At 43.2% G+C, this 144,179-nt stretch overlaps 1 protein-coding gene across 4 annotated transcripts; it reads left to right on the top strand.

Moving 5' to 3' along the window:
- The first annotated feature begins 58,565 nt into the window (after positions 1 to 58,565).
- LOC147424574 (uncharacterized) lies at positions 58,566 to 137,152 on the top strand. Of its 4 annotated transcripts, none has more exons than XM_086499903.1 (12): positions 58,566 to 58,850; positions 58,939 to 59,070; positions 85,107 to 85,225; positions 85,355 to 85,509; positions 87,094 to 87,182; positions 87,265 to 87,811; positions 103,748 to 103,972; positions 132,667 to 132,905; positions 133,016 to 133,098; positions 133,196 to 133,307; positions 136,579 to 136,653; positions 136,756 to 137,152. In XM_086499903.1, the coding sequence occupies exons 1-12, from the start codon at positions 58,761 to 58,763 to the stop codon at positions 136,936 to 136,938; spliced, it is 2,049 nt and encodes a 682-aa protein (XP_086356029.1). In that variant the 5' UTR covers positions 58,566 to 58,760; the 3' UTR covers positions 136,939 to 137,152. The 4 variants fall into 4 exon arrangements, with proteins under 4 accessions (XP_086356029.1, XP_086356030.1, XP_086356032.1 ...); XM_086499904.1 differs by having other exon boundaries at positions 58,567 to 58,850; positions 103,748 to 103,900; XM_086499906.1 differs by lacking the exons at positions 58,566 to 58,850; positions 85,107 to 85,225 and having other exon boundaries at positions 58,937 to 59,070.
- Positions 137,153 to 144,179: the final 7,027 nt, after the last annotated feature.

Here is a 144,179-nt window from a genome sequence, read left to right as displayed (position 1 = left end):
TTTCTACTCTTTTGACTTCACATAAAAACAATTACTATTAATTAAGTAAAAATGTAAATCGGGCTTTGCTATTTATCAAGGCTACTCAGAGTGCACCATTGCCAAAGCTTGGCTTGTTCTTTTTATCACTTCAACCACTTTTTTTCTTATTCACTGAAGTGGGAATCTCGGTTGATTCTCTCTTATAAGACTCAAAAAAAACCTTTTGCGCACCTACTCAGAGTGCACACTTCAAGGAGCTTGTTTAATTGCTGGCCAAAATGCACTTAAAGAGGCTTGCTTATATTAGCTAAAGAGCAAGCAACAAAAGCAAGGCATGATGGGCAGCCTGCACAAATCCATTTGTAGAAGAACATGTTTCGATTTTGGTATTGAAGATGTAGAACGATGTTGTAAGGTGTTGGGCTCGATGTTACTAGGTGTTGCGATAGTTGTGGGTCCGTTAGGAGTATGTAGGAGAACCGAGTGCTAGGGGCCAAGATTTTGTGGATGCGACGTAAAAATTTAGGTAGCACAAGCAAGACTTTTGTAAACAATTTCCATTGCACGTTGACCGAGCTAAAGGCAAAACTAACAATGACATAACACGTACATGCATGTTTATATCCATAAAAGTGCAAGAAGGAATGAAAATCCATGGCAATTGGAACATTTGTAGTTCTAATATTGTTTGTTTGTGACACTAAAGAAGAAGAAGAAGCTGAAGAGAGAGAGAGCGAGAGAGAGAGAGAGAGAGAGTACCACCGTGTGTTGCTTTGTCATCCCAAGCACTTCCTTTAGTGATAATGCTTCTTAACAAGTCTTACTCTATTGTAGTATCAATCTAAGCCTCTCTCTCTCTCTCTCTCTCTCTCTCTCTCTCTCTCTCTCTGTGTGTGTGTGTGTATGTGTGTATATATATATATATATATATATATATATACACGCTTGACCTTATATAGTCCACCGTAAATTTTCACGTTGTTTTTATACACAACAAACTCTCAAAGTTTGTACTAATAGGACAATAGTTAATTTCATTATGTTTAAGTGTTGACATGAATAACAATTGATAAGCTCTTTAACTCTAATTTGGTACCAAAACAGGACACTTAAAGTGTCCTTTTTTAACAAATTTAAATTAAATGCTACTTTCATTAGACGGTTTATTTAAGAAAACCCTCTTGATATGTTTAAATATGTTAGCTAGAGGGTGTTTTAAAAATATAACCTTGCATTTTAGAATCTATAATGATTAAGAACTATACTCATCAAGTTGACCCTCGTAAGACTGCGGTTGACACTTTAAAGAAATCGCCTTTAGAAGCTCAAGAAAAAATGAAGTGACTTCGTAGAAAATTTTAGGTGACTCTTCCACAATTTTGCTATAGATAATTGAAAGTTTCATGTGCAAAAAATTGACTTTGGAGTATATAAAATAATGGAAAGCTCCATGTGTTTGATATGGTCATTTCGAGCATATCGTTGTATACAAAGAAAAATATGTTTTTGATGTATTTGTGAGTTTTAGAAAGTGATACATTGCTTTCCCTTTCCAGTGAGCACTCAAGGTGGCAAGTAGAAGGGCTTTGGTATGCAACAATTATTGGATCATTTTAAATATTCAAAACTGCATAAGAGAAAACACTCATAATTTCATTCTTGAGACATAAGCATTCAAAACCTCAAATAATATGAAACTTTCCATGTAGATCAACTAAATGTATCAAAGTACGTTGTACATACACAATTGGGATGCCTAAAACCTTGGTTTCAATGTTATTATGGAGAACTCTAGATTTTCAAGAGTTTTTGCACGATAAAGAATTCAAGATCGAGTTCAAGCAACGAGATTCAAATGAGTTAGGGTGACCAAAAAAATACATAGTTTCTTCGTTTAAACATATAAAGTCATTTGTAGTTGTCAAATTGCACTAGAATAGTACCAATTTCATGCGGGGACCTTTGGAAGACCAAAATTATGCTCTTATTCAGCATGTGCTCAAGTATGAAAGTATGTCTATAGCTTGCATGTGACTTGAAAACCTATATTTGAAGTGCATTCCATTGTTTTGTAACACTAAGTGCTAACACTTGGCTTTTATAAACATAAAAAACGTCATCTTTACAAAAAGATATAATAATTTTATGATTCTTTTGGCAAAACAGCTTGAAATTTTACTAAAATTTATGTCTTAGAACTTAATAAAATTCTCTCCATACAAATTGTATTTTGATATGGAGAAAAATTCCAATATTTTCTTTCCCTCATAACCAATCTATGGTAGAAGCAAGGTGTTAAAAACTTCTTTCTAGCTTGACAAATAAATTGTCAAGACTTGGTAGAAAAACAGGACACTTTCGTGTCTCAGCACACTTAAGTGACCAATTACAGAACTAGTGTTAACACATGTAATATGTATTCAAAGCTAACAAAATATGTTGTCTTGTTTATATGGATGCAAGTGAGAGTTCTATCCTTGCTTAAAGATGTTTTGGCTTGATGTAGTCCAACCTTGAAGATGAGGACCTAGTTCATCTAGAAATCTATTTCTTGTCCAACTATAAGGTTTCCGTTGCACGTTGACCGAGCTAAAGCCAAAACTAGCTAACAATGACATAACACGTACATGCATGTTTACATCCATATAGTTGAAAGAAGGAATGAAACTCCATGGCAATTGGAACGTTTGCAATTCTAATATTGTTTGTTTGTGACACTAAAGAAGAAGAAGAAGCTTAAGAGAGAGAGAGAGAGAGAGAGAGAGTACCATCGTGTGTTGCTTTGTCATCCCAAGCACTTCCGTTAGTGATAATGCTCCTTAACAAGTCTTACTTTGTTGTGGCATCAATCTAAGCCTTTGAATTTTCTCTCTCTCTCTCTCTCTCTCTCTCTCTCTCTCTCTCTCTCTCTCTCCCCGCTTGACCTTATGTAGTCCACCGTAACTTTTCACGTTGTTTTTATACACAACAAACTCTTAAAGTTTGTACTAAATAGGACAATAGTTAATCTAATTATGTTTAAATGTTGACATGGATAACAATTGATAAGCTCTTTGTAATATGTATTCAAGGCTAACAAAATATGTTGTCTTGTTTATATGGATGCAAGTGAGAGTTCTATCCTTGCTTAAAGATGTTTTGGCTTGATGTAGTGCAACTTTGAAGATGAGTACCTAGTTCATCTATAAATCTATTTCTTGTCCTAGTGTATCGGATAACTGGAATGAGTATTCATTTTGACTAAAATGTAAAGAAATAATTCGAATACAAAAATGTTTTTTTGCATATACTTTCTTGTTGTATGGAGCCGGTTGTCTTTTGAACGTGGTGTCCTTTTATGCCCGAGTAGTCTATTAAAAACAACACATACACACAAATAAGATCTCACTTCTTATTATGAGACTTATTGTGAGGAGTAGGAGAGGATGGGGAGGCCTTGGGGCTTGTAAATGTGCAAGGCAGTGTAGTGAAAAAATTTATTGTCTTCTTGAAATTGTAATATGACATTTTTGCCAAAATTTAGGTTGGCATTCTCATTGAAATCATAACCACATTTTTGCCAAAATTTAGGTTGGCATGCTTGCCGATATTTGTGTCAATTTTTCCACCAGTATAAGCTACAAAAATTCATTTACATTTTTTTTTGTTAAATATTTCCTTCATTGTTACCAATGCATGTTCCGACACCGTTAGGAATATTGGTAACTTGGCATCAATCTTTGAGCGACCTCTTGTAGTGACTTTGTGTTCTTATAGTAGTTTACTACCTATTGCATAGTAGTGTACTAAGTTTGAGACTTCTCTCTTTGTCATGGACACATACATAGCGCCTATGTACTTATCTTGAACTTGAATCACTCTCCCCCCTCAAAGGGCTACTAGCCTACATGGTTTTGAGCCTCCAAGATGGAGAACCATAGTTATTGCTTTGTTTTTTATAATTTACCATGTGCACAAGCTCTTGGGTTATAAAGAATGAAGACTTTATAACCCGATGAGTCCCTCTCAAAAGTTACAGTCAAACACTTGTACAAGGAATTTTCTTTCAAGGGGACGTTGACCATGTGAATTGGCCCTTACTCTTTTGTAGTCTTTGCTTTCTCTCTCTCTCTCTCAAAATATGATTTTCTCTTCATCAAACATCAACTTAATTGCGTTTTAGGAAGTGTAATTGTTAGCCTAAGAAATTAGGTATAAGATAACTAAGGACCGCACTTTCCCTTCTTCTTTTTCTTCACTCTATCTTGCTCTCCACCAAACCAAAAAAGTTTCTTCCCTTCAAAAGCTCCACTACATCAAAAAAACCTTTCATTCTTTGCATTTTATGATGTTGGAGAGTGCTGCATTTGGATCCTAACCCATTACTGTGAGTTAAATTTAACAACTACCAACGACCTTGGCTTACTATCTCATGTGGCATGTCAAGGAGAAAATGCCACATGTCTTGGCCACATGAGTCTATCTCTCTATATACCAAACAATAGTGAGCTATCATTTTTTGGGTGAGAGCTCATCGATCGCACCTATCCCTTTCTCTCTCCCTTGTACGGAGAACAGGTCACACACTCGTGCTATGAGTGAACATCAAATTGTTTCTCTCCATCCCTATGATACTATTTCTCTCTCTCTCTCTCTCTCTCTCTCTCTCTCTCTCTCTCTCTCTCTCTCTCTCCTACCTATAGCCATCAACCCTTTGAAAAACAAGGTGAGACGTCACGGGGGCCCGCTAACAAAGGGAATCTTGAAGGCATGGGCAGAAAGCATAAAAAGAGGGCGATTGAAATGTGTGGTCCTAGGTCAGTGAAAGTAGCGAGTAAATAGTGGAATGGTCTGACCAAAATGAGAAGTTAGTGCATGCTGTTATGCCAGGCAATGAATTTGTAGTCCAAGTGTGGTCCAAAGTTGAATTGTAGATTGTTGTGCTATGGATTATATGCTATGTTATGTTGTGTGTGAAGAGAAGGTTAGAAATAGCAATGTATTCAGGGGTTTGGTAGTTAGCATTGATGTTGAAGTCACCGAGTAAAATGGTAGGGGTGTGCTGGTGGTGAGGTGTGACTAGTGTGCTCAATATTTGTAGGAGCAAGAGAATTAAAATGGAGGGTCTGTGGTACAATGTTATCAGGATTATTGGTGGACCATGTGGTGTACTGAGGAGTGTTGTAATGCATTCTATCTCATTCATGGAAATGATGATGTGGTTTTATAGATGTATGTTTTTTTTTAATGTGAAGAGGGACACTCCCATGGGGCCAGTTGTTTGAGTGTGTGTGATCATGCATCGCTATCGTATCAGCATGTTGTAGTTTTGTTTCTTGGAGACAAAAAATGTGTGAAGCCATTAAGTGATCATCATGAATAAGGTTTTTGTAGTGTTTCTTAAGAGACACAACATTAAGAGATTGTAATGGAAATGGCCTATTAACTTTGAGAATAGCGGAAATTAGAGAAAGTACTTTTGTGAAATTACTTTGAGAGCATAGCGAGTGAACTTAATTGATGGTAGCAACATAAACATAGCATTTAGTTAACTTGGCATGAACAATACTTTTGCAAGAGAGTTTAGACAACATGACAACAGTTGAGGACTGGATTTATGTGGAGCCGATCCCCCCTCCAATAGGCATTTGTATTATAGTTTCTCCCATCAAGAGAGACTTGGTACTTGTGTTCCTTGTGACCTAGGTGATGCTCTGAAGATGGAAAGCTTCATGCATCACGAGCATAACATGAACTTTGTAAAAAGCATTAACTATGCCAAGCCTTGGTCCCAAGGCCTCCAACACCTTCGAAGGTGGAGAGAGCTAGCAGGGAATGAGGGTAGGGAAGAGGAAGAAGAAACATTTCATAGGAGAAATAATTTGTTCCTCACTTATCATCACTCTTCTTGCTAGCATACATAATAGCATAGTAATGAAGATGGAAAAGATGGCAAGCTTAAGCATTGAAGCATGGCTCTTGGTTGGATTTGCATTCCATAGCCAAGAGTGTTGGTGTAGGCTCTCAACCTCTCTACTTGCTTGGTGTAGGCTCTCAACCTCTCTACTTTGCACTTCACACAATCAGAGTGTGTGTGACTGTATGTGGGAGAGTATATCCCTCAAGAAACTCCCTAGTTTTCTTTGGTCGACCCCTCCTTGTTGCTCATGATTGAAGATCATTGGACCTCTCCAAGCCTAGCCAGTCACATGCAGGGGCATATCAATCAACAAGGGTATCCTTGGGACAAGTGTCCCCCTTTCCCCGTTGAGAGAGAGGACTTGATAAATGCTAAAACAATTAAATTAAATTAACTAATTTATCATTGGACCCCTTGGGAGGCTAATAGGCTTTAGGCACACCATAAGGGCAACATGAAGAGGAACTTAACAAGTGTCCCTTTTGCTTTCTTTGTACCAAGCTTGTCTTGTGTGAGGGTGTGTGTTCTCTCTCATCCCCCCTCTTGTAGGGCTGTCCCCCTCCTTGTAGGGATAGTTGTTGACTTTTGCACACCTTATTCCCAAGCACCTTAGTCAGCAAGCATATCAAAGCACCTCAAGCCTGGGTAGTGTTCCCACACAAGCACCTCATGCTCCCTAGTCAGAAAGCACGACAAGCACCTCAAGCATCTTAGTCATCAAGCACGACAAGCAGCTCAACAACCTTAGTCATCAAGCACCTCAAGCTTGGGCCAGGTTCCCACCTCAAGCTCAGTCTTAGATTACCTAAGGTCAAAGGACTTTTTAACACTAACCTTTGGAGGTCTTTAATGAAGCTAATCCTAAGGTCTTTAAGCTCCATTAGCAAGCCTTGCTCTTTGACAGGCCATCTCTCATTTGGACCCCTTTACCATTGGCCCTGTGTTGAGATAGATCTGAAAGCACATGTCTATATTCTAACCCTTGTTCGTGTCTATTCTCCCACATTAAATGATCAGCTTAATATTAGAAAAGCATTTGAGTTGGTTAGATGTTAGATTTTATGACATTATCTCTTTCTTGAAAACATAATCATCCTCGAGTATGAGGTAGAAGAGATAAAGCCTTAATCATTAGTCAATGTTGCTTAGCCGGTAGAGGATCCCTTTTTACCCTATGACATCTTTCCAAGATGGATGACTAATCCATTTGGTGCTTGGGAGACATAGCTTCCGCAAGCATGTCTACTCCTTAGTCCATTTCATTCTCCCAAAGTAGAGTGACAAAGGTATACTTGGTGTTTGAGAGACGTCGTGATCACAAACATGATTCTAAGTATGTATACTATATAAATTTGTGCACAATAAAAAGAGAGAACTATTCTTATAAGACAAAAACATTGATCATTTAAAAGAAATTTGTACATTTGCTTACTCTAATGTAGCATTGTAAGCATTGACAAGGTGCATACTATCCTTAAGCTATATTCCTTGCATCCATCGAGCATCTTCAAAAGGATAATTTTTTAACTTAATAAGATATCATCGGATAATCTTACCATGTCGTAGTACCTTGTCTTCTAGCTTCGGATTGTAGAACATCTTCTTGGTCTTTGATTTTGGGAGGGTCTTCAATAATTGATTCACTTGGTGGCTCTCCTTTGTAGGGCTTAAGTAGTCTCACATGAAAAGCATTGTGTATGAGCCAATGGTTGGGCAACTTGAGTTGATAAGCCATCTCATTGATGGGCTTCCAGAGCTAGAAAGGACCATAGTGTCTTTTTGCTAGCTTAGCATAATACTTTTGATGGCCCGATGGATTTTTGCCCGTTGTTTGCCTCAATCGAGCCTTGGGAAACTTAAGTAAGACCCAATCATTTTCTTTGAACGTTAAGGCCCTTCTGTGCTTGTCAGCAGCATTTTGCCTTTGTTGAGAGATGGATAGAGCCTCCTTAATCTTTTGAAAATATTCTATACTCATTGGCAGCAAAGATCATCCCATGTAATTTAAGTAGCAAGGGACTTTTAGGTCTTCCCTCAATTATTTCAAAAGGTCCTTTTCCCGTAGAAGTATGTACAGTATTATTGTAGGCATATTCTACAAGAGGTAAGTACTTTTCCCATTGTGAGCATTGTGAGTAGAGCCAAGGTCAAACAAGATCAAGGCATCATGCTCCCTTACCTTTCCCCAAGCATAGGAGAGAGGTACACCTTTGCAACGAGCATCCTCTTTTGGAGCTTCGATGGTGGAAGCCCTAGGAGTCTCATTGCGAGTATTTTTCTTGGGGCAAGAACGATAGCCATGTCTTTGCTCCCCACACTTAAAACACTTATGGTCCTTGTGAAAAGCTTCAAGCTCTTCAGGAGAGAGTTTGTTTTTACCTTTGTAAACTCCCTTCTCCTTGGACCGATTGTTGTTGTTGTTATTGGAATTGCCTTGGGAAGAATTTTGGGCATTGGTTTTCCCCTTGGCATCACTTTTGCCTTTATTTCCATGGGCTTGACATTCTGTCTAGCCCCTTGTTGGAATTTGATGCACAAAGCAACCATGGTATGGTGGATTACTTTGGTGATAGAACCAGGCCGTTGAGAGTTGACATACTCGGCCATCTCTTCAGGTAATCCCGCACAAAATTGTTTCTTTTTCTCGGCAAAGTCTATCTTTTGGAAGATAGTAGCCTTGAGATGTAAATCCCAAAACTTGTCTACATACTTGTGGATAGACTCATGAGAGAGAAGCTTCAAACTGCACCATTCAGTAAGCACTTTGTCCTTTGCATCGCTTGCAAGGAATTGCTTCATGATGAAAACTTGTAGAGTTTTCCATGTCTTTGAGGCTTCACCATTGCCATGAAGGCTAGCCCACCATTGACAAGCCAATTTCCGGAAGTGCATAGCTACATGGTGTAGCTTGGAGGACCCCGTGAAGCCCTCGTCTCCAAAGGCCGCATCTAATTGTTGTATGAAGGCCAACAATTTGTCAGTAGCACCAAAGGTGCCATCCTAGGTGACAAAAGAGATACTCTTTTCTCCCTCTTTGAACTTCTTGAGCTTTTGTGACCTTCACCATGCAGGGTATGATTTGCGATGTCTTCCCCTCTTGTATTCTTTAGGAGAATAGCCATAGCTTTCGTCGGAAGAGGAGGAAGGTGAAGAAGAAGGAGAAAAGGGTGACCTCTTTCTTGCCCTTTTCTTCCTTTGTTTCCTCTCTTCCCTTTCGGAGTGACGAGGAGAAGGACTATGCGTTGATCTTTTCCTCTTGGGAGGAGTTGGCGATCATCTAGACCGCCGTCTTCATGGAGCCACATCTCCAAAGAACTTAAATCTTCGTTACTTTCTTGCTCTTTGGATTCCTCCTCTTGTATGGGAGAGAATCTTCTTTTGGGGGTCTCTTCAAGAGGCCTCCTAAGCTCTCTCTCTCCTCTTGGAGAGGAAGAAAAATCCCATAAGTACGAAGTTGTTGAGTTTCTCCCATCAAGAGAGACTTGGTACTTGTGTTCCTTGTGACCTAGGTGATGCTATGAAGATGGAAATCTTCATGCATCACGAGTGTTTGGCGGACAAAGCAATGGTCTCTAGAGAAAGAGTCACATTTTTTAGAGAATCTACATTTTTACGGAAATCTCATTCTTTTGTAAAAGAGCTTCGCTAAGCCAAGAACTTGTAAAGAAATTTTTGATTATTTTTCCGAGAGCATTTTAATAGTGGAGATCCAGTTAGAAGTTTAGGACTTTTTGGCCGGACAAGCCATTTGTAAAGACCTAAACTATAAAGGTCAGTTTTGTAAGTTTAAACATAATCCTCTTTTATCACAAGTTTTGAAGAAGACAGCGTACGTTTGAGAGCTCCCTCTTGCTCCGACTTGTAATCTTCGCTACTGTGGCTACGGTAATCCGAATTCAGATTCGTTTATTGCATTGTGTTCCTCTTACTTTGCTCTTCCATTCAAGTGTAAGCATTCAAGATTCGTTGTAGGTGTTCAACTACGTGTTTGAGACCTTAAATCATTGTTTTGAGTGTTTAATGTGTATTTTATGTTGTTTTGACCCTAGGAGAGGCTTCAGGGACCCTAAAACGACCCTTTGGGATCATTTGTTCATTGTTTTTGTTGACTTTGGGACGAACGATCGCGATCCATGTACCTCTCGAGAATGCTGTGAAAGTGATAGGATAGATTCTAAATAGTCCCCTGTAGCTCCCCTTCAAGTTTCGTGCGAATCTGATATGATTTGCATGGTAAATGGGTGTGATAACTTTAGAGCTGTGTAGAAGGATATAGGCAGATTACTTGGCTTTAGTGCGTATGATTTGCTTGCAGAGTTAGTAGTTGCATCTCATTGAGTTCACTTCATTAGGAATGACACCCTAGTGAGTTTCCATGCCTCATCCTGGTCGCTTCCCTTGTATTGATATTTTATGTTGATGCGTGAGAACTATGCTATGGACGTCCGTCGCAGCAACCCGCAAACATTGGCGCCGTTGCCTGGGAATGCACCTTAGGTGATGAGTGACCGAGTGCGTAGTTAGCTTCCTTAAAAGAGGATCAGTCCACAAATCCATTTTACACCTCAGTTAGGCTGCTAGACAGGGGTTTAGAGCTTAGTGGAGTCTAGAGTCAGTGGACCGGCTAGATCCTCTCTTAGGAGATTTAGGGAGCTGTGAGTGAGAGTGTTCAAAGCATTTTTGCTCTTCAATTTCTCTAATTCAATTGAGTACTGAAATCTCATCCGAAATCCGTCTTGTTTGTTTTGTTTGATTCATTTCTTTATGTTCTTTCATTTATGTACTTAGGAGTAGGATAAGTAATTCGCATTCCAGTCAGATTTGGGGCAAAAGTTAGAGTCGAGAAACCAGGAAACCATAACTTTGGCAAAAAGGCCATGAGACTCTGAAACTTAGAAAATCTGACCAAACAGGGTTGATATTGATTCAAATCACCAAGTGGTAACACAAAACACTGTAAAACACTTGTCAGAGGGAGCAGACTAAATTTCATCAGATTTGGCTCATGTACTACGATCGCGATCGGTGTACCTCTGTGTCAGAATTGGACTAGAATTGTTGTGTGCCTTCCTGATAAGATTCTAAACAAGTTTGTCTAAAGCAACCACACCCAGAAACATCAAAAATCAAGAAAATCAGGCTACTTGGGCAAAACTAGCCTAACAAACCCAAAAAGTGCAAAATCTTGGCTTTTAGTGATCCAAATGCTAAGTGAATGGGGAAATAGCCTCAGAACACCTTTGCCAACAAGCACACCAAAATTGGTCTGATTTGGCCTTTGTACTACGATCACGATCGGTGTACCTAAGTGCCAGATTTTGACCAGATTTCATCTGTGGGATCCTCAGGTATATATAAACATAAAAGTACACAGGACCAAGAGCCAGAAACCTCAAAATACCTGTCAAACCATCTGAGTATTGATCCAAGTCGGAAATTGATATACTGACATAGAAATTGACTTTCATCAGGATCATATACATCAAATTGGGTATAGACTATACAGAGGGAGCACATGTACATAGGACAACCCTAGATAGCTTTCATATCCCAAAACAAACACCAAATCAAGTCAAACTGACAGATTCGAGAAAACAGACACTTCCAACCAAGAACTGGTAAAAGCTTGACTTTTTGGGGTTTGAATACAAAAGTATTTGGTGGGTAGCCTTAAAATAGCCTAGTGAACAAGCTGGTGAAGTTTCATCAAATTTGGGCATTGTACTATGATCGCGATCCGTGTACCTCTGTGCCAGAATTGACTCATTTTTTACCTGTTCATAGACCTAGACTATTTAAGATATCAAGAGTTGTCAAAACCCAAATTGGACATACTGTCAATAATCTACAAGCAAAATTGTGTTGAAGTCGTTGTGAAGTTGTTGAATCTGCTGAAGTTGGAATGATACAGTGATCTCATAGCCATCAAGTGTATTCATTTGCAGAGACCGATCAAGTAACAATCCATGCAGTCGTGAGAGTTGGAAGATCACTCCATCTCCAGGTAAGAGGTTTGGATTCAATCGGTAAATTCCACTTTCTTCATGTTTTTGAGATCGGGAAAACAAATCAACAACCAACACCTAAATGTAGCGGATCAAGCAAGTGTTTTATCAACGAAGGAGAGTGTAAACCAAGGTGTAGTACGACCGTCAGAGCCGATCCTTGAAGGAAGTATTTTTGATACTTCTTCAGAGAGATCTTACGAGTATTTCACGAAACACTTGGGACATTTAAGCCTAAATGAAAGAGAAAACATGGCAGCAAGGCCATCAAACCCTTCGGCCACAATGAAGCTATTGTTCATCAAGTATCACTATGACAACAAGCAAGGTGCCAAGATCTACAAAGATGGTATGGACCGCTACTGTGTGAAAATAGAAGATAGACCAAGTGAGTTCAAGGACTTAGTGCATGTGAGCTATAGCGGAGATAGGTACCTAGATTACGAAGGTATCATGTACTTGGTAGTCCTGAATCTCAACATTGTGGACAAGTGGAGATTGATGGGCACGAAAGCCAAAGTAGATGAGGAACCTGAGGAGAAAGCACCAACAATGAGCTTCCCTGATGCGAGATTAAGGCGAGAAAACGAAACTTTGAGAGTCAACACAGACAATGTCTACGTGGGGTTATACAAGTATAATAATGGAAAGCAAGATCTCTATTATAGATGCGAGAAACCCTACGTCGGAGAGTTGATAGAGCGGAAAAGACTTTATGTCTTCACCTACACAAAGGGATCAGAAATGAAAATCGTCGCATACTACAAATATGGAAGACGATATGCAACAATCGATTAAAAGGAGTTGGAAGGATATACGTACTTTGGGGGACCACTCCACCAGTATTATGTCACTCCAAGCTCACAGAGACCAGCACCTACAAATGTCATGCCAGACCCGATGGCAACAGGTGGAGAGAGGACTCATGTAGCCGATTCTTTCAGTCAACCTCAGTATTCTATGCCAAACCCCATGGGAACATTACATCCCAGAGAGTCAATGGCTACAAATCGAGGTAGCGCGGTTCCTATCTCTACACATACCGTAGTAGGTCCGACATTCGCAGCCACACCATCACATTTGCCTCCTAGTAGTAGATTCGTGGCAGGGGAGCCAACGAGGGCAACCCACGACATCCATGATGTACGAGAACGATTAAGTCGAGACACGGGAGCATTGAGATTGGTCGCAGATCATAGACGGATGAGGCCATCCCAGGTAGCGAAGTGCATGCCAAAGAAGTATAGCGGATCAGGGGATCCATATGCCCATGTGTCGCTCTTCAAGCAAGTCTTAAGAGCAGAGCAGATCACTGATTTCCATACTCAATATGAGGGATTCAGGCTGACCTTGGAAGGAACGGCCTTAACATGGTTTCAACCTTTGAACCCTGAAACTTGTCCGAACATTGAACATGTATTGCGGGAGTTCGCGGAAGAATTCTCAAAACGGGGTATAAAGCATCATACTGTATCACATATATATGCTTTTAAACAAAAGAAGAATGAAAAAGTGAAGGAAGCATCCTTGAGATTCAAGCAATACATTGAGAGGTGCCCAAGGAGAGAATTACCGCAGGACGAGAGATTGTTTGTGCTCTTCATTGAAGGACTTAGAAACGAACCTTGAAAAAGGACCTTCACTTGAAAGCCTGTAGCATATTTGAACAGGTTACAAGGGAAGCATTATATCTTGTTGATAACTGCAAAGCATATGGGGAAGTGTCAGAGGATACTGATTCAATAACCAGTGGCTCTTCATCTATTAAGAGTGAACCCTCTACCAAGAAAGATGCTAGGCTTCTTTGACGCCGACAGCTGACCAAATGATAGAGGAAGTAACAAAGAGAATGCAGCAACATATGAGATCAAATCCGATGATGAGACAGTCTCAGACGAGGAAATGTGACATATGTGGGGGGGATCACCCGACGTCGTGGTGCACACAACAGCCGAAAGCACCAGCTGCGAATGGACGAGTACTGAAATGGTGCGCCATAGAGAAAAAATGGATGAACCGTGGCACAGATGAGTGTTTTTACAACAAAAACTATGTGAGGGAAAGGCCGTATGGACCTCCAGTAGGACCACCCCAGCCACCTCCTCTAAGATATCAAGTTGGTCCAAATGTGAATATGGTAGCAGGAGCAGACAGACCTCAACCTGTGTTGGGTCAACAACCTCCTTTACCACAGGAAAATAGGGCCATGATTAGGTATGCTCAACCTTACGAAGCATCACCAGGAACAAATAATACACCTAAAATTTCTTATTACGAAGAACCGAATGAGCCTTACGTAACTGAACCTGAACCAAGATACCAGGGTACAACCGTGGGATATAACTAAAATCAACCACCAATTAGACCATGCTATAACTGTGGAAGTACAGATTGTCGGGAGCGTAATTGTCCTTTCAAAGGCAAAAGAGTGAAAAATTTTGGGTTTTGTGACGGGTGTGGTGTGAATCACATACTGTCAGATTGCCCAAGGAATCCGGACAACAAGGGAAAAGCAACTATGAATATTATGGGGGTGTTACCGACTGTAACCAGGGATCAAAACAACCATGATCCAAATCAACCACCAGACCAGCAAACTTGGAAAAACCAGCCTTTGGAAGAAAAGGTGAGTTGAATCACAAAATTGAAGGAATCCGGACAACAAGGGAAAAGCAACTATGAATATTATGGGGGTGTTACCGACTGTAACCAGTGGATCAGAAACCAAACCCATGATCCAAATCAATGCGGTAACCAGAGCCCAAGCCAAGGACTTAGAGAAAAACCAGCCATTGGAAGAAAAGGTCGAGTTGCCAAGACCCACAGAAAACGAGAGTTTATCTGTGAGAACACAGCAGAAATCCTGGAAGGCGAAACGAGACAGAATGAAAGCAAGAAGGATAAAAACCCAAATTGCCATGCAAAATTAATTACATGAAACAAAAGAGCAACTGAAACAAGAGAGAGATAGTAAAACTGCTGAGGACAACAACAAGCCAAAGAAAGCATCCTCAGGGGGATCAGTCTTGGTCGAGAAAGTGCTAGAGCCTTTAGATGCTCTATTACAAGTGTATGAAGCAAGGCTAAAAACAAACCAAACCTTAATGCAGAGATGGTTGACTTATCCTCAACCAGAAGTGGAAACGAAGCATTTGGAAATGTGTAAACACCTTATTGAAATAGCCCAGGCATTGATGGAACCTGATGCGATTAGAACCCCAGAACAAGAAGTGTTGATTCACAAAGAGTGAGAAAAACTGAAGATCGATGAATCAGAACAAAGTAAACGGACCCAGGCCTGAAACTATATTGTCATTGAATCACCGAGTGGTGCCAAACACCACTGATGATGCTAAGTCAATGACTATAATGCCAATTTCAAAAGTGGAAGAACCATGGCCACAACACTTATGGGAAACCATTAGAAATAGAAAGAACGAAAGCACGACGTTACAGTCTGCACCAATTCCTGAGGTTAACATGGACAACGAATTTTATCCAGGAGATATACAATCGCTGTATGGAGATGCAGGAATGGAGGATTAGATGGAAAGCAAAGCTCAATCCCTGAAAACCCTGCCTTCATTGATAGGTGAACACGAGGCACAATCGGAGATAAGATTAGTTACATCCCAGATGAGAGCTATTCCACAAATGATTAACTCAAAAAGTCTTCAAGAGATGTTGTCGACACCTGTAACATGCACAATCACACTGTAAGAACTCTTGAGAGTCATACCACACTTATGGGAAGACATGGGGAAACATTTGGAGAACAAAGGAATAAAGATTCCTCTTCAGACAAACCCTACAGTAGAAGAAAACAAACGAGAAGGTCAACCCAAAGCCCACCATAAACAAGGTCGGAGATTACTGTGAAGGTGAGGAAGGTAATACAACCTTACCTGTCGAATATCGGTATATAAAGACGATAGCTATCCTAGACAGTGGAGCGGGAGTTGCGATTGCTACAAAGCAAATCTGGGAGAAATGGGGCCGTCCAGCTCTCAGAAAGACGAGAATGAAACTGCAACTCGCAGATGGGTATGTAGAGATACCATTGGGAGTCCAGGACCAAATAGTTGTAACTTCGTGTGGAATTAACTATGAGCACACCTTTGCTATGGTAGATTTCGAAAAAACGAACAACTTCGACATTATTTTGGGGCGACCTTTTATGCGTCAACTCAAAATGATACAAGCTTGGGGGTACCACCAAATTTACCTAAGGCATGAGGAGCTAATAAGGAAAATCAACATGAAGGATCACAGCTATAGAGACGTTGCAAAAACACCAGTGCAAGAATTTGATTAAACCACAGTGAATGGAAAAGAAATATCTGACAAAAGCACATGTCTGGATGTGTGGAGCATCTGATTGTGGAGACTTAATCAAAGAGGAATGTGTGTTGGAAAGGTCAGTAGAAGACGAGGCTTATCTCCCAGATACTTTCCCTGAAACATTTATTTGAGCCATTTGGGTGGACTCAAATATTGTCAACCTTGGATGTATGTGTTAACGAATGCACGCCTACAAAATTTTGTGACAATGAAGGATACGACCTAGTAACGTAGCAAATGGCTAGGGTCATCCCTGAGTCAGGATCAGGTAGCGAGGAACAAGAAGAACCACTACGTGAGACTGAGTGTAAAAGAATAGTTGATGAGATATCTGTAATGGACGTTAGGAATCGAACAGAGGAGGAATTCAAAGACTAACTAAGCGATGACCTTCCATCACTGGGTGATGAAAACCAAATGATACTTGCTGATGACAAAAGATGAAGTGGATCACACACGGATAGGAAGTATATGTTGAGACCGGACAGGTTTTACGAGTTTCCTAACCAAAACCCTAGTCAACAAGAGCGGTATAGATCAAAGAGAACAAGGAAATCAAGAGCGAATAAGCATAAACCCATGCCTCTTGTCAATATCAAAACGGGATATCTAAGGCTTGTAAAAGCTGACGATTGTGTCAAGGACAAGGTCACTGGCCGGTTTAGCAAAATAAACCATGGAAAAACAACAAGAAGAACAAGCGTTGTAATGGAATTGGCCTATTAACTTAAATTGTAGCGGAAGGAGAATAACTTTGTGAGCATTTTATTAAGGAGATTCCTTCATGTGGGTGGAGAGAGTGTTTGGATGGAGAGAGCAACAATAAACACACTTCCTAATTAACATGGCATGACCAATAACATGTAAAAGAGAGAGAGATAGAGAATTTGACAACAGTTGAGGACCGGATTTACTTGGAGCCGGTCCCCCCTCCAGAAGGCTTTTGTATTATAGATTTCCTCATAAGAGGAGCTTGGTACAATACAATCTTTTGTGTTCTTTAAGACCTCTTTGATAGCATGAAGATGTAAAGTTTCATGCACCAAGACTTTGCTGCAAAACAACCATTAGCATGCTTGAAATCATTAACAAGAACTTGTGAACTCATTAATCATTGTGTTCATTCAATCATTTGGGTGCCATGAAGATGGAAGCTTCATGCACCACCATTAGCATACTTATTAACAAAACAAGAACTTGAAATATCCCAAGACCTCAAACACCATAAATGGTGAGGAGAGCTGGCAAGGATTGATGAAGAATAGAGAAGGAGAAGTATTTCTACAAGAAAGCTTTCATCCCCTTACATATAATCACTCATAAGTAGCATAGCTTAGCTTACATAGAGATTAAGAAGATGTTAGCATGCTTCAAGCTTGGCTCTTGGTTGGATTTGCATCCATAGCCAAGAGGTGTTGGTGTAGGCACCTCCCTTCACCTTGCATGTGAGAGAGAGAAGACTTGTGAGCTTCAAAACTCCTCCACACAAGAATGGGGCGTGGGATTCATAGGAGAGAGAAGGAAATTCGAATTTGGGCTTCTTACACTACCTACTCTCTCATTGGATGCTTTCCGGGCTGGCCAATGGTTGGCCTCGATCATCCAAGGCAACAGGGGTAGCCTTGTGACAAGTGTCCTTGATACCCCTATTATCACAAGCTTTGGCAATCAAAAATACTTTATTAAATCCTCATTGGGCCTCTCAGTCAATTGGCCAATAGGAATTAAGATAATGTAGCTTAATTCTCATTGGTCCATTTGGTAGGCTACCCAATAGGATTTTAGCATCATCTAGCATTAACTAGAAAATGAAATTGCCTTTCCTAATAAAATATATGCTTAAATCAATTATTTAAATGCTCATTGGACCTTTAAGGTGGCTAGCCAATAGCCTTTTAGCACCTTATGGGAGCAGGATGCCTAGGGTGCTGACATGTGTCCTTTGGCCCATAAGGGGCATGGCCTAGAGAGAGAGAGAGAGAGAGATAATTCTTCTCCCTACCTTTAGGGGTCGCCCCCTCCTTTGTAGGCCCCCTTTTTTACTCAAGCACCTCAAGCACCTTAGTCATAGTGCTTAGTCAATAAGCACCTCAAGCTGCTTAGTCGCCAGCTGCTTAGTCGCCAGCTGCTTAGCATAGGTTCCCACCTTGGAAAATTAACAAATGCAACTTAATGTCCTAGGTCTAAAGGCATTTAACACTAACCCTTGGAGGCTTTAATGAAGCAAAACCTAGGGTCTTAATGCTCATTAAGTGTACTTGCCCTTTTATAGGCCATCTCCCATATGGACCTGTAATGAGATAAAACTATCTCTCTTTTGGTCCCGTCGTGAGATGAACCTAAAGCACTTCTTGTACCTAGCTCTTGGATAGACCATCCCTCTTTTAGCCATAGTAGAGATGCCATCATCTCTCATGTAAGCCCTTGCTAGAGATAGGTGTAAAAGCACTTATCTATATTCTAACTCTTGGTCCCCTTTTATCTCTCCACATTAAATGATCAGTTTAATATGAGAAAATCATTTGGTAAAGCTAGATATTAGATTTTATGACATTGCCTCTCTCTTGAAATCATAGTCGTCCTCGACTATGAGCTAAGGAGGGTAAAGCATAGTCATTAGTCCATTTTTCTTAGCGGGTAGAGGATCCCTTTTTACCCTACGACATCATTCCATAATGGATGACTAATCCATTTGGTGCTTGAGAGACACCGTCTGCCACAAGCATGTCTGCTCTTTAGTCCATATCATATTTCCAAAGTAGATTGACAAGTTCTACTTGGTGTTTGGGAGACGTCATCTACCACAAACATGATCTTAAGCATGCATACTTCTAAAATTTGTGCACAATAAAAGAAAAAGACAATCTTATAAGACAAAAACATTGGTCATTTAAAATGCATTTTACATTTTCTTACTCTTCTTTAGCATTAAAAGCATTGACAAGGTTCATATTATCCTTAAGCTATGTTCTTGGTATGCATCTAGCATCTTCAAAAGGATAATTCTAAATTAAAATAAGATATCGACAGTAATCTTACCATGTCTTATTACCTTGTCTTCATGTCAAAGGATGTGATTTTGGTTGGAGCTCCTCTTCTTCATCCTTGCTCTGTGAAGGGTCTTTAATTTTTGGCCTCTCTTGGTTGCTCTCCTTTGCAAGACCTAATCATTTTTTTTTAAGGTTAAGGCTCTTTGGTGCTTGTTAGCAACAACCCTTTTGCCTTTGCTTTGAGATGGATATAGTCTCTTTAATCTTTTAGAAAGATTCTTTTAGATTTTGGCTATATTCATCAACATTGAAGATCTTCCCACGTTCCTCAAATAGGAAGTGACTTTTAGATCTTTTCTGTTTTACCTCTAAAAGGTTTCTTTCTTGGAATAAGTATGTACAATGTCATTGTACACATACTCTGTTAGAGGTAAGTGCCTTCTCCCATTTTGAGCGTTATTGTACTTCCATTAATTAGGTCTTAACTTCGTACTTAGATCCTTCTAAAATTTATTGGCCATTCTAGGATCTCTATATCCGCCGACATAATAGGTGTTTAGGTAAGCCATGGTCTTTTAACATCTCTCACATGTTGAAACATGTTCTTTTATGTTTACTTTTTGGGTAGGTCAAAAGAAATATGTTTCTACTCTTAAAAGAGTAGATTGAATTTCTTTATGCCCCGCAAATCGGGAAAGAATGGGGTTCGTTTATGACTTATTTTAAGGAATGAGTGAACAAGACATAGTTTTATTGTCATATAGAAGATAACCATTCTCTAAGGTCAGTGGTTCTTTTTCTTCCCAAATGCAAAGGCTATGATTACATCCCTAAAGTTTAGGTCAGTAACATACTCATCTTATCTTAAAAGATAGGTCATTGTGAGTAGTTATTGACACCCCATTTGACGTTGGTCATTGTGAAAATGCGTTGATCACTTAATTGTGCTTGTTAACAATATGAGCAATATGAACTTTGAATTGCAAAAAGAAATTTTCCCACCTCATTTGTTTGTCGGAAAGGTTGATTTGCATCGTGAAGTACTTCAAAATCTTTGTGATCCGTTGTAGAAGTCGGAGTCCTTAAAAGATAGTATTTGCTTGTACGTAGGGCATGTAGAATAGCATATAGCTACTTTGAATATATTCCCGTCATTTGCTCCTTGGAGTTGAATCTTTGTGATCCGTTGTAGAAGTCGGAGTCCTTAAAAGATAGTATTTGCTTGTACCTAGGGCATGTAGAATAGCATATAGCTACTTTGAATATATGCCCGTCATTTGCTCCTTGGAGTTGAATCCTTTACTTTTATATTCTATGGCATGCCCTTTTTGAAACAAAATTTGTTCAAGGGTATTCACCATAGGCATTCACATTTGATCTCAAGTGGCTTTGAGAGATTCGATTTTGTAAACCTAAGGAGAGAGATAAGCTTCTCTTTGATCTTTTTAAAAAGGAATGCTCTTTTGCAGTCCATTTAAACTTAACGTTTTGTTAAGTCATGTAATGGTCCTGCTATTAGCAAGAATTTTTCTCTGAAGCATCAATGGTATACTCATATATCAATAAAGTTTCATTTTTCATGTAGATTCCTTGGATTAGGCCAACCTTTTATTACCTCTATCATTGTTGGATCCCTATGGATACCATTTTAAGAGATAATGTGACCTACATATTGAACCTCTTGTAAGAAAAATTCACTTTTCTTTTCATTAAAAGAAAGCTTAGTCTCTTTCAAGACTTACCAATTCATGCAGTTGCCTTATGATCTTCTCTTGTTGAGCTTGTAAAACTCAATAAGGAGGCTTATTAGGCGGTAAGCTTCTAGGAAGAAGCTCTTTTGCATGCTCACTCTCCTCTCATTTTGGAGATAGCTCCCTTAGGGATTTCTTCAATAAAACAACTTGAAATACATTTAGGAAATTAGACATCTCTAATTCCTCTTGATTCTCATCTTTTGTTTTATTGCTATTTGTTGAGACATTAGAAACATCTGCAAACTCTTTAAGAACAAAGAGAAATAATGTATATGGAACTAGAGCTTTTCTATTACCTTATCAGAAACATGCATATTTACAAAAGGGTATAGAGTTACCCGATTCATTTACATTTATGTACATGTCTATTTTCCTAGCATGGAGAAAGAAAAGTCCTTGGCAATGAGTATCCTCTTGTTGGGCTTCTACTCAAGAAGCTCAAGGCGACTCATTGTGTGCATTTCTTTGAGGACAAGGACGATAAGCATGTCCTTGTTCTCCACACTTAAAACACTTGTTTTCTTTGCAATAGCGCTCTAGCTCTTTGGGAGTGAGCCTATTCTTTCCTTTGTAGACTCCTTTTTCCCTAGCTTTGTTGTTGTTAGAGTTGCCCTTGAAAGAACTTTGTGAATTGTTCTTCCCTTTAGGCTCATGTTTCTCATTTATTTCCATGGGCTTAAGATTTCTCTTAGCCCCTTGTTGGAAATTGATTCTTGCGGCAATCATAGTATGATGTATGACCATCAAAATGCTTTTGGGCCTTTGAGAGTTAACATACTCACTCATGTCTTCAGGTAGCCCGGCACAAAATTGTTGCTTTTGCTCCTCAAAGTCTAACTTTTTGTAGACAATAGCTTTGAGATGAAGATCCCAAAACTTGTCCACATACTTGTGGATAGACTCATAAGGAGTTAGCTTTAAGCTTCGCCATTCGGTGAGGACCTTATCCTTAGCATCGCTTGCAAGGAATTGCTTCATGATTGAAGCTCTTAAGGCCTTCCATGTTTTTGGAGCTTCTCCATTAGCCCGTAGGCTAGCCCACCATTGTCTAGTGGATTTTTGGAAGTGCATAGCAACATGACGTAGCTTTGAGGACTCTGTGAATCCCTCATCTCCAAAGGCGGCATCAAATTGTTGGGTAAAGCCTAACACTTTGTCCGTGGTGCCATAAGTTCCATCGTAGGTAAGGAAAGAGATGTTCTTTCCTCCCTCTTTGAACTTTTTAAGCTTTTTGGACCTCTTCCAAATGGCATAAGACCTTCTATGGCCTCTCCTTTGGGAATCCTTAGAGGAATAGCCATTGCTTTCATTGGAAGAAGAAGAAGATTAAGATGGAGAAGAGGGTGACCTCTTTCTCTCCTTTTTCTTCCTTGAGTTCGTCTCTTCTTTCTTTTGTTCTTGACGGGAAGGGTTATGTGGTGATCTCTTTCTCTTTGGGGGAGTTGGAGATCTTGGCTCCCGCCGTCTTCGTGGAGCGACATCATCATCCATTGAAGCATTAGAAGATTCACTTCTTGCTTGTTCATCTTGAGGGTACTTTTCTTTTCCTTTAGAGAGTCCTCTTTTGGAAGTCTCACCATGAGACCTCTTAGGCTCTCTCTTTTCTTGAGGAATTGGTAAAATTCCAAAGCTGTGAAGTTGCTGGTGAACTTCACTTTGTAAAGCGGGATTTCCCATGGCTTGTTGAAGCCTAGAAACAAGATAGTTAACAAGCATAGGAGTATCATCATTAGCACCTTCATGTGCAAAATCAAATCATCAATTTTTATCCTACTCTCCTTATTATTGTTAGCCATGTTAACAAAACTTTTATGTGCTTACTTAGTTATGCTTTGGTAGCTTCAAAGCCCTAGTTGCTACTCCTCTTAGCCTTTGAAAATTAGCACTTAAGCATCTACACCCACGACTTGAATTCGGTTAATCATAGAGAGTAGTGGAGTGGGTCTAACATAGCCAATTGCCAAGGGATAGCTCCTTTTGGGCTTCTTGTAGCTCAATAATGGTAAAGCCAAAGGCAAGTCTAGAAAGACTCCATTATTAAGACCAAAGCTCCCAATGGTGTGCACCATACCCCACCAAGTGGGCTTGACAAAACCGGTAATAGATCCCAGTCTCACTTACCCTAATATCATTAACAAAATCAACCATTCATAGGCTACTTCAGGACCTCTCCTCTTAAGCAAGAAAAGAGAAACCATGTGCTCTGATACCAATGTAATGGAATTGGCCTATTAACTTAAATTGTAGCGGAAGGAGAATAACTTTGTGAGCATTTTATTAAGGAGATTCCTTCATGTGGGTGGAGAGAGTGTTTGGATGGAGAGAGCAACAATAAACACACTTCCTAATTAACATGGCATGACCAATAACTTGTAAAAGAGAGAGAGATAGAGAATTTGACAACAGTTGAGGACCGGATTTACTTGGAGCCGGTCCCCCCTCCAGAAGGCTTTTGTATTATAGATTTCCTCATAAGAGGAGCTTGGTACAATACAATCTTTTGTGTTCTTTAAGACCTCTTTGATAGCATGAAGATGTAAAGTTTCATGCACCAAGACTTTGCTGCAAAACAACCATTAGCATGCTTGAAATCATTAACAAGAACTTGTGAACTCATTAATCATTGTGTTCATTCAATCATTTGGGTGCCATGAAGATGGAAGCTTCATGCACCACCATTAGCATACTTAATAATAAAACAAGAACTTGAAATATCCCAAGACCTCAAACACCATAAATGGTGAGGAGAGCTGGCAGGGATTGATGAAGAATAGAGAAGGAGAAGTATTTCTACAAGAAAGCTTTCATCCCCTTACATATAATCACTCATAAGTAGCATAGCTTAGCATACATAGAGATTAAGAAGATGTTAGCATGCTTCAAGCTTGGCTCTTGGTTGGATTTGCATCCATAGCCAAGAGGTGTTGGTGTAGGCACCTCCCTTCACCTTGCATGTGAGAGAGAGAAGACTTGTGAGCTTCAAAACTCCTCCACACAAGAATGGGGCGTGGGATTCATATGAGAGAGAAGGAAGTTCGAATTTGGGCTTCTTACACTACCTACTCTCTCATTGGATGCTTTCCGGGCTGGCCAATGGTTGGCCTCGATCATCCAAGGCAACAGGGGTAGCCTTGTGACAAGTGTCCTTGATACCCCTATTATCACAAGCTTTGACAATCAAAAATACTTTATCAAATCCTCATTGGGCCTCTCATTGGTCACTTTGGTAGGCTACCCAATAGGATTTTAGCATCATTTAGCATTAACTAGAAAATGAAATTGCCTTCCCTAATAAAAGATATGCTTAAATCAATTATTTAAATGCTCATTGGACCTTTAAGGTGGCTAGCCAATAGCCATTTAGCACCTTATGGGAGCAGGAGGCCTAGGGTGCTGACATGTGTCCTTTGGCCCATAAGGGGCATGGCCTAGAGAGAGAGAGAGAGAGAGAGAGAGATATATATATATATTCTTCTCCCTCATCCCCTACCTTTAGGGCTCACCCCCTCCTTTGTAGGCCCCGCTTTTTGACTCAAGAACCTCAAGCACCTTAGTCATAATGCTTAGTCAATAAGCACCTCAAGCTGCTTAGTCACCACCTGCTTAGCATAGGTTCCCACCTTGGAAAATTAACAAATGCAACTTAATGTCCTAGGTCTAAAGGCATTTAACACTAACCCTTGGAGGCTTTAATGAAGCAAACCCTAGGGTCTTAATTCTCATTAAGTGTACTTGCCCTTTTATAGGCCATCTCCGATATGGACCTGTAATGAGATAAAACTATCTCTCTTTTGGTCCCGTCGTGAGATGAACCTAAAGCACTTCTTGTACCTAGCTCTTGGATAGACCATCCCTCTTTTAACCATAGTAGAGATGCCATCATCTCTCATGTAAGCCCTTGGTAGAGATAGGTGTAAAAGCACTTATCTATATTCTAACTCTTGGTCCCCTTTTATCTCTCCACATTAAATGTTCAGTTTAATATGAGAAAATCATTTGGTAAAGTTAGATATTAGATTTTATGACATTCTGATACCAATGTAATGGAATTGGCCTATTAACTTAAATTGTAGCGGAAGGAGAATAACTTTGTGAGCATTTTATTAAGGAGATTCCTTCATGTGGGTGGAGAGAGTGTTTGGATGGAGTGAGCAACAATAAACACACTTCCTAATTAACATGGCATGACCAATAACTTGTAAAAGAGAGAGAGATAGAGAATTTGACAACAGTTGAGGACCGGATTTACTTGGAGCCGGTCCCCCCTCCAGAAGGCTTTTGTATTATAGATTTCCTCATAAGAGGAGCTTGGTACAATACAATCTTTTGTGTTCTTTAAGACCTCTTTGATAGCATGAAGATGGAAAGCTTCATGTACCAAGACTTTGCTGCAAAACAACCATTAGCATGCTTGAAATCATTAACAAGAACTTGTGAACTCATTAATCATTGTGTTCATTCAATCATTTGGGTGCCATGAAGATGGAATGATCATGCACCACCATTAGCATACTTATTAACAAAACAAGAACTTGAAATATCCCAAGCCTCTATCCCAAGACCTCAAACACCATAAATGGTGAGGAGAGCTGGCAGGGATTGAGGAAGAATAGAGAAGGAGAAGTATTTCTACAAGAAAGCTTTCATCCCCTTACATATAATCACTCATAAGTAGCATAGCTTAGCTTACATAGAGATTAAGAAGATGTTAGCATGCTTTAAGCTTGGCTCTTGGTTGGATTTGAATCCATAGCCAAGAGGTGTTGGTGTAGGCACCTCCCTTCACCTTGCATGTGAGAGAGACTTGTGAGCTTCAAAACTCCTCCACACAAGAATGGGGCGTGCGATTCATGAGAGAGAGAAGGAAATTTAAATTTGGGCTTCTTGCACTACCTACTCTCTCATTGGATGCTTTCCGGGCTGGCCAATGGTTGGTCTCGATCATCCAAGGCAACAGGGGTAGCCTTGTGACAAGTATCCTTGATACCCCTATTATCAGCAATCAAAAATACTTTATTAAATCCTCATTGGGCCTCTCAGTCAATTGACCAATAGGAATTAAGATAATGTAGCTTAATTCTCATTGGTCCATTTGGTAGGCTACCCAATAGGATTTTAGCATCATTTAGCATTAACTAGAAAATGAAATTGCCTTTCCTAATAAAAGATATGCTTAAATAAATTATTTAAATGCTCATTGGACCTTTAAGGTGGCTAGCCAATAGCCTTTTAGCACCTTATGGGAGCAGGATGCCTAGGGTGCTGACATGTGTCCTTTGGCCCATAAGGGGCATGGCCTAGAGAGAGAGAGAGAGAGAGAGAGAGAGAGAGAGAGAGAGAGAGATAATTATTCTCCCTACCTTTAGGGGTCGCCCCCTCCTTTGTAGGCCCCCTTTTTGACTCAAGCACCTCAAGCACCTTAGTCATAGTGCTTAGTCAATAAGGACCTCAAGCTGCTTAGTCACCAGCTGCTTAGCATAGGTTCCCTCCTTTGAAAATTAACAAATGCAACTTAATGTCCTAGGTCTAAAGGCATTTAACACTAACCCTTGGAGGCTTTAATGAAGCAAACCCTAGGGTCTTAATGCTCATTAAGTGTACTTGCCCTTTTATAGGCCATCTCCCATATGGACCTGTAATGAGATAAAACTATCTCTCTTTTGGTCCTGTTGTGAGATGAACCTAAAGCACTTCTTGTACCTAGCTCTTGGATAGACCATCCCTCTTTTAGCCATAGTAGAGATGCCATCATCTCTCATGTAGGCCCTTGGTAGAGATAGGTGTAAAAGCACTTATCTATATTCTAACTCTTGGTCCCCTTTTATCTCTCCACATTAAATGATCAGTTTAATATGAGAAAATCATTTGGTAAAGTTAGATATTAAATTTTATGACAAGCGCGAAAAGCAAACGACTGAGACACATAAGGAGAGGGAAATAGGGTCTAGAATGACCAAAACAGAGAGGAAAACAGAGTACACTAAGCTCAAACAGACCCTTAAAGACATATGGACAACTCAAATGGAAACAGATGAGGACACGAATTCTGACAAGATGGATGTGCCGTCCCATTATAAGAAGTATACCATACAAGAGAGAAAAATCATAGTGCAACAATCGATGAGAGAATTGAAGGAACCTGGTACATCATACGACGGTCCTGAAAAGCCAAAAGAATAGATCTAGCGAAGCCAAGAGAAGATCCAAAACCTGCATATATTGCCACGGATCTTACTGAAGAAGAGGAAAAGCTTTTGATAGCTACTCTAAAACAGTATAGAGATGTGTTTTCATGGTCATACAAAGATCTTAAGGGGGTGGATCCAAGTATCTGTCAACACACAATACCCCTTAAGAATGATGCCAAACCAAGTAGACAACGTCCTTATACTTACAATGAGATGTTTGCAAGGAAGATCAAGGAGGAGATAGATAAGCTGAAAGAGGCAGAGCTTATTTACGAAATTGAGAACACTGACTGGGTTTCACTGATTGTGGTGGTTGCGAAGAAGAATGGAAAGTTGAGAGTATGCGTCAATCTCAAGAAAGTAAACGCTGCTACAATTTGGGACAACTATCCCTTACCCTTTACAGATCATGTAATAGAAAGAGTGGCAGGAAAAGAAGCTTACAGTTTCTTAGATGGTTTTTCAGGCTACAACCAACTCGCAATATAGTCAGAGGATCAGCACAAGACGGCTTTTGCAAATGAATGGGGCATTTTTGCATTCAGGGTAATGGCTTTTGGCTTAACGAATGCACCAGCCACATTTCAGAGGTTGATGGGTCATGCTTTTAAAGAATATCTAAGACAGTCCTTAGAAATTTACATGGATGACTTGTGCATTCACTCTCTCTTAAGATTGGAGCACATAGAGCACTTGACCAAAGTGTTCAAAAAATGCAGACTGTATCAGATTTGCTTGAATTTGGAGAAATGTGTCTTCATGGTAAGACAAGGCAAAATATTGGGACATATAGTGTCAAAAATGGTATTTCGACAGACATGGAGAAGATCAGCGTAATTGTTGATCTACCACGACCAGTAAAGGTAAAGGAGGTACAGGCATTTATGGACCATTGTGGATATTATCGCAGATTTATCTACTCATACGCTATAATTGCGAAACCACTTTACGCGTTGATAACTAAATTTGAGTGGACAGATGAGTGCAAGAAAGCTTTTCAAACTTTGAAGCAAAGATTGATATTCGCTCCAATTTTGAAGGCTCCGGATTGGGAAAAGATATTCCACATCCACGTAGATGCATCAACATATGCTATAGGATGCATACTTACACAACCTGGAGAAAAGAACATGGATTTTCCAATCAGTTACTCCAATAGACAACCAAACAGTGCAGAGAAGAATTACACAACAACTGAAAAGAAGGGTTTGGGTATGATCTATGCTGTGAAAAAGTTTAGACATTACCTACTTTCCAATAAATTTTTATTCTTCGTTGATCACCAAGCACTGCTGTACTTGGTAAACAAACCTTGCAGTACGGGGCGGATTGTATGATGGTTCATCATACTGCTTGAGTTTGACTTCACGGTTGTAGTCAAAAAAGGAACTACACACCAAAGAGCGGATCATTTATCTAGAATGCTGCATCGAGAAAACCCTGTAGGAGTTGATGATGATTTGCCTGATGCATATCTCTTCAACATAGAAATGGTTCAAAGATGGAGCGAGGATGTAATTCCTTTGTGTGTGTGTGTGTGTGTGTGTGAGAGAGAGAGAGAGAGAGAGAGAGAGAAAGAGAGAGAGAGAGAGAGAGAGAGAGAGATTTGTGTCATAATATATATATATATATATATATATATATATATATATATATATATATATATATATATATAGAGAGAGAGAGAGAGAGAGAGAGAGAGAGAGAGAGAGAGAGAGAGAGAATTAGGGTGAGCAACTTCGGGGCATAGAGGGTGAACTTAATTGGTAGTAGCAACTTAATCATAGCACTTAATTAACTAGGCATGAGCAATACTTTTGCAAGAGAGAGAGCTTAGAGAATATGACAACAATTGAGGGCCAGATTTATGTGGAGCCGGTCCCCCCTCCAAAAGGCATTTGTATTATAGATTCTCTCATTAAGAGAGACTTGGTACAATACAATCTTTGTGTTCCTTGAGACTTCTTTGGTGGTATGAAGATGGAAGCTTCATACACCAAGCTTTTGCTTAATAGAAACAATTAATCTTAGCTTGAAAAAAATCAAGAATTTGTGAGCATTATCAATCCTTGTATTCCCTAAATCATTTGGGTGCATGAAGATATGCATCAACTTGTGTTTAAAGCAAAAATTAATCTACCTTGCAATACAATTAATCTACTTGCATGAAGTAATTAATCTATTTGCAATAAACCATTAGCCTTATTGCAATAAGCATAACATAAACTTGTGGAAAGCATTGACTATCCCAAGCTTCAGTCCCAAGACCTCAAACACCTTCGAAGGTGGAGAGAGCTAGCAGGGAATGAGGGTAGGGAAGAGGAAGAAGAAGTATTCCATAGGAGAAAGAAATAGTTCCTCACTTATCATCACTCTTTTTGCTTAGCATACATAATAGCATAGTAACATAATGAAGATGAAGAAGATGGCAAGCTTAAGCATTGAAGCATAGCTCTTGGTTGGATTTGCATTCCATGAACAAGAGTGTTGGTGTAGGCTCTCAACTTCTCAAGGAGCTTGGAGAAGGAGATGGAGCTCTTTCACCTTGCATAGCACACCATGAGAGTGTTTGTGAGTGTGTGTGGGTGAGTATACCCCCTAAGCAACCCCTAGCTTGCTTGGGTCGACCCCCCCTTGTACCTCATGCACCCCTCCAGGCCTAGCCAATCACAAGAAGGAGGCATTACAAGTAGCAAGGGTAGCCTTGGGACAAGTGTCCCCCTTTCCCCTTTGAGAGGGAGGACTTGATAAATTCAAAATCAATTAATTAAATCTCCAAAATTATCATTGGACCCCTTGGGTGGCCAACCAATAGGCTTCATGCACACCATGAGGGCAACATGAGGAGGAACTTCACAAGTGTCCCTTTTGCTTTCTTTGTACCATGCCAGCCTTGTGTGAGTGTGTCGGTGTTCTCTCTCATCCCCCCTCATATAGCGCTCGCACCCTCCTTGTAGGGATTGAATATTTGACTTTTTGACACCTCAAGCCCCTCATGCATAGGCCCAGTTCCCACCACAAGCTTGGCCCTTAAGCACTTTAAGCTTGGGCTAGGTTCTTACCTCAAGTACAGCCCTAGCATCTCAAGCATGTCAAGCACCTCAAGCATCTCAATCATCAAGCACCTCAAGCATCTCAAGCACCTCAATCATCAAGCACCTCAAGCACCTTAGTCATTAAGCATGACAAGCAAGACAAGCACCTCGAGCTGGGTCAGGTTCCCACCTCAAGGTTAGCCCTAGCTTACATAAGGTCAAAGGACTTTTGCACACATTATTGGAAGTCTTAAGTGGAGTTAAACCTAAGGTCTTATGCTCCATTGGTTAGCCTTGCTCTTTGATAGACCATCTCTCATTTGGGCCCCTTTTCTGTTAGCCCTGTGTTGAGATAGACCTATAAGCACATCTAATATCTTAACCCTTGTTCCCGTTTATTCTCCCACATTAAGTGATCCTATGCATGAGGGGCTTGAGGTGTCAAAAAGTCAAATATTCAATCCCTACAAGGAGGGGGTGAGCCCTAGATGAGGGGGGATGCAAGAGAACACCCACACACTCACACAAGGCATGCATGGTACAAAGAAAGCAAAGGGACACTTATCAAGTTCCTCCTCATGTTGCCGTCATGGTGTGCCTGAAGCCTATTGGTTGGCCATCCAAGGGGTCCATTGATAATTTAGGAGATTTAATTAATTGATTTTGAATTTATCAAGTCCTGTCTCTCAAAGGGGAAAGGGGGACACTTGTCCCATGGCCACCCTTGCTGCTTGTAATGCCTCCTTCTTGTGATTGGCTAGGCCTGGAGGGCCAATGAGATTCAAGCATGAGCTACAAGGGAGAGTCGACCCAAGCCAACTAAGGGGTTGCTTAGGGGGTATACTCACCCACACACAGTCACAAACACTCTCATGGTGTGCTATGCAAGGTGCAAGAGCTCCATCTCCTTCTCCAAGCTCCGAGATTAAAACAATTTTTTTTAGAAGATTAAACAGGCTATATCCATCTATTAGCTAGGCAAAAGAGGCTCCTGCCATTAGGCACAAGAGAGCCTTATCCTTTAAATAAAAAGAAAAAAAGTTGGGTCTTACTAAACTTCCCCAAGTCTCATCTAAGGCAAATTACACACAAGAATCCTACGGGCCATTAAAGGTATTATGCTAGGTCAGCACAAAGATACTATGGCCCCTTCTAAATTTTCAAGTGTATCCATAAGATGGCTTATCAATTAATGTTGCCCAACTACTGGCTCATATATGTCATTTTTCATGAGAGCCTATTCGAGCCTTATTAAGGAGAGCCACCAATAAAGGCCATAAATGAAGACCCACAAGAGATCGAGGATGAAGCAAACGAGCTCCAACCCAAGTTCATCCTTCGACAAGAACACAAGGTATTAAGAAATGGTAAGATTACTGATAGTATCTTATTTGAGTCTTACCAAACGGCGAGGGAACATTCTCGAGCAAAGAAAAAACCGAGCTACTTTCTCACAAACATTGAGCTTTGTTATAAGCAGCATCTCATGTGGCATTCTATCAATATTGCAGTCACAAAATATTTTATTTGAGTTTTTTGGGTTTTTTAAAGTTTTTGGAGGTTTGATGCCGCTACCATGCCGACTCTCTCTCTCTCTCTCTCTCTCTCTATCTCTCTCTCTCTCTCTCTCTCTCTCTCTCTCTCTCTCTCTCTCTCTCTGTGTGTGTGTGTGTGTGTGTGTGTGTGTGTGTCTCTCTCTCTCTCTCAGGTCTATATGTGATTTGAGAAACCTCTCTCTCTACCAAAAAATGGAGGTTTGATGCCGCTACCATGACAACCAATGTTCAAGAAAAGTGTGCCTCAGCTTAGCCTTGAGCTGATTTTTTCACTATTTTCTCTCACAAATGTTTTGGGTGAGCATTGGATGTTGAAAAATCAAAATAGATGGAGAGGGAGAAAATCCGCTTGGAGAACTCATAAAAATAGAGTTAGATTGTAAAAAATGCTGATTAGTGGAAAAAATTTCCTAGGTTTGAATCTACCATAAAGGGAAAATTGCATGATTTTCCGTTGGGAACATTGATGCCAACTCTCTAGACCAATCAAGTGGATGGATCTACTTCCATACCAGAATATAAAACCTTATACCATTAGCGACGTCTCCAAAAGAAGTTAGAACTACCATGGACTCTCACCATGACCCCAAACCACCTATCCTACCATGAAGCTCTCAACTTTCTATAGTACAAAGTTGCAACAAAGTAAAAAATTCCTCATTATTTGCATGAGCCCAGACATGGGTTCTTTATCATCACTCCACAACTCTGACTTGTCTTTATTCCCATGAAGATATTGCCACGTGCTCTTCTCCCGCTACTTCACAATAATGTTAATTTGAGTAGGCCTAACAATGAAACTACATTTCTCAGGTACCATAGCTTTACATAGACACAACACACCCAGACGATAATCACTCAGACGATAGTTCTGGCCGTCAATATCATTCATGGACCTTCAAATCCAAGGATCTTGCATTAAAATCCACATCAACATCAATTTTCTCCTTGGAGGCCCCTTGAAGAGAGATATCTAGATCTTTTACTTTTCAACATCCTGATCCCAGCTAAAACTAACAAGCTTTATAATATGTTGATAATCTTTGACTTTTTGAGGTATGAAGTAATGTGGCCTTCCCTTGATATTGCGTAGACAAGGCTGATACCATTTCTAATGTCTATATCTCAGAGGATATAAGACTCTGCACATCAGGTCGCGACGATGTCGTGTAGCTTGGTCAAGTAGAACTTTGAGCTCTACCACGTACTTTGAAATATTGGCAGCCATCGCAAGCTCCATAAGTCTCTCTCTCTCTCTCTCTCTCTCTCTCTCTCTCTCTCTCTCTCTCTCTCTCTCTCTCTCTCTCTCTCTCTCTCTCTCTCTCTCTCTCTCTCTCTCTCTTTCTCTCTTTGAACTTGTAATAAGTGGCCGGATTTTATTCACCAAAAAGCAAGTACAACAATTTAAGAGTAGGAACAAAACTACAACCACAGATGGGGAGCAAGCTAGTTGATAACACCCTGTTGCAGCTTGGTTGGTAGGGGGTCAATATCACGACAGTTGGGGGGCTAATGAACTCATCATGGAGGGCGGGGATCATAGTGTACTCATCATGGAGGTGTTGATCGCATAGTCGAGATTGACGCCGCATAGGCCAAGAAGGGCGGACACACTGGAGCTCTTGAGCGCAAAGCCCAAAGATGCGGTCAACTGCTTGATGCAGCGCTGACGGTGACGTGGTCCGCCCTCACCCCCTTGGTGAGGGAGTATAGTGACTTCACCCCTCGCAATGTCTTGCAAGAGATTTCCGCCTCCCCCTTCTCTGCAAGACTGCCCGCCAACACCATCATTACCACTAGTGCCGCCACCACCCTGGAGATGCTGCTTCTGCTGCCTTACTTTGCCCTCGCGGACACACAAGCAATATCTGGTTGAGAGCACTGCCAACCTCACTCTCTCTGTGACTTACTTGCTTTCCTCTCTCTTCACCTCCCTCTCTCTCTCTCTTTCTCAAACTTTAAAAAAAAAGCTGCTGAAACCAGTCCGCGTCGGCGCGGACTGGTTTCAACAGCTTTTTTTTTAAGTTTGAGAGGGAGAGAGAGAGAGAGAGAGAGAGAGAGAGAGAGAGAGAGAGAGAGAGAGAGAGAGAGAGAGAGAGAGAGAGATCACATTGTATTTAAAGCCTGAGACTATCCCGCACGTGGTTGCCACCTCCCCCTTCTCGGCCAGACTGCATGCCAACACCATCACCACCACTAGTGCCGCCACCACCCTGGAGTTGCTGCTTCTGCTGCCTTCCATGATAACGCTCGTCTTCGCGGACACACAAGCACTGTCTGACCAACCTCACTCTCTTTGTGCTTCCCTCTCTGTTCACGTCTCTCTCTCTCTCTCTCTCTCTCTCTCTCTCTCTCTCTCTCTCTCTCTCAAACTTAAAAAAAAAGCTGTTGAAACCAGTCCGTGCCAGCGCGGACTGGTTTCAGCAGATTTTTTTTTACTGGCACGGACTGGTTTCAGCAGCTTTTTTTTTAAGTTTGAGAGAAAGAGAGCGAGAGAGAGAGAGAGAGAGAGAGAGAGAGAGAGAGAGAGAGAGAGAGAGAGAGAGAGAGAGAGAGAGAGAGAGAGAGAGAGAGAGAATTCTTGGCTCTCAAGCTACAAGATTTGTACGCGAGCAAGACAGAGGCCTGATGAGTGTCGGCATGGTTGGTAGAGGTGCAGCCAGTGTTCGGGAAAAATCGTTTTTCCAAACATACAAACTTCATTTACTTGTTAATTTCAAGAGGAAATTTCAAAACATTAGGCTATTTTTTAAGATTTTTACACTATTTTTGTCTATTCTGGGGCGGCATTTCTCCTTTTCCCGTGCCCTCAACCGGCATTTTTGAAATTGAAAACGGCACGATATTAAGTTGAGACACATTTTTTCCGAACACTGGGCGCATCCCATTATCAAGAGGATGCATGCTGGAACCAGTCCGCGCCGGCGCGGACTGGTTTTGACATGTAATTTGCAAGCGTAGACACTACCGAGAGAGCGAGCCACAACACACTACTACGAAAGTGAGCCACAAAGCGTCATGAAAATGTAAGCAGTGGCCTACAATTGTTACTGCCATCGGCTGCCTCTTGCAAGGACCACGAGGTCATGAGAGACTTCAGAATCAGAGAGAGAGAGAGAGAGAGAGAGAGAGAGAGAGAGAGAGAGAGAGAGAGAGAGAACCTACACCCATATACGCCATTAGCCTTTTACTTAATGGGCGTATCCCATGATCAGGATGGGATGATGCATGCTTGAACGAGTGATGCACGCAGGCGGGATGGGTTTTGGCACGTTTCACAATGGTGGAGACACGAGAAGGGGGGTGGCCACATCCCATGCTACACAGTAGAGGATAACTTGGAAGCAATAATATCACGTGTCTCTCATTACTTTGCAGTCAAGTAGCATGTGATGTCTCATTACTCCACATTCAAGTATTGATCACTAATATTGTTACTCCATTTCGGCTCCATCTAGCTGCTCACTTTCTTTGACCATCTGCTCCAAAAGGCATGTGGTATATGATCCTTTGGTGTCCAAAATTTTGGCTTTGGTGTGATGGTGACGCTGGTCACCCTTGCTCCATGGAAGCAGCTCTCCTTCACAATGCATCATCCCTGTCATGCATAGCTCAAGTTTGAGATCCATCCCCCCATCTCTAGCTACCCAATGCATTCTGCTTCCACCCTCGCCACTAGCATTGTATTCTTTGCCCAATGATCGATTGCATGAGCAATGGTTTTCTACTGGACACATAGCTATTAGGTCAAGCTTTGGGTAATGATTGAAATCTGCATTGGAGTGTTCATTATGCTCATTTGTGTCACTATGTTGGAAAGAAAATCTACGAAAATAGAGAAAAACCTATCTCTCTTAATTCCCATTGTAGGAATACCAGCCGGAATTCCTCAAAGAGGCCTCGGCCATCCATTCAATGGTGCACCAGTTCATATTGACAATTTTGTAAAGAAAAAAAATGGTGTTTCAAGCAAGTCAAAATATTAAAAAGGATCTGGAGGATTGGATACTAGAGTAAATCATGCAATTAGTTGGGCTTCAGAGTCTCCTTTCTTTGGTAGCTTGTTAGTACAAAGGTAACATGAGTGTTGGGATGACTTATCTATGCCATCATAGAAAAATTTAACGAGAAAGCATGAGAGCTCATAGAAGCCTACATGTCGCAGTAAAAAAGAACATGCCTATTCGCCTCATAAGAAGGACCTTCATGTCAATCCCTAAAGAATTTGCACTTCTATAAGGTTCTAACATGCCATGCTTTTTATTGGTGGGTATGCACGTTTTTTTCCCACTTAATGCAAGGAAAGAATTTCAAGAGTAGCCATTAAGCTTCGGTTGATGAGGAACAGAATTTGAAATGAGAGGGTGGGAAACCTTAGCTATCTATGGTAGCACTATTCCTTTGGGCCAAAGACTAGAGACGCATTTTTGTGAGGTCCTCTCACTTTGTCAGGAGAGCATGTAAAGCTTTGGCACATAGAGAATAATAAGGGAGAGCATGTTTATGCTATTTATCATGATATTTATTAGTTCTACAAGGTTGTTCTATCTACTTCTCCAATATAGAGCAATGTTTGTTTCAAGATCTCACCAGTATTTATCAAAGAGGATCTCCAAGACAACATCCATCACTAGATAAGTCTAGTTGATATCATTAGATGCCTACCATTGCATACCAACATTACCATCGCGCTTAGTCAAGCTCAAGAAATAAAGCATGTTTGTGAGCTTCCATTACAATATAATGGATATAGTGCTTTTGAGATGCCACCACAATGTGACAACTCAAGCATGTATGGTAAAGAACAACAATTTGATGGGAACTCTTGGACAAAATATGTGACTTGCAGTAGTGACTTATTTAAAGGTGTGGTATGCTTTAATAGGTGTTGGGTAATTTCATTTTGAGTTGAGGTGTTGGGTGGTGGAATCCAGCAAGCCATGATTATTTTCTTCAATATAGCTTGCACTTGCATCAATTTGTCAAGGGTGTTTCTCATATTTGCTCGGAAATTAGCTTTGCTCGGTTTTATTTGCTCGTTGATTGGAAACCCCCTCTTATTTAAGTTAAGAATTATCCTTTCAAAGATGCTAAATGCATGCAAAGAACATAGCTTAAGGATAATATGTACCTTGATAATTATGCTTACAATGACACATAAGAGTAAGCAAATGTAAAAGAAATGCATTTTAAATGATCAATGTTTTTGTCTTATAAGACTCTCTTTTTATCTTTTGTGCACAAATTTTAAGAAGTATGCATTCTTAGGATCATGTTTGTGGTGACCACGTCTCGCAAACACCAAGTAGAACTTGTCACTCTACTGTGGAAGTATGATATGGACTAAAGAGCAGACGTCCTTGCGGCAGACAGTGTCTCTCAAGCACCAAGTGGATTAGTCATCCACTCTGGAATGATGTTGTAGGGTAAAAATGGATCCTCTACCCGCTAAGACCAATGGACTAATGGGTGAGACTTTACCATCTCTACCTCATAGTCGAGGACGACTATGATTTCAAGAGAGAGGTAATGTCATAAAAACTAATATCTAACCAACCCAAATGATTTTCTCATATTAAATTGATAACTTAACATAGAAGAATAAACGGGAACAAGGGTTAAGATATTGAGGTGTGCTTATAGATCTATCTCAACACGGGGCCAATAGAAAAGGGGCCCAAATGAGAGATGATCTATCAAAGAGCAAGGCTAACCAATGGAGCATAAGACCTTAGCGTTAGCTTCATTGAAGACCTCCAATAATGTGTGTAAAATTCCTTTGACCTTAGGTAAGCTAGGGCTGAGCTTGGTGAGCTTGAGGCGGGAACCTGACCCAGCTCGAGGTGCTTGTCCTGCTTGTCATGCTTGATGACTAAGGTGCTTGATGATTGAGATGCTTGAGGTGCTTGACATGCTTGAGATGTTAGGGTTGTACCCGAGGTGAGAACCTAGCCCAAGCTTAAAGTGCTTAAGGGCCAAGCTTGTGGTGGGAACAAGGCCTATGCATGAGCGGCCTGAGGTGTCAAAAAGTCAAATATTCTATCCCTACAAGGTGGGGGTGAGCCCTACATCAGGGGGGATGAGAGAGAACACCCGCACACTCACACAAGGCATGCATGGTACAAAGAAAGCAAAAGGGACACTTGTGAAGTTCCTCCTCATGTTGCCCTCATGGTGTGCATGAAGCCTATTGGTTGGCCACCCAAGGGGTCCAATGATAATTTAGGAGATTTAATTAATTGATTTTGAATTTATCAAGTCCTCTCTCTCAAAGGGAAAAGGGGGACACTTGCCCCAAGGCTACCCTTACTGCTTGGAATGCCTCCTGCTTGTGATTGGCTAGGCCTAGAGGGGTCCAATGAGCTTCAAGCATGAGTTACAAGGGGGGGTCGACCCAAGCAAGCTAGGGGTTGCTTAGGGGGTATACTCATCCGTACACACTCACAAAAACTCTCATGGTGTGCTATGCAAGGTGCAAGAGCTCCATCTCCTTCTCCAAGCTCCTTGAGAAGTTGAGAGCCTACACCAACACTCTTGGCTATGGAATTCAAATCCAACCAAGAGCTATGCTTTGATGCTTAATCTTGCCATTTTCTCCATCTTCATTATGTTACTATGCTATTATGTATGCTAAGCAAAAAGAGTGATGATAAGTGAGGAACTATTTCTTTCTCCTATGAAATACTTCTTCTTCCTCTTCCCTACCCCATTCCCTGCTAGCTCTCTCCACCTTCGAAGGTGTTTGAGATCTTGGGACTGAAGCTTGGGATAGTCAATGCTTTCCACAAGTTTATGTTATGCTTATTGCAAGAAGGCTAATGGTTTATTGCAAGTAGATTAATTACTTCATGCAGGTAGATTAATTACTTCATGCAGGTAGATTAATTGTATTGCAAGGTAGATTAATTGTTGCTTTAAACACAAGTTGATGCATAAAATTTTACATCTTCATGCACCCAAATGATTTAGGGAATACAAGGATTGATAATGCTCACAAGTTCTTGATTGTTTTCAAGCTAAGATTAATTGTTTCTATTAAGAAAAAGCTTGGTGTATGAAGCTTCCATCTTCATACCGCCAAAGAGGTCTCAAGGAATACAAAGATTGTATTGTACCAAGTCTCTCTTAATGAGAGAATCTATAATACAAATACCTTTTGGAGGGGGGAACGACTCCACATAAATCCGGTCCTCAATTGTTGTCATATTCTCTAAACTCTCTCTCTTGGAAAAGTATTGCTCATGCCTAGTAATTAAGTGCTATGATTAAGTTGCTACTACCAATTAAGTTCACCCTCTATGCTCTGAAAGTTGCTCACTCTAATTCTCTTAATTTCGCTATTCTCTAAGTTCATAGGCCATTTGGGTATCAGAGCATTTGGTTTCTCTTTTCTTGATTAAGAAGAGAGGTCCTTAAGTAGCCTATAAATGGTTGATGTTGTTAATTATATTAGGGTAAGTGGAACTGGGATCTTTTATCCGTTTTGTTGAGCCCACTCAGTGTGATATGGTGCACACCTTGTGAGCTTTGGACTTAATAATGGAGTCTTTTTAGACTTGCCTATGGCTTTACCATTATTGAGCTATAAGAAGTCCAAAAGGAGCTAACCCTCGGCAACTCTACTATGTTAGACCTAATCCTCTACTCTCTATCATTAACCACTTTGAGCTGTGGGTGTAGATACTTAAGAGCCGGTTTTTTCAAAGTCTAAGAGGAATGGCAACCAAGGTTTTGAATTGCCAAAGCGTACACTAAGTACATACATAAATTTTGTTAACATGGCTGACAATAATCAAGACAGTAGAATGAACATTGATAACTTTGATTTTTCACATGAAGATGCTGATGATGATGCTCCCATGTTTATCAATTGTCTTGTTTCTAAGCTGCAACAAACTCAACCCTACAAGGTGAAGTTTTCCACCAACAACTTCATAGTTATGGGATTCTCCAAACTTCCCCAAAAGAGAGAGCACCTGAGAAGTCTCTTCGAGAGATTTCCAAGAGAGGCCTCTCTATGGTGAGAGAAGAGGAGAACACATACGAATCGCTTAAACGTTTACTAGCGGGCTTACGTCTATCCAAGAAGAGAGGCAAAGTCTCTACTATAGAGCCTTCACAAAGGGAAGGAGAAAGAAGTGAGTCTCCCAATACTTCCAAAGATGTGGCTCCAAGAAGACGGCGGCCTCAATGATCTCCAACTCCCCCCAAGAGGGAAAGATCGCCGCAAAGTCCACCTCCTCGTTATCATAAAAGGGAAGAGAGGTACCAAAAGAAGGAAAAGGAGAGAAAGAGGTCACACTCTTCTCCATCTTCATCACCTTCCTCACATTCCAATGAAGGTAGCGGCTCTTCTCTCAAAGAGCCCAAGAGGAAAGGCCATCGCAAGTCCTATCCGATATAGAGAAGGTCCAAGAAGCTGAAGAAGTACAAGGAGGGAGGGAAGAACACCACTTTCCTTACCTATGATAGCACCTTTGGTGCTACGGACAAGATCTTGGCCTTCATCCAACAGTTTGATGCGGCCTTCGGTAATGAGGGCTTCATGGAGTCCTCTAAACTACGTCAGGTATCTATGCATTTCCAGAGCTCCGCTCGTCAATGGTGGGCTAGCCTACGAGCCCAAAGAAAAGCTCCAAGGACATGGAAGGCTTTAAGAGACTCCATCATGAAACAGTTTCTGGCAAGCAACCCTAAAGACAATGTCCTCACGGAATGGCAAAGCTTGAAACTCTTTCCCTACGAGTATATCCAGAAGTATGTAGATAAGTTTTGGGATTTACTTCTCAAAGCCACTGTCTACAAAAAGATAGACTTTGGGGAGCAAAAGCAACAATTCTATGAGGGTCATTCTGAAGAGATGGCCGAGTATATTAACTCGCAAAGGCTTAGTACCATATCGGCGGTCATACACCATACTATGGTCACCTCTCAAATCAATTTCCAACAAGGGGTTAAGAGAAACTCTAAGCCCATAAAAGTGAAGGATCAAAATGAGCCTAGAGGGAGGAATAATGCTCAAACTTCCTCCAAAGGCAACTCTAGCAACAACGATAACAAAGCTAAGGAAAAAGGAGTCTACAAAGGTAAGAATAGACTCTCTCCAGCAGCAGAGCTAGAGTGTTATCGTAAGGATAACAAATGCTAAAAGTGTGGACAACAAGGGCATGTCTATCGTGCTTGTCCCCAAAGAAATGCACGCAACGAGCCGCCTTGAGTTTCTATGCTGGAAAATCCAAAAGAGGATGCTCATAGCAAAAGACTTTTGATTTTCCTATCCTAGGAGATATGTACATACATGTTTATGAGTCGGGCAGCATCCTATCCCTTGTAAATATGCATGCTTTTCACAAGTTAATGAAAATCTATATTTTCATATACATGATTTCTGTTAGAAAGTCTGTAAATGAATTTAATGTTTCAACCAGTAACAATAAAAAAGACGAGAATCAAGACAAATTAGAGTTGTCTAAATTCCTAAATGGATTCCAGGATGTTTTTATTGTTGATACCCCCCGTGAGCTATCTCCACAATGAGGGGACAATGACCATGCAATGGAGCTTCTACTATGAAGCTCACTGCCTAATAAGCCTCCTTATTGAGCTTTATAAGCTCCACAAGAGGAGTTCAAAAGGCAATAGCATGAACTGGTAAGTTTTGAGAAAGATTAGGCTTTCCTCTAACCAAAAGAAAAGTGAAGTTTTCAAGAGATTCAATAATTAGGTCACATTATCTCTAAAGGTGGTATCTATATGGATCCACAAAAGGTAGAGGTAATAAAAATATGGTCTAATCCAAGGAGCCTACATGAGTTGCGAAGCTTTAAAGGTATGAGTGCATACTGAGATGCTTCATAGGAAAAATTCATGCTTATAGTAGCAGGTCTAATACATGACTTAGCAAAAAAGAACGTTAAGTATACATGGACTGCAAAGAGAGCAAAATACTTTTGAAAATTTCAAAGAGAAACTTATCTCTCAACTTATGCTTACACTACGGGATCTCTCAAAGCTATTTGAGGTCCAATGTAATGCCTGGATGATTGCCTTAGAGCAAAACTTTGCTTCAAGAAGGGAATACCATAGCATATGAGATTCAAAGACTCAAATCCAATGAGCGAATGTTGGGACATATACAAAAGGAGCTACGAGATGTTTTACATGCCGTAGAGACATGGAAGTACTTCTTGAGGACTACATCCATGATGCAAACCAAGCTATCCGACAAACAAATGAGTTGGGCGAGTTTCTTTTGCAATTTAATTTTTACATTGCTCACATTGCTGGCAAGCACAATCATGTAGCTGATGCACTTTCACGATGGCCAAGGGTAGATAGGGTATCAATAGCAACTTACAATGAACTATCTTTTATGATAGTTAAATATGCTTGTAACCCAGACTTTAGGGATATGATAATACCCTTTACAAATGAAAAAAACAAAAGAACCACTCACGTAGAGGATGGTTATCTTCCATACCTCAATAGGCTATATCTTCCTCACTTCCCATGCATGTCCCATATGCGGGGCAAAGAGGAATTTGAATTTACTCTGCTAGGAGTAAAAGCATACTCGTATTGGCTTACCAAGAAACGAGAACATACAAGAGTATGTTTCAAAATGTATGGTATACCAAAAGACGAAGTATGATAGAGGGACCATGGCTTGCCAACATCTTATTGTGTCAGATAGAAATCTTACCATGACCACTAATTTCTGATAGAGTCTCTATCAGAACTATTAGTAACCCTCTTATGTCAGCCTACTATTCCAACAGATGGCCAAAAGGACAATCACAAAACTAATGATCCTTCATCTACTAAAAGCCTGTGACTTGAAGTAGATCAACGCTCGAAATGGTAGAAGTACTTACCCTAACAACAATATGTTTCTAATAACGTGAACATACTTCTAAGGGGAAAATACCTTTCGATGCTAAAGACGGAAGATCCAAAATCCCCTTGTAGCTTAAGGTACCTCGGAAGATCTTCATTGCAAAGGAGTATAGCCGAGATCAAAACAATCTTTTTAGAAGATTAAACAGGCTATATCCATCTATTAGCTAGGCAAAAGAGGCTCGTGCCATTAGGCACAAAAGAGCCTTATCCTTTAAATAAAAAGAAAAAAAGTTGGGTCTTACTAAACTTCCCCAAGGCTATATCCATCTATTAGCTAGGCAAAAGAGGCTCGTGCCATTAGGCACAAAAGAGTCTTATCCTTTAAATAAAAAGAAAAAAAGTTGGGTCTTACTAAACTTCCCCAAGGCTCATCTAAGGCAAATTACACACAAGAATCATACGGGCCATTAAAGATATTATGCTAGGTCAGCACAAAGATACTATGGCCCCTTCTAAATTTTCAAGCCCGTCCATAAGATGGCTTATCAATTAAAGTTTCCCATCTACTGGCTCATATATATCATTTTTCATGAGAGCCTATCCGAGCCTTTTAAGGAGAGCCACCAATAAAGGCCATAAATGAAGACCCACCAGAGATTGAGGATGAAGGAAACCAGCTCCAACCCAAATTCATCCTTCGACAATAACACAAGGTATTAAGAAATGGTAAGATTACTGATAGTATCTTATTTAAGTTAAGAAATATCCTTTCAAAGATGCTAAATGCATTCAAAGAACATAGGTTAAGGATAATATGAACCTTGATAATGATGCTTACAATGACACAGAAGAGTAAGCAAATGTAAAATAAATGCATTTTAAATGATCAATGTTTTTGTCTTATAAGACTCTCTTTTTATCTTTTGTACACAATTTTTAAGAAGTATGCATACTTAGGATCATGTCTATGGTGACTACATTTCCCAAACACCAAGTAGAACTTGTCACTCTACTTTGGAAGTATGATATGGACTAAAAGACCAGACGTGCTTGGGGTAGACAGTGTCTCTCAAGCACCAAGTGGATTAGTCATCCACTCTGGAATGATGTCGTAGGGTAAAAATGGATCCTCTACCCACTCAGACCAATGGACTAATGGGTGAGACTTTACCATCTCTACCTCATAGTCGAGGACGACTATGATTTCAAGAGAGAGGTAATGTCATAAAAACTAATATCTAACCAACCCAAATGATTTTCTCATATTAAATTGATAACTTAACGTAGAAGAATAAACGGGAACAAGGGTTAAGATATTGAGATGTGCTTATAGATCTATCTCAACACGGGGCCAATAGAAAAGGGACCCAAATGAGAGATGATCTATCAAAGAGCAAGGCTAACCAATGGAGCATAAGACCTTACGGTTAGCTTCATTGAAGACCTCCAATAATGTGTGTAAAATTCCTTTGACCTTAGGTAAGCTAGGGCTGAGCTTGGCTGAGCTTGAGGCGGGAACCCGGCCCAGCTCGAGGTGCTTGTCCTGCTTGTCATGCTTGATGACTAAGGTGCTTGATGATTGAGGTGTTTGATATGATTGAGGTGCTTGATGATTGAGATGCTTGAGGTGCTTGACATGCTTGAGATGTTAGGGTTGTACCCGAGGTGAGAACCTAGCCCAAGCTTAAAGTGCTTAAGGGCCAAGCTTGTGGTGGGAACTAGGCCTATGCATGAGTAGCCTGAGGTGTCAAAAAGTCAAATATTCTATCCCTACAAGGCGGGGGTGAGCCCTACATCAGGGGGGATGAGAGAGAACACCCGCACACTCACACAAGGCATGCATGGTACAAAGAAAGCAAAAGGGACACTTGTGAAGTTCCTCCTCATGTTGCCCTCATGGTGTGCCTGAAGCCTATTGGTTGGCCACCCAAGGGGTCCAATGATAATTTAGGAGATTTAATTAATTGATTTTGAACTTATCAAGTCCTCTCTCTCAAAGGGGAAAGGGGGACACTTGTCCCAAGGCTACCCTTGCTGCTTGTAATGCCTCTGCTTGTGATTGGCTAGGCCTGGAGGGGTCCAATGAGCTTCAAGCATGAGTTACAAGGGGGGGTCGACATAAGCAAGCTAGGGGTTGCTTAGGGGGTATACTCACCCACACACACTCACAGACACTCTCAGGGTGTGCTATGCAAGGTGCAAGAGCTCCATCTCCTTCTCCAAGCTCCCTGAGAAGTTGAGAGCCTACACCAACACTCTTGGCTATGGATTGAAAATCCAACCAAGAGCTATGCTTCAATGCTTAAGATTTCCATCTTCATTACTATGCTATTATGTATGCTAATAAAAAAGAGTGATGATAAGTGAGGAACTATTTCTTTCTTCTACGGAATACTTCTTCTTCCTCTTCCCTACCCTCATTCCCTGCTAGCTCTCTCCACCTTCGAAGGTGTTTGAGGTATTGGGACTAAGGCTTGGAATAGTCAATGCTTTCCACAAGTTTATGTTATGCTTATTACAAGAAGGCTAATGGTTCATTGTAAGTAGATTAATTGTATTGCAAGGTAGATTAATTGTTGGGTTAAAGGCCCGTGTGCCCGGCTGCCCGTTGTTCAGCCGCCCATGTACAGCCATTCATTTACTCATTCATAATAACTATACTCATAACTACACATTGTAGTGTGAGTACCGCCCCGCCACACACTGTGTCTATCTCCTTCTTCGTGCTGGCTCTCTGTGTGTGTGCTCTCCGATCCCAACAAGTGGTATCAGAGCTTGGTAGTGAGAGCATTGAGAGCTTCATCATCATTGTTGAGTGTGTTGAAACTTGCTGCTGTTTCATTGCCGTTTTTCGGTTTCGCGCACGCGCGCATTTCTAAAGAGCAGAAGGTTTTTCTGAGCTTGGCATTGGAAGGTTCAGCACTCCGCGAGTATTTTCATCAGGCGTCAGGCGTCCTGGGGTTTAACCCCCCTTTCGGAGCCATTCGTGCCATCAGAAATCCCATCCGAGCTACAGACTAGGAGCTGCGTTTTTTCAGCTCTCTTTGGTAGTTTTCTGCTGCCAGAGCTTCCATAGCCATTACAGGTGCCATTGTTGTAGTGTCTTCCACTTACGTGAGCCCACAGCTCATTTGAGAGTGTGTAGCCTCTTCTTGGAGTGGCCTCATACACACAGATAGAGTGGGAGTTTTTGCGACATTGTCTTCTTCGACTACAAGTACAGGTACAGGTGCAGGTACAGGTACAGGTACGGGTACAGGTTACAGGTTACAGGGAGCTTTGGATACAGGTTTCTTCTGTGGTTACAAAACATGTATTTTGACTGTGGGACAGCCATGTATATGGTTGTGGTTTGAGTGGGAGCTTCTACTCTTCTGGGCAGTCTGTTTATGCGTGTTCTTGAGCTACAGGTTTACATCATCTATGTATGTTGATGGATGTGGATATGGCAGTTTGACAGACACTCTTTATGCATGATATTGTGGAGATTTGGTTCACTTATACATAGAGTGGGTTTGCTCTTGCTTGCAGTGTTGCGGTTTGAGTACGGACAGGTACTTGGTTGACAATAGAGATTGGACTTCGTTGAGCTTGTGCATTGGTTATATGCTCACTTGGATCCATTTATGCTCACGGATTTGTGTAAGCTTGGTCAGCTTATGTCTCTATTGTGGTTATTCAGACATGGAGTATGTTTATGCCTCTATGACAGCTCATTGTTGATGCATTTTGTGGCACGGTTTGCCTAGGCCGGTTGAGTTACAGGTGTCACAGGTTTATGCATTTGTTTGTGGATTTCTACGTACGTTTTTTGACCATATTATGGGCTGATTTATACTCTATGCGTTTGCTCTTTGATTGAGCAGCAGGTGTTGTCAGATTTGCAACACTACTTTGTTGTGGCAGTTTGTTGGTTGGTTACAGGTTTCTCATTGTTGCATTCTTATTGTAATGGGCACTAAAGAGGACACAGTTTTCAATATTGAGAAATTGGATGGTGCTAATTTCTCATATTGGAAAGATCAGATTTGGGATGTCTTGGTGCAGAAGAAACAGATTCGACCTCTAAAGTTGCAGGGAGTTAAACCAGAGAACATGGAGAGGGATGATTGGGAGGAGTTGGATGAGATGTGCAGGTCTACCATTAGGCTTTCCCTTTCAAAGTCTGTTTATTACAATGTGAAAGATGCACATGGTGGAGCTTATGAGCTATGGCAGCGGATTTGCGATATGTATGATAAGCATTCGGCTGCTTCTATGGTGTATTGGATTAAAAAGCTTATTGATTTGCGAATGGAGGAAGGTGCTTCCATGAATGCGCATTTGAATGAGTTCAATACAATTTTCAGCCAACTTGCTACGCAGGAAATTGCGTTTGAGGAAAATGTAAAAGCTATGTTTTTACTTGTCACGTTGCCTGAGTCATGGGACACATTTAGGACAGCCATAAGTAACTCGGTTCCTGCGAATGAGTTGACAAGTACTAATGTGGAGTCTAGTCTTCTCACGGAAGAGATTAATCGAAAGAATAATGCAGGTAATAAGTCTTCTAGTGCAATGGTTGTCAGAGGCAGGACTATGGACAAGTATAAGTCCAACAGGGGTAAATCTAGAAGCAGGTCCCGTGCAGGCACAAGTAAAAAGGATGTGGAATGTTTTCATTGTGGTAGAAAAGGCCATTTCAAAAAGGATTGCTACAAGTGGAAAAGGGAAAATGGAGATGGTAAGAAGAAAGACCATGATGCTAAGGACAAGCCTAAATCCAATGTCAAAATTGAGGAGTTAAATGCAACACAGGGAGAGTGTAGCTCTCAAGATGACCATGTATGTGCTCCGACTAGTGCTACTAGTCAAGAGCTTGGTGATGTGTTGCTTGCATCCTATTTTGATGACGCTTTTCTTCTCACTCACGAGCGTAGTATGCCTATGGATTGGGTAATTGACAGTGGTGCTTCTTTTCACGTTACGCCTCATAGGTCGTGGTTTCATGACTATGATGCTTCGAGCACAGGTACTGTCAGGATTGCCGATGGGCGTTCTATGCAGATTCATGGCATTGGGGATATTCATTTGGCTATGCCAAACTCTACTACGTTTGTCTTGCAGCGTGTGCGTCATGTGCCGGCTCTTGCAAAAATCTTGATTAGTGTGGGTCAGTTGGATTCACTTGGTTTCAATGTATCTTTTGGTGATGGAGGTTGGAAGATCACTAAGGGCAGCCTTGTTTTGGTTAAAGGTGCTAAGAGGAATACGTTGTATTCCCTTTGTGTAGCTAGTGTGGCTGATCACATTGTGGGGATCACTGAGCAACCTCCTGCTTCTTTATGGCATCAGCATTTGGGGCATATGTCACTAAAAGGTATGAAGTTGTTGGCACGTGCGGATTACATTCCCGTTTCAGATTTTGGTGGTTTTGAGTTTTGTGAGCATTGCCTTTATGGTCGACATGCTCGGTCTTCTCATAAGAAAAGTGTTCCACACAGATCTTTGGAAAAGCTAGCTTTGGTGCATAGTGATGTATGTGGGCCGATGCCCAATGCTTCTCTTGGAGGTGCTATGTACTTTGTTACGTTCATTGATGATGCTAGCAGGAAGGTATGGGCATACCCCATTCGTAAGAAGGATATGGTGTTTGATATATTTAAGCAATGGTTGGCTCTTGTTGAGAACCAATCAGGTTGTAAGTTGAAGTGCTTACGTACGGACAATGGGGGTGAATTTATGTCTCATGTTTTCACAACATTATGTGTTGAGAAGGGTATACGGCGCGAGCTTAGTGCTCCCTATACACCTCCTCAAAATGGTGTGGCAGAGCGCATGAACAGGACTATACAGGAAAAAGTCCGTAGTATGCTTTCTATGGCTGGTTTGTCAAATGGATTTTGGGCTGAAGCTGTTGCCACTTCTGTGCATTTGATAAATCTTTCACCTAGTGTTCCTTTGGGCTTCAAAGTGCCTGAAGAGGTATGGACAGGTTTGCCACCTTCGTATGGTCACCTTCGTGTTTTTGGTTGTGAAGCTTATGTACATGTACCTAAGGCAAAACGCAGCAAATTGGATCCAAAGAGCAAGAGATGTATCTTCTTGGGTTATGGTAGCTCTGGTGAGATGGGTTATCGATTGTGGGATCCTATTGACAGGAAGATTGTGCGCAGCCATGATGTTGTTTTTCATGAGGACTCTATGTATAGAGCATCACCGCGAACGGTTGAGGTTCGGCGTGTGATATTTGAGGAGGATGGACATCGGTATGATGGTCCCATGGCTGCTCGTGGGCAGCCCATTGACCCTCAAGTGGGAGATCAGCCCTTGTTGGGAGATCATGTAGATGTGGGACAACCAGATGCACCTCCTGCACAGTCTTTGAGGCGTTCAGAGCGGCGTGCAAGACAGCCTCAGCGTTTTGTGCCTTCTATGGATTATGTATTGTTGACTGATTGCGGGGAGCCATCATGTTATGATGAGGCCATGTCTAGTGTTGACAAGCTCAAGTGGGAGCAGGCTATGCAGTCAGAGATGGATTCGTTGATCCAAAATGAAACGTGGGAGCTTACTCCTTTGCCAAAGGGTAAGAAGGCACTACCATGCAAGTGGGTTTACAAGATAAAACTGTGTTCAATGGATGCAAAGCCTAGGTACAAAGCAAGGTTTGTGGCTAAAGGATTCAAGCAATAGAAGGGCATTGATTTTGACGAGATCTTCTCCCCAGTGGTGAAGATGTCTACTTTGCGTATGTTGTTTGCTTTGGTAGCTACAGAAGACATGGAATTGAAGCAAATGGATGTAAAGACAGCTTTCTTACATCCGGACTTGCACGAGGATTTGTACATGGAGCAACCAAGTGGGTTTGTTATTCATGGTTCAAAGAAGATGGTATGCCGGCTTCTTAAGACCTTGTATGGGCTGAAGCAATCATCTCGTGAATGGTATCGTAAGTTTTTGATGCATTCATGAGTTCATTGGGCTATGTACGCAGTTATGAGGACCCATGCCTCTATACTCGCAAGGCTGCAGATGGTAGTCTTATTGTTTTGGTTTTGTATGTGGATGACATGCTGATCGCAGGGAAGTGTATTTCTGATGTGGATGCCTTGAAACATAGGCTACATGAGACCTTTTCCATGAAGGATCTTGGGGATGCCAGTCATATTTTGGGTATGCGGATCACTCGTGATCGTTCTCGCAAGATGCTCTTTCTTAGTCAGAAAGAGTACATTGACAGGGTGCTTGAGTGTTTTCATATGGAAGGGGGGAAGGCCATTAGTACCCGTTGCCTCCATATGTAAAACTCAGCCATGATGACTGCCCTCAGACAAATTTGGAGACTACAGAGATGTCTCAGATTCCCTATGCGTCAGCTGTTGGTTCCTTGATGTATGCCATGGTGGCTACGCGTCCAGATCTTGCTCATGCAGTTGGTGTGGTTAGCAGGTACATGTCTAACCCGGGCAAGCGTCATTGGGATGCAGTGAGAGGTATTCTCAGATACTTGAGAGGGACTTCAGAGTTGTCCCTATGTTATGGTGAGAAGGATATGTCTGTTTGCGGATATACAGATTCAGACTATGCAGGGTCAGTGGACTCGAGGAAGTCTACTAGCGGCTATGTGTTCACAGTTGCAGGTGGACCGGTTTCGTGGGCATCACGTTTACAGCCATGCGTTGCTTTGAGCACTACAGAGGCTGAATATATGGCTGCCACTGAGGCTGCCAAGGAGGCCGTATGGCTCTCACGACTAGTGGGAGATCTTGGTATGGCTTGTGATGCTCCGATTCTACATTGTGATAGCCAGAGTGCCATAGCGTTGGCATGGAATCCTGTCTTCCATGCGAAGACAAAGCACATTGAGGTGAGGTATCACTTCATACGAGAGGTGCTAGAGGACAAGCGCATAGAGCTTGTCAAGGTACACACTGACGATAACCCTGCTGATCTACTCACGAAGTCGTTAGCCTCACAGCGGTTTGCACACTGTAGATCGCTGATGGGTATGGCTTGACTTCTTTTGCTGTATTTTGGCCACTTTAAAGGCACACTGCCTTTAAGTGGGAGATTTTTGGGTTAAAGGCCCGTGTGCCCGGCTGCCCGTTGTTCAGCCGCCCATGTACAACCATTCATTTACTCATTCATAATAACTATACTCATAACTACACATTGTAGTGTGAGTACCGCCCCGCCACACACTGTGTCTATCTCCTTCTTCGTGCTGGCTCTCTGTGTGTGTGCTCTCCGATCCCAACATTAATTGTTGCTTTAAACACAAGTTGATGCATAAAAGTTCACATCTTCATGCACACAAATGATTTAGGGAACACAAGGATTTATAATGCTCACAAGTTCTTGATTGTTTTCAAGCTAAGATTGATTGTTGCTATCAAGAAAAATCTTGGTGTATGAAGCTTCCAGCTTCATACCGCCAAAGAGGTCTCAAGAAACACAAAGATTGTATTCTACCAAGTCTCTCTTAATGAGAGAATCTATAATACAAATATCTTTTGGAGGGGGACTGGCTCCACATAAATCCGGTCCTCAAATGTTGTCATATTCTCTAAACTCTGTCTCTTGCAAAAGTATTGCCCATGCCTAGTTAATCAAGTGCTATGATTAAGTGGCTACTACCAATTAAGTTCACCCTCTAAGCTCTCAAAGTTGCTCACTCTAATTCTCTTAATTACGATATTCTCTAAGTTCATAGGCCATTTCCATTACATTGGTATCATTTGTAAAGACTATTATCATATCCCTAAAGTCTGGGTTAGAAGCATATTTAACTAACATAAAAGATAGTTCATTGTAAGTTGCTATTGATACCCTATCTGCCCTTGGCCATCGTGAAAGTGCATCAGCTACATGATTGTGCTTGCCAGCAATGTAAAGCCATGTAAAAATTAAATTGCAAAAAGAAACTCGCCCACCTCATTTTTTTGTCGGATAGCTTGGTTTGCATCATGGATGGAGTCCGCAAGAAGTACTTCCATGTGTCTACGGCATGTAAAACAGCTCGTAGCTCCTTTTGTATATGTCCAACATTCGCTCATTGGATTTGAGTCTTTGAATCTCGTATGCTATGGTATTCCCTTCTTGAAGCAAAGTTTTGCTCGAAGGCAATCATCCAAGCATTACATTGGACCTTAAATAACTTTGAGAGATCCTGTAGTGTAAGCATAAGTTGAGAGATAAGTTTCTCTTTGAACTTTTCAAAAGTATTTTGCTCTCTTTGCAGTTCATGTATACTTAACGTTCTTTTTCGTTATGTCATGTATTGGACCTGCTATAAGCATGAATTTTTCCTATGAAGCATCTCTAGTATGCACTTGTACCTTTAGAGCTTCGCAAATCATGTAGACTCCTTGGATTAGGCCATCTTTTTATTACCTCTACCTTTTGTGGATCCATACAGATACCACCTTTAGAAATAATGTGACCTAATTATTGAATCTCTTGAAAAATTCACTTTTCTTATGGTTAGAGGAAAGCTTAATTTCTCTCAAAACTTACCAGTTCATGGTATTGCCTTTTGAACTCCTCTTGTGGAGCTTATAAAGCTCAATAAGGAGGCTTATTAGGTAGTGAGCTTCGTGGTAGAAGCTCAATTGCATGGTCATTGTCCCCTCATTGTGGAGATAGCTCACGGGGGTATCATCAATAAAAAAAAATTGGAATCCATTTAGGAATTTAGAAAACTCTAATTCCTCTTGATTCCCGTCTCTTTTATTTTTACTGGTTGAAACATTAAATTCATTTACAGACTTTCTAACACAAATCATGTATATGAAAATATAGATTTTCATTAACTTGTGAAAAGCATACATATTTACAAGGGATAGGATGCTACCCGACTCATAAACATGTATGTACATATCTCCTAGCATAGGAAAAGCAAAAGCCTTTTGCTATGAGCATCCTCTTTTGGAGTTTCCAGCATAGAAACTCAAGGCGGCTCGTTGCGTGCATTTCTTTGGGGACAAGCACAATAGATATGTCCTTGCTGTCCACACTTGTAGCATTTGTTATCCTTACAATAACACTATAGCTCTGCTGGAGAGAGTCTATTCTTACCTTTGTAGACTCCTTCCTCCTTAGCTTTGTTATCGTTGTTGCTAGAGTTGCCTTTGGAGGAAGTTAGAGCATTATTCCTCCCTCTAGGCTCATTTTGATCCTTCACTTCCATGGGCTTAGAGTTTCTTTTAACCCCTTGTTGGAAATTGATTTGAGAGGCAACCATAGTAGGGTGTATGACTGCTGATATGGTACTAAGCCTTTGCGAGTTAATATACTTGGCCATCTCTTCAGAAAGACCCGCACATAATTGTTGCTTTTTCTCCCCAAAGTCTATCTTTTTGTAGACAATGGCTTTGAGAAGTGAATCCCAAAACTTATCTACATACTTTTGGATAGACTCGTAGGGAGAGAGTTTCAAGCTTTGCCATTCCGTGAGGACATTGTCTTTAGCGTTGCTTGCTAGAAACTGTTTCATGATGGAGGCTCTTAAAGCCTTCCATGTCCTTGGAGCTTTTCTTTGGGCTCGTAGGCTAGCCCACCATTGACGAGCGGAGCTCTAGAAATGCATAGATACCTGACACAGTTTAGAGGACTCCGTGAAGCCCTCATCACCAAAGGACACATCAAACTGTTGGATGAAGACCAAGATCTTGTCCGTAGCACCAAAGGAACCACATAGGTAAGGAAAGTGGTGTTCTTCCCTCCCTCCTTGAACTTCTTCAGCTTCTTGGACCTTCTCCATACCGGATAGGACTTGCGATGGCCTTTCCTCTTGGGCTCTTTGAGAGAAGAGCCGTTACCTTCATTGGAATATGAGGAAGGTGATGAAGATGGAGAAGAGGGTGACCTCTTTCTCTCCTTTTCCTTCTTTTGGTACCTCTGTTCCCTTTTGTGATAATGAGGAGGAGGACTTTGCGGTGATGTTTCCCACTTGGGGGGAGTTGGAGATCGTTGAGGCCGGCATCTTCTTGAAACCGCATCTTCTGAGAAAAGAAAACCATTTTCCTTACCTATTATGGCACCTTTGGTGCTACGGACAAGATCTTGGCCTTCATCCAACAGTTTGATGTGACCTTTGGTGATGACGGCTTCATGGAGTCCTCTAAACTGTGTCAGGTATCTATGCATTTCCAGAGCTCCGCTCATCAATGGTGGGCTAGCCTACGAGCCCAAAGAAACGCTCCAAGGACATGGAAGGCTTTAAGAGCCTTCATCATGAAACAATTCCTGGCAAGCAACACTAAAGACAATGTCCTCACGGAATGTCAAAGCTTGAAACTCTCTCCCTACGAGTATCCGGAAGTATGTAGATAAGTTTTGGGATTTACTTCTCAAAAGCCACTGTCTACAAAAAGAAAGCAACAATTCTGTGCGGGTCTTTCTGAAGAGATGGCCGAGTATATTAACTCGCAAAGGCCTAGTACCATATCGGCGGTCATACACCATACTATGGTCGCCTCTCAAATCAATTTCTAACAAGGGGTTAAGAGAAACTCTAAGCCCATGGAAGTGAAGGATCAAAATGAGCCTAGAGGGAGGAATAATGCTCAAACTTCTCCCAAAGGCAACTCTAGCAACAATGATAACAAAGCTAAGGGAAAAGGAGTCTACAAAGGTAAGAATAGACTCTCTCCAATAGAGCTAGAGTGTTATCGTAAGGATAACAAATGCTACAAGTGTGGACAGCAAGGGAATGTCTATCGTGCTTGTCCCCAAAGAAATGCACACAACGAGCCGCCTTGAGTTTTTATGCTAGAAACTCCAAAAGAGGATCCTCATAGCAAACAACTCTCGTTTTTCCTATGCTAGGAGATATGTACATACATGTTTATGAGCCGGGTAGCATCCTATCCCTTGTAAATATGCATGCTTTTCACAAGTTAATGAAAATCTATATTTTCATATACATGATTTCTGTTAGAAAGTCTGTAAATGAATTTAATGTTTCAACCAGTAACAGTAAAAAAGACGGGAATCGAGAGAAATTAGAGTTGTCTAAATTCCTAAATAGATTCCAAAATGTTTTTATTGATGATACCCCATGAGCTATCTCCACAATGAGGGGACAATGGCCATGCAATGGAGCTTCTACCACGAAGCTCACTGCCTAATAAGCCTCCTTATTGAGCTTTATAAGCTCCATAAGAGGAGTTCAAAAGGAAATAGCATGAACTGGCAAGTTTTGAGAGAGATTAGGCTTTCTTCTAACCAAAAGAAAAGTGAATTTTCAAGAGATTCAATAATTAGGTCACATTATCTCTGAAGGTGGTATCTTTATGGATCCACAAACGGTAGATAATAAAAATATGGCATAATCCAAGGAGTCTACATGAGTTGCGAAGCTCTAAAGGTACGAGTGCATACTAGAGATGCTTCATAGGAAAAATTCATGCTTATAGCAGGTCCAATACATGACTTAACGAAAAAGAACGTTAAGTATACATGGACTGCTAAGAGAGCAAAATACTTTTGAAAAGTTCAAAGAGAAACTTATCTCTCAACTTATGCTTACACTACGGGATCTCTCAAAGCTATTTGAGGTTTAATGTAATGCGCCTTCGAGCAAAAATTTGCTTCGATAAGGGAATACCATAGCATACAAGATTCAAAGACTCAAATCCAATGAGCGAATGTTGGACATATACAAAAGGAGCTACGAGCTGTTTATATGCCCTAGACACATGGAAGTATTTCTTGTGGACTCCATCCATGATTCAAACCAAGCTCTCCGACAATCAAATGAGGTGGGAATTTTTTTTTTTGCAATTTAATTTCTACATTGCTCACACTGTTGGCAAGCACAATCATGTAGCTGATGCACTTTCACGATGGCCAAGGGTAGATAGGGTATCAATAGCAACTTACAATGAACTATCTTTTATGATAGTTAAATATGCTTGTAACCCAGACTTTAAGGATATGATACCTTTACAAATGGAAGAAAAAGAACCACTCACGTTAGAGGATGGTTATCTTCCATACCTCAATAGGCTATATCTTCCTCACTTCCCATGCTCCTCCCGTATGCGGGGCAAAGAGGAATTCGAATTTACTCTAGTAGGAGTAAAAGCATACATGTATTGGCTTACCAGGAAACGAGAATACACAAGAGTATGTTTCAAAATGTATAGTATACCAAAAGACAAAGTATGATAAAAGGACCATGGCTTGCCAACATCTAATTGCGTCGGATAGAAATCCTACCATGACCACTAATTTCTGATAAAGTCTCTATCAGAACTATAGTAACCCTCTTATGTCGGCCTACTATTCCAATGGATGGCCAAAAGGAAAATCACAAAACTAATGATCCTTGATCTACTAAAAGCCTGTGATTCGAAGTAGGTCAACGCTCAAAATGGGAGAAGTACTTACCTTAACAATAGTATGTCTCTAATAACGTGAACATACTTCTAAGGGGAAAATACCTTTCGAGGCTAAAGACGGAAGATCCAAAATCCCCTTGTAGCTTAAGGTACGTGGGAAGATCTTCATTGCGAAGGAGTATAGCTAAGATCAAAACGAATCTTTTTAGAAGATTAAACAGGCTATATCTATCTATTAGCTACACAAAAGAGGCTCCTGCCATTAGGCACAAAAGAACTTTATCCTTTAAAGAAAAAGAAAAAAAGTTGGGTCTTACTAAACTTCCCCAAGGCTCATCTAAGGCAAATTACACACAAGAATCCTACGGGCCATTAAGGGTATTATGCTAGGTCAACACAAAGATACTATGGCCCCTTCTAAATTTTCAAGCCCATTTAATTGATAAGATGGCTTATCAATTAAAGTTGCTTAGCTACTGGCTCATATATACCATTTTTCATGAGAGCCTATTCGAGCCTTATTAAGGAGAACCACCAATAAAGGCCATAAAAGAAGACCCACCAGAGATCGAGGATGAAGCAAACGAGCTCCAACCCAAGTTCATCCTTCGACAAGAACACAAGGTATTAAAAAATGGAAATATTACTGACAGACTAATATCTAACCAACCCAAATGATTTTCTCATATCAAAGTGATCACTTAATGTGGGAAAATAAACAGGAACAAGGGTTAAGATATTGAGATGTGCTTATAGATCTATCTCAACACGGGGCCAATAAAAAAGGGGCCCAAATGAGAGACGGTCTATCAAACAGCAAGGTTAACGAATGGAGCATAAGACCTTAAGGTTAGCTTCATTGAAGACCTCCAATAATGTGTGTAAAAGTCCTTTGACCTTAGGTAAGTTAGGGCTGAGCTTGAGGCGGGAACCCGATCCAGCTCAAGATGCTTGTCATGCTTGATGACTAGGGTGCTTGAGGTGCTTGATGATTGAGGTGCTTGAGATGCTTGAGGTGCTTGATGATTGAGATGCTTGACATGCTTGAGATGCTAGGGTTGTACTTGAGGTGAGAACCCAGCCCAAGCTTAAAGTGCTTAAGGGCCAAGCTTGTGGTGGGAACTAGGCCTATGGATGAGGGGCTTGAGGTGTCAAAAAGTCAAATATTCAAACCCTACAAGGAGGGGGCGAGCCCTACATGAGGGGGGATGAGAGAGAACATCCACACACCCACACAAGGCATGCATGGTACAAAGAAAGCAAAAGGGACACTTGTCAAGTCCCTCCTCATGCTGCTCTCATGGTGTGCCTGAAACCTATTGGTTGGCCACCCACGGGTCCAATGATAATTTTGGAGATTTAATTAATTGATTTTGAATTTATCAAGTACTCTCTCTCAAAGGGGAAAGGGGGATACTTGTCCCAAGGCTAGCCTTGCTGCTTGTAATGCCTCCTGCTTGTGATTGGCTAGGCCTGGAGGGGTCGAATGAGCTTCAAGCATGAGCTACAAGGGGGGGGGTCGACCCAAGCAAGCTAGGGGGTTGCTTAGGGGGTATACTCACCCACACGCACTCACAAACACTCTCATTGTGTGCTATGCAAGGTGCAAGAGCTCCATCTCCTTGTCCAAGATCCTTGAGAAGTTGAGAAGGAGATAGAGCTCTTGCACCTTGCATAGCACACCACGAGAGTGTTTGTGAGTGCGTGTGGGTGAGTATACCCCCTAAGCAGCCCCCTAGCTTGCTTGGGTCAACCCCCCCTTGTAGCTCATGCTTGAAGCTCATTGGGTCCCTCTAGGCCTAGCCAATCACAAGCAAAGGCATTACAAGCAGCAAGGGTGGCATTGGGACAAGTGTCCCCCTTTCCCCTTTGAGAGAGAGGACTTGATAAATTCTAAATCAATTAATTAAATCTCCTAAATTATCATTGGATCCCTTGGGTGGCCAACCAATAGGTTTCAGACACACCATGAGGGCAACATGAGGAGGAACTTGACAAGTGTCCCTTTTGCTTTCTTTGTACCATGCATGTATTGTGTGAGTGTGTGCGGTGTTCTCTCTCATCCCGCCTCATGTAGGGCTCGCCCTCTCCTTGTAGGGATTGAATATTTGACTTTTTGACACCTCAAGCCCCTCATGCATAGGCCCAGTTCCCACCACAAGCTTGGCCCTTAATCATTTTAAGCTTGGGCTGGGTTCTTACCTCAAATACAACCCTAGCATCTCAAGCACCTCAATCATCAAGCACCTTAGTCATCAAGCATGACAAACACCTTGAATTGGGTCGGGTTCCTGCCTCAAGCTCAGCTCTATCTTACCTAAGGTCAAAGGATTTTTACACACATTATTGGAGGTCTTCAATGAAGCTAACCATAAGGTCTTATTCTCCATTGGTTAGCTTTGCTCTTTGATAGACCATCTTTCATTTGGACCCTTTTCTATTGGCTTCGTGTTGAGATAGATCTATAAGCACATCTCAATATCTTAACCTTTGTTTTCGTTTATTCTCCCACAATAAGTGATCAGTTTAATATTAAAAAATCATTTGGGTTGGTTAGATATTAGTTTTTATGTATATGTATATGTATACATATATAGAGAGAGAGTTGTGTCACGATATATTCACAGCGAGTTTATGGAAGAGAGAGAGAGAGAGAGAATTGTGTCATAAACCCTTCGCGAAGTTTTAAGCGACCATTTAGCCAGCTTGTGTAGCTTGAGCTGTGTGAGAGAGAGAGGGAGAGAGAGAGAGAGAGAGAGAGAGGGGCTGCAAGGGGTTGAGTCATCATTAAGCTGTGCAGGCAGAGAGAGAGAGAGAGAGAGAGAGAGAGAGAGAGAGAGCTCATGCCTTCTAGTGTGCTGAAAAATTTGTTGACGGCTTTTAGTCCGAGGGGAGATTACCTTGCAATATGTTCTGGCGATGGCAGAGTAAAGGTACGTTTCTTTCCCTCAGCATTTATGCTGCTTCAGCAAACGACCCCGGTTTTGTCCTTGATCATTAGTGCTGTCCAATTGTCCACAGACCTGGGATACTGTCAATGGCTTTATTAAAGGAGACTTTGCTGACCTCCCCAGTGGAACCGATGCTATGAGAGGAGATGGGCATCTGGCCGTAGAATATACTTGTATGGCATGGAATCCTGCAATAAAGAAGGTTATCCATCAGTGCTAGTAGTGTGTGATGCTTTTGTATTTACTTGTACTGTCTATCTGGTTATATACAATAAAAGTGCATTCACTTGCGTAGGACTGCATTTCGACAATGCTGTACCTTTCTTACATTCTTTGTGTTAACCAATTTGAAGGGGTTTTGAAAATGTGAAGATGCTCCACTAAAGAGGCTTTTAGTTTGTAGAAAGTCCCTCAAACCATGGGGAACCTCAAAGTAGCTTCTTAGGGGCTAAGAGAATCTTCACTTGTGGAAAGATCTCAATTTTTTTGAGGCGTGGTTATCTCATCTCCAATCATTCCGTTTGAAGTATGGCAATTTTTTGTTATGCAGTTAGACCATGGGTGTGTGAGAAACTCTTCTGTCGGTTGAATTCCCCTATTAAGTATCTGCAGAGCTATACAGGGTTTTTTGCAGCTTGGGGATACTTTGGTTGTGATTATGTCAGCAGATGCTCCTATTGATGCTCATGCCCGGTTTTGGCGGCAGCTTACTGATGCATTTCCTTTCATGGATTCATGATTGTGTGTGGGAATTGCAACAATGTTGAAGACTTCGGTTGGTTGGAAAGCAGATGTTCTGCCAGCCTTGCCTTCCATTTTTACATTGGAGTTTACAATAGGATGACGCCTATGAGGAGAGCTCACCTGGAAGTACAGTTGCGGACTTTGGACCCTCGGTAGTCAAACTCCTCAAAGGATTACATCCATTAGATGCAGGAGATACAAAAGGTGATTCTTCAGACAGGGAAGCTGATCTCTTGGGAAGATATTGTCCAAGGTGCAGCGGAAAAGGTGAATCAGACATGAGCAGCGACCAGATCTCCAATCCATGGGGATAGAACTCCTCCAAACATGCCGCCGATCACAGGCAACCCCGCCATCCACTGTCTTGGGCAGCCTCTACCTGCAAGGAAATGCTTGCAAACAAAGGTAAAGAGAGGGAGGAGACAAGGAAAGGAGGGTGATCTGCAAACGCAAGAGAGAGATTGCTCTCCACAAAAATGATAAGAGAGAGAATCCCCGCAACACTGGCAAGGATCTGCATACATTGAATACATGTGATGACACAAGGGGGAGGGGGTTCCGACTTCCTTTATAGGGACACCCCACACTTGCATGACTATCAACAAAAAACCCACACGACCCATAAATGGGGGGGGGGGGGGTGGCGCTCTGGAAAAAATGCCACATTAGCCTGATAAGCTAATAACACTATGCATGATGGAGCTGATGATTATATTGTCTTGTGGGTGACTACCATGGGTCTATACCTTGCACTTTCTTTAAGGGTGAATCTGGGCTTATCTTGGGTTCATCTAGGTTTATAATAAGCTAATAAATTGGTCTAGGGACCAAATTTGGTTCCCGGCCGGACATTGACAGGGAAAATTGCAGAAGACTGAGACTTTGACTCTGGGAAACCCTAGGAACAGGGGTCGTGCCATACATGGCTCATCTCTCCAGAAAAGGTCCATCTACTTCAAATACGGCCGGACACAGCGACAAAGCAGCCCTCACTCCTTAATTTACTCTTGGGAGATACTAGAGCCACCAACGGAGAGAAGATGAAACTCTTAACACCCCTCTTAGCTCCCGGACGTGAACCAATCCAAGGGAGCTGACATAAAGGGATAATGTTGACCGTGGTTAAGGTTTAGTCAAGAGAACATCTTTAACGGCACGATACCACGTGCCAATCGAAAAGAACTGACTAAGATAAACTTTTAGCACTTCAAAACTTAGAGAGAGAGAGAGAGAGAGAGAGAGAGAGAGAGAGAGAGAGAGAGAGAGAGAGAGAGAGAGAGAGAGAGAGAGAGAGAGAGAGAGAGAGAGAGAGAGAAGAAGAAGAAGAAGAAGAAGAAGAAGAGAGTTTTAACGTTGTAGGAAACTATCCCAAGAGACCTTAAAGATCTAGCCGACGAGGAGTTGAACTCAAGACCTGTTATTCAAGAGGGAAATGGCATAACCAATCTACCACACTTGGGTGATAGTAAGGTTATACCATTTTCCTCTTTTTATTAGCACACACACACACCTCCCACACACACACACCTGAGAAGAAGAGAGTTTTAACGTCGTAGGAAACTATCCACAGAGAGAGAGAGAGAGAGAGAGAGAGAGAGAGGGGCAGAGTTCCACTCCCAGAAGGCACTAGAGTCTAGCCCCAAACCTTGGCGCCCCTTTCGATATTTCTTTATATTGCTGCCACAGAGTACAAGCACTGGGAACTCTGCTCTGCATCTCCATGTGGTAGAATGCCGGAGAGAGAGCCCACACAACATATTTAAACGCCCTTGGCCAATCCAAAGGCATCTCACATGAAAAACATTAGTTCTAAAAGCATATGGTCCAAAGCAAGCACCCTGTTTTATTTTAGGGTTTAGGCCCCTCAACCATCTAAGTTGGTCTTTTCTTCTTTTGCTTCAGTTTACGCCCCTCGGCCGAGATTGCAGGCTGGTTAAGGTTAGGCTCAGGGAGTTCTAACCCTCTGGGTTTTCAATGGCTTTACACGTCAGCAATTTGTGACATCCCTCCTGCTTGAAAGAAGGGTCATCATGCCAAAGTCGAGGATGCGGAAGCGTAGAGAGAGAGAGAGAGAGAGAGAGAGAGAGAGAGAGAGAGAGAGAGAGAGAGAGAGAGAGAGAGAGAGAGAGAGAGAGAGAGAGAGAGAGAGAGAGAGAGAGAGTCTCTTGAACCAATAAACCTTGGCAATGAATAATAGAATGTATATACAATGGAGGCAAGGGGTTGCTTATATAGCAATCCCAGTAAATTGTCCTAACTAGGACTTTGACAAATAAGTAAAATAAATACCTAAAAGCCAAACTAAATAATGGGATCACATTGGGTAGTTCACTTGAGATGCTTAAACTTTAACATCCTCTCTGCAGCTCATAGTGGACATCAATAGTGAGACCAAGTCGATGTAGAAGCTACCATGGACACCCCAACACCGGCCGTGATATTGGATACACCTCAACTTTGTACTTGAAAGTAATGCCATCTTGAGCATCGGTTGCCTTTGTAGAAACTTTGAACTGTAGTCCACACTACATCCAATAATCCCCATTCGTGAACTGTGAACACATCACATCCAAAATATAAAACTCTAAGATAATGAACTGTTAGAACACATCCTGTCCATAATCTGACCAACAACAATGAATTGGCTAGCCCATCCATAGTGTTTTAGACGTCTGATTGGTTCCTTGCCAGATGCATGTGCATTGAACTCTGACCTACGGGTCCAAACACCAATAACTTTAACTCCAACACAAGGGTCCAAATTAATTATAGGGAGCATGTGGTTGCCCCTCTCTGCCACTCACAAGCCTCTCTCTGGCTGAAGCCAGTGGTGACACTTGTCTTTTGACTAGAAATATGACGTGGAGGCCACTGTGGCCACCGCCACAAGTGCCGTGCCGATCTCCTCTACCAAATCTTTATTATCGTAATCTCTGTCTAGCTTGCCTTTGTCCTTGTCTTTGGCTTCAAACTCTCGAGCCAAACAAAGCGTCGAATCACAATCATGATTGTGGTTGTACCTCCCGGGTATCGAGGTAGCTAAGTGAGTATTGGTACTGCCATGCGTGTCCAATTGACCTTTGCCGTTGTGGTCCATGCCAATCTCTTGGTCAAAGTCAGAATTCTGTGTGAAGTATTTGTATCTAAAGTCATCTGCATGATGCTAGGGCAACTGTGAGGCCTTCGGGTCTAGATTGACTTGATTGAGTTTTGCAGAAACCGATCGAGAGGCCTGAAACCTAAACGAAGAAGGAATAGAAGAAAACCAATCAGAAAAGGTCATGTCGGGTGGCCTAAAGTATCTAGGGGTTAGGGATGAATAAACCTAACCCCTACCAACTTAAGGAGCACTGGCCGAGGGGCCTAAAATCCAGATAACGAAAGCTTGACCTCTAGAGGTGACTTCTATAAATTGCGATGTCATGCCACATAACACTATACGGATTTCCGCGTTTTGCGCTGCTTGCGATGACGTGGCATTGCTGTACGGACTTCTGCTTTTTGCGCAGGCAGATTTGGCAGCTTTCATGTGAGCTTTTTGGGACGAGATGTTTTTTAGAACCAAGTGCTTTTAGGCTTAATGCTTTTGGGGCTTTGCTTTTAGCAACCCATGTGCTCTTTATAAGTACCCCTATTCTTTCACGCATTTGGATGTAGAGCTAGAAGATTCGGACCCAACGAGAGTTGTACTCTTGTAGATCAATAATAAAGAAATACCAAAAGGGGTGCCCGTCTTTGGGGCCAACGCGTCTTGACTCGGAACTCTGTCGTGCCATGTCGTCTTCTTTCTCGTTTATTCAAGTGTTTTGAGGTACTAAAGTGTTGCCAAGTGTGTACATTGCGGTTATCTTTGTGTTTTCGTCCGATCACTCGTCGGAGGTGATTATAGGGTCAATCAATTTTTTCATTCCATATCGGAGCTGTTGATATTCTTGCGTAGCAAAACTAGCCATCACACCCAGACCGTGCTGATCTATAGAGGGGTGTCTCAATGCACTAGAGTTACATGCCCATGCAATCTCACTCAATTAGGAATATTCAGTGGTTGACACATCAGGATGCAACGCAAATGATTACAGATGCATGTTATCGGACATAAAAACATGCAGTCGTTGTTACTAAGTTAGCTTTTTCTGACAGAAAAATAATTCTAAACGAATCATTGGATTCATAAATGAGAGGGTGTTGCTATCTCCTTTAGACTAAAGCTGCCCGATACTTGGAAGATTTACAATGCATTTCATGCGAGTCTATTGAAGCCTTTTAAACGCGATGTGCCAGTTGATGGGGAGCCTGATGAGCAATCCGAAGTGGAGGAAAGCAAGGAGATACTTGTTCCACTAGGTCCTTTGGCCAATAATTTGTAATTCGGCTGGGTAGGTTTTTTAATTCCAACTGCTTTCGTCTTTTAGGACCCTCGATCATCTTCTATTAGTTGGTCTTTTCTTCTTTTGCTTCTCTTGCTAGGATTTAGCCCCTTGGCCAAGATTTGTAGGTTGGCTAGGGTTAGATTGAGGGAGTTCTAACCCTCTAGGTCTTCAATGGCTTGACTCATCAACTGTTTGTGACATCAATAGGGTTATTTGACGCAGAACAATACTTCAGTCGAATAGTACCATCCAAAATCTTCTTAAAGTAGTAGTGCATCTCTCTATGGTTTGTCTCGATATGAAACACCGGGTTCCTTGCAATGGCTATATAACTCGGATTGTTTGAAGAAATTGTGGTTGTCTACTGTTGTTAGGTGCAGCGGAATGATTGTTTGCGCTTTGCTCAAGATGAGTGCTCCGAACTGTGCTCAAGGTTCCTTTTAGTTCTTATGGAAGGGAGAGCCTTTCGTTCTTAATGGAAAGTGCTATGATCACAACAAAGTGAATGAACATTGTGCGTGCAAGTGTGTGAGACTGAGAGATAGAGAGAGAAGAGAGATACGACACCAGAGACGTTGTAAAACCCTCCTCCGAATGCAATGGACTGATGCAACTTGGACTATGCCGGTGACGACGACGGTAATGACGATGACGACTTGATGGCTGAAATATGTGGTCTTCTATTTGCTGAAAATCTGCAAATCTTTGGGCTGTTTTGGGTGGCTGAAAATGACTGTTTTGGCTGCGTTTTTATGGCTGAAAATGGGGGTTCTTCTGCAACCAACTGGGGCTGATTCTACTGCTGTCCATAGGGCTGAAAACGCTGTGGTTCTGATGCGGCAAGGGCTGAAAATCACTAACGCTGGTCTGCTTGTTGAAGTTGCTGATGAAAATAAAAAACGCTAATGCATCTTCTGCTGCGGATGGGCTGAAAACCAAAACGCTATTGCCTTCCTCTAGCGTTAGTGGAATGCTGGGGTGCTGGGGGTGATGCAGAGTTGGAAACGCTAGGGCTCCTTGTTGGTGGCGACACATGCAAGGCTGATACGTGTATCTAAAAACGCTAGGGGATGCTGAGGGGTTCTTGCTGAGAAGTTGCCTGTTGAGCGGGAAGCTCCTGCTGCCTCTTCTGCCAGAAAGTGCTAACTTGGGTTTGCTTATATATTAACTTAGCAAAATTGCCCTACCTACTTTTGTTGGAAAGTCACTTAAAAATAATAAGTGAAAATACCAAAAATAGGGAAAATAGGCTAAATGCACTGGAAAATTCCCCTGACTGAATGTGATGGATTCTGAAGGGAATACTGATGATCATGCTGTGTGCAACCAAAGGATATGCATCTATGCTAAGTGACTGGGCATGCACGGTCTACGAATAGACTCACAAAAGTGCCAGATCACTTCTAAACTAGACTTGATTGGACTGATTGAACCCTGATCATGCTGTAGCTTGTCCACGGACACATAGGGCTGGATGTGTCACGTGACAACTGTGGAAAACCAATCTCCAAAAGCAACCTCCGTAACTACACTTGAATCACCTCTAGCACTACAAACAACTTGATACTTGGCCCGTGTGGAAGATAAGGCACTTGTAGGTTGCTTCTTACTGCTCCTCAACCAAATGAAAGGGTGTAACCTATACTTGAATATCGTCCATCTGGATCTCCACCCCACAACAACCAAATAAGAGAGCCTTTGTAGCATTAGCTACATATGAGGGTCATACAAGGCTAACTTAGGTCTGCACTCGGTTATACCAAATGTTAGGTGCAGCGGAATGAATGTTTGCGCTTTGCTTAAGATGAGTGCTCCGAACCGCGGGTTCCTTTTGTTCTTATGGAAGGGAGAGCCTTCCGTTCTTAATGAGAGAATGCTATGATCACAAACAAAGTGAATGGACACTGTGCGTGCAAGTATTTGAGACTGAGAGATAGAGAGAGAAGAGAGATACGACACCAGAGACGTTGTAAAACCCTCCTCCGAAGGCCCCACTCTTATCAGCGAGAGTGGTCTACTTATGATTGCACAAACTGGTACAAACGGTATGCATGAGACTGATGCAAGTCAAGGCTATGTCGGTGATGACGAGACCGACCTAAGGACTGAAATCTGCAATGTTTTTTCTGCTGTCTAAAAACGCTATGGGCTAAAATCTGCTACAATCCAAAAACGCTGATTTGGGGGGACTGTTTCTGTGGGTCTTTGTCGCTGAAAATCTGCAGGTTTAGGATTGGAAACTGAGGTTTCTTTAGGCTGAAAGCTGATGGTCTTCCGGGCTGAATCTGCTACTCTTCAGGGCTGAATTTGCAAGTCTTTCATTGCTGAAAACGCTGCAAAGTGTTTGCTGAAAATCGCCATGCTTTTGGTGTCAAAAACGCTAGGCCAATGTGTCTCTGCAAAAATGCTAGCTGAAGGAATCTGTGTGGTGATGATCTTCTTCAAAAACGCTACTGCCTTGAAGCGGCAGCGAAGCTGATCCAAAACGCTAGGGATGCTTGTGGAAGGAAAACGCTAGGCTAGGGGGATGGTTCTTCTGTGCTTGGAGGAAATCCACCAAGTTCTTGTTGAGAAGTTGCTTGCTGAGCTTGGCTCCTGTTGCCTCTTTTGCCATTTAGTGCTAATTCTAGTTTGCTTATATACAAACTTACTCAATTTGCCCTACCTACTTTTCAACAAAAGTCACTTAAAAATAATAAGTGAAAAATGTCAAAAATAGGGAATATAGGCTAAATGCACTGGAAAATTCCCCTGAAGGATTCTGATGGATTTTGATGGGAATGCTTATAATCATGCTGTGTGCAACTAGAGGATATGCATCTACACTAAGTGCCTGGGCATGCACGGTCTACGAATAGACTCACAAAAGTGCCAGATCACTTCCAATCTAGACTGACTGGACTGACTGAACCCTGATCATGCTGTAGCTTGTCTACGGACACATGGGGTTGGATGTGTCACGTAACATCCCCTTCTTTTCAATGTGAGGTACTGGTACCGAACTGTATGGCGTCGAGGGAGATCGCCAATAGCATCCGGAATCCTGGAAGGGACTCTTCACCGGCCCACTCTGATGTGTGGGTCATGCGGTACTTGAACTTCATAAAGGTCTGCAACGCTTGCTTCTTTGGGCCGCGCCGAAAGCGACACAAAGTCTCCTGTGGCTTCTTTGATGCTTCAACTTTGTTTAGAGTCATGTTTCTTTCCTCTTCAAGAATCTCCATGGCTGAAAATTCCTGAAACCATTTCCAACACAAACCATGAACATACCTATTCCATGTAAAGTGAGTGGGAAAAATCTCGTCTTCCTAAAAGACCGTGCATGCAATGTAGATGAACAAATAGATGGAGTGCCAAATTGTTCACCACATACACGCAAACAATGAAATCGAATCTTGTCTTTCTAATCTATATCAATCAACTGTGGCAAAACACAATGGAAATGCCCATGCTTGGTGCTCATACTTTCATGTGCTCGTTCTACGACTGTCATGCCAAGGAAGAGACATGGAATGTGACTTTCTTGAATGTATACTTTTCAGCTTTTCATGAAAAATCCGCATACATTCGTGCTAATTCATGAGTGGAACATGCTCAACGTACAATATGTCATGCCTAGTAAAAGGGATCACATAAAGACGCTGAATAAAATATAGGAAACGATCACGAATGAAACACTCGAACAATGCGTGCGTATCAATCATGTGAACACATAATACTTCTTGTGAGAGTTCTTTGGGCCTAGGCTCGAGAGCCAAGATCGATCCGTCGTGATTGATCGAATCTGCAACGAGGTTAGCTTTGCTAGAAAAAGCATCCACTAACACATCATCCTTGTGAACAATCACGTCATCTTCATGCAACTCACATCTTGATCATGCAAATCATCATGCTTGTGAGAAATCACATCTTGATGATGCAAATTATCATGCTTGTCATTGTCATCCAAATCATCATGCTTATCATTATCATTCAATTCGTCACGCTTCTCATAATCATGCAAATCCTGTGTGTCATGCTTTGGAGAAGAAGAGATTGAGAGAGTCTCCTTTTCCCGAATCTCTTGCATCTATGCCTGAGCTTGAGAAACGAGTCGCAAGAACTCTTTCATGTGTTGGTCGCTCTTTCCTTTGACGGCGGCTGCCATTCTTTCTTGGTGTCTGCGCTCCATTTCTACTTTTCTTTTTGCTCTTCTTTCTGCGTGTATGCATTCCATTTCTGCCATTCTTTCTGTATGTCTTGCTTCGGGTTCTATCTTCCTTTCCAGAAACATCTGGTCTAAACCCTCCATAGGAGTTAGTGCAATTCTTGACGTAGATGGGAAAGGGTCAGAAAAACCTCCTGGTGGGGAAAATTCTTCTTCGCCTCTCTCATGCTCATCACCGCTAAGCGAAGTATCCATTCCGCTTTGAGTGATGACCATTCTGAAGTCGTGGGTTCTTGTGGTCTTGGGTTCTTAAGTTCACGAGGAACTTGGGTTCTTGGGGGTCTTGGTTCTTGGGGTTCTTGAGGTTCTTGAGGTTTTCTTTCGCTTGCAAACCGTGTTTGAGAAGGATCTTCTCTTCACTCAAGTTCTACTCCTTTTTGCGGGCGCACCCCTTGGCGGCCTTGCGCTCACACCAAGGTTGCTTTTTCCCACCTCACGTCGATTGGCCGGCCGCTAAGTGCATGGTCCGCTCTCAATGAGTGAAAAGAGACATAAGGGGAGGTTGGACAAGCCCTTCTTTCTTGGGATTCCTGTCACTCTTCAAAAACACGATTAGGAATCGACACGCCCAAGCGAACTTGGATTCGTGCGACCGCAACGAGCAAAAGAAATTCTTGTGATTCTTTCCTTTAGTGATACAGAACACTGCCAAAGCTGATACCAATGTTAGGTGCAGCGGAATGAATGTTTGCGCTTTGCTCAAGATGAGTGCTCCGAACTGTGCTCAAGGTTCCTTTTGTTCTTATGGAAGAGAGAGCCTTCCGTTCTTAATGAGAGAATGCTATGATCACAAACAAAGTGAATGGACATTGTGCGTGCAAGTATTTGAGACTGAGAGATAGAGAGAGAAGAGAGATACGACACCAGAGACGTTGTAAAACCCTCCTTCGAAGGCCCCACTCTCGTCAGCGAGAGTGGTCTACTTATGATTGCACAAACTGGTACAAAAGGTATGCATGAGATTGATGCAAGTCTAAGCTATGTCGGTGATGACGAGACCGACCTAAGGGCTGAAATCTGCAATGTTTTATCTGCTGTCCAAAAACGCTATGGGCTGAAATCTGCTACAGTCCAAAAACGCTGATTTGGGGGGACTGTTTCTGTGGGTCTTTGTCGCTGAAAATCTGCAGGTTTAGGGCTGAAAACTGAGGTTTCTTTAGGCTGAAAACTGATGGTCTTCCAGGCTGAATCTGCTGCAACTCTTTCATTGCTGAAAACGCTGCAAAGTGTCTGCTGAAAATCGCCATGCTTGTGGTGTCAAAAACGCTAGGCCAATGTGTATGTGCAAAAACGCTAGCTGAAGGAATCCGTGTGGCGATGATCTTCTTAAAAAACGCTACTGGCTTGAAGGGCGGCGAAGCTGATCCAAAACGCTAGGGATGCCTGTGGAAGGAAAGCACTAGGCTAGGGGAATGGTTCTTCTATGCTTGGAGGAAATCCACCAAGTTCTTGTTAAGAAGTTTCCTGCTGAGCTTGGTTCCTGTTGCCTCTTCTGCCATTTAGTGCTAACTTTAGTTTGCTTATATACAAACTTACTCAATTTGCCCTACTTACTTTCCAACAAAAGTCACTTAAAATAATAAGTGAAAAATGTCAAAAATAGGGAAAATAGGCTAAATGCACTGGAAAATTCCCTTGAAGGATTCTGATGGGAATGCTTATGATCATGCTGTGTGCAACCAGAGGATATGCATCTACACTAAGTGCCTGGGCATGTATCGTCTACGAAGACTCACAAAAGTGCCAGATCACTTCTAACCTAGACTGACTGCACTGACTGAACCTTGATCTTGTCCACGGACACATTGAAACCGGCTCGTAACGAGGATTAACACGTAAGTACACACACGGCTTGGAAGCTAGAATGCTCCAAGCAGACACCGACAACCTGTAGGCCCCAAAATTGGCGCCCCTTTCGGTATTCCTTTATTCTTTAACAAAGAGAATAAAACCTGTGATCTCCTACAAGCTGCCCCGCACAATCTAGGCTAAGAAACACTTGTTCTGGCGACTTTCCCGACGCATACGGACACTTTGCAAAACCTGTCGAGAATCTGCAGCACGTTGAATTCTCTGTCTTCTGCCCCGAAAATGCGCCAGTTCACTTGTACAGCGGTCCCCTCACTTCCCGGAACCTCCTGGGGGTATTAGGGTCCGTTTAGGGCCGAAACCCTAAACCTGCAAAAATACACAGCAGGCTGTAATTCCCTGTTTTGGGCTCCGTTTCGCGTGCCGGTCGCATCTGTAGCAAGACCTCGAGCTCCCGCACCTGTAGGGCTACTTGCCCTTTGAATCGGGCGAGATTTCTGGCGTGAAACCTCTCCGAATTCACTTGTACCTGCGGGGGATTAGCCACTAGCTAATCCAGTACCTGTGCAAGAGGCTCTTGCATCGGCAATCGTGCATGAACCCACATAACTGTACATTGGTCAAATGAAAAGCCCACTAGTGGGGCATAACATACTGCTCGTAGGGGAGAGAGAGAGTAGTGCGTAGCGTGCAGGGCATCAGTCCTGGCACCGCACTGTACATAAGAGGGAAAGGAAGCACTCCATAGCTCTTAACCTGTGAGACAGAGACTTGCAAATGAGTCTCCCTTCTCTAAATTCAGTGCCAACTCCTCCTTGCATTGGAAAGTGCACAAAAATGTGACTTGGCGCATTTACAAGCATTTTCCCGTTTCGGGTTCGTCGCTTAAAAATATCCTGACCGGTTGCCCAGTTGACTTCGCGGCAGAGTTGTAAAATGTTCCCCTAGTCATACCGAAGGTAATGACGCGAACACATTTCTCGGCCCAAAATAGCAGTTCCCTAAATTTTAGGAGATGCTTTCGTTGGGCTCCCACTGGTCTTCTGACCATCTATCCTCATTGGGACTGCATCCAAAAATGCAATGTGGCCCAACTATTGGATACTTTCAGTTGGTAGTCACACCTTGACTTTAGGCCTTTATTGAGTTCACTTCCTAGTATCCACCAACTTGCTAAGTGCGACGGGGGGACCTATATGATCTTGCTCTGAGCCTAGACATCCTCTTACCATACGAATTCCAGTGCCGACCACTACCCATCTGCGGGTGAAACTACCGTTCACATTGGCCATACAATGTCCGATCGTTTGCTACTTCAAAAAGGGGGTCTCAAAAATAAAACAAAACCCCTTGGAAAGAAACCAACAACTAAAGTTAGCAGTTGCCACGTCCTCGTGACATAGTTAATAGTTGCCACGTCCCTGTGACACACATAGGGTTGGATGTCTCACGTGACACCAAATGCTTCCAACAACTCTTGGACATAGTGCTATCCAGAGAGATTTTGCCCCCCTTTGTGTGCCATGTCTCCAATCCAAGAAATTAATGAAGCAAATTTGTCATCTCAAATTCCTTTGCCAAGGTCTCCATGGTACTGTGAATATGCGAATCATGGCTACGTGTATCACAACTAAACAGAATACATATCCTTTTTGCTAAATTATATCAAGTTATAAATTTGTTTTTCTTCTTTAAAATAAAAGGTAGCTAGGTAAGTGCATTGGAGTAGGCCATTGATGAGTAGTCACAGGTTATGGTGGATTCATGTAGTGGGTTAGAACAGAGATCATGCACACTCCCATCTAGCTAACCGAAAAAGGGTGCCTGCGGCTTGCAACTCCTGAATATCAAGGTCATACTCGCACATAGAAAGGATTAATGCCTTGGAGTGTGGGCTAGATCTGTCAAAAAAGATAGCTACAATCAATGAGATGACATGATCATGAAAGACTGTCAATGTAGATACATGTGGTGTAATTGCATTGAATATGGTTATCTGTCACAAAATGATGGCATGGCATCTCGAAACTGACAAAGTATAAGTTGTACCAACTTATGGTACCCCTTCCGAAGGGGCCCAAAGGGACAAAAAATTGCGCAAGGTATGCTGACACGGCAGAGTTGTACAGACGGCCCGCGAATCGCGCTGACCGGTGACGTGGCACCGTATGGATTTCCGGGATTCAATTTTGAGCTATACCTTGAATTTTTTGGATTATTAGCAGTGTCTAGTTACTGATGAATCAGTAGGTTGAATTCGTGCAGTGCAGATCCATGAGGTGAGCCACTCCACTTCTTTGTCATGTCAGAGATTGCCTATATTGAATAAATTCACTAATTTCTCCTTGGGATTTTAGGGATACTGACAGGCTGACAATATTTTGTGGAATGACTTTATGAAAATATGTACGTTGAATTGGAAATTTCCTAGAGTTGAACATGCTCTTTCATGTGTGTATTGCTAGAGGATGTGATGAAAAGATGAAATGTTTGCTGTGATAAGAAAGGATATGAATCTGATAATAACAACAAGATTTAGTAGATCACGACATCTATGAAAAGATCAGCACGATCTGCATATGATTGCTAAATAGGTTACAATTATCATGATTTGTGTCTAAAACCCTCGATAGAAATGTGATTGATTAGTGACGGATGTGTGTAGAAGTACTAGATTTGTGTAGTCTAGTGCATGGGTACATATAGTTAGTTTCTACTGAAGAAAGTTTTTGACCTTTGGCTGTTTTGCAAGCGTAATCAAGGGTGATTACAGTTTTTCAGGAGGGGGGACTCTTGAAAGAAAAGTTGTGCAGGCAGCAACAAATTATCCGGCTACCTAGGCCGGAAATCTACATTCAAAGCAATTAACAGATCCAAGAAGCGTGTACTTGCAACTCCAGTGGGGAGGATGGGAAGCATCGAGAGCAGAGAAAGACTCGAAAGAGCAAGAAGAACAAACGAACCAAAAAAAGTAGATTCCGCAAAGGACTCGGAAGCATAGAAAACATCCTGACAATTCTGACTAAGATACATCGACCTCGGACAGTTCTGATTTGGACGAGTCAATTTTTGGAAAGAAGCGGAGGCATGGTTATCGATTGAACCAATTTGACTATCTTCGCACAAAGCTCTTGCTTTCATACAACAGTTCAACATTGTTTTCTCGGGAGGATGCTTTTCCAAACGCTCTTAAGTAGGAAGAGCATTTTCTTACCTGAAAGGAAATGCCCATACGTGGTGGTCGACCCTACTTTTTGAAAGAGTGTGTGCGCGGTGCGGTGCGGGGAAGGGAAGAGGAGACCGTGAGCTGTGCTGTGCTGTGTTGTGCTGTGTGGGTGGAGCACACCTCTTAGGAAGAAGAGGAGCCCCTTATTCTTTTTGGTATATGAAGAATAAGGTAGAGTATGCACACACGTGGGCGGGCGGTCAAAGGCCCAACCGCGGGCAGAGACGTAACGCCTTTATTCCAACAACATGCCACTTAAAGGCGATGCGTCAATAAGTGGGTCCTACTAGTTGAACTACTAGTATGTACAAGAAAACAAGTGAGAAACTCTCTCAACCTAGGTTCACTGGCTCGCTCAATCGATCTACATGCAACTGTATCGGCTCTAGTGATAGGAGAGCGTGTGTATCCACGTTAGCGCGTGCATGTAAATCCTGCAAACATCTCTTTATGGTCTGCATAGCCCCACAATGCGTCATGCTAGTGTAAGTCACTGTACGATTGACAATCCCTGCTGCAAATGCTCCTACTGCAACTGCTAGGTCGGGCCTCAACACTAATAGGTCGTATATGAGACGTCGGAACACTGACAAAATCTGCGTAAACTTGGCTGTACTAGCCTCCCTTGTGCTATCTGCATGGACTGCATCATCAGGACTACTCATCACGTATGGATGTATCAATGCAGACATTGGGATGGCTACGTCCCTCTCATCCATAGGCGGAACTATGCGTCTCGGCATCAACTCATCAATCTCTAGCATGAGCATATCCAAGAACTCCATGTTCGTCATCTCTGCTTGTGAGACCCGCTCTATCTATGTCTTCATAGACTTTGACAACACGTGCTGTCTCACTAGAGCATTGCCGCTCTACCTCTGTCTCTACAGAGTCTACCGGCATGTCCTACACAGCTATATGCTCTGTCTTGTGAGCATGGTGGAGCTCAGTAGCAAAGGAGACACGTCTTGCCCTCGCTTGTCAGGTGTAGTAGAAGTGTTTATGGATTTAGCTCGGATCTAGTACTCCGCACAAACACAAGGGACACTTTACTTCACTTGAAAGATCTGAACTGAACTGAAAGAAAGAGAGGACAAGAGAGAGAAAAGAGACGACACAGGGATGTCGGGTCCCACCCCTCAAGGGCCCCCTTGCTCTGTTGTCAGAACAAGTACTTTTTTTATTCTTGCACAAATGCTGATACAATGACTGAACGTTGAGAATTTGATGCTAATGGGTACTGACGATGTCGGCGACGATGACGATGTCGACGAGACGACAACGGTGTCGACGAAGACGACGATGTCAAGGCTGAAATCTAACGCTAGGCACTTCTGCTATGGATCTGCAATCTGTGGCGGTACTGCGGCGAGGATCTGCAACCGCCAATGCATGCAAAGCTGAAATGCAAAACGCTAGCTGATTTGGGCTGAATTTGCGAAGCGCTGGCTGCTTTGGGCTGAAACCAAAAATGCTAGGCTGATCTGGGTGCTGATGGTCGATGCGGCGAGGATCTGCAACTGTGAAGGGTGCGGTACGGCGAGGTTCATGGCTGATCTGAATGCTGGCTTTATGGGCTGAAAACGCTGGTCTTCAAATGCTCAAAACGTTGGGCTGATCGTGGAGAAAACACTAGAGATCCTGAGGTGTTGTCGATCGGGTGCCTGCCTCCTTGTGTCTCTGCTTCTTCCCCTCTCTATTGGCGCCCCATGCTTCCTTTTATAGTTCCTTTAGCCATTTTCCCTACCTACATTCCAACAAGGGTAAATGAAAAGTCACTTGTGAATAAATGACCTATAAGAGGTGGTTCACGCGGTAAAATGCCTACATGATGAAATGCGGTTCTGTGCAAGAGAGGGTATGCAACTATGACTGGCTTGGACATGTACGTCCTGCTAGAGGCTCACAAAGGTGTCAGACTCAGTCCTAAGCTACTGAATCATGCTAGACTGTGGCAAAACATGTCCACGTAGCGCAAGTGAAGTGTGCACGTGACATCCTCCGCTGTTAAAGGTGAGGCATAACTGCCGAACTTCTATCTGTACTTCTGATGTTGATTGCTTCTGATACATGTAGATCAAGGTAGTTAGGTACGTAGTGTTCGGTACAAATTCGGTACGTAAGGTACGTAGTGCAAAATGGATTGAGTTTTCAGGTACGTAAAAATTCGTCCTTTTTTTCACAAAGCCTAAAACTGAGAATACTTCATACATTTACTCAGGCATTCACCAAGACTTCAAATAAAGGCTAGCAAATCAATAGTACACAGTTACAAATGCCAAAAACTGGAGTCCACGACTCTAACCGAACAATGAATGCAAAGCTGAGATTAGCTAACCATTGATAAATGTCTACAAATAGATAGTATCAGATGTCTGCTACCATGGTCACATAAAACTAAGAGTATCAAAATAAATACATAATGAATCATGAAAAAGATAAATCCAAGATTGAAGTCTGAAGTCTCGACTCTAATAACTAGTAAGCACTAAAAACTGCACACTCAACACTGCACTCAAAAGCCAAATCATCATCATCAGAGGATGATGAAGATGATGATGAGGACTGAAATAGGATTGAAGATGATGATGAGGACTGAAATCGGTTGAATTAAAAAAAAAAAAAACACTTGTATGGAACCTATCCGTACGTACTGAACTGTACGGTACAAGTGTACGGTACGGATAGAATCCGTAGTACGTACGGATGCAACCTTGATGTGGATGCATAACCAATGAAGATTCCTCCAAACAGGTGGATACTGTGGATGTAGATCTGGTGGGATGTGAACACCTACCATACGAGCTATCAGGTAGCCTTACTACTGTAATACTAGCCTTCTTGCTAACTCTACCTTGCGAGCAAGTACGACCACTAGAACAGTCTTATGGTGAAAACATTGCGGGTGAAGCTGAAAGGTAAGGGTGATCGGAGGTAATTCCAAGGATTTCTTGTCGATGGAAGTTGATGCACGCTACATGCGAATGCGAATGCAGAAGAGGTTAGGGATCTTGTCTCCAACTCCTTCCATATCCGCACAAGAGGCTAGTAGATCTTGGTACTCAAGATCTAGGTTGTCGTGTATCCGATGTCAATCTTCCTTCAAAGACATAGCAATGAAGATGAGATAAGATTTGGTAAGTCCATGGTCAGGACTCAAAGATTTTTTGAGGGAAAAAAAACTAGAGGTTCTTTGGGTTCTTGGTGGTTCTTTGGTACTTGTTGGTTCTTCTTTAGGTTCTTCCCTTGAGTTCGCAAAGTTGAAGTACACACAAAGCTCTGAGACCAATGTTACGTGCAGCGCACACAGAGCTCTGAAACCAATGTCAGGTGCAACGGAAGTGTTTATGGATTTAGCTCGGATCTAGTACTCCGCTCAAACACAAGGGACACTTTACTTCACTTGAAAGAACTGAACTGAACTGAAAAAAAGAGAGTGACAAGAGAGAGAAAAGAGACGACACAGGGATGTCAAGGTTGAAATCTGAAAACGCTAGGTACTTCTGCTACGGATCTGCAATCTGCGGCGCAACTGCACTAGTGATCTACAATGCATCTGGAAAGATTTCTCTCTAAGCAGTATTTGACACCCACAATCTGCTAGCTGTCTCACTAAGATCAAACTCTATCTCAGCTTAGGAACCTAGCGCACATGTCGTAGCGTATAGGATGCACCACTGGGCAATGACAAACAAACATCTTCTGTACTTGCAATGTCAAACACGGAACCTTGGACTTTATTTTGATCTTCCAAGGACTTGGAGTCGGCATGATGTCAATTGGATAGTCATTGACCAGTTTTGTAAACAAGCTCATTTTCTTTCGATAAAAGAAGACAATCATAGCCGATCATTTGGCTAAGCTCTTTGTTTTACAAATTTTTAGATTACATGGGATTTCACGAGGCTTTGACAACCACTAACTGTTGTTGTTGGTTTCTTTCCCTTGATGTTTATTTGATTTTTGGGACCCTCTTTTTGAAGTCATAAATGGTCGGACATTGTACGGCCAGTGTGAAATGGCCGACGGCGAGTCTCACCCGTTACAGTAAAGGCCAAGTCGACACGAGTTGGTGGGACAGTGAGGTCCGAGCAATAAAAGGGTGGCTAGGCTCAGTTCAAAGTCATTTAGGCCCCACGCGACACTTATAAGTTGGTGGGTACTAGGAAATTAACTCAAAAGAGGCAAACTGGACACTTGGCGGCTCTAGAGCCAATTTGCTAGATATCTCAGCTTGGGGCGTCCATTTTTGAGAGAGAGGGTTGCTTCTTCTTCACTAAGTGATCATATAGTGTGTGTGTGTGTGTGTGTGTGTGTGAGAGAGAGAGAGAGAGAGAGAGAGAGAGAGAGAAGGCTGATGACGAGGTACCCGTAAGGACGATCCTCGTTTTGCAGTGATGACGTGGCAGGCCGTACGGATCCCCGCATTTTACGGCAGCTGTACGGAATTTCCGCGTTGGGCGCTAGCAGCTTTTGGGGCCAAGTGCTTTTGAGTTTGAAGACTTTCATGTAACTGCTTTTGAGAGCCCTCAGGGACTTTAAATTGAACCACATCACTGTTCTTGTGGAACCAAGGGATGCCTAGGAGGATGTCAAACCCTGCCAAAGGCATGATGTAAAAGTCCTCGTGCCCTAAATACCCCTGACAATGCAAATGAAGTTTGCCAATGACAAGTGTAATGACAACATCCCGTCCGGGTGCCCCTAGAACAGCCTTTGCCTGTGACCCCATTCTGTCGGGTGTGATTCCAAGTGGAGCCGCCAATTGGGGTGAAATGAAGTTGGCTTGGCTCCTCCATCAAAGAAGATGAGGGCTTCTTGATCTCATACTTTACCCCATGCGCGGCAAAGTTTTGTGCTTTCATCATCTGATGTGGGTTGGTCCCCGCACAATCTGCTACGAGTCTTGCTTTCATCTTTCTTTTTCTGCCACATTCTTTGGCTGCTCTGGAACTCTCTGGCATATCTTCTGATGGTGCTTTGTGTGCCTTTTTGGGGCACCGTGCGGCAATATGCCCTTGTTCGCCACAGTCAAAACACTTGCCTTCTTTGAGGTAATCACATTTCTGTTCCTCCGTCAAACAGGGACGAGTATCTTTCTTTTTCTGAAACTTGTTTTTCCTTTTGTTGTTATTGGTCGAATTTTGTCCGGTCCTTGATGTCAACTGTTGATTTGTTGGATAAGTCAGGTTACCCGAATGCATAGCAAACCCTTGCTTAGCGATGTCCCATCATTTCTTGGATGGATTTGGACTGCTGTAGTAAACAGTAATTAGGGTAGTTCTCGTTCGACGTACGGAACGTCTTGTTCCGTACGGTTCGTCACGCTCTGTTCTGTTCGATTAGTACATTCCGTGCGTTCAAAAATTTCTAGCTGTTTTTTACCGTAGGTGGTATTTTGATTGTTGCCTACTGGACGTTGTAGGCAAGTTTTCGAGCTGTTTTGGAGCCCATTTCCACCACATTGGATCATATGCCATGTGCTAGAGCCTAGGCCCTAGCCCTTCCACATGTGACAAATTACAATGGATATAAGGCTTGAATCCCATCATCCATGTGAGATGATGTGACCTATTCTAATGACACTCCCTCTCTCCCATGCTCTCCCTCACTCATCGAGAGTCATCATCCATGCTCTCCCTCTCTCATGCTCTAGCCTCTTCCTATTTAAGCAATGCCTCTCCATCTTGTTCTCCAACACTTACAACTACAAGCTCTGAATGCTCTCAAGCTCTCAATGCTCCCATGCTCTAGCTCTCAAGCGACAAGCTCTAGGTCTATAGTTTAAGTGTATAGTTTAAACCCAAGGCCTTGCCTAAGCCATAGACTCAAGAATTATTTGTTGTTTTATTTTGAACGTACATAACATCATCGTAAACCATAATTTTTTTTAGCTCGGTTAGTACCGCACATCGTCGTACGTGCACAAAACGTACAGGACCATACGAGACCACCCTGACAGTAATCTCGAATCTCCTTTGGGAGTCCGCAGCAAAACCGCTCGATTTGCTGCTTAAAACGGATCTTTTTGAAGGAAGAGGCAGGTAGAAAAGCATCCCAAAACCTTTCACAATATAGTTTCAAAGTGTCTCCCTTGGTCATCCGAAGATGATTCCAAGTTGTAATCACATCGCGTTTGTACTCCTGAGTGAGCCAAGAGGAAATTAAAAGTTGCTTGAATTTAAGCCACTTGGTTGGTGCTTCTTTTCATAAGAGAAGAGTGGACCACCATGTTCGAGCATTTCCTTTCAGATAAGATGCCACCCTTCTAATCTTTGAGTGCTTTGAGTAGCGCCCTCCAGAAAAGCTATGTCAAATTGTTGAAGGCAAGGGCTTTGTGGGCATCTTTAAACCCTGAAAAGGTATCAAGTTTGATTGCTTCTGCACCTTCCTTGAATTCTTTGGTCTTCTTATTCTTGTCGTCGAGAAAGTCGTATGGATTTGCTCTATAAAAATGCTCTTTTCGAATAAAACATTTGGTCCTCAGAGTCCAAATTCTAAGAAGAGGACGAATCCTTGTCAAAACTGTCATAAAATTGTCGGGTTCTGCGGTGGGATCTGCTTTTCTTGGCCTTCTTCTTCTTTCCATGTCTCTAGTTCTTTCGTCGTTTCTTGCCCTTTTTGTTGTCATCACTCGAATAAGGAGAAGAAGAGCTATCCGAACTGTCAGAATAAGATGAGGATGAACTGGACAATCCCTCAAAGCGTACATGCTTCTTCTGCTTTCTTGCATTTGCAAAAGAAGATTGACGACCCAAGTAGCTAGGGTAGTTTGTTCCCTTGCTGTGTCTCTTTAAATGCTTCTTGGCCCCCAAAAGTTGATTGACTCGTCTTTCGACAAAGTCATCGAGTTCATCTTCAGTGAACATCCGTGGGACAAGAGGTTTCTTGAGGCTGACTTCAATGGGAAATCGTTGGCCAAATGCCATCAGGAATGCACTTCATTGATTAGGTGCCGGGTCAAAAATTTGGCTTATTGGGGATCCTCCGAAAATTGGAGCATGTGCTTTGCGCAGTCATCAACCTGCTATTGACGTTGCATCTCCATTAGTTGGTACTTCGTATACTTACTAGGGCAGCTTGTTGTTTGGCTAATTTTGTACATAGCGGTGCATAGATTTGAAACTTGTGATTATTAGAACTTTTGTTGTAGAGAATGCACATAATTTTTGAGGCTTGAAAGCATCCCTTTTGAAGGTGTGGTTTGGGAGATACGGTTTGTTTCCCGCAGGGTACAAGATATGGCAGTCCGCAGGCAATTAGTTTGGTGTATAGTAAGTTGTGAAAGCTTACATGTTTGGTGTTGTATGTACGCTTTGAAATTGTGGTTGTAAGAGGATTTTGGTGAAGGGAGAAGCTCTTTTCTGAAGTGCATTGCTTGGTGTGTGTTGTAATTCCATGCCATGGCAAGTGCTTCCTAGTTCCCATGGTGATCTTTTGGGTGGGCATGTGCTTGTAATTCCCAAGGGATCACTTGCCTTTGAGTTATGGTTTTTGTGGGAGTTCATTTTATACGGTTTGTGGTGTTGATCTTGTTTCTTGAGCGCTATTGGAAGACGTTGCTATAGAGGTGCCCCTTGCTCTTGTTTTCCCTACAATGTCTATGGGGAAGGCACCATTTGAGAGTATCGAGGGTGTTAGAAAGGTTCCATCCATTCTGAGCACCAAAGATAAGATTTTTGAAGGAGATCAATATACTTAGGATCTAGATATTCCTTTTGCCAATGTACAAGAGGCTTTGGAGAAGTCTCAAGCATACATAAGAAGGCAACATACAAGCATCAAGGTGACTTGCAACTGAAGGAAGATGATTGGGTCCTACTCCGGTTTGAGAAAGCACGATTTAGATTGAGATTACCATATACTTGGAAGATTCACAATGCATTTTATGTGAGTCTATCGAGGCCTTTCAAAGGGGAAGTGCCAGTGGACAGGGAGCCCTACGAGCACCAAAAGTGGAAGAGATATAACAGGTTCTAGCTTACAAGGAAAGGAAAGTGAAAGGTGAGGTGATACGACGGTATTTGATCAAGTTCAGGAATTATCCGGCTCTTGATGCCAAGTGGATGGAGGAGGAGGACTTAGCAGATACTCCTTAGATACTAGAGCTTTACCTTGAGGCTTTTGGTTTAGCACCGACTATTCCAAGAGTTACCGATGAATCAACAGGTTGAATCTAGTGGGGTGCGGATTGCACAAGAGGGGAGTTACTCTGCTCCCTTGTCTCAAATTGAATAAAGTCATTGATTTCTTTTGAGATTTCAAGGATATTGACAGATTGACAATATTTTGCTGAACAAGGTAGTTAGGTACGTAGTGTTCGGTACAAATTCGGTTCGTAAGGTACGTAGTATTGAATGGATTGAGTTTTAAGGTACGTAAAAATTCGTACTTTTTTCACAAAGCCTAAAACTGAGAGTACTTCAGACATTTATATATGCATTCACCAAGACTTCTAATAAAGACTAGCAAATCAACAATAGACCATTGCAAATGCCAAAAACTAGAGTCCACGACTCTAACCGAACAATGAAAACACGAAGTTGAGCTTAGCTAACCAAATAGTGTCAAATGTCTGTTGTCATGGTCACATAAAACTAAGAGCATCAAAATAAATACATAACAAATCATGATAATCCAAGACTGAAGTCTGAAGTTCTGACTCTAATAAGTAGTAAGTACTACAAACCGCACACTGCACTCAAAGCACTTGCCACCTGCAAGAGAGGAGCACACACTGCACTATACTTGTATCTCTACTAAAATGAGTCGCTCTCAATTGCAGCAAGGCGTTTTTCGAAAAGAGAGACCTAATCGGTTGAAATAGAGGAGTCCCAAGAAGGGAAAAAAAAAACGTGTACGGATCCTAACTATACATACGGATTTGTACTGTACGGATAGAATTCGTACTTACGTATCGAAGCAACCTTGTTGTTGAATGAGTTTATGTAAAGTACGTTGAAATGGGAATTCCTAAAATGAATGTCACATGTGCTCTCTCATGTGTGTATTGTTTGAGTTCGTTTTCAAAAGATCAAATAATTGCAATATTTTTCTTAGTCACTTGAGGGGTGATGTGGATGTGATAGTAAAAAGTAAAAAAAATGGATGTGATAGTAAGGAGATTTAAAAGATCAAGACATCCATGAAAAGATCAACGCGGTCCGGGTGTGATTGCTAAATAAGTTACAATGATCATGATTCTCATCTAAGATTTCGACAGGGATATTGATGTGAATGTTCAGTGACTGTCGTCTTTGGGCAAGTGCTAGATATTTTTGGTCTAGTACGTCAATACTTAGAGTTGGTGTCTATTGAACTAGTTTCTGTCCTATGTTTGTTTTGCACGCGTAATCGAGGGCGATAACAATTCTTTCAAGAGGGGGGTATGTCACAAAGTGATGACGTGGCATGCCTAGAGGACAAAACCCGTCCAAGGTTCCTAGAAAAGGAGTAGAAGAACTTACAGGTTTCGGCTCAGTGGCCCAAAGAGGATTAGGCCTAAAAACCTAATCCCCCAACTTGCGGAAACCAGCTGAGGGGCCTAAAACCTTTAAAAATAAGAGCTAGGACCCAAAATTGCGTGAAGCGGCCGATGTGGCAGTTGGTACGGACCTCGCCATTTGCGGCAGGATTTGCGGATGTTGTTGACGTGGCAATGTGTACAGACCGAGCGCTAGTTTTTGGGAGTCGGAAGCTTTTAGAAGCACAACTTTTCATGTAACTGTTTTTGGCCAGGGGGCTTTAAAAGTGTGCCAAGGGCCTCACTCTTGGCAGATTATCTTGGGAGCATCGCCAGAGAGAGGACCCTCGGACATTGTACTTTGCGAAGCATAATAATAAACAAATACCGAGAAGGGGTGCCAATACGTCTGGGTGAGGAACTACACTGTGCCATGTCAACAATCCTCTTCTCTCTCTCTCTCTCTCTCTCTCTCTCTCTCTCTCTCTCTCTATTCAAGTTCTGTTTAGTCGTTTCCAGTTTTCTCACATGTGTTGCTGTAGTTCTTTGGCTTGGAGTGTCCAAGTCTATTACAACTTGGGAGGGGAAGCCCCCTTTGAAGAAATAAGGTCGTCAAAGACCACATCTTGACTCACCACAATCTCCTTTGAAGAAATAAGGTCGTCAAAGACCACATCTTTCTTCAAAGGGGAAGCCCCCTTTGAAGAAATAAGGTCGTCAAAGACCACATCTTGACTCACCACAATCTCCTTCCTCTTTGGATCATGTAGCTGATATCCCTTAATTATTTGGTTGGACTTGGACTCAGACTTCCTCTGTTGCTTCTTCGGGTATTGGACGTAGGGATTGCTCCCAAAAATTCTGAAAATGGGCTTTCTACTGAAATAAGCCTCAAACGGAGTCAGTCGAGGAGGCGAATTGTAGGAGACCGATTGAGAGTAAGAACTGCTGTTGCAATTGCCTTCACTCATAAGGTCTTCGGCAGACCTCTATGCTTGAGCCTCGAGTATTTTCTGTGCCATCTCCACGGCAGTCCTGTTCTTCTGCTTTATAGCTCCATTCTCTAAGGGCAATCCAGTATTCGGAAGCTCTCGCTTGATGCCATGGTCCGCACAACACTGTATAAAAGCATTGGAGGTAATATCTCCACCCTTGTCTGCACGAATAATCTTTTAACTCTTTGCTGGACCATCAGGGACAGCGACAAATACAGGCAGGCGGATAGGGTCATGGGCAGCTTGTCCTTGTTTATAAATAGGTAGTGAGACGGAGGATTGAGGAGGCAGACCAACGCCCAGATAGACCTCGATGAGAGGCTACCAGACCAGAAAGGAGAGGTTGATTTAGAGCAGCTGGACAGGCAAGTAGAGCACGGGGATCAACAGTCGAGGCATTTTGGGATCAATGTGAGGCTAGGAGAGGTACAAGTTCAGCCGTCCGTTGTTTCTTTGGAGATTTAGTCACAATTGCCTCTCACGGTAGGCACTATTTTGAGGCAGCAGGATATTGAGTCCCCTCGTTTAGTAGAGGAGTTTGATTAGTTTGCGGGCTTTGCTTCACCTTCATTATCCATGTGGTTGCCAACCCATTTCTATGCTCTTGGTCTGTGGAGGTTTCCAAATCCAACCTTGGGCCATTATGTGTTGATATTTTCCTTTTGCAGTTTCTGTAGGATGAGGCTCGGGTTCAAAGAGAGCACCTATGATGAGATACAGGTTGCAGACCTTGCATGAACTCCCTGGGACAGAATTTTCTGTCTATAATACTCTACAAGAGTATACTTTGGTGGAGGCCAGCAATTTTATAGACCTTAGACAGTTTTCACAATTGTACGAGTGCCAACTTAGCAATGCCTTGGGAAAGATTGTGTGGTGGAGAGCGCGTCATCTTGGTACCTTCCCGTGGCCTACTTATTAAAGGACAGCTGGATTCCGCCGAATTCTCTTACAATTCGGCTATGTAGGACTACCTTGGGGTACCACTTAGAGATTTGATGGAGTGGATGTGGATAATTTTTGAGGCATCCGTCGTTTTTATGAGCTGCTACAGGATGTTTTTTACAGTCGATACGCTACATCGTTTTGGTTTCTAGCATTGGGCTACACCGTTTTGCTACACCACCAGAGTGGACAGAGCTTTTGGCAGATTTGTGTAGGCTTCCCGCGGGCAGTTTAACTTCTACACCGTCTTCATGATTGATTGTATCTTATCATTGATGTATCCTGTGGTTGTATGGGTGTTTTTCCTTCTGATGTTATCGTATAGTTTTGAGGCTTTTTGTATATCGACCTATGGTCGAATTTTACGTAATGCAAAGGGTAAAAGCCCTACTTTTTACTCCAAAAGGAGAGAGACAGAGGGAGCACACAAAACTCCAAGATTCTGAGTGAATTTTGGCTCTCACTTCTGTGATTTTTAGGGCAAGAAGAAGCATGGCTCAGCATTTTTGATAGGATTGGGAACAGGCTCAGGTGATGTAATTATCCTGGATGCTGCTTTAGGAAAGTTGAAGTGGAAAGTTGAAGATTGCCATTCAGGGTAAGTAGAGGTAGTGGCTCTCAGCCTTACAAAAAGAAGCCCAAGCAGTTTGTGTCATTGCAGAAAGAATGCATGTAGTAAAAAAAATGCTGTGCTCTTACCTTCAAATCTTTGCATGCTGTCTCACAGAGGCGTCAAATCTGTGGCTTTCACAAAATCTGGGAGCATTCTTTACAGTTCTGGAGTTGATGGAATGGTCTGCCAGTTTGATGTTGATTCTGGCCAGCTTCAAGGAAAGTTCAAGGCATCTAAACGAGCCGTTTCGTACATTGCTGTTTCTGGAGGTAATATTCTTCTTGAATCTGTTTCCAAAAATGAAAACCTTGATAATGTTTTGGTACGTGGGTATATATACTGAGCATGCCCTGAGCAAGGGAAGCAAGTTTGTCCTGTTCAGCAACATAGTCATTTAAAGCAATATCTCTTTAGGGTCCACACTTGCTATATAATAAGTACTTTGTTTTTTTAGTTTCCTTTTTTCTTTTTGCATTTATCAATTGTTACAAAGAATTGAAACAAGAATGCATTAAATAGTTTTGGGAGCATAAATAGAGTGAAGTATGAAGCTATGTTTTTTTAAAATCGCTATTTACTGTGCAGCTTCTTGGCAACTGAAATTTGATGTTCATGAGGAAGATTGTGATTTTGAGCCTTGACTAGTGGACACACAGGATAGAGGGTGTCTTGTGGTGGAACATTGGATGAACTAGATTTTTGAGTTCCTGGAAGTCTATTAGCAGTTATCTTGATGAAACCTTGGCAGGAGAAACACACTCTCTCTCTTCCTGGCCTGCTAGAACTAAGCAAGATCAGTCAGATATTACTTTTCTTGATCAATGGTGGGTATTTGGTTTCAGTTTGGTGGGAAGCTAGTTGATGAGCTTTTTAATTAATTTCTCATTGTGACTGATGCTGGGAAAGGTAGGCAAAGATTCTCTATATTTGCAGATAGGAAATGCGGTATGACTTGTTGAGAATGCTAGCTGATAAGTTTTTAAAGCAGTTTCTCATTGTGAGCGATGCTGGGAAAGGCAGGCAAAGCTTCTCTATATTTGCAGATTGGATATGCAATAAGAGATTAGAGCTCATATGGTCATTAAGGAGAATATTGACGGTTGTGCCCAGTAAGGTTTAATTTTATGGTTAACAAGGGCAAAAATTTAAGCGCTGACTTTGTTGGTTTGTAAGGCTTGTCTCTATGATGGAGGCCTCTCCAGAGGAGTAACATTGGACAAGGCCATTGCCATCTGTAGAGTGAGACATCCACAACTTTGAGGAGCTCGCTTGCGGCATCTGCAGTTTTTAGCCATTATGCCCTGCCATAAGAGGAGTAATGTCCAAGGACTCAACGGTCTCCTTCCCTCGAGGCAACCTTGATGGAGATACACTATTAGGCAGAGACGACTCCTACAATGGCCAGTTGTAGCCTACAGATTTACTCATTAAAAATTTAAGATCTTTTTCTTTTCTATTTGAGCAGGGGCTTTAATTAGGATCATGCTTCATTAACTGTGACATTTTATAATAAAAATATCAACAGTTGTACCTTGTTCTTATTTCGTGGGCCTTTTGGCCTTTAAGAGACATAAATATATCTTTCTTTCTACATTTTTAGAGCCAAAGTTGAGTGTTTGCAATGAGAATATATAAATAGGTATTTTGTTAAGAAGCAGGTTCCTGTTATGTTGTGTAATGGATGTTTTGCTGTTTCCGACTGCTTTTCTTAAAGATCACTGGATGTCAGATTTCAATCTTTTAATCTGCTTTGTGGATTGGTAGATAATACGCTGTATTACATTTCCTTTTGAGTGTTTAGAGCTGTTGCTACACATTGTGAATCTGAATGTTTCTTCCTGAGGCGCATGTAGATGGAAAGTACTTGGTGGCTGGATCTGGAGATATACGTCTTTTTGACTTGTCTACTAGAAAACGGTTGTGCAAATACCCTGGACATCCTGTAAGTCAAAATTCAAGACGATCTTTGAATGCAAAATTTTCTGGTTAACTCTGTCAAGTTGATCTTTTCTTTGCTACTTCAGGATGCTGTGAAAGCCCTAGTGTATACAGGGGATGATTGCTACTTTCTTTCTTCTGCAGTTGGGGAGAGGCTTATTACAATGTGGCATAATGATGGAAGTAATAAAGGTGCTACAGCCTTGGGTTCTTTTTCCATGGAACATCCTGCAGTTTCTATTGATTGCAGTGGAGAGCTCCCTGGGATTTTGAGGGTGCTAGCTGTATCGGAGGCAGGAGTGGCTCACATATGGCAGGCAGAAAATGTGGAAGAGCTTTCAAATGTGAAGCCAATCAAAATCGCAATAGCTAAGAGCAAGGGTGAAACATCACCCGCGAGTAAAGTCAGCAAGAGCTTCAAACCAGCTATTTTTGCAGCGACGTTCTCTGGGAAGAGTGTGAAAGGTGCAGGCTCTGTTCTTGTCGCATTTGGAACAACAGTAAAGCCTAGTTTTGAGCGAATCGCTCTAGAGGGAAAGGGTGACAAGATATTTCTGAAGGCAAATGAGAATGGAGCTTTAATGCCTCAACTGCAATCAGGTGAAGCAACTGCAAACAAAGGCCCTCTGGAAGGTGGGTGAGATCAACCTGCTCAATCAAACACTGACATCTGTTTTTGTGCATACACAGTGTTCTCAATATTAACATGCCTTTGTAAGGACTTTGACAGTGCATGTGAACACGTCGGGTTTGTAAGGTCTTAGTGCAGTTAAGAGTCAAGACGTTACTTAGTAGGGCAGAGGGGTTGAGGTAAATGTCATGTCCTACATATGGACGTATGATATATGCGACTGCATGATAGCACATTAAAAAAAAGATATGTTTAGACACACATGCAGGCATGTGTGTGCTTGCACGCGTGTGCGCGTGCAAGCACACGCACACACACAGACACACACACGTCATTTGCTGCTATGGATTGCCAATCAAGATGAAGGGCCTGCTTCCACACCCTTGGTGGATCATGTACACAGATTGTACCTCCGTACATTTTCCCAACTCTCTTAGGCATATGGTTATAAGATCAGATCGAGCCCCTTGAGGGTTACCTTGCAAATTTTTCATACCATCTCACCTCCATATCTCTTGTTGAGCAGGATGCTTGGGACAGATTTGTGTTTGTGACGTCAGCTATAAACCAAAACATTCCCCTCTAGACAAGTAAGAAATAAAATACGGAGCCGAAATCCCTACATTTTGAAAAAGTTAGTTTATAGGGAAAATTTGTAGGCCAAGGCTTAAATATGGCATGTCATCAAATGCTCCATGAAACCTTGAAACATTAAAGGAATTTCAAGGTTTCAAGATTTCACTTTGAGTTTCATGGGGACCATGCCCCAATTGTACTGTGCAGTGGAAGTGATTGATGGTGAATGCTAAGGATGAGTGCTCAGTGCGTACTCAAGGTTCCTTTTACTTCACGAGAGATGTACAAAGACTAGAGATAGAAGAGAGAATGATATTGTGAGTGAGGGTTTTGAGAGAGAGAGAGAGAGAGAGAGAGAGAGAGAGAGAGAGAGAGAGAGAGACTAACACCACATGGGGTCTTAAACCCCCTCCAAGATCGCCCCTCTTTGTCGCTAGAGAGGTATTTGCTTTACATTGCACAAATTATGATACAATGGTCCTAGATATTGAGATGCCGATAGGATCTTGCGGTGGATGCTCGAATCTGTGAGGTTAAGGGTTGGAAACTGAAAACGCTAGGGCTGATCTGGCTTGGAACTGCGATTTGATGATGAGGCTAGGGCTGAAACCTGAAAAGGCTGGCTGATCTGCTGTCTTGGGCTGAAAACTGAAAACGGTGGTACTGGTGGCTAGATTTACGCCGGTACGGTGAGGGTATGGATGAAACTGAAAACGCTGGTGCTGATGGGGTGCTGTAGGCTGACGTGGTGCAAAAACGCTAGAGATGCTGAGGTATTGTGGCTACTTGGTACTTGTACTGAGGGTACTGACTTATGCTTGAGAATTGACCCCTAGGGTCACTTATTTATGAGATTAAATTTGTGTCGGGCAATGTGACAAAAAACCCATGATTTTTGAAAATGTCACTTATTAACGAGTTAATAAAATCACTCATAATTGGTGCTTCACATGTAGGTAAATACCTAGGCTGGGTACTAATGCAATTGTATGGGAACACTCCCTAGTGGCTACACCTAGCAGACAGTGGCTATGCTCATGTGCAATTAGAGGGTATGTAGCTACTCTATAGTGCGTGGACATGCATGTCCTGCGTATAGGCTCACAAGGGTGCCAGAACACTTCCTAGGTTGTCCTAAACCCTAGAATTAGGAGTTGGCTTGTCCAAATGCACATAGGTTTAGACGTGCACGTGACATCCCCCCTTCAAGGTGTGTTACTGGTATCGAGGTGCAAGGCCCTCTGTAGAATCTGCTAAGAGGTCTTCGTCAACCCACTATTGTGTGTGTTTCACAATACTTGAACTTCGAAAAGGACTGTAGTGCTTGTTTCTTTGAGCCGCGCTGAAAGCGATACAGGAAAATCTGCGTCGACTCTATGTCTTCAACTTCATCTACGATCTCAAGTTCAACTTCTTGAAGAATGTCCTTTGGGGGATCTCCCTAAAACAATGTCAACCATAGCACTCTCATGCACTTTGCACTCACAATTTTCACTCTTTTTGTTTTGGTCATTGTACATTCTCTCATTGAGTCCTTGAACACTCATTGATCACTCATCCTGAGCCATACACCATCACTCACTTCTGCTGCACATTACATTGGTATCAGAGCTCTTTGGCAGTGTTTGGTATCATCATTCAAGGAAAGAACCGCAAGAATTTGTTTGGTTTGTTGTGGTCGCACGTAACCCAAGACCACTTGGGTGTGTCGATCCCTAATCTGCGTTTTGAAGAGTGGCAAGTAACCCAAGAAAGAAGGGCTTGTCTGGCCTCCCATCGTTCCTCTTTTCCACTCATTGAGAGCAGACCTTGCACTTAGCGGCATGCCAATCGACGTGAGGTGGGAAAAAGCAACCTTGGTGTGAGCGCAAGGCTGCCAAGGGGTGCACCCGCAGGAAGGAGTTGAGCTTGGGTAAGAGCAAAGCCTTCTTTAACACAGGTTGCAAGCCAAGAATCCCGAGTACTCAATAACTGCAAGAACTTCGAGTACTCAAGAACCCCGAGGACTCAAGAACCCCAAGAACCCCGAGTACTCAAGTACCCCAAGAACCCCGAGTACCCAAGTACTCAAGAACCCAAGAACCCAAGAACCCCAAGAACTCAGTGCATGGTCATCGCCCGAAGTGGAATGGATACTTTGCGTGAAGATGATGAGACTAGAGTTGGAGAAGAGGAAGTTTCTACACCAGGAGGATTGTTCCCCAATCCTCCCCCGTCCCCATCTACGCCATGGATTGCACCAAACCCTATGGAGGCTTTGGTCAAGACAATGATGGAGATGATGCTACAACAAGAGGCTCAACGTGCCTCTTGTTGTAGCATGGTCATCACCCGAAGTGGAATGGATACTTTACGTGAAGGTGATGAGAGTGGAGTTGGAGAAGAGGAGGTTTCTACACCAGGAGGATTGTTCCTCGATCCTTCCCCATCCCTATCTACGCCGTGGATTGCACTAAACGCTATGGAGGCTTTGGTCAAGACGATGATGGAGATGATGCTACAACAGCATATCACCTCTCCTTAGGAGATATTGAGATTGAGAAGGCAACTCCGAGACACGACCATACTCTAATGAGTGTTCTCCACACTCATGGAAGAAAACCCTTACAGGTTATGATAGTTATATAGTTGTCTATGGAGGGGGGTCATTGTAGACGTTTTGTAATGGATACATGTCTGTAACATGTAGAATTTATGTTAAAAAAACAGGGTACATAGTGTTACGGACCTTAAAATTGTATTGGTTCAAAGGTAAGTACTTTACGTATTGAACCCGAGCCGTATCTTATGTACCTTTCCACCTTGCAAGGGCACAATCCTAAGATAAATATATAAAGTATGCCCATCACCACAAAAGTGTGATCCCAAAGTCCATAAAATTTATATTGTATACCTTGTCTATATATTGGTTCACAATCTCTTACCTCTCCTAGCATATACATTTTGGTAAAGTGCAAGATGTGGAAAATTCTCCTCGTAGTGTGTCATGAGCACAACAGGCGGAAATCTAGTCTTTGTCCAGTACAACAATATTCCGAGAATGTTATGAGGCTCTAGAGAAATAGGTGGGGTAGAGCAATGGAAGTGGAAGTGGCCTTGTGGAATAGTATCCTTGCGTCTATAAACATGTAGAATTGGAGGCGCCTTTGTCTGCTTGTATCCCCCATATCCTCTTCTTTGCTTCCGTCATCCTAGCTCTATGGGGCGTTGTTATGTCCTGCTCACAAGAGAGGGGATCTAGCCCAGATGCCGTCGGGATGGGTGCCCAGTGTCCGGGCGGACGTAGTGTGAACACGGCCAGTGTGGTCGACCATTATTATAAAAGGGAGGCCAAGGCCTCATTTACAGTTATCGACCCCACTGGCAGAGTGCCAGTGGTTAGCCCGCAAGGCTAGGAGTGTGCGAGGTCACCTCGAGGAGGTGAGGCCGGGTGGTATGGGACGCCCGGTCTTACAGGTGTATGCCTACGTCCTCGGACGCTGGCCCCAGCACGGGGGAGTTGCCGGATGGTGGCTATGGTCGGGTGGTTTGTCCCGGCGTGTATCTGTAGGCGGTCCGTGTGGCTGGGAGATCCTATCTCCTCGTTCGTTTCATGGTATTAGAGCCAGCTTGGCTGCATGGTGGTATGGGACGCCCGGTCTTACAGGTGCATGCCTACGTCCTCGGACGCTGGCCCCAGCACGGGGGAGTTGTCGGATGGTGGCTATGGTCGGGTGGTTTGTCCCGGCGTGTATCTGTAGGCTGTCCGTGTGGCTGGGAGATCCTATCTCCTCGTTCGTTTCATGGTATTAGAGCCAGCTTGGCTGCATGAAGGACCGTGTGCACACCTACGGAACGGTTCGGGTTGGAAAACCTCAATTTTGCATAATTTTTAGTGGTTAAATTGCTGAAATTACCTACTTTTCTTCTCGAAAGCATGTTTGCAGGTAAACAATAAAGTTCGATTGCTGATTTTTGATGAAATTCAGCAATTCAATAGGTGGGAGTGCTGAAAATCAGAGGATTCTTATCGAATTTACTGGTTCTCAATCGAAACTAATGTATTTTATCATTAATTTGCTGTTTTGGATTAAAATTCAGCATATGATATACTTTTACATCTCTCTCTAAATTCCTCTCTCTGTAAGTCTCTCTGTGCGAAGGAGGAGAGAGAGAGAGAGAGAGAGAGAGAGAGAGAGAGAGAGAGAGAGAGAGAGAGAGAGAGAGAGAGAGAGAGAGATACCTCTCTGTGTCTGTTTCCTTCAGTTTGTAGGGAACGTTGCAGGAGAGAGAGGGAGAGACAGTTTGCGCAAGGAGAGAGAGAGAGAGAGAGCCAGCGTGGCCTCTCTCGCGTGGGTTGCACAAGCGGGCAGTCTTCTTTCGTGTGTTAACCACAAGCGGGCACAAGTCCCAATGCCTCCCCTTTTCTCCACGCGTCGTTTATCTGCCAGCGTTGCCTTCGAAGAAAAACCCACGTTGATGGTTTTTTTTTTTAACGCTGGCACTTAAGAGTTGAAAATGCTGTCACTTAAGAGTTTATTTAAGTCGCCTTTTATTTTAAATGGCAAGGATCTTTTTTTTAAAGGCCAAAGTTTGAAACCTGTAAGTTATTAAAAAACTCCCTTACAGAGTTGCAGAAACTTACAGAGACCTTATTTCTTCAGTCTCTTGCTTCTCTCTCGCGCTTCCTCTCTCACACCTGCTCGCGCTCCCGCTATCACCTACCTGCTCGCGTTCAGACGCTCACGTCGACGCGTTGAGCTCATCGAACTTCACTTTTTCGCGACCGAAAAGTGCAGAAAAGGCTTGGTTTCGCGTGAAAATTCTAGTTTTTCACGTACTTCGCCATGGATTCCTCCAGTTCTGATGTGCAGTGTGACGACGCGCCAGGTAACATCCAAATCCCATTCACGCATGCTCTCTACACATGGATTACAACTACTTTCCAGAGCTTCGACCAACGTGTTACTGCTCTAGAAAACGCGAATGTTCAGACGAACATTCGCTTGGCCTCTTTCGAAGGGGTCATACAGGGGCTCAGTTCCCGATTTTCTACTCTCGAAAATATGGCTCAGTCGACGATTGCGCGTATTTCGAGGGGGAAACCCATCTTCAGCAATTGCGGATGCAGATTGCTGCTTTTGGGCGTTCGCAGGGTGGTCCGTCTGCCACAATTCCGTACAAAACTACAAATTTCTCAGGTGAAGAGAAGGAGTGTACGGAATTGGCCGTAAATAACTGGCTGCACGAGTGGACCACATATTTTGATTTCCATGGGGAGCATGATGAACAGAGGATTCAGACGATTCCTCTCTATCTGCGCAGTAAGGCGCTTACCTGGTGGCGTGATATGATAGAGAAGCCTACGACGTGGGCTGATTTTTGTGTGAAATTCAAGAGGGATTTCGCCAAAATGGACCCTTTGAAAGCCTATGCCAAATTGCAGAGTCTTTCGATGAAAACTCTGTCTTTTGATAAGTATACGACAGCTTTCAAAGAGGCGCTCACCTTCTGCAAGGTGGATTCCACGCACGTTGTGCACATGTACTTGTTGGGGTTACATGAAGATTACCGTTGGGCCTTGATCAAGGACAAAGCCCCGACTGATGTCGAGGATGCAGTGGCAAAGGCCAGGACGTTCCATTTAATAAATGGAACGAATTATGAGAAGAAAAGAACTGTAGCCATCAATCCGGTGAGGGTGCTTCGAGGAAGCGACCCCGATTCCAGCATAAGTCCAAATCACCGCCGAGATCTTCTCAGGAGAAGAAGAAAGCCAGGAATGCTTCAGTTGCTGAAGCAATGAAGAAGGGGGCTTGCTTCGGATGTGGCCAGGCGGGTCACCAAATCAAGGATTGCCGTAAGAAGAAGAAGACGCAGAAACCGCAAGGCCGTCCTTCGGTTCAGATTCACGAGATCTCAGGTAACTCTGATGTTGTTCAAGTTGAAATCCATCATTTAGTGCACAATTCATGCACTGATTGTACTTTTAGCACCAAAGTGTTTGGTAAGCACGATCTTCTCCGTTTGCTCGGGAAGATCAATAGTCACGACGTGACCGTACTCCTTGATAATGGAAGCTCACACAATTTTGTGGATGCAAAATTGGTGCAGAAACTGAACCTGCGGACGCAGGACGGTGACCATGAGTATCGCGTGAAGATGGCTCGTGGCGTGGATACGGATGTATGGAATCAGATGGTTCCAGACTTGTCGCTCGAGCTGGCTGATTACAAAGAGAACTTGGATTTCCACATCATGCGCGTGGACAGAGAAGATGTTATTTTAGGAATTCCATGGTTTTATGATAAACAAGACTCATTGTATATAGACTTTGTACATCACTCTCTTGTTTTTGTTAAGTAGAACATGCCTCATGTATCTGTGTCGCTTTGTAATCAGAAGTCTGTAAATAATGGTTTTGCAATACCAGTTGTTACTGCTTAGAACGGCTCGTGATCGAGTCACTACTTACGCTAATCAAAAGAGGTCTCCAAGGACTCTAGATGTGGGACAATGGGTTTATTTGAAGATACCCAAGGATTCCAAGACTATGCGAACAGGAAAGCATTATAAGCTTCCAACTAGATATTGTGGTCCGTTCTTGATCACAAAGAAAATTGGCCAAGTTGCCTACAAACTAGCTCTTCCTTCGGATGTTAGTGTACATCCAGTGTTTCATGTCAGCCGCCTTAAAGTGAAATTGGGTGAAGCTGATGTTGTGGTGCCTATCGAGGAAAATGTATGGCAAGATATGCAAACTGAGTATATTCCTCGAGAACCAGAAGCAGTTTTGGATCATCGTACGCGTCATTCTCGCCAAAAGGCTTATGACGAGTACTTAATTAAATGGAAGGGTCAATCTGAAAGGTTTGCTACTTGGGAACCTGTTAGAGCTTTGAAGGCTCAGTATCCCCACTTCATTGATGAGGACATCAATGGTTCTTAAGGGGGGAAGTATATTATGTCCCGCTCACAGGAGAGGGGATCTAGCCCAGATGCCGTCGGGATGGGCGCCCAGTGTTCAGGCGCACGTAGTGTGAACACGGCCAGTGTGACCGGCCATTATTATAAAAGGGAGGCCAAGGCCTCATTTACAGTTATCGACCCCACTGGCAGAGTGCCAGTGGTTAGCCCGCGAGGCTAGGAGTGCACGAGGTCACCTCGAGGAGGTGAGGCCGGGTGGTATGGGACGCCCGGTCTTACAGGTGCACGCCTACGTCTTCGGACGCTGGCCCCAACACGGGGGAGCTGTCGGATGGTGGCTATGGTTGGGTGGTTTGTCCGGCATGTATTTGTAGGCGGTCCGTGTGGCCGGGAGATCCTATCTCCTCGTTTGTTTCAGGCCTACTTTGATGAGAGGGGATTCCATCCTAGTTAAGCACCTCCAGCTACTTTTTACTCTGGCTTTCTGACATGACGGTTCTAGTCACATCTGCGTCCTTCTCAATGAGGGCCCCATATTACCACATTCTCCTTGGCAACTGATTAGAGTAGTTGGTGCCAAGGGGAAGAGACTATGTAGCCCCAAATTGTTCAGCAGAGGAGGCTTCATCCTGGCGGTTATGGATACAACAGGGGAGTGTCACAAGACGTGCACCACGTGCCAATAGAAAAGAACAGACTGAACAACTTTAAGCACTTCAAATAACCACTAACTTGAAATAGAGAGAGACGACACGCGACACAGAGTGGCGGAATTCCACCCCAGAGAGTATTGGCCCCAAACCTTGGCGCCCCTGGTATTTCTTTATATTGCATCAACACAGTACAAGCTGGTACTCCAGACTTTGCACCTTCTCCAGGAAGCATGCTAGAAAATGAGCTCTAACCTCATATTTAAAGGCCCTTGGCCTAAAAAGCAATTACAGTGAAAAGCCTTCAAAACTCAAAAGCTCTTGGTCCAAAAGCAAAGCCAAAAAGTTGTCAGCGTAAATCACGGAAGTCCGTACAGCCTGCCACGTCATCAGCCAGTGCAATTTTCAGAAATCTCCTTGCTGTCCTTAGGGTTAGGGTTAGGGATTTTGTAGTTTTAGGGTTTTTGGCAGCAGAATTAGGGTTTGCAGGTTTCAGGGTTAGGGTTTCCATAATTAGGGTTTGCAGGTTCTAGAGTTAGGGTTCTCTAGAATTAGGGTTTCAGTAGTTAGGGTTTCTGGCAAAAATTAGGGTTAGGGTTTTTGCTCTCGAGCAGCCACGTCATCACTTTGTGATAGTTTAGGCCCCTTGGCCACATCTGTAAGTTGGCTCCATTCTTTAGGCTTTGACACGTCAGTAGTTTGTTAGATCTCCCCTTCTTGAAAGAGAGTAATCGTCCGCGATTATAGCATATTTGCAAAACAACTCAAGTTAGCTCAAAAATTTTTCAGGGTCATTCCGAGGGACATTCCGAGGGACAATCAATTTGCTCTTTTTATTAAGGAGTTAGCTTCTCCTTTTTGCTCTTTTGATCAAGGAGTTAGCTTCTCCTTTCGGTTGTTTTGATCAAGGAGTTAGCTTCTCCTTTCTGCTCTTTTGATCAAGGAGTTAGCTTCTCCTTTCGTCCAGATCGGAACTCTTGATATTCCGGCGTAGTAAAATTAGCCATCACACCCAGACCGTACTGATCTTCCACGGGTATCTTGATGCACTAAAATTACATACCCAGGCAATCTCATCCAATTAGGAATATTCAATAATTGGCACATCACAATGCAACACAAATGCTTACATATGCATGTTACAAGACACAACAAACAGCGCCGCTGAGCACTCCCCCGAGACAAATGGTCTGTGGTATGAAGCTACTCAACGACTACCTCGTCACTCCCCCCGCAAATAACCTAAAAAGGTCCGGGCCATGAGCTCAGAGGACTGTACAACCAAACGCTCCCCAGACCGCAGTCTGCGTCGCTTGGAGGTTCAAGCATACAACCAAACGCTCCCCAGGCATCGGCCTGCGTCGTTCAGAGGTTTTCTAGCATACAACGGAACGCTTCCCAGACATCGGCCTGCGTCGTTCCGAGGTTTTCAAACATACAACGAAACGCTCCCCAGGCATCGCCCCGCGTCATTCCGAGGTTCAAACAATAACAGTATTTCTCACTTCTCCACCCAGGAGTAAAATCACCAATCAATGAAACCAATATTAAAACCAGAGTCAAACATTTCAAATCAGCACCAAAACAGGTTCAAAACAGATACCATCCATTTCAAACAAATTTCAAACAGGATCACCAAACAAGTTCTTAAACAGATTTCAAACTTAAAAAGCAATCTCGACATCAGTCGAGCTCAAAAAGTCGACCGACTTTCCATCTTCAAACCCGCATCAAAAAATTAGGGTTAGGTTCATTCCATAGGGTTGTGGCTGAGCGCAGCATGGTCCATCAGCTCTTGGACAAATAGTGTTTCTTTGACGGCGATGGTAGTCTAAAGATAGCAATCGCAGTGGACCTCCAAGGTCATCTACTCGTGAAGAGGCATCTTCTGAGAGATGTCGAGAAATTTCAAGTTATAATCTGCTCTGATACCACTGTCACAAGACGGGCACCACGTGCCAATAGAAAAGAACAGATTGAACAATTTTAAGCACTTCAAATAACCACTGAACTGAAATAGAGAGAGACGACACTCGACACGGAGTGGCGGCATTCCACCCCAGAGAGTATTGGCCCCAAACCTTGGCGCCCCTTTCGGTATTTCTTTATATTGCATCAACACAGTACAAGTCGGTACTCTAGACTCTGCACCTTCTCTAGGAAGCATGCCAGAGTATGAGCCCTAACCTCATATTTAAAGGCCCTTGGCCTAAAAAGCAATTACAGTGAAAAGCCTTCAAAACTCAAAAGCTCCTGGTCCAAAAGCAAAGCCAAAAAGCTATCAGCGCAAATCACGGAAATCCGTACAATTGCCACGTCATCAACCAGCGCAATTTTCGGAAATCTCCTTGCTGCCCTTAGGGTTAGGGTTAGGGTTTCTGCAGTTTTAGGGTTTGTGGCAGCAGAATTAGGGTTTGCAGGTTTTAGGGTTAGGGTTTCCAGAATTAGGGTTTACAGGTTTTAGGGTTAAGGTTTTCTAGAATTAGGGTTTCAGCAGTTAGGGTTTCTGGCAGAAATTAGGTTTAGGGTTTTTGCTCTCGAGCAGCCACATCATCACTTTGTGATAGTTTAGGCCCCTCGGCCACATTTGTAAGTTGGCTCCATTCTTTAGGCTTTGACACGTCAGCAGTTTGTTAGAGGGAGACTCATCTCTCAACTTTATTAGGATCCAAAGAGTGGCAGTGGCCTTCGACAAAGCATGGCCGGGCTCCATTGTCTTTTTCGAGTATACAGTCAGGATTGGGCGCACTCCTTTGTTGAAGTAGCAGAGAGAGCGGCCTACTTTGTTGCAAAGTTGGTTACAAGAGGGTCTTTCACATGAATATGTGAGATAGTATTGGTTAGCACTCTGGGATCTACATATAGCCAGACGGATCTCTTATTTACTATGGTTGCTAGTTCATTTTGGATTACTTGTTCGGACGTGGGTTGTTTCCATGGGACCTCGTGCACCGGATGTATACTTTAGACTGTTGAGTTCTCTAGCGAGTGCTTATGGATTTGCCCTGCCTCGTATGCCACTTGGAGAGCATTTGCACTTTTGTTGAGCATACCTGGTTATAGTTTGGCTTTGTCACTTGGAGTGCCTTGTCTTGGCTCATGCACCTCCCTGAAGAGGATTTGTTTTATGAGGGTTCGGACGCTGATCCGGTATTCACAAGGTTGCATTCCAAATGCATCTTTATCAGTCTTCCCATATCGAACAATAAATACCGTTTTGGTCTTAATTACTATATGAAATGGTTGTTATTTATATGCGTACACAAATACAATACATGTGTGTATGCATGCATTTATTTAGGGTTGTGTACATGTAATGTATACATGCATGTACGTATGTGTGTATAGTATATACATGCACGTATGTATGCATACATGCAATTTCATGTATGCAAGCATGCATAAGTAGACATGTACTCTATTTGTATTCAATATCTAATGAATTTTTCGTGTTGGTAGTAATTACCCTACTACTCAACGTTTTTAACCTTTTTTTTTTCATACCGTACTTATCCTAGCTATCCACCTTGGGTGCTGATGCTGATAGCGTATGGTTATTATCGAGGCACTTTGAGCACGGCTATATTTAGATAGGGTGATCCACAGTCCAGAGGAGATATTTTGCGCGATAGGCAGCATCACCTTGTGAACGTTTGGAAGACTCATTGCCTCCATGTTCTCAATGCGGCACCACTGGGCTTACAGGAGGTGCTCACCAACATTTGGCTTGACATTATCCACTCTTTTCGGAGTCAGTGGAATGCAAGAGTTCGTTCCTCAGGGTAGCAGCGACATGCTTGTCGTTGACGATGTTACAAATCTATTCTGTTTTTTACTTTTAGCAGAGGTCAGATACAGTGGCGACACACTTCACCTCGGTGGTTCCTACTCCATTCATCACATGAGCCACCTTGATGTATTGCTTGATTGTGGCCTAGGCCTTCTATTTTTCTATGGCCATGTAAACAGTTTTGTACACCCAACGAGACAGGCTTCTTCTAGCATCTTTGGGGTTTTAGTACACTGTAACACAAATATGACATTTTCCTCCCAAAAACAAAAACAAACCAACCTATAACTGTCTCTCTTGCACAACTGCTTGTCATCTCTGGTCTGGATGCGTTTGCATCTAGCTGGGATATGTCCTGCTCTACTGCAAACAAAGCAGTGTCTTGGAAGCCTGCGAGAGAGGGATGAGGAATCAATCAAAGAGTGGGAGTGTAAACTCCATCGGACATTGCACCACCCTCACCCGAAACAACTCAGGGACTATTACCAATCTCTTTCCAGATTGTTCTTTTCTTAAACAGTTCTATACCTCATGGCAGATTTTCTTTCTCTAGAATCTACTCATTTATGCGCTCTAAAGTTTATGGCGGATTTTCTCTCTTAAACATAGTTTGTTTTAACAAAAATTAGTAATAAAACACAATATTTTCTCTCCAAAGATTTATCTCTCTATTTCTCTAGCTAGAGAGAGAAGGCCTTTGCTTTTTCTCTCTTCGGCTCTTGTGCAGAAATACCACAAAGGACTATTGTCTTTGCTTGTTGGAATCGAAATTGGGGGATTGGGGGAGCCTTTTTTTAATCTTACACAATTGCCTTTCCTCTCTTTTGTTGACAAGTTGTGCGTGCACATGAAAAGCACCTATTGCTTTTGTATCACGTGCACATCTAACCCTATGAGTACGTGGACAAGCTACTTCATGTCTAGGGTTCAGTTCAACTAGTTGAGGAAGTATTCTGGCACCTTTGTGAGTCGTTTGCAGATTGTGCATGTCCAGACACTTAAGAGTAGTTGCATTTCCTCTGGTTGCACACAACATGATCATCAGATTACAATCAGAACCCATCAGGAGCATTTTTACACTGCACAAACCTATTTTCCCTATTTTAGCCATTTTTCACTTATTATTAATAAGTGACTTTGTTGGGAAACTGGATAGGGCAAACTGACTAAGATAATATATAAGAAAACCTATCGCTAGCACTTTCTGGCAGAAGAGGCAGTAGAGACCCAGCGTTTGACAGGCATCTTCTCAGCAAGACCCCAAACAAGACCACCTAGTGTTTTTGCAGCAGATTGCCCTAGTGTTTTCTGCATCAACATAGCTAGCGTTTTCAGTAAGATCAGTCCTAACGTTCTGCAATTGCAGATCAGCCGGCGGAAGTAGATACACAGCAGATCAATTTCAGCCCTAGCGTTTTTGGATCAGAATTTCAGCCTAGCGTTTTTGCAGATTTTCGGCGTCATAACCTTCTTTGCATCAGCGTTTTCAGTTTTCAGCATCTAGACACCGCAGATCAAGTCCCCAACCTTGCAGATCTCACCTTCCCACAGTAGATCCTCGCCGCACGGTCAGATCAGCCAGCGTTTGCAGATTCAGCCCGGAAAACGCAGATTTCAGCATCTGCGTTTTCAGCGCAGCATCGTCGCATCGTCGTCATCGCCGGCGTCACCGACATAGAGTCAGAATTTAGTAGATACAAGATTTGCAGATTTCAGCCATTAGCGTTTTCAGATTTCAGCCCGTCTCGTCGTTGACATCGTCGGCAAGTCCATTGCATTTAGACCATTGTACGAGGATTGTGCAAACAATAGCATAGACCTCTCTCGCTATAGAGAGAGGGGCCCTTGGAGGAGGGTTTGACTATCATTTGCACTCTCTTACTAAAGGAACGAAAGGCTTTCCCTTCTGTAACTAAAAGGAACCCTTGAGCACGGTTCGGAGCACTCATCTTGAGCAAAGTTCAACATTCACTTCCGCTGTATCTTACATTGGTATCAGAGCTTTGACAGCGTTCTTTATTACTCAAGGAAAGAACCACAAGAATTTTTTGCTTGTTGCGGTCGCACGTAACCCAAGTCCACTTGGGCATGTCGATTCCTAATCGTTTTTTTGAAGAGTGACAGGAAACCCAAGAAAGAAGGGCTTGTCCAGTCTCCCCTTGTTTTTCTTTTCACTTATTGAGAGCGGATCGTGCACTTAGCGGCCGGCCAATCCACGTGAGGTGGGAAAAAGCAACGTTGGTGTGAGCGCAAGGCCGCCAAGGGGTGCGCCCGCGGGAAACAGAAGAGCTCGGGTAAGAGAAGATCCTTCTCTAACACAGATTGCAAGCTAAAGAAAGAACTCAAGACCCTTAAGAACTCATGAACCTCAAGAACCCAAGAACCACGAGAACCCAAGAACCTCGTGAACTTAAGAACCCAAGACTTCTTTGTATGGTCATCATCCGAAGTAGAATGGATACTTCGCATGGAGGTGATGAGCATGGAAATAGCGAACCTTGCAGATCTCACCTTCCCACAGCAAATCCTCGCCGCACGGTCAGATCAGCCAGCGTTTGCAGATTCAGCCCAGAAAACGCAGATTTCAGCATCTGCGTTTTCAGTGCATCGTCGTCGCATTGTCGTCATCGCCGGCGTCACCGACATAGAGTCAGAATTCAGCAGATACAAGATTTGCAGATTTCAGCCATTAGCGTTTTCAGATTTTAGCCTGTCTCGTCGTTGACATCGTCGGCAAGTCCATTGCATTTAGACCATTGTATGAGGATTGTGCAAACAATAGCATAGACCTCTCTCGCCATAGAGAGAGGGGCCCTTGGAGGAGGGTTTGACAACATTCTGGTGTCGTATTCTTCTCTCTCTATCTCTCAGTCTCAGCACCTTCATTCACAGTGTTTATCACTTTGTTTGTGATCATTTGCACTCTCTCACTAAAGGAACGGAAGGCTCTCCCTTCCGTAAGTAAAAGGAACCCTTGAGCACGGTTCGGAGCACTCATCTTGAGCAAAGTTCAACATTCACTTCCGCTGCACCTTACATTTTGGGTGGATACGCCCCCTTGAGGTAAAGTTTTCGCGTAGGCACAGGTGCAAAGACCGGGCACAAGGGTTCACATAGAGGCCATTCGTTGTACTTGGATTTGCTAAACAATCACCCAACCGAGGGTGCTAGCGGCGGCAGTTGTGGGCCATCGACTCTCGTGAAGAGCATCTTGCTCCACCATCTTCTTCTTTCTGTAGCCTATCCCCTTATTTCAAGTTCAGTTTGTTTTTAGTTCGAAGTGTTAAAAGTTTAGCAGATTCCGGTGGTTCACAGGTTATATTATTTGACCGTATGTCCGAAGTGTTACATAGGATGCTAAACATCATGATGCCAAGGGGTCATACAAGCATAGAGGAGTAAAGAATGAAGTTTTAGAGACTGTGTGATAGTTTTATGGCTTGCCTTGGTTATGCAATTTATTTGAACCATAGGACTATCGTTCAAATGAGGGATAAATGGGTTTTAGGACTTGTAGAGTCTGATCAAAGATGAAAAGCAGCTTTGTCCATTAATGATGTGGCTCATACCACGTCTCAAAATGCTTTTTTTTTTCTTGTTGTAGTGCTACATAGGGTGCTAAACATCATGATGCCAAGGGGTGATACAATCATACAGGAGTAAAGAGTGATGTTTTAGAGGCGATGCGAGTTTTATGGCTTGCCTTGGTTATACAACTCATTTGAGCTATAAGAGTATTTGTCAGAAGAGGGATAAATGGTTTTAGGACTTGTAGAGTCCGATCAAAGATGAAAAGCAGCTTTTTCCATTAATGGTGGGGCTTAATTCACGTCCCAAAATTCTTTTTCCGTTGCAGTGTATGATCATGTCTGCTTGTTTGTTCTGCTGCTATGTGATGGTTGTGTGTATACAACATATAAGTACCTCTGTTTAAGTGCCTATGGTGTGTTTTTTTGTTTATAACTGTGTATTGACAATTGTTTTTTGTTTTTTCTGGGGTGTTTGGTGGTTTTCAGCTGTCATATTGGGCCCTGACAATGCTGTGGATGCTGAGAAGCCAAAGTCTCATGTAGAACTCAACGAAGCTGCAATAAAGCCATCAAAGAGGAAAAAGCGTCCAGCAACAGAGGAAAGTCAGAATGTGATTTCAGATGGCTTGAAACAGCATGGTACTGATACATGTCACTTGTTTTTTTGGGTGACTTTGGTTAAGTTACAAGCGCCTAAAAATTCTTACAAACGTAAGAATTTCTGGACTTCACTGTTTATGCCATGGTTTGCTTCTGAGAGCAATGACTTTTAACTTTGTTCCAGGTTGAAGCCTTAATGTCTCACGTCTCTTGTTGTAGATACACTAGGTAAATTCTCCCTACCTCCCACTTGCCCTCCCACCAACAAACCCACAGGCTACCAGGATAGGATGGCCAGTCCACGTATTTGCTGCTTGTCAAAACAGCCGATCTCATCACAAGTCTCTCCACTAAGACCAATTGGCAGAATTAGCATCCGAAGTCTGCCCCTCCTGGTTGACACACTTCTCAAAAAAATCTCCCAAGCACTTGCCAAGGTTTCACCTGCCCGATCTCATGCATCTCCAAAAACTGACCAATTGCTTTGTTTCTTTGCTCCAAGTGGCCCATTGTAAATTAGTAGTCTCCCATCATATGTCCATTAGAATCTTAATGACGTGATCTTAGTTAAGAATTTCCTGTGTCTATGTATTTTAATTTTTGGCAAAGATGGGATCCTTTGAGTTGCACAAGGCCAGAGCGAGTACTATCGGCCAGTATTGAGCAGGTCGATGTGACATATGATGGGTGATATATGCTGGACGGGGAATCCAATCTTTTATCAGTCTTTGCCGTATGGTGTCTGAGGTCTGGGGGTCACAAGCGTTGCTAGGGATGCTCTCTTGGACTGATGCTTCTAGCAATAAATTTTCTCAATAGAATTTTGCATTACAGCTCTGGATCCAACATCCCCAATGCTTTGGTTTCTGGGTCCAAGACTCTATTGACTTTGTAAGCAACTTATATCCTTACTTCCATCCGATCCTACCCAAAGAAAGTCACAAATAAGCATGCACAACTTTCTAATGCACCTTCGTAAAGACTTTAGCAAGCAAGACCTAATCAACTACAGGTGATTACCAAATCAAGATTTTTGCATAGAATGTAAAAAATCGCTATGGAGGCTATGGTTGGCACAAAGGACTGCTCTGGTGATGCATCCAAACAAACCAGGAAGCCCAGAGAATCTTGTAGCACATTCTCTCTTCAAATAAGTGAACGCTGCTGTCCTTAGTTAGGGAGTCCAGATCCATGAGAACTTATTGTGGTTGATATTGGTGCTTGCCACTAAGTCTAATGCAACTCAAAACAGCTATGTTTCCTTCTTGTCATCTACATACAAGGGAGCTGTGCCAGTGTACTCCAAATGAAGAAATCTTTGTTGTGAGGATTCATGAGCCAAAGTTAAACTCTATTACAAATGCCTGACGCAATAAGTAGGTGCAATCCCGGAAAGTGTCATCACTGAACCAATTGCATTGCAAGCCTTACACGCATAGGTGGCTGTGGTATGCTCCATATGTGGGTTATGTTTATCAATTTTTATCGTAAAATAGTTTTACCTGGTGGAGGAAGCCAAACCTTAGGCATTCAGCAAGCGGATGCTTATAGCCAGGAGAAAAGATTGGTTTTAGAGCTGAATTTTTCCAGGTTTCCTAAATACAAACCTTTAGGGTACCCAAAACTAATTTCCAAAGACCAAAAGAGTCACAAATTCTTGACTTTTGAGAGACTAACAAAGGCCAAAGGTGCTTATTAAGGACTATCTTGGGAGTATTGAGTGGGCTTGACATTAAGAAAGCTAAGATCATCAAGATGGAAAGCAAACCTACCAATCCTTTTGTAGATATGACAAGAGGTATGGCAAGCCAAGCTAGAAGTGTTGAAATGCCAATCTATCCACATTTTGACACAAACCCACACAATGCACTAGAAGAGGTGGATATTTGGTCAATGAAGGACCACAAATATCTCCATCAAACATGAGAATTCCAAAAAGAGGTGCAAGAAACTTAAGTCTTTTGTGTGTGCATGCTTTTCTTTTTGGGTTTGGGATGGAGGGAGAGGTAGCTGGCTTGTCAATGTGCAGCGGAAGGTGTGGTGACTTGGGAACGCGCGGGAGAGAGAGAGGAGAGGGGAGAGAAAATTGCTAGAGAGAGAAGATGGACAGAGAGAGAAAGAGACACAAGCCTTGTGGGGCAACAACTCTGCAAACAAGAGAGGACAAGGCTCCGACTCAATGTGAGAATGGCAATGCTCCCCTCTCCCTATAAAGGGGCTCAACAAAAATGCCTTCCCAAAACCCATAAAAAATCCATGACCCAAAATTTGGGAAATTATGGAAATAGGACTTAAATCGGGCGCTCAACAAAAAGGCCTACAAGTCGACAGCCGGGCAGAAAGTGGAACATTCCCCCACATGCCTAGAATCTTGAAAAACCTCACAAGGCCGGGCACAACTACAAAGAAGCCCTCACTCACAAGATCTAGACGATGAAACCTAGGGGATGACCTCCTAAACTCTTAACACCCTCTCTTAGATCATGGGTGCACAATAAGACTAGGGATCTTCGGCCTCCAAGAGTGAGGAAGGAATCTGCAAGTTTAGACTACTAGTGCATCAAGCAAACCTCTCTATAGAGTATGGCAGGGCACCAAGATAGACAATCTTGTCCGCCAATGGCAACAAGTTGGGCTTATCACTGCGATCAATGTCTCCCATTTATCCCATATCTTCTTGGTGACAATGGCCACTCTAGCCTTGCTATCAAGTATAGCAATCGTTTTGACTCCTTTGTGTCCATTGGTAAGGTGCTGTTTCCTTCTTCTCCTTCACAATAATCTCCCACCTTGTTTATAGGTATTGGCTTTGCCTTTGATTTTTTTTGTGTCAGTTTACCCATTTGTTCATTTAAGAGGATGTCTTGAAGAGAAATATTCAATCCCATTTTCTCTAAGTTTTTGCCCACTTCTCTCCATGGATGTGGTTTGAATTTCAACAACTCTGAGTAATGATTTGTGCAGTGACGGCCTTTGAGAGAAAGAAGTTAGTCGAGATTTCAGTAAACGAAAGAACATTTACCTCTGAGATCCTACTAAGGTCATTAGCCATTGCGTTGGTGGCGCCCTTATGGTAGCGTATGTCCAAATCGAACTCTTGCATGAGTTTGACCCACCTTGCCTTGGGACCTCGAAGGCCATGTTGATCACATAGATATTTGAATGAATGGTTTCAATCCATACCACGAAGCGGGCAACACCAAATTTTCAAAGAGTGGATGGCTTCTAGCAATTTTTTCTCTGGTTTGTGGAATAGTGGGATTGCGTGTCGGCCATCTTGATAGGGAATTGGTGCACCCATGGCATAATCATTGGCATCCGTTTTCTCAACAAGAGTTTGTTCGGATCTATTATATGTAACATCGATGCAATATAACTAGTTGCTTCAATGTGTTCTTCAATGTTTGAAAACATTGACCGAGCTCATCGGTCCACGTGATAGATGGTGTCATGCTATTGCTTAATGGACAATGGAAAGGGCCGTATTGAACGATGACGTGGTAGACTTTTTGTAAACGGTGTGACAGGGACTGTGTACGGGTATTTCGGTAGACGCACTACTTTTTGGGGGCTCTACTGTTTTTGTACCCTACCTTTGTAAGGGTGCCTTGAGGGGGCTAATATTGGGCAGGTCATTGCATGATTGTAGGTACGCTCCCTGTGGCAGTTGTACTCTGTGATTATCATTAAAGAAATAGGTACCGAAAGGGGCGCCAGACTCTGGGGCCAGTGTATGACAACAAGACGTAGTCGATCAGCCCTAGTGTTAGCAGATTCCCACAGCAACACAACAGATTTCCTAGCGTTAGCAGATTTCCCCGCAAGATCACCTCCGGAGGGTGATAGAAACTCAGCTCGTTGGTTTTGTAGAGTACGTTCAAAGCATGAATGACCTCTATATAAACCTGCACCTACTCTTGGGCACTGACGACGTGAGTAGGGATGTCATAGCTGTTGTCCAAGCTATGCATGATAAAGGTGATAATCTTATTCTTCCTGTTTGGACAAGCAGCGAAGTTGAGATCACATATTGTCAAGTTTGGTTCTTTGCTCTTCGTAGGTTTGTAGTAGTATTCATTTTTTTTGTATTTAGCTTACCTGAGGACTTAAGAATGTGTTCTGTTAGAAGTTGTTGTGTGAAGTTTGATTTTTAGGATTAAGTTTTTAAGATGTCTCATCCTTTTTTGCTTAAAGTTGAGTACCTGTTTTAAGCCAAGGAAGTTGCGTCAACTTATTTTACACATACCTTTTCTAAAAACATTTTTAAATTAATAATGTTTTGTTTTATCTAGTTTTGTTTCGTAGCAAACAAAGTGATTTAGTTTGTTTTGTTTGTTTGTTTTTGTTTTTCTTTTCTTTTCTTGGTCCCTTGCTTTTATAGTTTTATGAGTGCTTTATTCCCTCTTATAATTCGTGAGTTCAGACTATTCCGAACTTATGAAGGTATATAGATTTCCCCGCAAGATCAGTTTTTAGCCCTAGCGTTTTTGCATCAGCCTGGCAGTCCAGCGTTTTGCAGATTTACCGCGATGGAACCAACACAAGCACCGACATTTTCCGTTTTCAGCACTTAGACACAGCAGAACAAGTCCTGAACCTCGCAGATGTCACCTTCCCGTAGCAGATCCTTGCCGCACGGTCAGATCCCGTGAAGTTTGCAATTTCAGCCCAGAAAACGCAGATTTCAGCATCTGCATTTTCAGCGCGTCGTCGTCGCATCGTCGTCATCGACATCGTCACCGACATAGAGTCAGGATTCAGCAGATAAAGATTTGCAGATTTCAACCATTAGCGTTTTCAGGTTTCAGCTCGTCTCATGATTCATCGTCGTCCTCATCATCGTCGACATCGTCGGCAAGTCCAAGCATTGTAGAGATTTTTGCAATCAATAGTAGACCACTCTCGCCATAGAGAGTGGGGCCTTCGGAGGAGGGTTTGACAACATTCTGGTGTCGTATTCTTCTCTCTCTATCTCTTTGTCTCAACACCTTCATTCACAGTGTTCACCACTTTGTTTGTGTCCATTGCACCCTCTCACTAAAGGTACGGAAGGCTCTTCCTTTCGTAAGTAAAAGGAACCCTTGAGCACAGTTCGGAGCACTCATCTTGAGCAAAGTTCAACATTCACTTCCGCTGCACCTTACAGCCGGTGACGTGGCAGTTGTACGTACTACGAACAATGCCTAAAGGCAGTTGCTTTTCATGTAAATTGCGTCTCGGGCCAAGGGCCTTTAAATATGACCTGAAGGCTCACTCTTTGGCATCCTACCACGTGGAAGGTGCAAAGAGGTGTTGCCCGAGCTGAATAGTGTTGAAGTAATATAAAGAAATACTGAAAGGGATGCCATGCCCCGAATCTGGAAGGTGAGTTCCAAAGGTGAGAACCTTGGTTCTCGAGACTTCTATGTGAGGAATAGCCCTAGGAATAGAGGTTAGCCCTAACATTGGGAAGCCGAGGCTTCCGAGTACCATCGAGTTTGATTTAATACGGACACAGTAATACATTCAATTCAAGTGCTTGTATAAAGACTTCTCCCTAGTAATAAAGATACTCCTCACCGGGGGGGGGGGGGGGGGGGGGACAGCCCATTTTCGAGTCTCAAGTATTGTGTCGATCTTCTTTCTCTCTCTATATCAATTGGCTTCAATATAAAGTGATAAATTCTAGTATATCTGATATTGTTATGTCCTCGCGTTTGTGGCACATCGTTAATCTTTTCCTAAACTTGGAAGGGCCCATAGTATCACATGGTAAGCTTTGGGAAAAGCCTCCCCTTACCCTTCCTCTTCCTTAGGGGTGCTTTCTCAAACCGAAGTAGCACCCAATCATTCTCCTTCCTGTAAGTCACGTTAATGCTTGTTTGCTGCCTTCGTATGTTGTGCTTGGAGATTCTCCAAAGTCTCTATAACAGGAGGGCACCACGTGCGGACGGAAAAGAACAAACAAAAAAATCTTTTAAGCACTTAAATAACAACTCAACTGAAAGAGATGCACAACACAAAAGACACGGAGTGGCGATGTTCCACCCCAAGAGAGTATTGGCCCCAAACTCTATTCCGACTCTTTTCCCAGACTCCTCTTTTGTAGATTTCTTAGCATCAACTCTGCTATCATGGACACAAAGTCCCTTCTCAAATCTTTACTCCTTGATCTCAACTCGAGAGTCTACCATTGTCTGATCTGTGTATCCAATCTAGAAACCTAGGGTGCAAAACCCTCTGGCTGATCTGGCTCTGTTCCTGCACAACGCTTTTCTCTTTTATAGGCTCATGCCTTTTGTTGATCCTAGTTCCTCGTGCAGAGGAAGTGCACTCCCGAACAAACACTCATAGATCAAAACACGAAAAGCATCACCTGTGAAGACTTGTCTATGACGTTTATGGACTGAAAACAGAGAAAAACAGCAGTTTGTGGCGATGGGAACAATCTCCGAAGGTGCTTCTTTGCGATGGAACTAGCCTACTTGGTCCTGGAGATGTCTAGTGCACTTAGGGAAACCATAGAAATTGTAGCAGGGTTAATGTGTTGTTCTCTCTATAGTGGGTGCTCCTTAGTGCAATGTGTGTGAGATCTCACTCCCAACGACTCAATAGTAGAATCTGGAGAACATGGGACTCGACTAACTCAAAGAAACCAGTACAGACTTTGGCATGGCAGCACACTCAACTCTAGTCCAGAACTCATGAATACAATGGGGGTGTCGAGGCTCAAATGTGCAGGGATGGTACGACGTGCTGTGCATGAACTCAAGATGCTAGACTCAAGACGAATGACCATACAAAGTAGATGATGATAATAGAGTCCAACGATTGGAACCAACCACTCCTATGTATCTCCTCAATGGCTAGCAGATATTCCAATCCAGCTAAGCCTACTCCTTGCTCGTAGATCCATACGAACAATGCAATGGTTGTACCAACATCCCCTCTAAACAGGCACTTCCCTCATGAAGCTTCATCAATATCGAAGAGCATAGATGAGGATCCTGGCTTGGCACTAGGGGATGGCTTATCGACAATTGGAAGCGGGGTATCCATTGGCGGGATAGCGGGGGGAAGAGTGGAACTTCTTGGAAGACTGAGACCGAAGGATGCTCTTTGGGCCGGAGTGGGGACACCAGTGTTCTCCTGGACTTGCTTGAACTTGTCTTGAGGAGCCACTGCATGAGTAGAAGGTGATAGTTAAGGGATGGTGCCAACTATTATCAAATTGATTTTAGCAAAAGTGAATGCAGGTGGGCTCGAAGTCGTAGATGCACGTTGTTTGGGGCAGTCCTTACTATAGTGATCGTGAGACTCAGGTCAATGTTGGCAAGAAGGACACCCTTTTGGCAGAGGACATTTACTTTGGTAATGCCGATATTCCCCGCATCTGTAGCACAACATTGGCCAATTGGATGGGCGAGTCGGAGGACGAGGCGGTCTTTGCTCTTGTTGCATGGAGGTGGAGGTGTAGAAGCTCTGAGGGGCCGAGGGAGCATTCACATGATAAAAGATCTAAGAGGGAAAATTGCCTTGCATACCTTGCATAGAAGGGGTTGTCAGCAAAGGTGGCATGTGGTTTGGATGGCCATAGGAGGAAACCATGTTGGATGCAGGTGCTAACTCTTGTTGAAGAGTAGGAGCAAGACTTGCTGTACATGTCGCAATCCCTTGCGGTAGTAGCAATCCTTGTCCTCATGTCCGGAATTTTCACACAAGTGGCAATAAACCTGAAGGGGGCAGTCTTGTGGAGGGTGCCCTGAAGAGTGGCATGGGCTACACCAGACCATAGCCTTAGTCTCCTGCTGAGACCTGAGCTCCTCTAGCTCGCGCTTGATCTGGTCCAAGGCCTCGTGATGTGGAGGCTTCTCCTGTCGAAGAGAGAGGGATCTCTCTTCCTGAAGAGCTCATTGTAACTTCAAGGCTTTGAGCTCCCTGCGGAAAGAAGTCAAAGGATTAGAAGGACTTTCCAAAAAGATTGACTGAAGTGGTCTCTACCTGAGGGGAGTCGGTGAACAACTGCCTAGCCGCTTCGATCCTAGTAGCAGCCGCGACAAACTGCTTCAGAGTGACGTCAAGTTGGAGAGTCTCTCAGAGTTTTTGCTCAGAATTTGGGAAGAGCCTTCTCCACCCACTTCTTAACCATAACTTCACGTGGTTGCTGAGGAAGCTTAGCGACCAGAGACTTGGTTCTAGTCATGAGTTCCGCAAAAGTCTAATTTGGTTGGAGCACAAGTTGGCCAACTCATCGAGAACCTTCTCTTGGAAGTCCTTTGGTCTGAAAGCTTCACATAACTGCTTTTGTAATGTGGCCCAGGTCGCAAAGTGGTTCTTTGCAAACTGACTGTACCATTTATCTGCTAAGTTGCCATTTCCATGAGATGTCTCCCATATTCAGTGTGTTCTTTATCCTGTGAGTTTCTAGTAAGCCCCTCCTGTGATAAATCTACTTCTCTGAGCATTTCCTCAGAAGTATCATAGAATACTGCTTGAGAGTTGGCCGTTCTGGCATTAAAGTCTCCTAAGAGAACGATGTCTCCATCTCTAGAGAACTCCCATATGTCATTATTCAATATGGAGAAAGGGGACTATCCTTTAGGTGAGGAGTAGACTGATGTACTTGGAGGGAAGTAGCATATAGCGATATATAGAAATCTACCTATCTCGACTCTCATTCTCACCCACATATATCTTGCTTGTTCATCTTTCCTGATAATCTGTAGTAGTGGTTTCAGCTCCTCTTTAAATAAGACTGCTACTCCTCTTGAACCCCGGCTACCTCGCAGAGATTTCTTGTCTGGTCGACTAGCTGTTTCCCATAAATACCCCTTCACATGTGGCATAAGCTGTCCCGGTATCTGGTGCGTCTCTGAGTAGAAAACTATGTCTCTGTCCCTAAAGCTGTCTTCAAAGGCACCTACATCTAGCCTATATGATCCATTACAATTCCACGCCGCTATCCGGAGCATCGCCCCATAGGTCTCGCACCATCATGATGAGCGCTTTTCCAGAACCACTACTTTCCCTCCTCTATAAAAGGCGATTTTCCCCTTTTCTCTTGCTGCCCTGATCTCTGGCATCAACTCTTGCATATGTGCCACTTGTGCCAATGTAAGGTCATCTGTAACAGACTTGGACACTCCAAGTCAAGAATCAACCGCGACAGCACCAAATAACCACTTCCAAACAATTCAGAGATCACAATAGATTTGCACTGGCCCGGCGGAGTTCCGTGCCTAGAGATATTGGCCCCAAAGACTGGCGAAGATCTAGTGCAGTGGGATGCACAAGAGGGGAGTTACTCCGCTCCTTTGTCAACAGATGCCTCGATTTTGATACTAAAGTCACTGATGTCTCTTTGAGCTTCAGGGATACTGAGAGCTGACAGTATTCTGCTGGATGACTTTATGAAATGGAATTCCTGATTATGATATTGATTTGTTCTGGACTTCTTGTGAGTGTAGGAACTGATAGCCGAAATGACTGCAACATTTTGGTCTGATTGATCTCGAATAGACATGGTTGCAATAGGGGTTAGTCAATCAGACATCGATGAGGTCCCGATTGGACCTAGATGTGATTGCTAGCTACTTTGCCGATAAATCATGGTCTAAGATCCGAATGAATGTTGAATGTCATGTGATGTCGTGTGATGTCTGGTGATGTCCTGTGATGTGACTGTCGATTTTGTACATGTGCTAGATGTGCGTTCCTAGTACGTAGGTACTAACAGTCAGTGTCTGCTAAGACAGTTTATGGCTTTTGTCGGTTTTGCAGGCGTAATCGCGGTCGATTACAATGCTTTCAAGAGGGGGGTATGTCACAAAGTGATGACGTGGCGGACAGCAGAAACCCTAATTTCTACCAAAAACCCTAAAATTCCTGCAAACCCTAATTTTTGCCAGAAACCCTAATTTCCGGAAATCGCGGAGGCGGATTATTAATTTTGTTTTTTTTTTGGAAAATGATGAGCGACGCGAATTTTGCTTTTGCTTTTTTTATATAAAAAAAAGAGAAAAGACTCTCTAAGAGAGAGAGAACTGATGCTTTTGATTTTAAAAGCTTTTGGGGCTCTGCTTTTGGGCATCACTTGTAACCTTTAAATTAGTGGTGAGGGCCTCACTTCTCAAGGCATCTGGACGCAGAGTCTGAGAGTGAAACCCTAACCGCTCTCTTGTACTTTGATGATTGATTAATACAAAAATAAATACCGAAAGGGGTGCCAGTCTTTGGGGCCAATATCTCTAGGCACGGAACTCCGCTGGGCCAGTGCAAATCTATTGTGATCTGTGAATTGTTTGGAAGTGGTTATTTGGTGCTGTCGCGGTTGATTCTTGACTTGGAGTGTCAAAGTCTGTTACATCATCTCCCAGGAAAATGGCCAATGTAAGTTAGAGAGAGAGAGAGAGAGAGAGAGAGAGAGAGAGAGAGAGAGAGAGAGAGAGAGAGAGAGAGCTGAACTGAATACTGAGAGAGAGAGAGCTGTGTGTGTGCGCGCGCGCTAATTAGAGAACTTTTGCAAACCTGGCAAGAAAGTACAGCTCGTTGAATTCTCTATTTTTAGCCTCTAAAACGCTCCAAAACACATGTTTATAGCAATTCCCTGGCTTCCTCGAAGCTCTTGGGACCTTTAAGCATAAAAAATGGTCAAAACCCTAAACCTGCAAAAAATTACAGCAAGCTGTAATTCTCTGTTTTGGGCTCCATTTTGTGTATTGAATGCATCTGTAGCAAGCCCTTAAGTTTCTGCACTTGTAGGGCTACTTGCCCTTTATTTAGATGATATTTCTTGCGAGAAATCTCTCTAAATCCACCTTTACTTGCTTGAGATTAGCAATTAGCTAATCTGGTACCTGTGCAAGAGGCTCTTGCCTTGGCAATCGCACATAAACCCATAGAACTGTACATGCAGATTAATAGCTCTTGAGCTGGGCATCACGATTCTGTATTGAATAGGGGAGAGAGGTGCACGAGAGCAGAATTATCGTGCTACATAAGAGAGAGGAGAAGGCAAGCTTTCCATTAAAGCTGTGATCACCTGCACCAACTATTCACACACACAATGGTTCACTTATGAAGTCAAATCAACCCCAAATCAACCACATACCGATTTTGGTTGCTCCCCCAGCTGAGATGTCCTTGCAGATGGCTCACAAGCTGCCAAGTGTCCGGTTTGCCCTTTTGAGTTAAATTCCTAGTACCCATCAACATAGGAAGTCTCGTCGAGGGGCCTAAATGACTTTAATTGAGCCTAGCCTTTTACTACTCGGATTTCAGTGCCGATCCGCCCAAGCATCTCGTGATGACCTTGCCTTCAATGTTGCTGGTGAAACTCTCGGCCATCGGCCGTTTCACATTGGCCATACAATGGCTGGCCATTTGTGACTTCAAAAAGAGGGTCCCAAAAATTATATAAAAATCAAAGGAAGGAAACCAACGAATGAAGTTAGTGACTGTCACAGCCTCGTGTGTGTGTGTGTGTGTGTGTGTGTGTGTGACCACTCAAAAGTCTTGTGTGTGCTCTCTCTTATGAGAGAGATAGTCAAACAAGCTTTATAAGAAGATTGCTCGCGATAGAAGTGAAGAAATGATGGCGACTATTGGATGAAAATCAGTCATTTCAAAGTGCTAGGCTACTGTTTAAGCAAATTTCAGCCCTCATGCTCATTTTTAGCTAAGAAGACCTTGGACATGTTCCCACTTCGAGGATTTCTCAGCAAAAGGAGTCTCGTGCAGCCATATGTGAAGTATCAAGCACAAAACACCCTATTGAGGCTTGAGACTTGTGGTAAGATAATTTCAGCAGTTTTAATTTTATAGAAATGATGAAGTAAAGAATAGCATGAAATTCTGCTGGGATTTGTAAATCCCTTGGAGTGGAAGGGACCACGGTTCGTAGGAGTAAGAAATCTCAGCGTAGAGACAAGCTCTTGCCTTTCTCTTAGTTAGAGAGTGAATCTTCCTGCTCTCATAAAGAATAAGATAAAGGAAGAGAAAAGAGAGCGGTACAAGTCTCTCTCTCTCTCTGTCTCTCTCTCTCTCTCTCTCTCTCTCTCTAGTCTATGTGCTTGTTTTTGCAGACTTCCCCATTCATAAAACTACTCTTTAGGGGGGTACTGGCCCATCTTCTGGGCCCCAATGTGTTGTCAAGTGTACGAATGTGCGTTTCTGTCATTCAAATCAGAATTTTCCATTTATTTCTCAATATTTGGTAAAAGTTGTGAAGTAAAGAAGAAAAGTTTGCTTCTTTTTTTTTTTTTTCCCCAGAAAAAGATCCTTTTATTAGTTAATGAAGCTGCCCATAGGGCTACAACGACCTCTACAAGAGAGGGCTACAACAAACATGACGGGGAGACTCTCCCAATAAAAAAACAGCATATGTACAATGAGGCTAAATCAAGAGATGGGAGGAGGGAAAAGCCACACAGGTGGATGGTACTGCCATCTGAGCACACCCTAGACCATGGTGAAGAAAGGCCTAGGGCGCCAGAGTTGAAGAAAAGCCTCTCTACGCTCCCTCATGCGGTTGGAGTTGCCTTGGAGTCTCTCAAACCGTCCTTTGAGAGTATGGATCAGCTCTAGCCAAAAATCTGGAACAGTCTCTGCTGGTGGTACAGGGCGAGCCTCGAAGATGCGGAAGCAGCAGGCCCGCCAGATGAACCAAAGTGTCAGGTCGCAGATGAGCTCCCACCACTCCTCTCTCTCACTGCACCACTCCTGTGGCGTAAGCTCTATCGACCCCCCTGCATCACTATCATCCTGCTGGTGGAGGATAGCTCAAACTGAAGTGTCGGGCCCGTGAGAGTGGACCAAGCAGTTGCCCCCCACGTGTATTGCCGAGTAGTGGAGAGAGCTGGCATCAACCGAAGAACACGAAGCCAAACCTGCTGTGCCAGAGGACAGTCCCAAAGACAGTGCCGCTGACTCTCCACAGGATGGTCACAAGTTGCACATGCTGCTGAGAGACCACTATGTACCAGCCAACTCCCAACTGCTGTAGCTCGATGTGCAACCAGCCACTGGAATAGCGTGACTCACCTCGGCTATTTGGAGTCCCACAACCTCTCCCAAAAAGCTGCCAAGAACTCAGCTGTGAGACCCTCCTCCTGCCGATGAGGTGCTGCAGCAGGGCGAGCGTCTCTCTGCGTTGCCAATATGTGATGTCCCAGTCGAACAGTGTACTGAAAGAATGGGACACCTGGATGATCTGCTGAGGAGAAGGGGTCCCTCCAAAACCACTCTCCAGGGTCCCACTGCACCCGTGCCAGTGGACAACTCTCCCAAGCCCACAATCTCCAGTTATCCAGTGGCAAGAGCTGCTGGGTCAGGATCAATGACACAAGTCCTACCAAAGATGCCCACCACTCGGATCCTTTGAAAACAACACTCTGCCACCTGTGGGGCCTCTACTGCAACTTGGTGTAAGCGTCCCCCACCCTGTAGCTCGAAGAACAGGGAGGGTACAGTCTCTGAGCAAGCCTGAACTGAGATGAGAACCTCCAGTCGCGTGAAGGCCCCCATCCATCTGGGCGCTGTTGACTCGAGAGGTGTGAGCCACTCAGCAGGTAGTGCCTCTGAGATGTCCTGACATATGCTCTGCACCCCTCTCATGCCCTGTAGCTGGATGCCCTGAAGCTCCTCTGACAAGCCTGAAAACTGAAGCCAATCACCTAAAGTGCGTGCTGGACCCTCTGCCATGGGACCCCAGGAAACATGAGGCCTACTACCAACCAAGTGGCCTCTCTGAGTGCTAACCATGGGGTTCCAAACAAGGGGTTGTCTCAGGTGCTCCTCCGTGCAAGTAGGCTGCCGCTGCTCCATGCCTCTGCGTAGCTGCTCCTAGGATCGGAGCAGACTCACAGCGAAGCGATCCTCCAGTCTCTTGCTCAAGCCAACTCTGCGCATCTCTGTGAAAATCCATATGGTCGAAGGTCACCAAGGGCCTCCAACCTAAGGCACTCTAGCACTAAGCCGCTGAAGCAAGAACTCCTTCCAGGGCTCCTCTCCTGGAAGGAGTCCTCTGACGATGAACTTCCCTAAAAGGGCTCTGCTGTGCTGTGCTGTGATGACCTGCCATGCCACTTTGGCCCGGGCTATCTGAGTGTCACGCCCTGACCAAAGGAAGTTCCTAATCAGCCTCTCCACGTGGCTGATGCAAGAAAAGATCCAACAAGAAGTGATGTACCACATAGTAGCCAACAACACCTGGTTGGCCACTACAACTCTGCCTGCTAGAGAAAGTTGTGCTGAGCAATAATGTAGCAACTTCCTCTTGATGGACAGGAGGAGGGGAGCAATCTGCTGCTCGGGAGACAAGTCCAAGCCAACCTGATAGCCCAAGTAACGAATTGCAGTCCCTGAGGGTATCCACCTGAAACCCTCACCTGGCATCCAATCAGGCGTAGGAGCACTACCAACCGAGAAAGCCACAGTCTTTCTCTAGTTGATCAGTGCACCTGATGCACAGCAGAAGGTCTCAAGAGCCTGCTCACACCTGTGAAGGTTGGCCTCCTGGCCATCTAAGTACATGGCTGAGTCGTCTGCAAACTCAGCGTCGTCCAGTAGCTCATCTCCCCTAATAGGGAGCGCTAAGCCTCGTAAACCAACCTGCTGTGAAACTAGAAACTTGCTCATCGCCTCAGCATAGAACAGAAAGAGGAAGGGGGCATGCGGGTAGCCCTGTCTGATCGAACGTGTGGGCATGAAACGATCACCTCTACCTCTTGACAAAAGTACCTGACTGTGTGCCTGTCTGTATAGAGCTGACACACCTCTGATCCAAGCATCTGAGAAGCCCATCCTGCGTAGAGTGCCCTCCAAAAAGTCCCAGTCAATTCGATCGTAGGCCTTCTCAAAATCGAGAAGAAGTATCACCAGATCCTCACCACACTGAGCCGCGCGAGGGCAGAAGCCTTCCAAAAAATAAAGATGTTGTCAAGGATACTACGCTCCTTGACAAAACCTCTCTGTGTCCCATGTATAATGCTCTCTAGAAGTGACTGAATCCTCAAACTCAGAGCCTTGGCAAAAATTCTGTAGGATGAGTTGAGGATGGTGATGGGTCGCCATTGTCGAATCTCACCCAAGGAGCCACCCTCCTTGGGAATGAGGTAGATTAGGCCCTCACTCATGCTATCAGACATCTCTCCTGTGTGCAAGATGTACTGAAAAGCGCTGCAAAGATCTGAGCCAAGCAAGTCACAGTACTCCAAGAAAAAGCTGGGAGTCAAACCATCCTCACGTGGACAGCTACCTCGGGGGAGTGCTCTGAGAGCCTTGTGTAGCTTCTCTAGTTGAAGAGGGAGCTCAAGCCTTTGGCGCATCTCCTCAGTCACAAGACAAGGCATCTGTGCCCACACCTTCTCTCTGCATGCCTCCTGGTGCTCTGATTGGGGCTCTTGGCATGCGTATGCCGGGGTCCCACTGCCTCAAAGAAAGCGCCTGTCACTCTGTCACCTATCTGTGTCCACTGAGATGTCTGCCTTTGGAAAGCAAACTCATGGCACCTCTCCTCTGTGCTGATGAGCTCGTGGCGAGCCTGTTGCAACTGCTCCTCCAAACAAGGACTGTCTGGATGCTGCTCGTGCATCCTCTGCAAGGAAGCAACGCCCCGTCGGAGAAGCTGCTCCACCTCTCTCGCTGCAGCCAGGCGAGCCGAAGACTCCTAAAGGAAGAGACGACTAAGCTGAGCAAGTCCAGAGGCCACTCTGTCAGCAAGAGAATCCTGTAAGTATGAGCTCTCTGTCCAAAGAGCCTCCACTCGCTCTCTGTGCGCAGAGTCCAGCAAGACCCTGTCAGGGATGCGCCTCCTCTGCCTATCAGTCACTGTGAGGATCACTGGTGCATGGTTCGAAAAGGAAGTCCCACTCAAAATGCCAATAGTCCCACCCAAGTCACAGAAGTGATCACTAGTGTAGAAGCGATCTATCCGAGATAGATTCACTCCTCCCACTTGACGGTCCGAACGAGAGAAGGCGAGGTTGTCAGGTGGCCTCACAAAGCTAGAATGCTGCCACACATCTGAAACTCGCAGTCTCATACATAACCTCTCCCAAGCTGCCAACTCATCTCCATGCACAATAGTATGGCTACCACCAACCCTGTCAGCTGGGTCCTCCAACATGTTGAAGTCTCCCCCAATGCACCACTGCTCTGCCTGCGGCAGAGACTCTGCAATGTGAGCCCAAAACTCTCCACATGCGCTCGCCACATTGGGTTTAAATGTTCAGGAAGCCCATCAGGAAACCTTGAACCTGCATAGTAATCCAATGAGCCCTTCCTGGCACAATAATCCCCCTGCCCACAATGGCCTGCTGCAAAGAGTCCGCAATGGTCATACATACCCCACCCTGGATGCCTCCAGGTCCAAAAGCAGCTGACCAAAAAGTCTCATAGTGGCCACGCAAAATCTGACCACATCGCCGAATGTGGCTCTCACAAAGATGATGCTCCTGCAGCATAAGAATGTCAATCTCACCACCCACAAGGCATCTCTGCAGCTTCTGATGCAGCCGACCTCTTTGACGCTGAAACTGGGGCCCTCTTAATCCTTGCACATCCCATGAGATGATCCTCATGGAGTCGGTGAGAGAAAACAGATGCTGCCAGAGCAGCCAACCTCGCTATTGTTGAGGCCGGTTTAGATAGGGAGTAATCCGCATTCGAACGACCTCTAGACAATCGCGCAAGAAGTGACTGTCCCGCCCAGGCCCAAGCCGAGCGTGCAGCCCGAAGGGCTACATCCTCTGTCCAAGAATCCTCATGCACAAAAACATAACACGGAGGGCACTGAGTGTCAGCAAACAAATGCACCACAATGTTCCTGCAACTCGCTGCATCTGGAGGTGTCACATTGAACTTGGCAAGAGGCCAAAGTGCCTGCACCAGATCTGTCACTGCCAAGTCCCCTGTGTGGTGTGAGAACTCAGTAGCTTGGGTCTGGAGCCAGTCAAGCACTGTGTGGTGGGTCCACTTTGTGAGATCCCTGCCACACAATGGAAAGGAGAAACCCACCGTTGTGTTGAGGGCCTCAATGCCTCTAGCTGCAAGAAAGAGGACGTGGACTCGAAAGCTGGCCTCCTCCAAGTCGCAAGAGGAGTCACCCAAAAACCGAGTGAAGCTGTAGTCGAAGTAGTCCCAACGTCTGCGAATGTCGAAGCTGGTCAGACCTCTAGGGACCGTTGCAAAGGGAGAAGTGAGCACCAAAAAAAGCGGCCTCAGGTGGGGCTGTCCCTCTCGAGCCACACGGCTCGTAGCGAAAGCACTACCAAGAGAACGCCTTGCGGCAGAAGCGTGTCCAGTACCCTGTGTCTGAGGAGGAATGGCGGAAGGGTCGGGAGACGAGGCTGAGGGCCCCATCGGGGAGGGGCGGGAGGCGAAGGTGGAGGTGGTGGGGAGGAGGCGGGGCGGCAGCGGCGGCTGAGGGAGGAGGAGGCGTTGGTGGAGGAACTGAAGTGGACGGGGCCTCCTCAGGCAAGTCCTGCTGCTGCTGAGCTGCAGAAGGTCCAGGAGGAGCAGTGGGTTGAGCTCTCCCCTGACGGCGGCGGTCACGCACCTGCTGCCAACCATCAGCTGGCTGATCACTAGTCTCTGTCGATGTACCAGCCTGTGCATCCTGTGTATCTGGCTGCTTGGCATGCTCAACCTTGGGAGGCTGCGCATGCACTGTGGGTCGAGGTCTCCTGCGAGAACAGGACTTTGCCATATGGCTCATTTGCGTGCAAATGAAACACTGGTTCGAGAGACCTGAATACTCCACACTCTGTCCGATCCATCTCCCACTCACCCTAGGCAGCAGTACCACTTTGGGGAGGGAGTGCGTGTCACGAATGAGAACCCACGTGGACTTGCGGCCTTGGCCACAACTGAAGCTGCCGTGCGTGGAGATTCCAGAACTGTCCCGAACATGGAACCAATCCTGGGTAGGAGGGGATGGTACTCTCGCCTCAGGCCTAGGAAACAGACCGAAATCGGCAAGTCTGCCTCCTCCTCGAGCACATCTGTTGTAGGGTCAAAACCGTGATGCCAACGTCAGAAGTAAGCTCGAGCTGCTCTGATGCCGAGTGGGCTCATGGAAATCACCTTGGTCGTCATATCTGCAGACTCGAACTCGACCTGGTAGTACCCTCTCCCGAGGATCTGGGCATCGGTGATCTTGCCCACATCGGAGAGACGACGGGCTTGTAGTAAATCCTGAACCTCGCCCCGAGTGGGCTGAGTGCCAATGATCGTACAGATAATCGAAGTGGCTTGCAAGCGCTCCACTTCGGCCATCAAGCTCGCTTGCTCTTCTGGCGAAAGAGCAAGTCGAAGGGTCGCTCCGCAGTGTCGGATGAGGGGGCTTCAGTGGAGTCCCTCTGAGGTGGAGCAGAAGCCACCATTCTGTGTCTATTGCTGAGTCGAAGAGGGCGAAAATGATGCGAAGCTCCCAGAAGGTTGCAGGGCTCCTGTGAGCTTAACAGAGAGGATGGGGGGGGGGGGGAGGTGAAAAAATGAATGCGGGAATGCAAGGGGGGACGGGGGGGGCTGAGGCGGGAGAGCTAGGGGCGGGCGGGCGGGCTGAATGTGGGATGGGGTAGGCTGAAGGCTGAAGGCGGGGGCTGAGGGCTGGGCGGGCTGCACGCTGACTGTTGGCTGGCTGCACAGAGTGCAGTGCGGGGCTGCGCGAGAGGGGGGGGGGGGGGGGGGGGGGGGGGGGGGGGGGGGGGGGAGAGCGATGGCGAGGAGAGGGGCTGCAAGAAACGTGCGTAGAGGGAGGGGGTGGAGGCAGCGGCAGCGAGCTCGTCGGCACAGCTGATCTTCTACTCACCAGCATTGTACATTTGCTTCTTATTGTTTGATAGTGGTATCAGAGCAAGGTCCTCTCTCTTTTTCTAGAAAGAGGGACGGTGTCACAAAGTGATGACGTGGTGGACAGCAGGAACCCTAAAATTCTTACAAACCCTAATTTCTGCCAGAAACCCTAATTTCCGGAAATCGCGGAGGCTAAAATAAAAATAAAAATGATGAGTGATGCGAATCTTGCTTTTTCTTCATGCCATGAGAAAGAGAGAGAACTTGCTTTTTTTAAAACAGAAAAGAGACTCTCTAAGAGAGAGAGAGAACTGATGCTTTTTATTTTTAAAAGCTTTTGGGGCTCTGCTTTTGGGCATCCCTTGTACCTTTAAATACGTGGTGAGGGCTTCACTTCTCAGAGCATCTGGACGCAGAGTCTGAGAGTGAAACCCTAGCCACACTCTTGTACTTTGATCTGATTAATATAAAAAGAAATACTGAAAGGGGCGCCAGTCTTTGGGGCCAATATCTCTAGGCACGGAACTCCGCCGGGCCAGTGCAAATCTATTGTGATCTATGAATTGTTTTGAAGTGGTTATTTGGTGTTGTCGCGGTTGATTCTTGACTTGGAGTGTCCAAGTCTATTACAGTGGTATCGGAGCACGGCCGATTTCTCTTCTACGGGAAATCCGATCTCCGAATTTTTTTTCCGCGGCACCTATGGCTTTAGGCAATGATCAGTCGACTCCCTCTACATCTGGAGATGCGGGCAGGGATCACAACGAAGATTCCGGCAGAGAGTATGGCCCGCCTTGGCCTACTTAGGTGGAGCGGCGAGAGATGGAGCGTCGTCAATTGATTGGCGATGCAACAAAAATGATGCTCAATTTTGCCAAGGACTCGAAGATGGCAAAATATATGAACCAGACCTCTTTGGAAGAGGTACAGACGGAGTGGCAGAGAACCACAACACCACTCTCGAAACCCGCTCTCAAGAAACCTTTTGCCTCCAAGAAAATATACGGAGAAGGAACTGGAGAACGTGGTTGATGCATGGATTGCTCAGCTTTTCGACGTGCAAAAGAAAGGCAAAAAGCACGGCAAAAAGCAGAAGAAAGGCACTGATGTCCCGGGATATTTGGGTCGTCGGTCGACATTTGACAAGGCAAAGAAATTGAAGAAGCGCGTCAAGTTTGAAGACCTACCCAGTTCTTCTTCTTACAGTTCTTCTAGCTCTTCAGACTCGAGCGAAGAAGACAGGAAAAGCAAAAAGCGAAGCAAGAAACAACGCCTCGGAAAGGGCAAGAAAAAGGCAAGGAAGTCTAAGTCTCGCCCAGTGAGTGACACTTCTACAGAGGACTCGTCTACGGACAGTTCAGACTCTGACAACGGAAACTTTTATGCGAACAAGAAGAATTTTACAAAGCCAACCAGTATGACTTTCTCGAAGATAAAAGCAAGAAAGTTCGAGAGTTTAAGGAAGGTGGCCAAGCACTTAAGTTTGATACTTTTTCGGGATACTCCGATGCTTCGAAGGCTTTGTCTTTTATACAACAGTTTGACATCGCTTTCGCGGGAGGACGCTATTCAGAGCACTCCAAGATTCGGAGAGCTGCCTCTTATTTTAAGGGGAATGCTCGTACTTGGTGGTCCACGCTTCTCTTAAGCAAGACTGTGCCGGTTACATGGCTGAAATTTAAGAAGCTTTTTATTTCTTCTTGGTTGATGCAAGAATATGAACGAGATGTACGAGCTTCTTGGAACCATCTTCGGATGACCAAGAAAGATACAATCAATGCTTATTGTGAAAGATTTTGGAGCTCTTTTCTACCCGCCTCTTCATTCAAGAAGATCTCATTCAAAGAACAGATTGAGCGGTTTACCTTGGGTCTACCTACAGAGATCCGAGATCACTGCTTGGAACAGAAGTCAGCTTCTATTCAGGAGTTGATGAGTCATGCGAAGCGGGGCTTTGCCAGAGTGAATGGCAGTCTGACCTACCCCACAGATGAGGCCATGACACAACGAGCCGAACAGACTTCTGGGAATGAAAGTAGAAAGAAAAAGAGCAACCCAGAGAAAAAGGATGCACGACCCAAGCTTACTCCTGAGGAGAGAGCTCGCTTCATTAGAGAGGGGAAGTGCTTTGGATGCGGGGAACATGGACATATATCCGCGAAGTGCCCTAAAAAGGCACAGAAAGAATAGAATGATAAAGACGACGACAGGCCTGAGAGTTCGAGAGCTGCTGAGGAACGTGGCAGAAAAGACAGATAGAAAATCAGAACTGGTACCACATGGCGTGGGACCTGCACCGAATCTAATGAATGAAAGTACAAACTTTGCCGCTTTTGGGGCAAAGTGAACGATCAGGAAGCTCTTTTGAAGGAGCCAAGGCCACCTTCTTTTCACTTGGAATTGGCGGCTCGATTTGGAATTACGCCCGACAGACTGATGCCACAGGCGGAGGTAGTTCGACTGGCACCCGGATGGGATGTTGCCATTACACCGAGCATTGGCAAACTTTGTTTGCAATGACAGGGGTGTTCAGGGCACGCGAGTGACGTTCTACTCAGGATCCCTTGGTACCACAAGAACTACGCCGTGGTTGACTACTGGGCCGAGAAAGCAACTTTGATAAATGAAGGGCTTAGAGATTGTACCTGATGAACTTCAGTTTCTTACTCATTCTTTTGGGAGAGAAGTGAACGATGGATAAAGGTTGAATATGTTTTGACGTGATCAAAAGAACGCCAAGATTTTTCTCCACACTCATGCCGATTGCTTTTCAGAGGGCCTGAAGATCATACCATTGATCTGATACCTGGAAGCACGTCACCGAATCGGCCACCTTACCGTGTGAGCTGAGTACAGAATGAAAAGATTATGACCCCATTGAAAGATTATGACCCCAGTGAAAAGTACAGAATGAAAAGATTATGACCCCAGTGAAAGACCTCTTGGAAAAGGGTCTTGTCCAGCCTAGTACTTCACCGTATTGCTCTCCAGTGTTGTTAGTTTTGAAGAAAGACGGATCTTGGAGAATGTGCATCGATTATAGCACTCTCAACGAAATCACCATCAAGAACAGATTTCCGATTCCTAGGATCGATGATATACTCGACAGGTTACAGGGATCCTCGTGCTTTAGCAGGATTGACTTGAAGAGTGGATATCATTATATCAGGATAGCGCCAGGAGATGTCTACAAGACAGCTTTTCAGACGACTTTTGGGTTATTTGAGTTTTTGGTGATGCCTGTTGGCTTAACCAATGCTCCTGCGACATTTAACCGGATGATGGACAGGATTTTTTGAGAGTACAGGCTATTTGTTGACACTTTCTTTGACGACATCATTGTTTTCTCCAAGAATGAGGCAGAACACAGAGATCGTCTGCTTCAAGTCTTTCAGGCATTACGAGACCACAAGTTAGTGATTAATGCAAAGAAAAGTGAATTTTTCCTACTAGTGATACACTTTTTGGGACACATTGTGTCAGCACAGCAGGAGTGCAAATGGACCCGGCCAAGATAGAGACTATCCGTGATTGGCCCGATTTGAGGAATGTCCATGAAGTTAGAAGCTTCTTGGGACTGTGTTCGTACTACAGGCGGTTCATACGAAAGTTTGCAAAGGTTGCTTCCCCTTTGCATACCTTGACACAAAAAGGAGTACCTTTTTTGTGGGGATCCACAGAGGTGATTGCCTTTCGGACATTGAAAGAGAAATTGACTACGGGACCTATTTTGACTTTGCCGGACTTGCAGAAGTCATTTGAAGTATATTGTGATGCTTGTGGTCGTAGTCTGGGTGCGGTCTTGATGCAAGAAGGCCATGTCATAGCTTACGAGAACCGTTTGTTCTCTAGGCCGGAGATGACATCACATATCTATGAGAAAGAGCTTTTGGCGGTTATCCATGCTCTTACTCAGTGGCGGAATTACCTACTCGGAGCGGATTTTACTGTCTTTACAGACCATCAGAGTTTGCGCTACTTCTTGTCACAGAAGCAGCTTTCGGAAAAGCAGATGCGGTGGGCGAACATCTTGTCACAGTTCCACTTCTAGATTGTCCATGTGCAGGGACAAAAGAATGTGGTGGCAGATGCTGTGTCTCGAAAACCGTTGGTTCTGGCTATTTCCGCGATACATCATAGAAGCTTCAAGGATATGGTCGATCAGTATGCCACAGATACAGATTTTGTAGATATTTTCACATGGATACGGGATGGGGAGGCAGTAGCTGGATACTCCCTTCGGGAAGGCTACTTGATGAAAAAGACTATGTTGTGCGTTACACAACTGTTGAGGGAAAAGGTTATGATTGAATGCCACTGTCCACCTTTTACGGGTCACCGCGGCATTGCTACCACCATGAAAGGGGTAGAGAGATACTTCTTTTGGCCGTGACTCAAAAAGGACGTGGAAGAGTTGTGCGCAGTATGCTAGAAGGTCAAGTTTGACATGCATAAGGCACAGGGATTGTTACACCCTTTACCCATACCGACCCACCCCTGGGAAAGTATTGCAATGGATTTCATTTTTGATCTCCCAAGAACACAGAAGGATCACGATGATTTTCTGATTACATGGCACGTCTGAGACGATTGTCTCCAACAGAGACCCCAGATTTATGAGTTTGTTTTGGAAGGCAATTCGGGAGAACATTGGCACGCGGTTGCAGTTCTCGTCATCGTTCCACTTGCAGATTGACGGGCAATTTGAGATTGCCAATTCAATGATTTTAGACTTATTGAAGTCTTGTATCTCGGATCAGAAGACTCAAGGGGAAAAGAACTTACCTTTGGTGGAATTTGCCTACAATAACACGATACACTCTTTGACGGGGAAGACGCCAGGTGAGATTGTTGAAAGTGCTGCGAAGGTTCCATCCTTCCTGCGCACGAAAGATTAGATATTGGAAGCGGAAGAATATTCGTGAGATTTGGATACGGCTTTTGCCAAGGTTCGCGAGACTTTGCAGGAGTCTCAAGAACGACAGAAAAAGGCAGCGGATCGCCATCGTCGCGACTTGAAATTGAAGGAGGATGATTGGGTGCTCTTACGTTTTGAGAAGGCACGCCTACGAAAGAAAAAAGGGAAAGGAGAGGCTTTTTCCAAAGCTTAGTATGCGATACTACGGACCTTTCTAGATTACTGAAAAGATAAATGATGTCTCCTTCCGATTGAAACTGCCAGATACTTGGAGGATTCACAATGCATTGCATGTGAGTCTCTTGAAACTTGTTAAGGGTGATGTGCCTGATGATGGGGAGCCTGATGAGCAACCCGAAGTGGAAGAAAACGAGGAGATCCTTGTTTCTAAACAGATTTTGGCACATAACGATACAAAGAAAGGTAAAGTCCAAAGGCGGTTCTTGGTTAAGTTTAAGAACTTTCCTGCATTTGATGCGAAGTGGATGGAGGAGGAGGACCTAGCAAATACTCCTCGGATTGTGAAACTTTACCTCGATGTTTTGGTTTAGCATAGTCTACTCCAAATGGAACCCAGAATTCAGCTTGGCCGGAGATCTGGTGCAGTGGGATGCACAAGAGGGGAGTCACTAAGCTCCCTTGTCAATAGATGCCTTGATTCTGATACTAAAGTCACTGATGTCTCTTTGAGCTTCAGGGATATTGAGAGCTGACAGTATTCTGCTGGATGACTTTATGAAATGGAATTCCTGATAATGATACTGATTTGTTCTTGACTTCTTGTGAGTGCAGGAACTGATAGACGAAATGACTGCAGCATTTTGGTCTGATTGATCTCGAATAGACATGGTTGCAATAGGGGTTAGTCAATCGGACATCGATGAGGTCCCGATTGGACCTAGATGTGATTGCTAGCTACATTGCCGATAAATCATGGTCTAAGATCCGAATGAATGTTGAATGTCATGTGATGTTTGGTGATGTCCTGTGATGTCGTGTGATGTGGCTGTCGATTTTGTACATGTGCTAGATGTGTGTTCCTAGTACGTAGGTACTAACAGTCAGTGTCTGCTAAGACGGTTTATGGCTTTTGTCGGTTTTGCAGGCGTAATCGCGGTTGATTACAATGCTTTCAAGAGGGGGGTATGTCACAAAGTGATGATGTGGCGGACAACAAAAACCCTAATTTTTGCCAGAAACCCTAATTTCCGGAAATCGCGGAGGCTAAAAAATAAAATAAAATGATGAGCGATGTGAATCTTGCTTTTTCTCCATGCCATGAGAAAGAGAGAGAACTTGCTTTTTTTAAACAAAAAAGAGACTCTCTAAGAGAGAGAGAGAGAGAGAGAGAGAGAGAGAGAGAGAGAGAGAGAGAGAACTGATGCTTTTTATTTTTAAAAGCTTTTGGGGCTTTGCTTTTGGGCATCCCTTGTACCTTTAAATACGTGGTGAGGGCTTCACTTCTTAGAGCATCTGGACGCAGAGTCTGAGAGTGAAACCCTAGCCACACTCTTGTACTTTGATCTGATTAATATAAAAAGAAATACCGAAAAGGGCGCCAGTCTTTGGGGCCAATATCTCTAGGCACGGAACTCCGCCGGGCCAGTGCAAATCTATTGTGATCTGTGAATTGTTTTGAAGTGGTTATTTGGTGCTGTCGCAGTTGATTCTTGACTTGGAGTGTCCAAGTCTGTTACAGACGGTTCTTGGTAGAGAGTCCTAATGGTAGGACAAGAAGAGGAACTTGCTCTTTTGGAGCAGCAAATGGCGGAGATGCAAGTGACACTCTCCTTGCCACAAGTACAACTCCTCTTCACGACCCTTAGGAATGGGAAAGGAGATTGAAGCAACACCTCACGATGTTCAAATGCCCCCTCAAGATATTCAAAATCCTTCTAAACGTTAGAGAAACATCTGAGAATCCTACCCTTTCTCTATTTGGCAAACAAGAAGTCCACTTCTCCTCTATTGGCCATTCACCGAATTACTTTGTTTCGAGTAAACGGGAAGAAGGTTCGAAGAAGCAAGAAGATCCTATTTTGTGAAGGGAGAACTGAGCTTTGAGGAATCCTATTCATAAGGATTCTTGCGTTATCTAGAAGAACAAGCACTCTCACCATCACTCGAAGAAGAATAATCAAAAAACTTTTAAGATAGACAACAAAGATATTAAGCTCGAATATTACAAGGGCTAGTGAGGTTTAGATAAAGCACTCTTTTATCTGGCAATTTGAAATTGCTCTCGCCAAAGATAAGTTCAATCAAAAATTGCTCTCGCCAAAGATAATTTCAAAGAACGCTCCAAACTACGCTATGTCCGTATGTACTTTAGAGACATAGCTAACAATTGGTGGCTCACAATGATACTTGAGGGACGACAACGGAAGACATTGGAGGACTTCAAAACCGATTTCTATACACAGATCCTACGAAATGGTTCCCAGAAAGATGTTAAGAAAGAACAGGATTGGCTCTCTCAAAAGGAGTATGAGTCGGTATCCACTTATGTGGATAAATTCTGGGAAGTTTTGCTCTAAGTAACTCCCTTGATGAAGATTTTTGATGAGGGGAAGATGCAAAAGTTTGAATCCTGTCTTTAGACTTCTCTTCAGAAAAGCAGCAAGCTCTATCCTCATGATACCTTATAGATTATGGAATTGGCGTTGATTGCCGAAGGACTCCACTCTTTAAGGGAACTCCCCATATGGAGGAGTTCAATGTCCATGAGGCCACCCTATTTACTCTCTTCTTTGAAGGGGTCAAGATGGAATTAAAGAGGCAAAGTGCTTAGGGCCACCCCGGCCGTGGGCCGGGGGGGGGGGGGGGTGTATGTTGAAAACTGGACCGGCGGAAGGGTTAGGGTTAGATTATGACAAAAAAGGTAATCACAAGACCTTATGGCTCCAAAAGGTTGACACTACCTCCACAAGTGCCTAGAGATGGTAGACATCCATCCTCATTTGCACTCTGGACGGAGAGAGAGAGAGAGAGAGAGAGAGAGAGAGAGAGAGAGAGAGAGAGAGAGAGAGAGAGAGAGAGAGAGAGAGAGAGAGAGAGAGAGAAGAAAAAAGGGGGGGGGGAGGGGAGACGAAGGGAGAGATGGGGAGGGAGAGCATCTTAGGAAATCTGCTTGCTGGATTTGTTCCCTTGAGCTTGTAGTCAACGGGCTAGCCTCTACCACAAGGGTCAGTGTCCCATACCACCAAGCTCACACCGATATGGGTATTCTTGTAGAGCTGCCAAGGGCCTAGAGTCCAAGTGTGGTGATCTCACAGTATGTCTCACAAATGAGACCTCTTTTTATAGGGCTCACCTAAGAGTTGGCCATGTTCACACTTGACCGGACATAGTCGTTGGTCTCCAATATTGCCAGCAACATTGTAAGTCCTGCAACTCCTCGCTATGAGTAGACTTTGAACTTTTCCAAACGCTTCAAAGCATCATCCACTATGTATATGTAGACTTCTTCTTTTGCATCCCCATCATGACAACTCTCCTCAACATTCTTTTTTTTTTGGTGCCATCGTCAATGAACTTCAAGGTCGCTAACCAATCCTCCGTAGACAAGTACAAATCTGGCTTCAAGGATGCAAGCAACCTCCCATGAAAAGGGATCTCCAATCTCCTCTGCAAGGGCAGATAAACCAGCTGAAAATGGTCCAAAATCACCCCCCAGTGCCACATAAAAGTCTCCAACCGGCTTGCTGAAAATTTGCAAAGGTACCGGGCACAAATCGTTCACTTGAATGACCTTTTGGTCTTCAGAACGCCAGGCTGATCTCATTCAACTCCACACTGAAAATCAGCAACACTCCTCGGTCGTCTATCAGCTGAAAAACTCATGTACACAAGGGTTCATTGCAACCGAAATGCAACAAAGACATAGCAGCCCTTTCTTGATGCAAAAACGCTGGTTCAATAGTGCTCTCTGTGCCAAAAACGGGGCTGCCACTTGCCGGCATGCTGGCTGAAAAATGCAGCCACAATCAACAATTCCCCATGCTCTGGATCCACTAGAGAGAGCCGCAAGTCTATGGGTGGCTACTGTGTCAAGTTATTCTCAGCAAAGAAGATGATATTACGACGATGAAAACAGGAGATGAGAGAGCATACCCAAGCAGAAGAAGTCGTAAATCTTTCTGCAAATCATAGGGCAAAAAGCGGATCTACTTGAATTGTTTGTTGTTCAAAAAGTACCATCTCTAAATGTCTTTGGGACGTATTTTTTCGTACATAACAAATGTTTCGAAATGGAAAAACGTACAGTATGTACGGATCTGTACAGTACACATCGTACAGATCCACGTTCCTACAAGTTTTGATTTGAAAAGAAAAAGGGTTTGATTCAGCACAATTCTTCACCTTTTTGTTCCGCAATGCTACTTGTGTAGAAGAAAGACGAATGGTGGAGAGGTGTATAGATTACGGGGCTCTTAATAAGATTACCATCAACAACAAGTTTTCAATACCAAGGATCGATGAAATACTTGATAGATCAGAGGGTTCTACTTGTTTCAGTAGGATGGATTTTAAAAGTTGCTATCATGAGATTAGGATTGCTCGTGGATATGTATACAAGACCGGGTTCAAGACATCCTTCGGATTGTACAAGGTGTTGGTGATGCGATCTAGCCTCACAAATGCTCCTGCAATGTTCACCAGGATGATGGATTGGATCTTTGAAGAGCATAGACAATTTAAGTGGATAGTCTCATTTGTGTGGGGATGGGGGGACACAACGTGCTCCATATATTGATACCTAGTTTCACACCTAAAATTGGGTTTTCATGTGTGAGTGCAGATTTTACAACATCTAGTTTCTCTTAGTGATGTGGCTGATGATCACATATTGTATGGTTCTTGGTAGACGACTTAGGGTATCCAATATGTGCTTCCTCTTTGCAGTCAAAAGTAGTTTTTCAATTTGGGAATCTTTCGTACTGTTTTTTTCTCCCTGTTTTTTCGATTGAAAGAGCTTTTATGTGAAGGACACGAGTAGATGGTTGTTTATGCTCACGAGGCAATTGCTTTTTCTATCAAAGTTCATCCACATTGTTTCAAGCATTTTTTTCACTAGGAATTTTGAAACACTTGCACTGTTGTGCTTTAATAGGTACTGAAATCATGCATTTGGATGGAGAAAGCCAAGATGCTATTGATGATGGCGAAGAGACCATGGAAGAGAAGCTAAAAGCTCTAGGGATTATGCCAGACGAAGGGGAGGAGGAAGAAGAAAAACAAGGTTCTGTAGCTCCACTCAAGGCAGATTCTTTGCAAGTACTAATGACACAGGCACTGGAATCTTACGATAAGGCTCTCCTTAAGCAGTGCCTTTCTGTGACAGACAACAAGGTAACACTTAAAAGCTTGCTAGTTCAGGAATGTTGTATGGGACATTTGCCTTATAACATTGGCTAACTATTTCTGGTCAATGGTACAAACTTGGCTTGCTATTTATTCAGATCATTGTAAAGACTGTACAAATGCTAAATCCCTCAGTTGCTGCTAAATTTCTCCAAATGTCAGTTGATAACCTTGATTTAAGGTAAGAGTTCGGTTACCAGCGCAATGTGCATATTAGAGCAGTAAGATGATGTCGGTTCAGGATTTTCAGTTATGGTTGCTGTGTTATCATATTTCAGAACAGGAAGAGCTCTTGTACTGGTCCCTTGGATAAAAGCTGTCTTACTCTACCATGCGTCATACATTATGTCAAGTCCTTCAATACAACCAATTTTGAGCTCTCTTTACCAGGTATTTATTGGGGATTCTTCAATTTGTAATGACTCGTCCGTCCTTCAAATAAGAGTGAGGTCTCTTGAGTATGCTCAGTTTACAGCATACAGTATGCTCTGGTGTAAGTTTTTGTAGGGGTCAATACGGATCTCTAGCTTTTGCTCCAATCCCTTGGTGGGGGAACTTCTCATCTAATGGGATTTGCACCAACTTTTTGTAGTGCCTGCCATGATTCATCTTGAGTGCCACAAAGCTTGTATAATGATCCTCTTACAAGAAAGAATGCATCTTTGTCTTGCTCCACATAGAGGTGCCCAAAGTTTACGACTGCTGTGGAAGTGAAAATCGCTATTAGAATTTGAAGTGTTCGATGATAGCTTGCACTTCCCATTATAAATTGCAGATTTCTGAGTAGAGAGGCCTACCCTTAAAAGTTGGAACCAAAGACTCCCAAATTCAAAGTGAGAAATTTGTAACCGCGCTAGGCCATGCTGATGGCATGGCTATCACTTGTCGACGTCCCGCCAAAGTGCTTGTCCAAAAGAACTCGCCAAGTCAACTAGTTCAACGGTCCAGACTTGGGATTCTGGTGTATCATCGACCCCTATACGCTGATACTCCACTGTTGAGGCTACTAGCTGTTACATCCCCCAACATTAGATGCCCTGCCAAGAGTGAACATGGGCAATTCGTAAGTTGGTCTGCGCCCATCCTGATGTCTGGGGCTGGCTACCATCACAGACGGATACACCTGTGTGATGTCCCAAAAACTTCTTTATGTACATGGTTTGGACATTACCAATTTTTTGGTTTTACCACATGTTTCTTGCTGCTTTTGCTTCATACGCAGATTTATTGTTTTTGCATCTCTGCCTATTGCGTATGGCTGCAACTTCTTGGCTTTGCATGGTTGCTGGTGGTTGCCTGTGATGCATGCGTTTCTCTGGTTGCTTGTAAGAGGTGTTCGTGGGTGTATGTTTGCATGATTGCTTGTTTCTGTATGTTTTTTCTGTTTGTTCCCTTGTTTGTTGGAGGCAGTTTTGGCTGGGTTGGAAGCGGTTTGGAGTGGTCTTGGTGGAAGGTTTTGCATCGCCTTCAGCTTCTTTTACAAGTTGAAGATGGCTATAAGCCTTGTTGATCACTGCAAGGGATGGCTAGAGGCTCTCTCTCTCTCCTGGATGTTTGGTGTAGAGTTGCTTTGCAGTGGTGACGTTTATTCCACTGGGATGCGCTGTTTCTATAGCCTTGTAGTCGTGGAGTCTGATATCGGAGATTCTTTGGTGGAGTTATTGGCCTCATGTCGACTTGGGTGGCCTGTTTCTGCTTCAATTCTCTACTACTTTCTTGTCTTACTCCCTTGCTCTTAGTTTTTGTAGTAAGGGCTGCTGTAATGCCTTTGGGCCTGTAATTTCTATTACCCCCCCCCCCCCCCCCCCCCCCCCCCCCCCCCCCCCCCCCCCCACCCAACACACACACACACACACACACACACACACACACACACTTGTCACTTTTTGCTATGGTTTACCTTTTACTTGGAATCAGACCTGACCTGTTCAGTTAAAAAAGCACTCCGTTGGAGGCTTTAAAACTATAACCCCTTTTAGGGCCTAATCTTGCCTTAAAAAAATAATGTTTTAACCTAATTTTGTTAGAAAAATATATCTTAGAATCTTCCTGCACTTAATGACTATAAACCCTCGTTGCTCTGGCATAAACCTCTGAATAAGCCTTGAGTGTAACTTAACCCTAATTGCTTTAGAAATTTGACACACATATATCACTAGCCTCTGTTGAGTGACTATTGGCTTATCCTGCACCTTGTAACTTTTATCTCAAATTGTTTAAGCTACTATAATACTATAACCTCCCTATAGGGATAACTCCTCATCTGCACCATTTAAGCTTATATATAGTATTTATTATTAGATTTCACCTAACCATCAAACACTCTTGTACGGACTAAATATCTTTGTCTGGGGTTACCTCACCCTTAAAAAACCCTTACATAAAGTAAGTTTTTCCATTAAAAAATGTTTTAGGGATCAATCACTTAAGCCTATGGCTCTCCTAGCAGTTTGTTTGAACCATGGAACCTTAGCTTGGTACCATCGTTTGCTTTGGCACTACTACTGGTGGAACCCACCTCGTATTACAACTAGGCTATTCCCCCCCAATAAGTGGGTATGAACAAACCTTTAAGGTATTTTTCAATGGTTTGACAACCCTACCATGATCGGGTACACATCATTCATGGTTGGTTCTCCTACCAAGCAGGTTGAGTGGTGAATTGCCTGGCTTGTCCTTGTCTACTGGCCGCATCCCCGATTTCTCTCTCCCCTGCACCATTGCCATAATCTCAAGTAGGATGTTTAATGCTCACACTCTCCGAACATGGGGCTCCCATCTGTAGACTCATGCCCAGCTTACTATGGTATACCTTCTCTTTCTCTTTCTCTCTCTTTCCTCCATGTGCCTTTGCTATCTACCCCTAATGTCTGGTCTGTGTAGCTATTGTCTTTGTCCCTGCACCGATCTTGTAAGCGAGACTCACGAACAGGCTGACCTGACCTCCTTGTGCTACTATAAACAAGGGGAGGGTTGAATCTTCCCCTCGCTTAGCCTTGAATCTCGTTTTATTTCGCATACTGTTGAGTGAGGGTCGTGGGTTGTAGAAGACAATCCTATTGGACTTAACCAATCTAGCTAAACAATGTTTTTTCAAAAAGTTGCTCTCATGCCACATAATTGGTTATCCACCAATAGCACTTGGATCACACTTGACATTAGCTTGAATTTTCAAAAACTTTCACACAAGTGGTTTATTGTTGGTCTAGATAAGGCCGCTAATTGTCCTACTTATATATGCAAAAGCCTTGCATGGAAGGTTGCTCAATCACGACTGGCTGGTGACGAGTTTACTCTACTTAACCTGTCTCCTAATGATGCCACTAGTATTATCACTGATCACTGTAGGAGTTTTGGCTATTCTCTTGAGGTAGTCAAATGACCTGTGTTATCCCAACTTATAAACACCACAAACATAAATTCCGATGGATTTCAGATGCTTCAAACCCTAAACCTTTACAAGTATTACTAAGGACATTACTTTATGCCCCCCCCCCCCACACACACACACACACACTCACACACACATACACACACACAAAATTAATTTATGCAGGTCATCGATTCAAGGTTGTCAGTTTTTAGACCACACGCGCGCGCAAAAACTGAGAGAGAGAGAGAGAGAGAGAGAGAGAGAATGAGAGAGAATTAATTTGTGCAGGTCATCGATTCAAGGTTGACAGTTTTTAGACCGCTCTTGTCTCTGTCAGGCCGCCTGGATCTTATAATGGCACAGGTAATTTTGCATTTTGCCTCATTGTAACGAAATGCCCCCACTGTAGAATGTAGCTTGTGTGCTTCTGGGAATATATCAATTAAGAAAGTTAATATTGTTTAGGTTGCACGTGCGGAGACAACTCAGCAACAAGAAGTGGCAGCTGCCGTTGTTTACGAGGAAAGTGATGATGAGGGTGAGGTTGAAGATGTTATGAATACCGATTCTGCGGAGGATGCTAGTGATGATAGTGAGGAGGATTCACCTAAGAGTTGGCCATGTTCATCATCGACCCCTATACGCTGATACTCCACTATTGAGGCTACTAGCTGTTACATCCCCCAACATTAGATGCCCTGCCAAGTGTGAACATGGGCTATTCTTAAGCTGGTCCGTGCCCATCCTGATGTCTGGGGCTGGCTACCATCACAGACGGATACACCTGTGGGATGTCCCAAAAAACTTCCTTATGTACATGGTTTGGACATTACCAATTTTTTTTATACTACATGTTTCTTGCTGCTTTTGCTTCATACGCAGGTTTCTTGTTTTTGCATCTCTGCCTGTTGCGTATGGCTGCAACTTCTTGGCTTTGCATGGTTGCTGGTGGTTGCCTGTGATGCATGTCTTTCTCTGGTTGCTTGTGAGGGGTGTTCATGGGTGTATGTTTGCATGATTGCTTGTTTCTGTATGTTTTTTCTGTTTGTTCCCTTGTTTGTTGGAGGCAGGTTTGGCGGGGTTGGAAGCGGTTTGGAGTGGTCTTGGTGGAAGGTTTAGCATCGCCTTCAGCTTCTTTTACAAGTTGAAGATGGCTATAAGCCTTGTTGATCACTGCAAGGGATGGCTAGAGGCTCTCTCTCTCCTGAATGTTTGGTGTAGAGTCGCTTTGCAGTGGTGACGTTTATTCCACGGGGATGCGCTATTCTATAGCCTTGTAGTCGTGGAGTCTGATATCGGAGATTCTTTGGTGGAGTTATTGGCCTCATGTCGCCTTGGGTGGCCTGCTTCTGCTTCAGCTCTCTACTACTTCCTTCTCTTACGCCCTTGCTCTTAGTTTTTGTAGTAAGGGCTGCTGTAATGCCTTTGGGCTTGTAATTTCTATTACGTTATATAGAAGGGTATCATGCCCCCCCCCAACACACACACACACACACACACACACACACACACCCCTCACTTTCTGCTATGGTTTACCTTTTACTTGGAATCAAACTTGACCTGTTCACTTAAAAAAGCACTCTGTTGGAGGCTTTAAAACTATAACCCCTTTTAGGGCCTAATCTTGCCTTTTAAACAATCATATTTTAACCTAATTTTGTTAGAAAAATATATCTTAGAATCTTCCTTCACTTAATGACTATAAACCCTTATTGCTCTGGCATAAACCTTTGATAAGCCTTTAGTGTAACTTAACCCTAATTGCTCTGGAAATTCGACACACATATATCACTAGCCTCTATTGATTGACTATTGGCTTATCTTGCACCTTGTAACTTTTATCTCAAATTGTTTAAGCTACTATAATACTATAACCTCCCTATAGGGATAACTCCTCGTCTGCACCATTTAAGCTTATATATAGTATTTATTATTAGATTTCACCTAACCATCAAACACTCTTGTACTGACTAAAAATCTTTGTTTGGGTTGACCTCACCCTTATAAAACCCTTACATAAAATAAGTTTTTCCATTAAAAAATGTTTTAGGGATCAATCACTTAAGCCTATGGCTCTCTTGGCAGTTTGTTTGAACCTTGGAACCTTAGCTTGGTACCATAGTTTGCTTTGGCACTACTAGTGGTGGAACCCACCTCTTATTACAACTAGGCTGTTTTTCCCCAGTAAGTCGGTATGAAAAAACCTTTAAGGCATTTTTCAATGGTTTGACAACTCTACCACGATTAGGTACACATCCTTCATGGTTGGTTCTCCTACCGGGCAGGTTGAGTGGTGAATCGCTTGGCTTGTCCTTGTCTATTGGCCGCATCCCCGATTCCTCTCTCCCCTACACCATTACCATAATCTCATGCGGGATATTTAATGCCCACTCTTGGAACATGGGTCTCCCATCTACAGACTCACGCCCAGCTTAGTATAGTATTCCCTTCTCTCTCTCTCTCTCTCTCTCTCTCTCTCTCTCTCTCTCTCTCTCTCTCTCTCTTTCATCCTTGTGCCTCTGCTATCTACCCCTAATATCTGGTCTACGTAGCTATTGTCTTTGACCTTGCAATGGTCTTGTAAGCGAGATCTTGGGATTTTTTCCTCATGAATAGGTTGTGGCTTGACTTGCTTGTGCTACTATAAACGAAGCGAGGGTTGAATCTTCCCCTTACTTAGCCTTGAATCTCGTTTTATTTCGCATACTGTTGAGTGAGGGTCGTGGGTTGTAGAAGACAATCCTATTGGACTTAACCAATGTGGTTAAACAATGTTGAAGATGTTATGAATATCGATTCTGCGGAGGATGCTAGTGATGATAGTGAGGAGGATTTGAGTAGAGGGAATGTTGAGCAAGGTATGGGATCACTAGATATCTTGGACAATGATGAGGGTGATTGTAGTGGGCAACTGTGAGGATTTATTTGACAGGTTCACTGTTCTAATTGGAATTTGGTGAGTCTCATGCTTGGAAGCATTGAGGTTTTAAGGTGGTGTTGAAGTGAGGGTGTTATGGGCAGTGACCAAGTAAGCCTCCTGAGAAAGTACGAGGAAAGCATGAGCTTGTGACAAAGGAGGAGAAAAGGATCTAAAGTAGATTATTGCTACCAAAGGCGAGGCATTTTGCAATTCGCACATGTCAAAGGGAGATCAGACACCAAGGGAAAACCATATTCTGTAGAGAAAGAATGGGATGCACTGGAAGACAAGGAGTAATGGTTGCAGCAATATGATGACAGAAATCAAGGATAATGTTGTTCAAGTTACGCGTGACTTGGTTTTCTTTGCTACTTCTGAATTTTGCAAAGGGAGCGGTCAGATGATTGATCTTTATGTTAAATTACAATTGTTAAAATGCCAACTCTCTTCATATTAAAAGTGGGATTGGAGGCCGAGGGCAACTTAGTTTTTGACCCTACACCATTCTTCAGCTTCCGGTTTTGATACGGGAAAATGATCAGCCACGATTGATAGGAACATGATGCGATGTGGGCTTGTCTGCCTCTACCATGCCTCTGCATTCTTCTCAATGGCTAGCATATTTTCTTGTTAGTTGTGAGTTGTTTGTTTGCATCACAACGTTATATGAACCAACCTTTAGGCTGACTATGCTTGCAGATAAGTCTTCGGACATGGAATTGGCTTGGCAGTTCTTGTTTAAGTGTCCTTTAAAAGTGAAAATTGGACAATTGAGGCGCTGAGAATTGATGTGCAATCTATAGCTTTGATCATTATAGATAACTCTGCAACTAGGTTTACCAATTCTTGAGCAATGTTGAAGTAGCATTTTAGTCACTGCTGGTGATGCTAGTCAATCTCGTCTTCAAAAAATTCCCAACGGAGAATAAAGGCACAATCACAACTTGCATGGTTGGAAATTCGTACCGATAAGAGTTTGTAGTTTTGTATGTAGTGTCTATTGTAGGGTAAGGGTGAATTAGTAAGGGTAGCATTCATGGGTTGACAAGGATGAGAAAATTGGAGGACTTACTATAATAAATATCATTGGTATTATCCCTCCTTGCATGTTATTTCTCGAAGTACAAAGAAGTATTTTCTAGTTTGATGGATTGGATAAGTTTCAAACGCTTGATGTTTTTTGAACGGTTTCCATATTGATATACATGTTGGGAATACTGGTGGGTTAATGAGAGTGGAATCCATGGTGCGATCTACACTAACTCAAGACACTAAAGTAAGTTGTCCAAGAGAATAGCCACCACAAATCTTACCACCTCATAACTTCTGCATGTGCTCACCATTTATGTGTAGAGATGATACTTTCACATCAATTTGGGATAGCAAGGTTTATATTTTTTGAGGGATGCTTCACCTAGAAATAAAGGGGGATTATGGGTTTGAATTGAACGTAAATCCCTCACCCATGCAACTGGCATTCGGTAGATGAGACGGATGAGGGAACCAAGTGGATAAGTTGACACACGTCATTGGGAAAACCATGAAACATAGACAGAGAGGATACACGTGGGAAGGAACAAAGAGTTCTCAACCATACTGATCTTCCCCTATAACAATTTGTGAGTGACCACATGGCATGACAATCAAGATGACTAGTATGAATATTGATTAGTCGACATGACAACATGAGTATTCAAGATGACATAGCCACCTTGAAAACACTGAAAGGAAAGCTATAAAAACAAGCGACCATTTGACACAAAAGCATTTATTAAATATCTTCATTTGACTCAGAGGTGAAATGATTGTAGAGACGTTGGTCTTCATCTCGTACATTAAGCTTTGCCTTGCATTTGGAGTCTCACCCTCTATCTTGTCTTGTCACAACAAGGACAATGGTTTCATAGGTTCCGCTAGTGGAGGCCTCTTCATCTTCTTGATGATGTATTCAAGTCATTGGCTATTGTTGAGAAAGGAAAATATGTCAAGGTGCTCCTGCTCAACAAGATGTGCTCTCATTGATGAAGATACATGAAGGGTTGATGTTGCTATTTTACAGGTGGTGCAACACAAAAACCCTAATGTTTTGGAATAGAGTGATAATGTAAATAGGGATACACCAATATAGAAAGGGTCTCCTAGCAACAGTCCTAACAAACATTATAACACTACAGGGAATGTTGATCGTGTTGTTGAATTAGACAAGGTTGGTTCAATTGTAGAAGATGTGGCATGGGATGCCACTTTGAAACTAGATGTTGATGTTGCTATAATACAAACATTAGCGGCATAATGTAGCTGTTGCTACTGGTGCTAGTTTTCTAAATTTCCCTTCTTTATTGGTGAAGGCCTATGCTGCCACACAATAGGAAAACAGAGACTGGTGATGTGTCCTTAATTTCTTTTTTCTTGCGAGCTAGGTGTAACCAGTTTTTGCACAAAACTAAAGTTTAATGTATTTTTAACCGGCTAAAATTACAAAATCTTAGCTAGAATATAGCTTGCCTAGAAGAAAACTTGTAAAATTTTAAAGATTTGACCTTAAAACTAGGAAGTGTGAGCTTTTTATTTGTTTAGGAAAAATGTCATGATGGGCCTAGGGTGCCGCAACTCTAGCATATCCATCTATTTGTTGAGTTCTAGTAAAAACACACATAGAACCGTGTAATATGGAGAATTGCATCACCTTTTACATTTTTTTGCAAACGCTATGGACTCTCAAGGGGGACATATATACCTATATCCTCTTTGACCATTTAAGAAACTCATCTCAAGATTCCTTCTTGTTTGAAATGTTAGTCATGAAGTAAAAAAGAAAATTGTAAGGTTAAAGTAATTTTAAAAAGTTCAAAGTGAGTTTATTTTGGAAGTTTGAGTGCTTTCTTGTAAAACATGGAGAAAAATGGGTGCTTAAATTGGGACGGGTAACATTAAGGTTGTTTAAGATGGCACCACAGGCAAAAGCTCACAACTAGTGGAGGTCATCTTTCCACAAGTGTGGCTATGAGTGCATGTACGCCAACCTCAAGAACGGTGAGAAGTGCTCCTTGTTTTGAGTGGGGTTGGGTCTTTAATTTGTCGTTGATTTGAAGATGGTTCCTCCACATGAGTTGCACATCCCATTCAATGTCGCCACTTCATGTGAACCCAACCTTGTAGATGGACATTCCCAACTAGCAGGTTGCTCTAAAGAGCCCAAATTAACGTGGGCACTTTTGCAAACAAATTTAACTATGCTGTTTTAAAATGAGAGTTCTCTATAGAGCCCGTGTTAACATACACACATTTGACAACAATTTTCTCAAAATCCTTTTACCTTAATTTGTGAATGGTGCTCTAAAGATCTTGTGTTGCTGTGCACACATTTGAGCACCAATTTCTCTCATATTCTCTGTTATAGAAATTGGTTTTGAGCACCAATTTTGAGCACTTTTGAGAACCAAGGTTCTCTCATGTTCTCTCTTGAAGAGCGACAATATTGTGAAATTACACTTGATCGTTATCCTCTCGCGTTCATCCCACAAATCTCTCATTTGAAGAGTAATTGCATGCATTCTTTTTTGTATCATCACATGGTCGATTAGCTATTTCATTTCTTTGTGGTCTAAGAGGTTTTGAGTTCAAAGATCATTTTGTGAGCTCTCTCTCTCTCTCTCTCTCTCTCTCTCTCTCTCTCTCACACACACACACACACACACACACACACACACACACACACACACACACACACACACAACAACAACAACAACAACAACAACAACAACAACAAATGCTCACATATCCATTGATGACCTTGGTTACTTCGTTAGCATGACATGACCATTCAAAATGATGGCACCTATGGCACAACGCAAAAATGTCATGTCAATGCAGAGAGAGATAATGGGAAATTCATATTCTCTTTTTTCATACAGGTTTTTCAAAAATCCAAGTATCTCCTTCATTACAGGTTTCGTTTATAAAAAACCTAAAAAAGTAATCTAGTAATGATAACACTTCATTGTATGCCACAACTAAGAATTCAATGCCACATATCTCAATCTTTTGTATCTTTAATTACAAAGCTCTACTTTCTAAGTCATTCCATAAATATACACACTTTAAACATTGCCCTTTTTCTAGCCAATTTCATCTGTTTGGGTCTGCATTCATAATGCCTACCCGCCTTCTAATTGGAGTCGTTCGGGATGATAGTCTGTAGCTCGGGTTGTCTATGCATGGGTCATAGCCTAGATTGGCTCTACCATGCTCGTGATGTCAATGCATTCCAAAACATTATGCTTTGCAAGAGGAGAGTATTGAGTGGATTTTTCAAGGGCATCCGATATTGAGGTGTCTTGTTGATTAATTCTCTTGAAGGGTAGGTCTTGGAGTTGTGTTGGTTCTTTGATAGTCTATGGTGAACAATCATTTTTCTTGTTTTGATCGAACTGTTGAGAGACTAGTTGTTGCTTCGGTGGTTATTGAAGCTTTCACACCCATTTGTAAACCACTTTGCTCGGTTTCGTTGAATTTGGTTTGGCTTTCAATACCCACTTGTAAACCGACCTCGTTGGTTCCTTTGCTTCAGGTTGCTTATTTTACACCTACACCCACTTGGTTGAGGTGGTTGCACTTTCTTCCTGCCTTTGGGTTGTGGAGTTGGTTTTGGTGGCTTGTAGGTACGCTGCTTGTTTGATCATTCCTTGGCCACCCATTCTATTTAGGATTTTCTTGAAGTTGAACCTTCGCTACCCAATATTGCCTTGTTCCTTGCATGCATTGGCTATGAGGATAGATCTTGTGCTGAGCATTGTTCATGCCTTGTGATCTAAATTTCTCCTTTGAAGGTTCAAAACTGGTGTTTTGGTTGTTTTTCTTGCAAAGAGGCCGATACTCTCATGAGTTCTCTACGTGCATATGATACACATCTTTTTGATTCCTTGTAGAAGTTCTTTGTGGAGAAGCTATAAGCCTCCATTGAGACATG

Source organism: Adiantum capillus-veneris, chromosome 25, assembly GCF_014529385.1.
Source record: "Adiantum capillus-veneris isolate H3 chromosome 25, ASM1452938v2, whole genome shotgun sequence".
NCBI classification, from domain to species: domain Eukaryota; kingdom Viridiplantae; phylum Streptophyta; class Polypodiopsida; order Polypodiales; family Pteridaceae; genus Adiantum; species Adiantum capillus-veneris.
The sequence above is the reverse complement of the archived record's forward strand: the minus strand, read 5'-3'. Positions and strand labels throughout refer to the sequence as shown.

What these genes read in the sequence shown, in the direction of transcription:
- LOC147424574 (XM_086499903.1), top strand. Translation starts at nt 58,761, where the DNA reads ATGCCTTCTAGTGTGCTGAAAAATTTGTTGACGGCTTTTAGTCCGAGG. An exon ending in GGAATCCTGCAATAAAGAAG is followed by an intron (nt 59,071 to 85,106) that starts GTTATCCATCAG and finishes TGTGATTTTTAG; the next exon opens with GGCAAGAAGAAGCATGGCTC. An exon ending in GCCTAAAAATTCTTACAAAC is followed by an intron (nt 103,973 to 132,666) that starts GTAAGAATTTCT and finishes GTGCTTTAATAG; the next exon opens with GTACTGAAATCATGCATTTG.